This window comes from Acanthochromis polyacanthus, chromosome 6 (assembly GCF_021347895.1).
Source record: "Acanthochromis polyacanthus isolate Apoly-LR-REF ecotype Palm Island chromosome 6, KAUST_Apoly_ChrSc, whole genome shotgun sequence".
NCBI lineage: Eukaryota > Metazoa > Chordata > Actinopteri > Pomacentridae > Acanthochromis > Acanthochromis polyacanthus.
In genome coordinates, this window is record NC_067118.1 from 35,092,711 (window position 1) to 35,212,744 (window position 120,034).

At 40.8% G+C, this 120,034-nt stretch overlaps 8 protein-coding genes and 1 non-coding gene across 11 annotated transcripts; all 9 read right to left on the reverse strand.

Moving 5' to 3' along the window:
- Positions 1-1,547: 1,547 nt before the first annotated feature.
- On the reverse strand, positions 1,548-9,281 carry tktb (transketolase b). The gene is made up of 14 exons (XM_022191810.2): positions 9,007-9,281; positions 6,837-6,954; positions 6,624-6,737; positions 6,396-6,493; positions 5,408-5,599; positions 4,949-5,076; positions 4,638-4,834; positions 4,180-4,344; positions 3,613-3,769; positions 3,397-3,527; positions 3,220-3,303; positions 3,025-3,121; positions 2,768-2,887; positions 1,548-2,466 (listed from the first exon to the last, which is right to left on the reverse strand). Exons 1-14 carry the CDS (start codon positions 9,111-9,113, stop codon positions 2,294-2,296), a joined length of 1,881 nt encoding a protein of 626 aa, XP_022047502.1. The 5' UTR covers positions 9,114-9,281; the 3' UTR covers positions 1,548-2,293.
- A 767-nt stretch (positions 9,282-10,048) lies between these two features.
- Positions 10,049-14,262, reverse strand: lrrc23 (leucine rich repeat containing 23). 2 transcript variants are annotated; one of them, XM_051949051.1, is made up of 8 exons: positions 13,669-14,262; positions 12,940-13,049; positions 12,688-12,814; positions 12,441-12,582; positions 10,929-10,996; positions 10,660-10,796; positions 10,319-10,523; positions 10,049-10,231 (listed from the first exon to the last, which is right to left on the reverse strand). In XM_051949051.1, the coding sequence occupies exons 1-8, from the start codon at positions 13,753-13,755 to the stop codon at positions 10,199-10,201; spliced, it is 909 nt and encodes a 302-aa protein (XP_051805011.1). In that variant the 5' UTR covers positions 13,756-14,262; the 3' UTR covers positions 10,049-10,198. The 2 variants fall into 2 exon arrangements, with proteins under 2 accessions (XP_051805011.1, XP_022047501.2); XM_022191809.2 differs by having other exon boundaries at positions 10,929-11,059.
- A 116-nt stretch (positions 14,263-14,378) lies between these two features.
- rbm10 (RNA binding motif protein 10) lies at positions 14,379-26,206 on the reverse strand. Its single transcript, XM_022191808.2, has 23 exons — positions 26,077-26,206; positions 25,484-25,539; positions 24,863-25,406; positions 24,594-24,764; positions 24,440-24,509; positions 22,950-23,023; positions 21,931-22,017; positions 21,763-21,823; positions 21,501-21,659; positions 21,027-21,187; positions 20,733-20,830; positions 20,351-20,438; positions 20,002-20,206; positions 19,784-19,881; positions 19,605-19,686; positions 19,337-19,428; positions 19,016-19,207; positions 18,415-18,609; positions 18,198-18,254; positions 17,863-18,057; positions 17,178-17,225; positions 17,002-17,057; positions 14,379-15,160 (listed from the first exon to the last, which is right to left on the reverse strand). Exons 2-23 carry the CDS (start codon positions 25,498-25,500, stop codon positions 15,070-15,072), a joined length of 2,841 nt encoding a protein of 946 aa, XP_022047500.2. The 5' UTR covers positions 25,501-25,539; positions 26,077-26,206; the 3' UTR covers positions 14,379-15,069.
- A 180-nt stretch (positions 26,207-26,386) lies between these two features.
- On the reverse strand, positions 26,387-30,855 carry LOC110949650 (rho-related GTP-binding protein RhoA-C-like). The gene is made up of 5 exons (XM_022191807.2): positions 30,755-30,855; positions 30,023-30,178; positions 28,666-28,786; positions 28,432-28,562; positions 26,387-28,221 (listed from the first exon to the last, which is right to left on the reverse strand). The coding sequence occupies exons 1-5, from the start codon at positions 30,824-30,826 to the stop codon at positions 28,048-28,050; spliced, it is 654 nt and encodes a 217-aa protein (XP_022047499.2). The 5' UTR covers positions 30,827-30,855; the 3' UTR covers positions 26,387-28,047.
- Positions 30,856-31,330: 475 nt separating this feature from the next.
- usp21 (ubiquitin specific peptidase 21) lies at positions 31,331-38,253 on the reverse strand. The gene is made up of 12 exons (XM_051949048.1): positions 37,991-38,253; positions 37,165-37,561; positions 36,640-36,696; positions 36,419-36,536; positions 36,206-36,320; positions 35,855-35,974; positions 35,695-35,759; positions 35,413-35,600; positions 34,636-34,714; positions 34,435-34,542; positions 33,588-33,702; positions 31,331-33,416 (listed from the first exon to the last, which is right to left on the reverse strand). The coding sequence occupies exons 2-12, from the start codon at positions 37,318-37,320 to the stop codon at positions 33,323-33,325; spliced, it is 1,215 nt and encodes a 404-aa protein (XP_051805008.1). The 5' UTR covers positions 37,321-37,561; positions 37,991-38,253; the 3' UTR covers positions 31,331-33,322.
- A 60-nt stretch (positions 38,254-38,313) lies between these two features.
- On the reverse strand, positions 38,314-45,360 carry arhgef3l (Rho guanine nucleotide exchange factor (GEF) 3, like). The gene is made up of 13 exons (XM_022191806.2): positions 44,973-45,360; positions 44,520-44,568; positions 44,366-44,416; positions 43,741-43,797; positions 43,535-43,642; positions 43,279-43,437; positions 42,899-42,961; positions 42,689-42,785; positions 41,660-41,736; positions 41,185-41,442; positions 40,164-40,334; positions 39,762-39,945; positions 38,314-38,816 (listed from the first exon to the last, which is right to left on the reverse strand). Exons 1-13 carry the CDS (start codon positions 45,008-45,010, stop codon positions 38,584-38,586), a joined length of 1,545 nt encoding a protein of 514 aa, XP_022047498.1. The 5' UTR covers positions 45,011-45,360; the 3' UTR covers positions 38,314-38,583.
- A 413-nt stretch (positions 45,361-45,773) lies between these two features.
- Positions 45,774-63,714, reverse strand: uba1 (ubiquitin-like modifier activating enzyme 1). Of its 2 annotated transcripts, none has more exons than XM_022191805.2 (26): positions 63,499-63,714; positions 60,216-60,332; positions 60,076-60,134; positions 59,814-59,982; positions 57,316-57,450; positions 57,118-57,224; positions 56,938-57,028; positions 56,692-56,824; positions 56,504-56,601; positions 56,130-56,276; positions 55,611-55,787; positions 55,254-55,361; positions 55,080-55,160; positions 54,111-54,263; positions 52,296-52,461; positions 51,950-52,146; positions 51,075-51,139; positions 50,584-50,779; positions 49,789-49,863; positions 49,501-49,690; positions 49,241-49,326; positions 47,917-48,009; positions 47,621-47,812; positions 47,144-47,245; positions 46,960-47,060; positions 45,774-46,853 (listed from the first exon to the last, which is right to left on the reverse strand). In XM_022191805.2, exons 2-26 carry the CDS (start codon positions 60,330-60,332, stop codon positions 46,718-46,720), a joined length of 3,174 nt encoding a protein of 1,057 aa, XP_022047497.2. In that variant the 5' UTR covers positions 63,499-63,714; the 3' UTR covers positions 45,774-46,717. The 2 variants fall into 2 exon arrangements, with proteins under 2 accessions (XP_022047497.2, XP_022047496.2); XM_022191804.2 differs by lacking the exon at positions 63,499-63,714 and adding an exon at positions 61,814-62,053.
- Positions 47,405-47,525, reverse strand: LOC127534607 (small nucleolar RNA U6-53/MBII-28). Its single transcript, XR_007942850.1, has one exon. It is a non-coding gene; the product is annotated as a small nucleolar RNA U6-53/MBII-28 (small nucleolar RNA).
- Positions 63,715-64,160: 446 nt separating the features above from the next.
- Positions 64,161-107,791, reverse strand: camkvl (CaM kinase-like vesicle-associated, like). The gene is made up of 11 exons (XM_022191802.2): positions 107,101-107,791; positions 76,115-76,221; positions 74,768-74,899; positions 74,419-74,493; positions 73,498-73,636; positions 69,833-69,953; positions 69,073-69,148; positions 68,757-68,893; positions 68,455-68,533; positions 68,272-68,359; positions 64,161-66,766 (listed from the first exon to the last, which is right to left on the reverse strand). The coding sequence occupies exons 2-11, from the start codon at positions 76,207-76,209 to the stop codon at positions 65,291-65,293; spliced, it is 2,418 nt and encodes an 805-aa protein (XP_022047494.1). The 5' UTR covers positions 76,210-76,221; positions 107,101-107,791; the 3' UTR covers positions 64,161-65,290.
- Positions 107,792-120,034: the final 12,243 nt, after the last annotated feature.

Here is a 120,034-nt window from a genome sequence, read left to right on the forward strand (position 1 = left end):
CAGTCTGACCACTGCCAGGTCAATGACATCTGTGATACACTTATGTGTAAAGAGCACATGTTCAATAAAACTAGACATCTACAGACATGAAGCATCTCTCAGACGCTATACTTTATATTACCATGACATAAATACTAACATGAGTATGCCATCATCTTCGGAATTACAATATCATTGGTAATGCAAAGCATGTTCAAAATATTAGCAGCCAAAAAGGAAATGCTCTCAAAATGGGAGTCTCAACAAGACAATCCCAAACACATCAGTAAGCAAGCAGCCTTTTAGTTCCAGACCAACAAGATAACCATTACGGAATGGTCAGCACAATCCTCGGACCTCAATCCAATAGAAAACTTATAGGGTGACATCAAAAACATTGTTTCTGAGATGAGACAAAATGCAGAAGAATTGTGGAATTCAGTCAAAATCGTCCTGAGATAAAATACCTGTTCACAGGTGCCAGAAGTGTGTCAACTTCATGCAACACAGGTGTAAAGCAGTTGTCAGAAACAGTGGCTACACAACTCAATATTAGTTCAGTGATTCACAGGAAGGCCATATCTTCAAGTATTTTTCAGTTTATACAGTAAATGTTTACAAAAAAGATGCAGACTGCAACTGCTTTTGAACAGCCTAATATTCCTTTTTCTTCACTTACTGTAAAGTAATAAATGCGATACATTTTTTCCTTTATGTTTTGATATGAAATGGACTGCAGTTTTCCCCAATGCATTCGCATGCATGGAAATAAAAGCTATTGTTTTGAACACAGCTGTGTGTTAACCCTGTTCACAGGCTCAGTTTAATGCACCGCTTCTCCCATGCAGGGGACATAAAGTCACTGATGATTTGGCAGTCATTTTTGTGGTTTCTGAATGGACATGCAAAAAAAAAACAAAAAAAAAAACTTCAATGTGCCAACAGTCAAACATTTGCTCTTTACAACTAGAATGTTACATATTATTTCAGTAAAGAATGTCTTATGTTCTCCTTTTACAAATATTTGGCTATACCTGAACTTAATGAAGTGAAATTTTGACAGGATCATTGTGCTAGTTTAGAGAATCACCAGAGCAGTTCTAATTGTTCAAGAGGGAGAAATTAAAGCCAGGAACTGTTTTAACGATGTTAAGATTTAGCTGGACACGATTGATAACTGGAACTGATTCTATGGAATCCATGCAGCTTTTACTCATTTAACTAAAACATAAACAAAGCAAAAAGGAAGAAAAATCAAGTCATTGGATGCTAAAAGTCTGTGAAACATTTTTTCTGGTATGCATGAAAATTTGGTGCCAATCCACCTAATGTAGCCCACTGCGTAATTGAAAGGTTTGACCTCTTGGTGGCACCAGAGGAAAAGTCAGGTTCACCAGAGCACTTAGGATTTACTGACTATCAACATTTTAACCATCTGTACAAAGCGTCGTGACAATCTAGCCTATGGTTGCTGACATTTTTACTGAATGGTGGAACAAGTGATATTACATCCATAGTGCCTAAAAGGCAGGTCATAAAAAAAAAAAAAAAGACAACCAATGGCAAAATGACAGTTTTGTTTTTTTAATTCAGCACATCACAGCAATAACAGGATGACACCAGTGACCTTGAATGCCAGTAATGATGCCCGTGCCCAGGAAACATTAGTGGAATGTCGACTTAGAACTAAACTGGGTAAACTTTTCACACCGGGTTTGAAGAAAGTTCTCTTCCACAGCCAAAGTGTTAAAGGCGTCACTAAGCACAACTACAAAACATGATCAAGGACACTGCATGTATAACAGTAACAGAGAGGCATTAAGACCAGCCAAGTGAGTAAGACAAAGAATGTTAATGAATGTGGAAAAGGAATGATGTTTGAATGCTGCAAAACTTGTGGCCCAAGTGTTTACTACAGATCAGAACCTCAACACTAAGCTGTGGTGAGGCAGGTTCTAAACCAGCCAGCATAACACTTTACACAAGTTGGTGATGCTTTTTGTTTGAGTCTCTGGCAAGACTTTGAGGACATAATTGAGGACACAAGAAAGGAATGTTGTTGCTAAAGAACAGTAGAACCCATCTGGAGCAGAAGGTACTAGAATGTGCACAAAGGATAAGTATCAGCACTACAGGCTCTGACCACACTGCATTCATCTCCCTTCATGTAGAATAGAAATAACACAGAGTTTACTACACTGCACTTGAGTCAAAGCCACAAGAGGGCACTAGTGGAGTTAACAGATGTGACTGTCAAGTAGCTGCAGGTTGGTTGTGATGGAAGAGCAAGAACCTGGACGACAGCGTTCAGTCCTTAGTTTGCAAAGGTCTGACGCACAGCACTGGCGATGTGCTTGGCGCTGATGCCAAACAGGTCCAGAAGCTCCTGGGGCTTTCCACTACGGGGAACACCACTCACTGCCAGGCGGGTCACAACAATGCCAGGCTCACTGCCCACTGCTGACAGCACTGCTTCACCAAGACCACCTGGACATAGGAGATGGACCATTAGAAAGGCATAAACACAGCTCAAAAATGTACTTATATGGAGTGACACAGGAGATTTACTTTGTTTTCACAACCACAAAGCAGGAACCAGTTAGTTTGAATCAAATTACAAATCTTTGTTGAAAAACAACAGTGCAAAGGTACTGTGCAGCCCCCTTAAAGCAAGAATAACGCATTCTTGGGTAAAAATGCTTGGCAATTCTCACCCCTCTTTGGCACATGATTTTTAAAACTCTGCAACATGTACAAGCTAAAAAAACAAAACAAAAACATAACTCACCCTCCTTGTAGTGGTCCTCCACGGTGATGATCTGTCCTCCTGTGGCTTTGGCACTGGACACAATGGTAGCAGCATCCAGAGGCTTGATGGTGAATGGGTCAATCACACGGATGTTCTTCCCTAAAGCAATTAAATGTAAATCACTACTATTCTACCATGACTTAGAGACTAGCTGACTGCTCCATTCTCTGGATTCTAAATTAGGAAATGGGGACCTCACACCAACATCTATCATGTATGTGGTAGTGTGGGTTTACCTTCTTTGGCCAGCATGTCAGCAGCAGCCAGGGCCTCATGCACAGTAACACCAGCCCCAATCACAGTTACCAGATCGTTGTCAGACTGGCGCACCACCTGGTAATGCAGACAGTCATTCTTATATTCTTTGTAATATCATTTATAAGCATTACTTGAACAACAGTTACTGTGTGTAGAGCTACAACACTGATCACCTTGGCAACACCCGCTTCAAACTTCTCATCTGGAGAGTAGAGGACTGCAGTGTCTGGTCTGCTTGTACGGATGAAACAGATACCCTGAGAATAGAAAGCGGTATGTCACAGAAATTTACTCCCATATTTTAGTGATGACAATTTACTGATCAAGTTGCCACAAGGTGTTTTTCAAACCTTTGTGTTGGCTGACAGTTCAACAGCTCTTTCCGTGGACACTGCATCACTGGGGTAAAACACAGTACATGTTGGAATGGCACGGAACATGGCCAAGTCCTCTAGAGCCATCTGGGAAGGACCATCCTCACCTGGAGGCAGAATATGACCAGTCAAGGACAATGTACACCCATTCTGTCCAACATAAAACTTACGGTGCTTTAGCAAAACATTTACCAATGGAGACTCCGCAGTGAGAGCCCACTAGGTTGACATTTGTCTGGGAGATGGCTCCCATACGAATCTGGTCATAGGCTCTGGAGAAGAATGCAGCAAATGTGCTGGCAAATGCAACTGTGCGGTCACGGGCAGCACAGCCAATGGCCACTCCCACCTGCAGAGACATCAGTAACATGAGTTAGTCTAAATGAAAATGGACAAGGTCTACATGTAGAAGTTCATGTAAAGTAGTCCCAAGTGACAGGGAGCAGAGGCTGGGATTATCAGGTGTGAGAATGAATAGCAACAGATTAGACCAAGTGGGAGCAGATTATGGAGAGGGTAGAGTGAGCCAAGTTTATCCGTCTTTCATAACAGTTATGAAGTTTGACTGGCCAGAGTTGTTTGACTTCCGTAAGAAGTGACTCAAACCGTTTTTTAAATGTAGGCACATTAGCAAGAGCTCAGATAATCAGAACACTCAGTTTCACTGAAGCTACACCCTTAGAAAGAAGTGTAGAATTGCAAATACTAGAGCAGCAACAAGTGCACTGAAATCACCCTGAGGACTGAAATGTTGCTTACCATATTCTGTTCAGCAATGAAACACTCAATGTAGCGGTCAGGGAAAGCCTTCTTGAAAGTCTCTGAGAAGGTAGAGTTTTTGGTGTCTCCATCAAGGGCGACCACTCTCTGGCTTGCCTGGCCCAGTTTTGCCAGTGCCAAACCATATGCTCGCCTTGTTGCCATCTGACAACAGGAAGAAGAAGAAAAAAAAAATACGATCAGCAAGGTAATCAACACCACAAAATACTTAATTCAACAAAATGTGCTCAGGTGCTGATATGAGAAGTAAGGTAGCTATCAATTACAAGGACACTTTTTACACAGGCACACTACTACTAGTAAACTTTAAACATGTGATAATTGATTGTTCAAGTGACTTTATATCCCTGACCAAATTTTTTTTTAAGAAACATTTGTTGTGTGCCCAAAAATCCTACGTTGCATTAAGAAGCATGCAGATGAGATTTTTAAGGTACCTTGTCTCCCTTCTTGTATGCTGGGGGTGAAGGCAGCAGGATGGGGCTGAGGTCAGCAGGTGCTGTATCTTCACTGGGCAGCTGAGGGCAAACAGTCTTGTTGGGGACCAGGATCTGAGACTGCAGGTCATTCAGGATGTCATCCAACCTGTCCTTGGGGATAGGCTTTCCATGCCAGTTCTCCTGATCCTCGATATCTGCAACCAAGGAGTGAACAAGTCCCATTTATTCCCAATTTATCAAATTCAGAAAGCACAATAAAATACTAAGATAAATAAATATTCAACATGTGAAAAGTTATAAACTCCTACTTTTGAGTCCTTTGCCCTTGAATGTCTTGGCGACAATACAGGTGGGTTTCCCCTTGAACTGCTGAGCCTGCCAGAAGGCTTTACAAAGCTCCTCCACATCATGTCCATCCACAACATATGTGTTCCATCTACCCAAATTTAAACAGATTACATACGTTAATTCCAAACTCATGAATGCGTCAACATCAGGACAAACATGTTAACCATCAAACTTATTAACTTGGCAAAAACAGAAGAGAGAGGCCAAGAGAGCAAGGGAGGGAGATGAAAGTACAGCAAGCACGTGGACAAAGTCATGCGAAGGGGTGACAAGGTCCAAATTCAATTCAAGGTCGTGAAACTTTAGAATTTCAATCAACAGCTTTTTGGTGTGTAATAAGGCCCTAAATATCTCGATTTATACAAATGGAACAATACCAGGATCTAACATTTTGAAAGTGCATCCACAGATTTACTGACCCAAAGGCTTCACAGCGCTTGCGATAGGTCTCCATGTCGTGCCTCAAGGGTGCAGGCTCACTCTGACCGAGCCGATTGACGTCTAGGATGGCCACCAGGTTGTCCAGCTGGTAGTAGGAGGCAAAGGCCATGGCCTCCCACACTGATCCCTCTGAACACTCTCCATCACCCAGCATGCAGTACACACGGTAACTACAAATCACAGTGCAGAAAGACGGGGCAGAAATGAGTGATAAGCACTGCTTTTCAGAGAATGAGCCACACAATGGTTACTGAATAATTACATTGAAGCTTGAGCTGGAATACTCAGAGGAAAGCTAGGGTCAGACAACAGGGTTACAGAACACTTGCTCACTGAGTGAAGTTAAAAAAATAACATTGTCCAAATAATGACATTTATTGAGAGAGAAAAAAAGACATTCTGTCAGCAGAAGGTACAAACCACTGCAGATAACCATACAACTCAAAAACTGGAGTCAAACTGAATTATTTGCAATGACATATCAATTACAATCACCAAAACACAAGAGCAGCTGTGTTACCAGCCTCAGTGCCGCAAATCAACCAGTAATATTTTGCTACTTAGAATTATTCTGTGGCAGAAAAAAAAAAAAAAAAAAAAGACTTCATGGTCTCGCTGCATGCTCCTGCCAGGGGGTTATTTACCACAAACTACTACATGACTGCAGATCTTTCCAGTTAACAGGTTACAGCGAGTCAAACTATTTTAACTGAAAGTAGGCTCCCGCTTACAGCTCAAGGCAATACACTCTTGATCAAAACTCTTGTTTAACTAAATCGAGTCAACAACACAGTCTGAATGACATTTCACTTCAACAGAAAAACATCTAGTTGCTGTACATTTAATTCACCATAAAAGAATCCACTTCAGACAATGCCGAGTCTCACAATTGTGCAAATATGTTTTATATGCTTAAACCAGTTCTAGAAAGCAGGACTACAGTCTATATTTTGGATACAAACTGACCTGGATTTGTCAAAGTGTTTGCCAGTATAAGCCATCCCACAAGCAGCTCCAAGACCCTGTCCCAGAGATCCTGTAGCCACATCAACAAACTCCAGTTTCTGGGTTTGATAGAACAGATTTGGGGGGGGGGGGGGGGGGGGAGTTATACAGAAAGTGAGTTGCACATCATATTTCTACTCTTCACAGAAACATTAACACCAGAAGGGGACTCATGATTTCAGCACTTACTGGTGTGGGGTGCCCCTCCAGGACACAGTCAAGCTTACGGAGGTTAAGCAGATCAGACTCCTTTACAAAACCTGCCTCTGCCCAAGCAGCATAGAGGACAGGTGCAGCGTGACCCTAGTGATAAACAGATAGGGCAGGAGTGTTAATCACAGCTGCACATACCAATACAGGACAAATAAATCATCACCAAATACCAAAACAATATGTACCAACCTTTGAGAGCACAAAGCGGTCATTACACTGGTTGCGTGGATCTTCAGTTTTATAGCGCATGGTGTGGAAGAAGAGCACAGACATGAGCTCTGCGGCACTGCAGCATGATGTCGGATGGCTGGGGGCAGGAATAAGTGGCAAACTTTAGTGACAGGCAACAGTTTAAAAAAAAAAAAAAAAACAACAACAAACCCCACTAAATCCACACAACATGCAGATACATGCATGCCTTACTACATTCTGGAACTTGTGTTGGCAACATAACTCATTACCATTGATTGACAGCACTTAGTTTAATTTGACAAAAATTCTTGCCACTCCAGACAGCATGACAGTTTGACAGAAACTTCCAAACACTAAATTCAACAAGCAAAATATCACATTCATTAATGGTTAATCTGCAAAGTGATAACCTCAGTTAGGTTACCACACTTTGGAGCTTTTAAAAATATCCAAAAAAATAAATATTAGCAAACCTGTGAAACAGTTAGTTGCAGCACAGTGGTTTGAATACTGTAATCAACAGGTTTAGAAATCCCACATTACCCAACAGATTTCAGCTTCCCTATACAGGTCAAGTTACAAATAGCATTATTTCAACCATGCTGAGAACACAGTTATCTTACAAACACACAACATGATCACTGTTAAACTGCATCTTAAAAAACCCAGTGCTCAGTTTACCACTTGTCCTTCTGTTGAGAGAAAACCTGATGAGAAATAAAGTAAATTAGGAAAGGCGTAACAAAAGAAATCAGATGCAGGAGTGTAACGTCTTAGATCAGTCAAACAATGAGGAGGAACGGTGTGACAAGTGTTCTGTGTCAAAACTCAAAGACATCCTTTGTTTGAACGAGATAGTATCAGGACATTTGTAATGGCCTCACACTCCAGACAGCCAGAACAGACTACATTTCCTTGTTGGGCAACATAAGGAAGTGCCAAAAACAGGTTTATCAACAAACCCTTTATTTATTTATGGAAATGGCTGTCGTGTCTAAAAACAAAAATCACACAATTCTGTACTTTTCTTTTTAAGGATGCAACACAAACAAACAATATACTTTAACCATGTGCAAAATAAAAGTAAGGCATGTAGGTGATTGGTAGATGCTACAAAAAGGATGCCATTCTGGGGTGCACATATTAGACTTTTATTAGGCTCAGATGGCATGATATGAAACAACATACAGAAACAAAATTTAAAAATTACCTTGAACTTGTCTTTCGGTTTAAAAGACACATGGGGGGAAAAAAACTATAGAGTCCTTCTTACACACATGTAACAGAAAAGTGTGATGGTACATGTGACATAACCTGGCAGGCTTTCATAACAATGAGAGGCATTTCTCATACTTAGACACATTGTAGATTAAGTTTAGGATGTGCAGAAACCCCTAATTATAATACTCACCGACTACTATGAGAGCAAAGGGCAGTTGGAATAATCCCTGTTCAGCTACACCCTTCTTAAGTATTGCAGCTTGGACTTGTGTCAAATTGTAGTGACCCAGAAAAGCAGGTTGGTTACTTCATCGCTTCTAGGAACGCCGATATTTAGCAATGAAGCAATTACCGCAGGTGCTCCCTTTCCTAGTGGGTATTTCCTGCGGTTATCAAAGCCGACATTGACTTCTGGAGGCGATTCAACTGGTGTCATCCGTGTGGCATTCTAGCTTTAAGAATTTGACCTCGAGATTCACCCTTTAGCACGGTCATGTGATTTCGTTAGCTAGTGAAAGCAAGCACATGCTAGTAACTGCTATAAATGAGTTTACTAGCAACTGTAATATGAGAGTAAATCTTTAGCTAGATAGCATTAACGAAACGCTGCAGCTACCACTAAATATACGCCGACAGTCTTCATGTGTACATAAAAGGACACAAACTTCTCAAGCTAGGTTTGGCTAAGAGACAAAAATTAGCTCACAAAAGGACCTCGAAACACTTTTTGAAAGTGCTTGCATTACCTGCTGCTAGTAGCTGTTTGCTAACTTAACGTTTTACACCGCGTGGACATAATTTGCTGCACGTGCAACCAGGCAGGCCCCGCAGGTAAGACGCGGGTCAGCTACGTAACAACTTAAAGCACACTTTCCTCAAATGCAGCCCTATGCGTGTATCTTTTTTGAATATTTCCTGCTAATGTGAGCAACTCTGAGTAACTTACCCGGAGTTAGAGGCGCATGTAGCCTTGATGGAATGGATCCTGAGCTTGTTAGCGATGTCTCTCAGCCCCTGGAGGGTCTTCTCGTCGGGTTTGTGGTAGCTAGTCATGGCTCCTGGATGGATTTAGTTGAAAAATGAGTTGTTTCTAGAAACAGGAGGTGCTGCTTCCTGGTGTCGTAGCTTCGCTGCTTCTGCTAGCTGCTCGTTACAACTGAGGAGGAGGACTGACAAAGCGGAGGGTGGACTTATGTCTCCTCCAGCAGACACTCCCATCAAATCTTATCATTGGAGGAGCGGCTGTGGTGCAAGCGGCACGGATTGTAGTGCGAGTTGCGCAGGAGATGCTGCGTTCAAAATCATTTTCAGCTTATCAAATGAGTGCATCTGCGGCTACTTCGTTCTTATCATTTCTTTATGCGAATCAATGACTCACCAAACGTCAGTAATAAGAGCGTCGATGACACATTGGCCCTTAAAACCGAGGATTAATACAGGTAACTACAATGTGGGGAACCGAAAGTAGCTTCATGTCTAATGTGGAATTCTCTGATAATACAATGACAGAGATCCAATCCACCACTTTTAAGGCTTCTTAAAATATGCAGTCTTTACAATTAAGTGGCAGGATGAATTCCCGTTTAATTAATACTAATAATCCGGGGTGATAATTCACACACGCTATAATAAGAAGTTTCATTTTCTCATATCATGTGCATATTCTCCTTTGAAATGGAGCGTATACTTCAGTATATTTCACCTTGAGTTTCCATAAATATCCATAATTGTCAGTGTCCCTTTAAAGCTGCAGTTGGATGGCTGCCAACAAGGAAGTGGTGGCAGATTTTGCGCTCTCATCGTTACTCAGGGAAACAGGATCGTTTGTTAAAATAAGGTTCAAATACCAACCCACTTCTTATCTGACAGCAGCTGATACAATGCTTTCTAACAGTTCTTTGCAATCAGCTGACTATCAGCATTTCTTCACATGCATCACCCATGTTCAAAATATGATTGTTCCAAATTAACTTGGCTGTAACAGTGAGTGTGAGAGCATGATATAAGCAAGTTTAATGTGCAAAGTTGATGAATCACACAATCCCGATGTAGGCCTACAATACGTTTCATGTACAAAAGCACAATCAGGAAAGCCAAGTCTGTCCGATACTTCCCCATTTTGGTCATTATTGCAAATCTTATGGCTCAGGTATTTCCTCTTCTTTAAGTTCCTGAAATGGCAAACATGTTCTTAAAACAAAAGAGCTAACAAGAGGTTTCTTGATTAAGCCAAAAGGAGAAATATAAAGTGTTTTAACCTTGATTCTTTCCAAGGCTTGAGCCCTCTCTTCAGGGGTGACAGGGTCTTTGTCAAGCTGTTCCAGCTCTGGCAAGAACGTCAGAACGCTTACTCGATAGTCTGATGATTCCACCAGTGGGTTCTCAGAAAGGACCAAAACTTGCAGGGTTGTTGACACAAGGCTAAGGGACTGTAATGCGTTCTCATCTGCAATTGCATTGCCTCTAAGGGAAAGACAAAGAGACAGAATAATATGGGATAAATATATGGGCAATATAATTTAATTTGGTGTTTTACTGATTGGATTATGGAAACCACGACTCTAGCTCTGATCTGTCTTGTTGTGATACACAGGTGTACCTGACATTAAGGTATTGGAGACACTTCATGCCAGCACTGAGGCCTTTCAGAGAATCGAGCTGGTTTTCTCGAAGGTGAAGAAGTCTGAGGCGCTCTAACTTCTCCAAACCCTCGAGGCGTTTGATAACATTTTGGGCCTGTACAGAAAGAAATAATAGTCATAAGCAATCTTTTTTAAGTCATTATACACATGATTTAATTTGGATGGTAATGAATTAACCTAATCAAGCATATCAATGTGATTAACCAAATCATAGTGCTTTTATTACCAGGTATAATTCCTTTAGGTTTGGAAGGTTGATGCCATCAGTGGTATCTAACTGATTTCCCCTCAGCTCTAGAATCAACAGATTTGCAAAACAGCCACCTTGAAAACCATCCATTCTCATAAAGCTGTTTCCTGCAACAAAAGTTTCAAAATGTCACATCAAAGCCTTTATATATAATATATGTTAGGCTGCAGACATTTGATTAAACTCTTGAAGAAGCAAGAATTTGCTGTACCTGACACGGAATGGTAACAAATGGAATAGTAAACACAAATCTGAGAAAAATTAACTATTCCCGTGACTTATTATCACTTCCCTGATATTAAAATGCCAGTGACAGCTGACCTATACTTAATGATTTTCCTAAGTTTCAGAAGCGGTGTGATGGGTAAAGTAATAATAAACTTTTTCTATTTTGACAGTCCTTGCAATAGGAAACTTTTAAGTGGCTGAACAGATTAATTCCACTTTCTCAGTTCAATTATATTTATATAGTGCTGATTCAGACCATAAATCTTCTCAGGGCACTTCACATTGTAAGAAATCCTGATCATAGGAAGTTACAATAGTCCACCCTAATAGTAACAAAACTAGTTTTTCAGCATCAATGTAAAACAAGATGTACCTAATTTTGACAATATTGTGCAGTTCAATGAGGGTTGTCCAGGAGATCTGTTTTGTGTGACTTAAAGGACATGCCCTGGTCAGTAATAACTTCAAGGTTCCTCACAGTGGGAAATGCCATCTAGAGAGATGGTGTTTGTCTGAATTTAGAGGAATAACGTTACAAATTTACCCATGTTCTTAAGACATGCTTGGAATTTGACTAACTGATTTGTTTAATCTGACTTTATAGGTCAATGTAGCAGGGTGTCATTTGCATAGCAGTGAAATTTTATGCAGTGTTTCCGAATAATATTGCCTGTACAAAATGTAAAGTATTAGTCCTATCACTGAACCCTGTGAAACTCCATAACTAACTATTGCGCAAAATGATAGTTGTTGACATGAACAAACTGGAATCATTCTGATAAATGATTTAATGTTGTGATCAGCAGTGTCTGAGCTCCAACAGGATACGTATGGAGGTAAGATCATTGTCTAGGGTTAGAACAAGATCATTATTGATTTTCACCAGTACTATACTATGATGTGTTCTAAATCCTGACAAAAACTCTTCAAACAAACCATTTCTGTGCAAATGGTCACATAATTAATTTGCAACAGTTGTTTCAAGGACTAAAAATAAAGGAGAGGTTGGACCACAGGTCACATTTGTGAAAGCTGTGGAAGAGACAGACTTTTTCTGAATTTTTTCCAATTCAATTTCTAGAGAAACTTTTGAAATATTACAACTGAGACCTAAAGGAGCACAGGGCTCAAAACAGTTGTGACGGTCAGAATGGCTGCAGTCCTATGAAGAAACCTGGGATTGGTGTTGTTGTTTTCCTCTACGGAAGATGACTAACATGCAATTCTAGTTTTTCTTGACATTAAACCAACAGACCAAACCTGTGAGATTGAGCCTCTCTAAGCTAGGTGCAGCTAGGCCATCTATGTCTGTTAGCCGGTTCCCTGCCATACTCAACAACTGCAGGAAGGGCAGCTGTGCAAAAGGCTGCCCTTTGAAGGACGCCACAGCATTGTTGTCAACCTGCAAAAGAAGAGTTGTCGTCAAGATATACCAACAATTTAAGTAAATTATTCTAAGAGCCCCAGAGATGTGCTTTACTAAATGAATAAAAAGACAGCCCCTTGCCTTCAGCCAAAGTAGGTGGATCAGAGATGCCAGAGGAGAAAGATCAGTCAGGTGGTTGTTGGATACATCCAGAAGGCGTATGTGGATATAACTGCTGATTGCAGCAATATTAGTATCATTCAGTCCTCTGAAGAGCACAATAGTGACAAAAAAATGGTATGAGAGTTGACACGACTAAAACAGGATAGCTTGAACTTGTAGTCTAGGGCAAAGGCAGTCAATTCTGCTTTGCATGTATCTTTGCCTGCTTACTTGTCTTTAAGGACCAGTTTGATATATGCGTGTTCGAGTCCATGTCCTGTCTTGGACAGTAACGAAAGCCCCTCACTTATGGTTTCTTGGGTCAAATGGGAAACTTGCACCTAAAGCGTACAGAGAGAACAGATATAGTTTGGCTGCACGTGTCCATATAGGACCAATATTTGTGAATGCCAAATGGATGCATTTTATTCACCCTTTTTACAAGATGCACTTTGGGTTTCAGTGTCTTGCTTGTACATGTTGTGTATACAGGAGGGGCTAAGGATCAAACAAAGACTGTATAATAAATGGGATCAAACCACCAGCCCACTGATGAGTACCCAACCTGTTCTACCTGAACGTAAGCCTGAAAACCATCCATGGTAGCCTTTTGCAATGAGTCGAACCTCATTTGTAGCTTTGCATCCTCCTGTGACATACTTACAAATAATATTAGCACTAAAATGAACACTGATAAGTATTTGACTGTGCTTTTAGGGCGCAAAGCAACGTCTTAAATTAAGTGCAGCCTTCCTGGAGACTTCATTTTATTTCACAGAATTTAATGACCTAACAAATGCTTGGGAAATGGAATTGTACCTTAATATGTGTTTTTATTTGTTTAAATCAACGGCTGCTGACAACAAGAAACAAACGACAGTCCAACTTTCAGGTAACTATTTAGTTTCCAAAGTGAAGCAAATACGGTGACGGATTTGTTTTTAGCTTTTCTCACAATACCTTCTCGTCCCCGCCGACTTCTTTTGCTTGGGTTTCCACCTCTTCCTCCGCATCCGTTAACACTTCATCTTCATCCATGTCAGACATTGTGGTCAGTTACTCTTGCACTGTGGCCGTAGATAGTACAGGTTTGCCCAAAAGTGAACGAACAGTTGGTACCAGACAGGCTATTTGAAATGCTATGTCTTTTTTTTTTTTTTAAATAAGAAATGACTCGGCTAACACTAAGTCGCAACTGCAGGCTGCCAAGTAGCTGTAGCTAGCTAACGTGTAGCCGTTGCGTTGAGGATCATAACTTTTGAAACCCAATATCAGTACATTCAAACATACCCAAGTTTAACAAGGACCGCTAATTTTATCTAATAGTATTAGTAAGTGGACGCTACCGTTAATTATTTGATTAAACGCAACCTAATTGCCAAAGTCCAACCACTCCGCAGGTTTGTTGTCGTTACCATGGCAACAAATGAGCCGTAACACGAGCGCCGCTGTGTCAAAATAAATTCCAGGAACAAACTAACGCGCTTTGCAACAGCTATAAACTTTGCGCAGGTCAAGATGTTGCATTATACCTCATACCGACAATTACATGACATTCCTCTTTTTTGTTGTTCTAAAAAAGAAAAAAAAATGCTTTGGAAATTTCAAGTTAAAATGTTGAAATATCCGCTACTGTTGACTGGTCTCCCCACACAACACATCAGTCGATATTGATGAAAATGTGTTATTTAGAATTATTTTACATTAGCTTGATGGAACACAATCACATTAATGGACAAACACAGAAATAAAAAATAACTTTCTCCAAAGATAAGTATGTATTACATTGTGAATTCATACCTGCTATATGATAAACTGAGACACTTACACCTACACACTAGTGTTAGTGACTATGCCCAGTTCATGAGGCCACAGTCTCTTATCTCCCACCATTGTATAAAAGTGCTCTTTCTAAAATGTACACAGTTCATGCCCATATTAGTCATTCACTGAATGACAAGGCATACAGCATTAAATTAAAAAAAAAAATCTATGGTGCATAGACAGTAATATTAGAAAATCCCATTTGCCGACAAAAAGATCTGTACTGATCTTTCTCTTGAACAGCAAATGTTTCCCAACCACATAAAATTTGTTTATCACACACAAGCTCTGAGAACTCAAAACTGCATCATTCCAGAAGCAAGCAAAAAGGTGCAATCTGTGCAATATCCTGACATCTACTGCTACAGGATCAGTTCATAAGATTATTACCACTGAGTATTACCATTGTTGAGGTAATTCTAATGTCAAACCAAAATAAAGGTTTTCATACAGATATCTATAATGTTAACGTTGAAGTGTTGCGTGCTGGGTCTGTCTTTGTCCTTCCTTGCTCAGGAAGTTCAAGGGGCGAGAGGGTCATTCCACTTGCATATTACGCAATAGAAGTCCCCTTTTCACACCTCCCTGCAGCATCCTGGCACCGAGGCTAGTTCCTGTGATTCCATCACTAAAGAGAGAAAAAACAAAGTAATGTTGAGCACACACACACACAAATATTTAAGCAGAAATAGTGAAACACACTGTAGGTGTGAAGTTCATTAGCAGTGCTGTATGGAGTCTTAAAGTGCCTACCAATTAGAAACAAGAAAACTCCCATCCATAGATGTAGTCAGAGGAAAGAACAAGATCCTGACAAATGGAATCCACTATTTGTTTCTCATAATTAGGGTTGCAAAGGGGCAGTAAATTTCTGGTAAATTTCCAGAAACTTTCCATGGGAAGTTAAGCTGGGGAATTTTGGAAATATTCCAAATTAGAAACTTTCCATGGGAATTATTGGGAATTTATGGGAATTAACTGGAAATTGGGGGTAATTTAAACAAACTGTATCATATCCAAACATAAATGTAAATATTTTTTGTCATAAGCAGACATCCATGCAAAATAATTCAAAAACATGACATTTCAGCAGATTTATTTCAGTAGAACTTTAGTTTTTATTCTTGTATGAACAATTATTTTAATGAACAACCAAAACATGAATGTTGAGTAAATACTCACCCCCACTGTATTAATACATTATTATTTAATATTTGCAAGTTAACAGGGCTTGGGTAAATATATTTACCCCATGATATTATCAAAACTTACTTGACTTTATATCGTCCGCGGGCTCAAATGTGTTGCTTCAATAGTCTTGTGCTTTGAGCTCAAAAGTGTGGCCTCCAGGCTTCAAGAAATCACCTGTGCATGTGATGGAGGAATGCACAGTGCATGTAGGGCAGGGGTGTCAAACTCAGTTCCTGGAGGGCCACTATCCTGCATGTTTTAGATGTTTCCCTCTTCCAACACACCTGATTCAAATGATAAGCTTATCATCAAGCTCAGCAGAAGCCTGATAACGAGCCTGATCATTTGAATCAGGTGTGTTGGAAGAGGGAAACATCTAAAACATGCAGGATAGTGGCCCTCCAGGAACTGATGTAGGGGGTGTGGCCCTAATAGCCCTGCAGTAAGCAGTGTGCTGTGTGCATGTGATTGAGGAGTGTACTTGCATTAAATCTGGTTGTTTTAGCCAAGACTATGCTACAATATATTCCCCCCAACTATATTTAAAGGGGAACTTCGGTTTTTTTTCAACCTGGGGTCTGTTTCCATATGTAATTTCATACATGTGAGTGATGGAGAAATGAATTTTTGACATAGCTCCAGTATTTAGCCAGGCAGGCAGCTTAGCAGCTCAGCTAGCAGCTCAGCTAGCGAAAAGTATAGGGCAGCTGGCCCCCCCGTGTCAAAGTCCGCCCTAACGTGCTTTTGCCCCACACTGACCGGCTCAGATAGTCTCAATGAGTGTCCCACAACATACTAGAGATGAGAAGTGAACGAAAACCTCCACATTACCTGGCGATCGCACTTTGTTGTGGTCTGTATCCAAATCTCAGGATGCCAGAAAGCAAATCTCGTTCCGAAATCACGCGATAGCTCGCGCCAAAACCACATGTATGAAATTACATATAGAAACAGACCCCAGGTTGAAAAAAACGAAGTTCCCCTTTAAGTTCCCTATTAAGGGCCAACCTTCAATTTTGTAAATTTCTGATTTATTCCCATTTATTCCCATATATTCCCGTTAATTCCCGTTAATTCCCATATATTCCTGTTAATTCTCGTTAATTCCCATATATTCCCGTTAATTCCCGTTAATTCCCATATATTCCCGTTAATTCCCATGGAAAGTTTCCAACTTTGAAAATTCCCGGAATTTTGCAACCCTACTCATAATACTAACCTGAAAAAGCTCTAAAACATCAAAATGAAGACCCTGTTTATGAAATCAGTGCTGCTTACATGGGGCTAAACTTTCTCCTCTTAGGATCAGGAGGTTCAGATCCATCTGATAGTCTCTGCAACATAAACAGAAACAATAAGGCAACAACACAAAAAATACAAATTGCACTCAGACAATACTAAACATAAGTACTCAAAACAGTGTTGTCCACTTCAGAAATTAAAGCTTGACCAACCTCTTTGCCTGCAGCTTCTTGCTGAGCTCTTCTCTGCTCCAAGTTTTGCTGAGTGCACAGACAAAGAAGTGAAAGTTACGGTGGATTACAAGAGCAATGTCATTAAACTGGATTTTATAGATGCTATTTTGTTTTCTGCTCCTGCATACATACAAGTACAAAACTGAGTCGAGCTACTATCGTGAAATCGCCTTGTATAAATAAAGCTTGAATAGATGAACGAGTGAATGAATTCAATTTCGGAGTCTTATTACTGAATAATAACTGCTGTGTTCATGCTGATTCCATCACACAGAGTGACGATCACAGCAAGCAAGTTTGCAATTTCAGTATCAACTTATTTTTGCTAACTGGAAAGGACACATTTACTCAGAGTCTTTTCTTAATTTCCTTGTTGTCCTCTGTCAGCCAATTCAGCTAACATCAGAAATGTGCACAGTAAAGCCTAAGCAGCCAATCACAGTGCTTCCAATCCCAGTGTGGTTCCTCCATCAATGTTGTAGCCCTAATGTGTAACTACAGTTTTGAGGAGGTCAATGGTAGCCACAGAATAGCCTCAGGAAATGCCTCCAATCATGCAAATGTTATCTGCCACAGGTGGGGCATTTAGCCTTAACAGCGAACCTAAGCTCCTTATCAAGCATGTACTCAGTGTGTATGATGGTGTAAGATTTAATTAAACCACCTTATGCAGTTCAGAAAGCTGCTGGTGCCTGATGAGGGCCTCCTTGCTTGGGAACTGCCTCCTACACAGCAGACATGCCAGTTTAACCCAGTCTGTCATTCTCCCTTCCTTCTCATCTTTCTCGCCACCTTCTTCTTCACTGTCAGTTTCTCCGCTGTAGGCTGGGACCAGGCCCTGCTGTAGAGGAGGCGATTGCTACAGAAGAAAACACAAAATCAGGAAGTGATAACATCTACATTTCCAACCGCAAGAAAAAAGAAGATATGATGTTGGAGAAACTATGAAGTAACTAAACCAGAACAGTTTTCACATTAGGTATGTGGTCATGTCCGTACTTCTGCACTTTGTCGGATCTGGTCCAGAAAAATCTGAGGCCGTTCAGACAGTGCCCCCTGCAGGACAGAAAAGAAAACTTGGTGATGGTAGCAAGACATGTCTTAGGATCAAATCCCCCTTGTTGAAGGTGTGACTCGTAATAATACCCTCGTGCCCAGAAGGTAAACAGACGTTTTTAGCCACGTATGTGCGAGTGTGTACGTCAGGGTCACACACCTTTTTCTCCAGAACAGCATAACCTGCATCAGCACTGGCAGATTCTCGGTGGTCATCCAGGCGGCTGTGGCCAGGTGCCCGAGTAAACCCAGGGGGAAGTGCAGTAGAACCGACAGCAGGGGATGCAGAGAGAGAACGCATGTTCTCCTTTTGTCTATTAAGACTCTTAGCCCAGCGTTCCATATCTTTGGCAATCTATTAATATAAACCCCAAGAGATACATGTTAGCCTGTAAAAAAAATTACTCAGAGGAACTATTAAATGTCAAACTGAAGGGATGGCAAAACACCAATACAATGAATTCCAATTCAGTAGCTCTGCAATAAATACTACCTTCATGAGGTAACCAAACATATGACCATAGTTTGTTACATTTTATCTAAGCTGAATTATACTTTAAAGATATGCTGTCCATTCACTGAGATATTAAATCACACATATAAAATCGGTTGGTCATGAATCCATCCTTTACATAGCTGTATAAATATCAAATCAAAAAACAAAGAAACTTTATGACTCAGTGTAACCTGGAATTCCATAGGTCGATTTAGCTTTTTGTTCTTCTGTTAGTACTTGAACTTGTATCCAGTATGTGGAGTACCTGTTGAGCAGTTTTATTCTTGGGTTTATCTTTTTTCTCCTTGCTGCCAGGGACAGCAAACGGTGAATCTGAAGGGGCTGCACCATCTGTCGTCGGAGCTCCTTCATTGTTTGACTGGCTGGCAGCAGGAATGTAGGTGTGTTTCTCTCCATCCCAGTACATGTACTGTTGAGCGTGAGGGTTGTAGTAGTACTGCAAAGCAAAGGGACACGCAAATCCAAATCCAGACAGAAAGGTTGACAAAGAGGTCATGCACACAGTGTCCTTGAAAAGTGCTAGCTTAATATTTAGATTGCTGTGCATGCACCATGGACTCTGTACCTGGGAAGTGGGGTCATAGTAGAGTCCCGTGAATGGGTCATAATAGTAGCCAGAGCTTTCGTCATATTGGTATGTGGACACATCTGGCAAAGCTGCAAAAATACACAATATTAACCTTGGGGCCAGATTTCCAATATATAAATTTTAAACTGATGATAAAAGGTTAGCTTGGCATTTAATCAGCAGCGCCAAACTCATAGTACTTTAAATTCCATCAATTACAAATCATTACTGAAGATGTGTGGAACCTAAATGGCCACAGCCTTACGATATTGCTGAAGCTCATGCTCAGTGCCTGGGGTCGCAGGTTGGCTGGGAGCAGCTGGTTGTGGTTTTCCTACTATTTCAACCTATGAAGAGACAGACGTCTTAAGAACAAAATGGAATATCATGGTATGATGCCAGAGTGCAAAAGTCATAAAGGAAACGCAAATGGTGACGTTGTACCTGTGTGGCTGGTGTGGTTGCAGCTGTGGTGATGAGAGCAGTCTGTGTATGAGTGACAGCTGCTGATCCAGATTTCGCAGTCTCAGATGAAATGCCAGCTGCATGTGGGTAAGCGCACACGTGACAACAGAGAACTGATAACTTAAGAGGAAGTTCTATACAACTGTGGACATCATATGGTTTAAGGATTATAAATTTATAGCACATGTCACACCAACCTGGGGCTGCTCCTCCTGCGTATGCTCCATTCAGGGCTGCTCCTGCACTTGGCAAGGCAACAACCCTGGTATCTGGCTGGGCCTTGAAAGTTGTGCTGTCCGGCCCAGTGTACCCATGCCCCTCCTGACTGTATGTTACTGCTGCCCCCTGCTGATAAACTGCTGTATCTATACTCTGTCCTCCACTTGATCCATTCTGAGAGGTCTGAGAATGAAAGAGATTTTTAAAAGATTTCTTAAATCATGCAAAAACCAAAAAAACACAAGAATACAATAATGAGCATACAATTTGACATTAAAGGACATGTAGTCTTTGCTGTAATGACAAGTCACAAGTCAGACAGGTTACCTGTGTAACAGCCCACTGTGCAGCTGCGATGGCTGTGCTGGCCACTGTAGCAGCACTCACTCTGCTACCATCAGACACAAACACATCACTACAGTAGAAAAAAACAGAACGAAAAGGTTTCAGTGATCTTAGTTTGCTTTTGCTCGCAACCCACATTTCAACAGCTTAATTACAGCACTCAATTTATTTATACAATTATCAAACGTTTTAGGTAATCTTCTCAAAAGCTACTTCTGATGCACTTTAATGACATGAACAAATTGGGTTTTAATGTTACATGGAGTAATCTTAAGCCACTATTACTTACTGTGCAATAGTGATAATGTCCAATGTGCTTTTGTTTGTTTTGCACTCAGGTTTGGGGGTGTGTGTGTGTGGTTACCGTTTGGAGCCTTTGGCAAACTCCACTACAATAGCCTTTCCGTCAATAGAGAGAGCTGGCTGGAGAGCCTGCAAGATCTGAAGCAGCTGAGATGCCTCCTGTTGATAAAACATAAAGAGACCTTTGAGTTAAGTGTGGGTGGATGTATGTTAGCGATTAAGGTAATTTCAAAATCATTAGTAGACAAAAACAGCATTTTTTGCTAATAGATAAATCTAATCTAAATGCACCCTAAGTTAGTGAAACAAGTACATGTATCCAGTATTCATGCATGTGTGCCATCAAGTGTCTCACCACTATTGTAGAGAGCTGTAAAAAGGCAAAGCCCCTGTTGAGGTGTGTGTGTTTGTCCTTGATGAGGCGAACATTGGAATGAGAAAGAGTGGCAAATGGAGCCAAAGCAGACAAAATGGCTTCCACTGAAGTATGCGGGCCGAGGTTCCTAAGTATCAGAGCTGTTGAAGAAAGAGAAATGAGAGAAAATTCTATTCTTGAACACAAGATGAGCAATATTTGAAACCAAGTAGTCCATGATGACCACAACTGGATAGCAAACGATGGCTATGCATTTCAACACCATTTCGAAACATGGTGAAAGACAACCATTAATCACATAAAACTTAGTTTGAAAAACTACACAAAAATCTGTTCTTTAGTAGAATTTATTAAATGCAAAACAGAAGGTAGCTAGGCAGAAATGGTAGGCCTTCTATACAAGGTCTTAGAAGAGATTGATACTGTGAGGAAAATGTCTAGACATGGACTTACTGTCATTGGCAACATCTGCCTGCTGTGTAACTTGCCCCGGGGTGACACTAGGACCAGAGGAGTGGTAGGGTGCTGGCAAGGGAAGTAAGCCTTGGGCTCCCTCCTTCTGAAGACCAATAGGCAAATCCCGCTGCAACAGGGGCAACTTCAGCTCAGCCTCTGTGGAAACATAAGGTACCATTTGTGTACTACTGTATGATAAGCAAGAAGTTTTTCTTGTGAAAGAAAGAATAGTTATACTGCTGTTCAGTCATTTGATTACCTGATTTAGGCACATTGCATTTGAAGCACTTCTCTCTTCTTTTAAAGTTTTGCACGCCACACTGTTAAAATGTTACATGAGGTGTTGTTAGACTTCATCAATGAGCAGCAATGGATATAGATGCACATCATTTCAGAATGTATGTCATGCAGTGTAAATGCATACAACCTTATTGCAGAGCCAGTCCTCATTGGCACGGGGTTTAGGGTCGCTGTAGTGCATCGACACTCTCTGTCCCAGAATCATCAGCACTCCCTGAAGGAAAAAGAAAGAGAGGGAGGAAGAACAAAGAATGATTATCAGTGACAATTAGGCCACGCATGCCATAGAAAGGCTTCATCTCACAAGAGATGAGAGAGAATTAAAGGGACAAGAGATAGAGAGGGGGAAAAGAGAGAGAGAAAGAGAGAGAGAGAGAACAACTGAAGTTGAAAGAAGAGGTCAGAGAACTGCAACCTTCAGCTTTAGGAAATTCGGACGGACTGAGATGGTGTATATGTAGTTTGTGGGTGTCCATTATAAAAGGACACAGTGTGTTTTGGTCAATTGAGTCATCCCTCCCCCCTTAAGGGGAAACCTTTTCACAGTTTTCCACACATCCAATCCCAGTGTCACCACCTTCACTCCCCAAAGAGACAATAGCTCCATCCTAAAGATGTAATAGTGACAGATGACCCAGATAAGAAAAGTTCAAAAACAAGAAAATGATATTGGTTCTGATTCAACATACAATAGACCATGTGAGATATTATATTCACACCGTCATACTATCCCAGAGGTTGCACTGTAAACTTAGGAAAGAGACTGAGACAAGTCACTGAAGAAAGGAGTCCTCTATTAAAAGAGGAGGTTAGATTGGACAAATGATGAGCAAATGTGACTGGGAGGCTCCATTTATGAAAATTATGTAGTTGGGCCTTGGACAGACAGATGTCAGCAGGATGTAACGTGAATTTGCCTGTGTGTGGAATTGTGTATATTTAGAGAGAAAAGATGCAATTTCCATCAAAGTATGAAGTCCAACCTCCTACAGGGACAATTATAATTTTTCTCTTTGTGTATCAAAATTACCCTGGAATGCTCCATGTTCAAATGACGGCATGACGTGATTGTATATGATACTAACTCATGTGTCCCACTGAATTAATTTATATATGTGTATTTGTGTCTGTGTAGAAGAGAGTGACCTGGTTGGTCTCCATCCAGCGGGTGGCCTCCTGTATGAGATTAAACTCGACGAAGGCGAATCCTCGGCTCTGACCTGGACACCGCCCAGCGCCACGGCAACCGAACAACAACAACAACATAACAACAACGCAGTGAGGGGTTAGTGCTTCATGTACAGAGGAGAGAGACCCTGTATCAGCACTAATAAAATATATCATTGCTTCCTCTCTCCCTTGAAAACAGCACACTTGACAGTCTGTTGGAGAGCCACTGTCAAATTCTCTCCAAGGGTGGGAGGACGCAATGTCAAGTAACTCAACAGGGTCAAGGAAAGAGGGAGAGAGACAGAGACAGAGGGAATCCTACCCACTCATCAGTCTGAGTCTGGGCTCTTTGGTTTTGAATGATGAAGCACCCAGGCACCAACAGAACTGACAGACACACACAGACACACAAGCACACACAAAAACATCTCTGCTACTCTGAGAGTCAGAGTGCAGTCTGAACAATGTAGCACTGTTGTGGGATATTTCATCTTGAACGCTCCATATCCTGTCCATACATGACTATAAACACATTATACAACATATTTAAGTTTAGAACTATTTTGAAACAACATTGTGTATGCCCCCTAAATGTCATCAGAAAAGGTCATCATTTAAATACATCTAACTCGTTACTTGTTCTAAAAACAGACAACTAAGGATTTGGGAATAGGAGAGACAGAGCAGTGTAAGGGAGTGTAAGTGTACCGGTATCACAATGGCACACCTTACAGACAACCAGTGAGTTAGCAAAGTGGAAAGCCTGTGAGACAATGACCTTAATGGACAACCTTTAGAAAAAACAAGCTCTTCTGGATGGTATGGATGGAGCTAGCTCCTAGATAGCTGCAACACTTACAGACACACACAGACAGCTACAATAAAATCAAACGAGTTTTGCTTATAATTTTGACAGTGTTAGTATGTCAACTACGTTCATTGGCTCATACACAACCCGCTTCAAAATGGATGAGACAAAATCGTGAATGAGCAAAGACAATAGGAGAGCCAAGGTGAAAAGGAAAATTAAAGCTATGAGGCGAAAACCTTTAGACTACGGCTGGATGCATGCATTCTTACATAAACGGCATTTATAGATAGGGCTCTGCTTTGAAGCGTGCATCGATGTTTTGCTGCCCTATGAGCACTAGCAAGATTACAGATACCAGCAGATCAAAGCATCAAAGCAGAAATCTAAGCAAAAGCCTTCTCTGTATAAGAGTATATAAATAGAAACGTGTGCATCAGACATCTGCCCCGATGAGAGAGTACAGCGAAAGACAGTCACAGTAAGAGTGAAGGAAAAGCATAGGGAATATGCTTGTTGATAAAATAGAGGAGACCGAGCAGACAAGGGAAAGTGGCCTGAAAGAGCAATGAAAATGAAAGAGCTGGTAGTGGATGAGGCTGACACAAAGAGGGAGAGTAAAGAACAGAAAAAGATGGGGCAACGGAGAAGTCCTCACCTGAAGATTTGTTCCTCATAAGGCGAACCTCTCTTGGCTGGATCTCCTGCTCCTGAAGCTGAGCCCGGATCTGTGGACAACGGAGCATTGTAATTTAAAACCTATAAACAACAGGACCTATGCATCATCATGCCACTGTTGAGACAAAAGGCACCTCATTGGCGGTGGCACTGGGTGGCAGCATGCGAAGCATTATGATGTTGCTGGGCCTCTGGTTATGGTCTAGATCTGCACGGTAGTCCTGGTCTCTCTGATCCAGCTCCTCAAGGGGTGGGTCTGAGCCTGGATTTCCACAACCATGCTCCTCCGCCCTTGCTGGAAAAGTCTGCATGCATAAGCCTCAAATTAATAAATGACCCCAATACAGAAATTTAACAGTTTTTGTAGTAGCTCTATAAATATAATCGATCTATGGTGACTTACCCTTCTCTTCCCCGCCCCACGAGAAAACCTGTCCTCCTCTCTCTGTCTTCCCGCATTAAAGTCCATCTGGTCAGAATGGTTACCACTACGAGCCCAGTTGCCCTCCCGGCTCCCTGAGAGTGGGGTGCTGTTCTCCGGAAATCCTCTTCCACCTTTCCCTCGACCCCTTTCCTGCAGGCCAGTCTGTAGCTGCTCAAATTCCCGTCTGGATCCCTCCTCCTCTCTCTGGAGCATGGGATGGGACAGATCAGGCTGTGACTGAGAGCAAAGTGGCCACAGGAGCCCTTTGGCCTCACGTCCAATGTCCCCTCTGCCATCTCCCCTCTGGTGAAACCCTGGGCGATCTTGGAGACAACCTGGTGAGAAGTCATGGCCACCCAGTGACTGCTCGTCATGGCCATAAGGTCGGTCGCCCTCCAACCTCATATCGAATCCTGCACCTGCCTCTTCCTCCTCTTGGCCATAGCCTCGATAGTCCATATCCCGAAAGTTGTGATCATTGTGAGTGTTGCCATAGCGACCTATGCGATCACCTCGCCCACCCCTACACGAAAAACAATATGAGGCAATGCTCTGACAAATCAAGCAGAAGAAAGGTATGAAAATGAACGTTTAGCTGACCTTCGCTCATAGTCCATGCCGATCCACTGACACAGCTCCTCGTCTCTGTCCTTTTTCTGTTGGGTCATTGAAATAAATAACAAAGTACATGCTTTAAGTTGAAAAATAATTACGCTGCAATGCCCACACTGATCAGACACACACTTTGTTGCTGAATCAAATCCTATAATTAACAACTTTACGGAGAGAAGAACCCAAGAGGTCTACTGGAATTCGTGGCAGTGATGCAGTGTGCGTTCCCCAGGTTAGCTGCAAATTGTATTTCTGCACAATGCACTCACTTCTGCAACTTTGAATTGACTTCTGTCACTGATATGCAACCTTCTAGCCTGAAGCAACAAATAAACAAACACAAGCACAGCCCTGCATCACCATTCAGGATAAATTGTGTGTGCGCAATGCACAAGTACAGCCTTACTACCCAAAAAGGAGTATTCAACAATGACGTGTGACGGTCATCGCTGTTAGCGGCCAAGCTAACTATTTAAGCCCGAGGTTCCCTAGCTAGTCCGAGGACATACGCGGTCCTCCAACGGATGTCAACCTCTACAAACACAAAGAACAGTCGTATGTGAACGTGGAGGAAAACTTACCAGCTCCACATGCAACCAAAAGTCGTTCTTTTTGCGTCACGTTAAAGGCCAGGTGAGAAGGGTGTATTATTTTCAGGGGAACCAAGTGTAAAATGGCCACAGCAAGACATTTCAGAGAGGGCGGGCCCAAGCTCCGAAAATCGTGCTTGATTGGTTGCTGGAGAGCGGACATATCATTGTCGACGCTGATTGGATGAGACAAACAGGTCAACCCTAAACTTGTAGCCCTCAGTAATAAACTGGGAGAACCTGCAGGGTGTTATTTTCACATACTTACATCTTCTATTAGACATGAAATAACAGAATCACGTTTTTTTCTTTTACAGGAGTGTTTTATTTGGGGGGAAACAGTAAATTAATGCCAAAAATATAGGGGAAAACTGTAATTAATAATGAATGGATGCATCAAAGAACACAAATACCTTACAACAGAAAACCCTACTACCAGCTTTATTTGGGAGGGAAAAAAAAAATATCCAGAAATCCCCATATATCACAGTACAAAAAAAAAAAACTGCTCTAGCAGCCCATCCCCAAAAACCTTCTAGCACTGCACCCCAACCTTGACCTTCTATTAACTAAATAAGACAATACAACGGTTACAATCTATCATTCAACTGACATAAGCTGATCGTAAAAGCAGGATTAAGTAAAATGATTAAAATATACTAAGAAAATTAGAGACATCAACAATAAAAAGTTATATAGTACAATAATGACAATATCATTAAAGGGGGGTTGGGGAGAGTGGAGTAAAAGGCAAACTTGAAATACACATCATTAACTTGTCCTTACAAGGCCTTGTAAGACATACAGTACATAATGGACATTATAGTAATAAGATAAGCCTATCATCTATATGAAAGAATATTCAACTTATCAACTACACCACTCATGATTTGACCTACTGATTAACACAATCAAATCAATATCTGGTATACACAAAAAAAAGGTCCTAAAAACTCATATGTTTAACCTGATTGTGCCTCTGGCTATAGTACAAGGTCTTCCAGTAAAGTGAAGGTTTCTATGTCACTCTGAGTAGCTGTTAAGTCCATTACCCACCTGAGCCATGAAACGTGGCCATCAGGGGTAACTTTGGCATGGAAACAAGGGTTAGGTCAGTGACGCAGAAGGCCGTTCCATGCATACAGTACGTAGACACATATGTTAATACACAACCACACAAATATACACACATTCACTGCATGCAGAGCTGCACTGGAGAAAACAAACTACCATACAGTTGCATACACGCACTCTAAAGTACAGGTAAGTAATTCAGTATGGGAAAATATTTCATACAATCTAGTTTAGGCATACCCCTGCATAGCGCCTGAGTCAAAAAATGGGCCTGAAGGAGCCAAGCCAGTGACAGGGAGAAAGCATTCACAAACGTGAGGTGTGGACACTACAAATGACAAATAATACCCTAATTAAGTTATGAATCCCTACCCGTCAACTTACTTTTCTTGACCACTGCTCTCAAGGCACTACATGTAGGCGATACTGTGTAAGAGCCACATAGACGAGGTCTTAATTCAAACCTATGCTATATTTACGTCTTTTTCCTCTCTTATGTTACCACTGTCTTTGGCCTGGTAAGGACCTTTTTTTCCCCGCTTCATTTCCATCATGGCACATTTCAACCCGTTTACATCTACTCAACTTCAAATCACCCCTCCCCCACCACCTGGAATACGAACCTCTAGATCTGAAAAATGGTGACAGATGCAAGCAAAATGGCACACAACCTAATCTACAGATCAAGAACCAAGGTGTAGAAGCCTTTCAAATCATTTCAGATTCGATTTTCTTTGCTGAGGATATATGGGTGATCAGAAATTGAGCATCTGCATAACTTTTCTGCCCCGCCCACATACCCACCCAAATAGTTTCCCCTATGTCAAATTTAAACAGAAGCTGCCCTCTCCATCTGTGCTTGAGGACAGCCCCCAATCCTCCCAGAGCCTATAACAGAAGGCAGGTGGGCTTCTTGCCACGTTTCTTGGCCTGCAATGCTGCCCTAGTTGCCATCTCAAAGACTTCCCTCACACCATCTTTGGTTTTGGCAGAACACTCTTGGTAGCCGTAGGCACTGATGCGGTTTGCCATCTCTTTGCCATCTTCATATTTAACTGGCTCCTGGAGAGACATGTCACAGAAAAAGTTTAAACTTTGACACATACACCAACAAATGTGCCCTCACTAAAATGTTTTCCAGTATATCAGTCAATCAAAGTATATTTATATAGCCCTTTACAACAGCCCAAAGGGTGACCAAAGTGCTTCACAGTATAACAAGAAAATCATTTAACTGACATAAGTATATATATTTGTTACCAAACAACTTACTTGTTTCATTTTGGCAAGCTCTCGTCTGGTGTGCTCATCATTCCGCAGATCTTTTTTATTGCCCACCAAAATAATGGGAACATTTGGACAAAAGTGTTTCACTTCTGGAGTCCATTTTTCTGGAATATTCTCTACAGTGAGTAAAGTGAAACATGCAATAATTAGTAACATACAGACATTGTACAGTCGTAAGGTGTTCCATTCATAGTGGCACTAGTGTTGCTTAAACTGCACCTAAACTGTCAGGGCTGTCCACAGAGAAGCACATGAGGATAACATCAGTGTCTGGGTAGGAGAGAGGCCTCAACCTGTCATAGTCTTCTTGACCAGCTGTATCCCAAAGAGCGAGCTCTACCTGAGAATGAGAGAGAGAGAGAACGAGTGAAAGAGCTGCATGAATGGAAAGATGCATGGGTAAAATGGAAAATCTGAAATAGAAAGAGGACCCCTGGGGAGTTAAGTAGGCCCATAATACATTATTGTTGCACTTTTCATAAGGAGAGACACAAGAAGAAAATGATGCACATGCTGCCAATGGCACACCAAGGCATGAAATAACCAGAGCAACTAGACTCTCACAATGTCAGTACCTATTCACAACATCTGTTTAGATATGAAAAATTATGACTTTTTGCATTGCAAAAATGCAGTGTGCTTTTTTTTTAGTGATGTGGAGCCACACAGTATGTGTCATTTTCAGAAATAATACAGAAAATTAGCCAAATTCTACTTTGAAAGCAAGGCCAATTACTTGATTAATTAAATAGACAGATTAGATACTGAAAATTAACAGATGGTTAAATAAATATTAAAGCAACAATGGCAAAATTTAAATGGCCTCACCTTAAGATTTTTTTTCTTTCTCTATAATAGTAAATTGCTTTGTAAATTGTACCAGTAGAATGGCAACATACAACATTGAGTAGAGATGCAACAATCAGTCAGTCATTCAACACAAAATGTTTCATTTTAATTATTTTTCTAAGCAAAAACTCCACAGATTTAATGGTTTCAAATGCAGTAACTTGCCATTTTCCATCTCCTGGTTTATATTAAACTGATTGTCTATGAGTTCTGGACTGTTTCTCACAAAACATAAGACATTTGATAGTATCATCACAGGCATTATAATGGACATTTTACATTCCATTTTCAGGCATATGGGTTCTGTAAAGCATCTTGAGACAATTTGACCTGTAATTGGTGCTATGTAAATAAAACTGAATTGAATTTTTTTTTGTGCTCTTCCGGTGTAAACACCAATCAACAGCCTGCTGAGTAATCAGTGACGAAAACATTCATTTCTTTCCTTTGACTTTGGAACACAAAGCTTTTTCATTTTCATTTTACAAACCAAACAATTCATCCAGAAAATACTCAAGAAATGTATTATTAATGCAGGCGATAGTTTGTTGCAACCCTAATTGCTTTGTATTGCACTGTAAAATAAAAAAATGACAGTAGCATTAACAATAATGGAAAACATCTGGAAATTTTTAAACTGCTCAGTTTGCAAAAGAACCTTGTGTTCTCTTTAAGGCCCCTTTGTGTTCCAAAATAGTAGCTGCCAGTGTTTGACAGGGTCTCTCACCTGTTTCCCATCAACTTCAATGTCTGCCACATAGTTCTCAAACACAGTGGGGACGTAGACCTCTGGGAACTGGTCCTTACTGAAGACGATGAGCAGGCAGGTCTTCCCACAGGCACCATCACCAACTATCACCAACTTCTTCCTGATAGCAGCCATCTGTAGAAAAGCATCCAAAACAAGATTATACTTAAGACATAATAAGTCACTTCTCTCCACTTAAGACACAGCTTTACAGAGTGGTAATGAACAAACAGAGTTCATTAGAATGTCAAACTTTCTGTACTGTGTAGGGTGTTGTTACTGTGCTTGATCAACAGTTCCCCATGGTTGGCAATTAGCACAAGTAACAACTCAAACAACGTTAGTAACTCGGTTTAAAGCAGTGTTTCATAAAAGATAAAGATCCTAATGTACATTACGACGTAAATTTAAACTAGAAACACTCGTGTGGCAAACAGACGTTGTTGCCTCGGAGGTGTAAAGCAAACAGCCTAACATTTCCGTGCTATGTTTCCATTTCTACTGAAAGGCTGTACAGTGTAGTCCGGGCCTGTCAAACCAGCCGACGTCTGCTAGCCAGAAAGCTAACGATGTTTCCTCTGGTTTGTATAACTGTCACTGAGAGTATTCTCTCTGATATCACGACAACGACATTCATCGCACTATTGGCACACTTCTGCGACTGAAACAAGAACAAATTAGGTTATAAAAGCCATCGGTGAATTAGGTTACCTTGATGTTTCTCTGTCCGCCTTTCTCCTCTTCCTGACCGACTGGAAAACTCCGCCCACTTCTCGTACGCATGCGCTATATGACGTCATTCGTCAGCAAGGCTGCGGCAACTTTGCTTGTGTGTGTTTTTACAGTCTGTAATATTATCTCATTTTATTGATATTCATTCAATTTTTGCATACTGGAGTCTTAAATTCCACAAGAATATTCAGCCTCTGCCCTCCAGTTAAATGTTTCTATGCTTTTAATGTTCAGTAAAATAAGTTAAAAAGAAATGCTTATTTGCATGTAGTGTCAATGTGAAGTAATCTAGCAACAACAATAATAGCTAATAATAAAAAATAAATGAACTTCATTGAGAGTTAAGACCATCAAATCTTTGGTATTTTATTGACTGTTTCAAACATCAGTAATACAATACATTCATTGTTTAATTTGTCCCATATGTACAAAATAATTTAATATTTTTGTGCTACATCAATAGACACAAATGTAAAAAAAAAGAAAAGACGAAAAAACATAGTTAAATGAATATATATATATATATATATATATATATATATATATACAAACAAATTCTAACTAATTTATAAAGAAAATATTGCCTGTCCATGTGGAGGAAGATTAAAAGATAACATAAATTTACCAGATGCTAAAGATAATACTGTATGAATGAAAGTTAATTTTCACAAAACTGATCAAAAGTGGAGTCAGAGAACTCTGTAGTTCTGTGCAAAGATTGTGTGAAAAAGTTTGAAATTCTGCTGAATTTTAGAGTTGAGAGAAGTAAATACAACATTTACCATTCTTCAAATATTAATGCATGGTTACTTTGTGTTCTATTAATTTAATTCTTAAATTTTTAATAAGGACTTATTGAGGCACATGCAAAAGTTTAAGCATCCCAAAGTCAGTATTGCTAAAATACCACAACTTGGAAATACTTTTTCTTTCTTCCCTTTTTTGATTTCAGAATTTCACTCACCCTTTTTTTGCAGATTACGTCAACTTATTTTGTAAGTAGAGCTTACTCTGCCCGGCAATCTTTACTGATGCTCAAGTCAGGGCTTTTCAGAAAGCTTCACTTCCTTTTTATCTTCTCTTTTGTGGAAGTAGTACATAGTAGAATTTGAGTTTTGCTTGGGCTGATCAGCCTTTTGTAGAAGCCAGCCTCTTTTCAATCTGCATGACATTTGCCCTGAGAATTTGCTGGTATTCAGGGGAAATACTTCTTCTCTCTTAACAATAGGTAAATGCTTCTCCTGTTTTTCATCACAGCTTTGGTGATTGCAAGCAAAGGGTTGAATTTTACCTTTTATCAGGTCACAGTACGATTTTGCTTTTCATACTTTAGGCATTTAGAGATAAGGTCGCAAGTAATTTCTCCCTCTAGATGACTCTTCAATTTAGACCCTGTTCGTGCAACACCACGCCAGTGAGAGCCTTCCTTCTTGTGGCGAATTGGCTTTGCCTTTCTGCCCAGCCAATGTGCAGCTTTATCTAAAAGTTCAATACATCTGTCCTTCCGTCTTATATGCACGACCATTAAAACTTTGGGGTCACTTAGAAATGTCCTTATTTTTGAAAGAAAAGCATTTTTTAATGAAGAAAACTTTAAATCAATGAGAAACACAGTGTAGACATTGAAAATGACTATTCTAGCTGGAAACGGATGATTTTTAATGGAATATCTCCATCGGGGTACAGAGGAACATTTCCAGCAACCATCACTCCTGTGTTCTAACTGTACATTGTGTTAGTTAATGGTGTTGAAAGGCTAATTGATAATTATAAAACCCTTGTGCACCTATGTCAGCACATGAATAAAAGTGTTTTCATGGAAAACATGAAATTGTCTGGGTGACCCCAAACTTTTGAACGGTAGTGTATGTATATAGGATAGAAGATCAAGAAAACTTTTAACCATACCAAAGTACCAAACTACCAAAATACCAAACCATACCATACAATATGAGTATATTTGATTATATAAAAGTAATATTGCTTTAATATTTGAAAAAAGGGCAACTTTTAATGTGTGTTTGCTGCTGCATTTGTATTTACTTCTCTTCACTTAAAAAGAAAAAAACAGTACAATTAAACCCAAACGTTAGCGTACACAACTGCATCTCACAAGCCACAAAATATTGCCTAATTTCTATTCCATCCTAGATTTATTTCTTGTTTATTTGGGTCCATATTAGCAAGCATGAATCATAATTATCTTATGGTAAGAGCTCTGCATCATATCACTCAGTCCCACCTGAGAATTAGGGCACAGAGGCTCTTAAGGCTGCAGTCTGTCTGAGCTGTCTCAGCTCACTTACTGAGATGATACAAAAGCATCTCCAAGATTTAGGAAGGGAGATCATCTCTTCGCGCCCCCGTATAAAGTGAACATGGCTTATGTCTCCTCCTCCTCCTCTGCAGAGTTTATATGAGGGCATGCTCATTGAGATTGAGGAGTTTATAGATGTCATAGTTACAACGCTGCTGCTTCTATTTGTTTCTATGGACACTGGAGGTAAAGTTGCTCTGATTGGCTGCCTGGCTCAGCCAGTCTCAGGTCTATTTCCTGATGGTGGTGGTGCTGTTGCTGCGCTGGTAGAACAGCACATAGGCTTGATTGGTCTGAAGCTGGTTCTCCGTGAGTGGAGTCACACTGTGGATAGATGGGGGGGATCATGAGCAACAGCTCCAGGTCTATACAGAAGGTGTCTCAGTACAGGATGACAAATGATACAGCAGCTTTTTCAACTAGCTGCCTGTGACATAGATTAGTCAGATCATTGCAGCATGAAACTAAATGATATGTGTGCAGGGCAAGCCTCACCTGGAATCATTGTAGAAGCACCAACTATTTTCATCTAAACAGCAGGCTGTGTAATGGCCCATGTTCACTGTCCCAGCATGGTTGCATATTGCATATAAATTATACAGAACTGCACCTGTGGAGACACATATAAATACAATCACTTAATCTGTTCTTCAGGACGACACTGTGTCAGGTTTCCAAGTTTGCAAATTATGGAAAATCTACCTCTTTGAAACAACTGTTGTAATTTATCACAATTTCTTTTTAAAAAAATGAGAGAAAATTTTAATTTCAAAATAGCACATGAGCCACAGATGTAAAAAGGTTGCATTTAGCAATTTAATCTGGATAATTATTTGATGGGTTAGTCCATTTGAAAAAAATAATGTGATCAATGTAATGTTATTTGTTGAGTAAAGCTCCTATATTTGGTTCAGACTTCACACTCAGCACACTCTTTATATCATCAAATAAATCCTGAGCATTATTTTCGGTGAATTATAAATTAAAAAGTTAATTCAGGACTCATTCTTATTGAAGCCCATCTTGGTCTGAAACAGAACATTTATGGTTCGCATACAGCTGCAGATCTTTTCAGCAAATCATTCAAATCTCTTTCACCCCCTTGCTAAATTCGCCTGCCATCTGTCAAAATAAAATACAATATAGCCATGGTTTAAAAATCTACTTTTAATGTGTTCTACCCACTGATGTCAAGAAGTTAAAAGCTCCATTTTCACAACCTTTCCTGCCCATTTGTTTGCTTCAGCTTTTCAACGTATTCAGTATGCACTTATAGGAGTTTGAATGGGAGAATAAATTACACATGTACAAGGAGAGACTGAAATAAAGGTTCGGTTGTTACCACAGTCAGCAGGTCCGTAGGGTCCGAGGTCCAGGTTAGTGAGTGGGAAGGACACATATACCGTGCTTTTACTGATAGACCACCGTGAGGTTGTAAAACGATTCAGATCTTATTGAGACTGTTAAGCAGCATCACCACATGTTTGTGCACAAACATCGGTAACAATTAGGCTAGTAATATATGAGTTGTTGCCAAGGATACGGATCACTATAACCTGGGGAAACCTCTGGATGGACAGTTGCTTGGTGCACTCGGTACGCCTGTTACACCTCTCACACATCTGAAAAACACACAAACACACACCAGCACATTTTTAAAAACGCTAACAAATACACAGTATCTGTTGTAGGCACCTATGACAAAAACACACACATCTTAGTCACATGTTCTATCGCTTGAGGCGCGACTAATTCAACCACTCAACCAAGCTATGATTGCTTTGTCCCACTGTTCAGGAAATTAAGCACATTAATAATTCATATTTCTTTTGTTTTGGTTGCTGTTTCTGAATTTATGATTGCATTTGATTTTTTTGTACTGACGAGAACACATTCCTTCAACTTTCTCTCTCAAATGCACTCTGATGGTGTTTTGTGTGCGTGTGTGTGTGTGTGTGTGTGTGTGTGTGTGTGTGTGTGTGTGTGTGTGTGTGTGTGTTTTTACAATGATGTTTTGATTTTGCAAATAACTAAAGAAAGATTAATTTTTTTTAAAAACATAACTCTTTTCATGTTTAGTCTTCTGAATTCAGTGATTTTGGAGTAGCTAATCAGGAGTACCACTTCACGCTTGCAACAAATAAATAAACATACAAGCAGTTAAATTCACAAAAACTGAAAATTATAGGTTGTTGACTGATGAAAACCTTTTTGCACCAAACCCTCTCCTTGCCTACTGACACTGAACTTATTGTAAAGATCGAACAAACATTGACATACTACATAATCTATTGTCTTTGCAGTCTCTTTGTTAACTTACTGGAGAATTCTCCTTGTCCAGTTTCTCCTCCTGAGAGAAGAGGTCCAGGCACTCCCTCAGTGTAACCTCCCCTCCAGAGCTCCTCTTGGGGATGGGCAGTGACAGATCACAGAACACATCAAATGTGTTGGAGTAATGGGAACAGACTGAGCAATGCAGCGAGCTCCGCAGCTGCCCTGAGAACAGGTCTGTCAGCAGAGGAGAAAGCATTACTGGTGGTCACCTTCACTGAACTCATATTGCAGATGAGGCTGATAGAAACGACTTGTTTCGTCTCCTTACCTACTATTATGCTGTCATCCCTCTCCAAGTGCTTCTTCCACATGGCAGCTGCTTCTTCTGAAATTCTTTTGGCAATAAGAAATGAGTGAAAGAGAACAGAATGTAGTCACATGAAGATCACCAAAGTTTCAAAGATTTTTTTTTTTTAAAACAAACTCACCTAAATATGGCAATTTTTTGTTCAGACTCCTTCCCTGTTCGTCTAATGTACGGTCTGCGATTTATTTCAGTATGCAGTTTGTCCAATAGGAACCTGAGGAACTCCTGAGCATCCTGTTGACTGAGTTAAACAAACTTCTTTAAATCACTGTTCCATTCTCTGTGCAAGTTTCACTAATGGCAAAGAAGATAATTAAGAGGTGGATATTGTATTGCATCACAGCTTCGTCTATAAACCTGTCTGCCTTCATACAAAGCAGCTAACGTGTTTTCCTTTGCACAGAATGCTACTTGCACACATATTATAGAAAGATGCTATTAACCTCGAGGAGCAGACAATCCATATTCTCACCTGAAACCACTGAAGTAAGGCACCGCTTCTTTGAAAACATTGTAAAAGTGTCGAGGATTTACAACCGTGTCCCCTTCATTTACATCCCAGAGGCCTGACAGCACCTGAGAGAACGCTGGCAAAGCGAGACAAGCAGCAGGAAGAAGAGGTGAAAATGAAACATCTGAGCGGGAATACAAAGGCGTGAGAACAGCAGAGAAAAGAGAAACATACCGTCCATGAGCTTAGCCTCCTCTTTGGAGAACTTCTCATGCTTGTAGGACTTGACGAGGCAGTAGTTCCTCAGGCCACGCGTATGAGACAAACACTGGACGACTGCGTTTAGGAAACACTAAGTGACAATAAATGAAAAGACGAAAGTGATGCAAAAATGATTCTGGAAATTCTGTAAGTGATTCTTTCAAGAGCTTCTTTCGGCATCTTTGGACACTTACTGTGTTTCCTATGTTTCTAAGGCCAACCCTTCCACTTCCTAAGGTGAGCTGCTCTTTCTGTAAAATACAAAAAACAAGAAAGTAATGACCAGAACTACAGATCGGTTACACATGTAAGTACAGGATATTGCTGCATGCCTGTTTGTCAGACACATGGACCTTATTACATATGCGTCCTACTATTTGACCCCTGGCTGTGCCCGTACTAAATGTGACTGTCCGTGGACCTCAACCCCGCCTTGTTAGTGTGAGTACAACTTTGGCAGGACAGATTTAGCCTTCTTATCTCATTAACATAACAAGGGAGGCTAAAAGGAGGTCAGCCCCGAGCATTCATCCTATTAGAGACCGAGGAGTGCTGACAGGTGCTTAAACACGTGTGTGGATGTGGATTCCCCCGTAAATACCCCTACATGCTTTCTTTCTCTGTGTTTATGTTTGTCTCGTGAGTGACCCCTGACTTCAAGAACAAACTGTCTGCGCACAAATTAAAGGTTTATCCTGTGTTGTTGTTGTTGTCCGCACCTCATTGTCAGCGACCAGAAGCAGGCCCATCAGCGAAGTGTAGAGGACAGACTGGGAGATGTCAGCAGTCTCTCTCTGGAGGCCTTTCTGAGACACCAGGGTTCGACACAGGGCCTCGCAGGAGCCCTCCACGTTGACGCCACTGGCTCCAGGCATCCTGCTTCACCAGTAAACCTCGGAGGTGGCTCTCAAAAGGGATGCTGAGACTGAGAAATGCAAGCCGAGCTGCTTTGCACCTCCTAATATTTTTCACATGCAGGCTCAAAGGTGAGCAGGACGTGGCGGTAGCACACAAGCGTCCTCTCCAAGGCAAATACTCCTCTTTTTTTCAGTGAATGAAGCGCAAAGGCGGACTTTCCAAGCTTTCCAAGAAAAGGACGAGGAATGACGTTCACAGCTGAGAGAAAAGGAACACGTAATTTGTGAATGAGCCTCTCCTTAGGCAAATCCCTGTCTTGAATAGATCAAGTTGATCCACTCTGGCACACAATTCTGTCTCATAATTACGGCATGTAAGAGAGATCAGAAAGTCAAGGTCTGACAGAGACATCCACATATCAGCCACAAAATAGAGGATTTTTTTGAAGATCTAAGTGTTCATTAATTTAGCCACACGTGAGCTAAACAAACTTTAAAGAGGAAATTACATAACCTATAAAACATTACATGCCAGTCTCGCAACCCAAGTACGCTCTAAGATTACAAATGCCAAGTCATTAGCATTTTGCACACGTTAAAGGTGAACGCTTGCAAACAAAGTTAGTTTGCAAATTATGCAAGACAAATAAAGTAAAAGTAACAAATGCATAGAGCGATTTGAACTCACCTGATCACTTGGTCACTCTATCTGTGGACAAACTGTCCCAACCAAACTGTTCCCATCATCTGCTGAGCTGTTAAAAATGCATAAGGGGACGTCTACTGTTTCACTGTGCGTCTGTGGGCTAGAACTGAAAGTCTACCTCTCCCCTGTCCTGTCACCGGTGTCAGAGGAAGAGAGAGAGAGAGTGTGTGTGTGTGAAAAAGGGAGATATAGAGAGGGAGAGAGAGAGAGGGAGGGAGGATAATCATCTCTAATCTTTTCTCTGTAGATCTTGTTGGCTATACTTAGGCTTGTCTTTGTGTAGATCTCCATGAGTACTTTAAGAGTATTTTAAGTGTCAGTTTATTAAAAATACAACATGAGCATTTTCAGTGGTAAATTCACATTCAATAATACTGTTCCCACTCTGTACAGTATGCATCACCACAATCACAAACAGCAAGACAAGAAAAGTAAACCATGAAGAAATCCAACGTGTGTGTTGAAGCACTATCATCTTTCGCAAACAGTCCCATTTATTCTCTTCAATGTCAATGTACATATCCATAGGGGAACCTATGGAGGCTCCACAGGCCACCTGGAGATCAGTCTGACAGTCAGCGACTGGTATGGTCTGCCATCTCTGTGTCCGAGCTGAGGTTGAGGTCAGCTATGTGACGCAGGGCGGGCTCGAGGTGTAAAGAGGTCTGAGCGTTCCTGTCCCGAGACTGGACGATGGCCTGCCGCAGACAGGTGATCCACTGCTGCTTGCTGAAGGAGTCGTTGGCCTGCAGGCTGTACGGGTGAGCTTTGGAGCGCCCTCTGCTGCTCACACGGAAACAGTTCTTCACTAGGGGATGGAGAGACAGAGAGAGGAGGAAGAAGAGTGAGCGGAAGCAAAGCTGTATGTTTCACTTCAACCAGTGGGGTAGAGTGGCATGACTCTCAGTTATAGTCTGTTGGCTTAGTTGTAGCCTCGATGTGACTCTTTTAGCTCTCTAAAACGTCTCATAACCCTGAAATAAAGCATTCAGATCACGCAAGCATGAGTGAAGTATATGTCTGTTTTCGTGCTTAACCATTCGCGAATTTTATTAACTATTTAACCCTGTAAAACCCACTGTTGCAGAAATGCAGCATCAAATTAATTATTTCTTCTTAGTATTTTTTATTATATATACACAAAATTATTTATATTATTTAACCTTGTAAGACCTAAATCTAAAAAAATGTGCAAAAATTATACATATATATGTATTTTTATATAAAATATCTATATATAATTAGCAAAAAAAAATATATATATATATAATTTTGTAAATTTTTTTGCTAAATATATATACATTTTTGCAATTTATTTCTATATTCAGACTATATATATAATTTTTCCTATTTTTTCTATATGTGGTTCTTCTTTTTCCTATAATTTTATATTATTTTGTGAATTTTTTGCTATTATATATATATATATATATATATATATATATATATACACAGACAGACAGACAGACAGATAGATAGACAGATAGATACAATAGCAAATATATATATATATGTATAATTTTTGCACATTTTCCTAGATTTATGTCTAACAAGGTTAAATCATCAATTAAAACCAATTAAAACCATTTTCTAGTTAAAGCTTCTAAATTTACACGATTTGCTGCTGAGGTCTCTTTTGTACTGCTGAAAATTGAATATTTGTGGGGTTATTTTGCTGTTTCTAGAATGAAAATGACTGTGACTTGCAGGCCCACATCACCGTGTTCTAAAAATGATGATGTGTCTCTATTACCTTTGTCATTTCCTCCCGTGAAGGCTCCTCTGAAGCTGCCTCCTCCACCTGCCTCACCATCTGGGATCTCTTCCAGATTTAACAAGGCATTGGGCAGAGGCTGTCTGTACACATTAAACATGTGACCGCTGTCCGCCGGTCTGGTCAGCACCAAAGCCAGCTCAAACAGGAATACATGCAGCCGCTGACAGAGGAGACAGACACAAAAAATGATGTATGCAAATTAATAAATTACAGTCACAATATCAACAGCTATAGAGTGTTCGTATCAAAAATCCAACATTCAGGTTTCTGGATGACTTGATTTGACCCTCTTCAATTGAAATACAACAACAAAAAAAGTCCCCCATGAGTGGAATCGTCAGTGGAACATGAGAAAAGTTAAATCTATAAGAGAACTACCTGGCCCTTGTTGTTCTTGAGTTCTCCGTGGCAGTACAGGAAGCGCGACTGCTGGATCTCTGGGAGTCTCTGGCTCTCTTCGAGGTAGTGGAGACCCCGTCTGTAGAACTGACACTCAGCCTCCCCTGTTTTCTTGTTCACCTCGGCTACAACGTCCTGGATGGCCTCCAGCTGAGCAGAACAAAGCGTCACACTGTTAATGTGTCATTTTACACATCAGAAAAGTGTCCCATCTGGCTCGAAACGTACAACCGAAATGAAAAATCTTTTCTGCGGTCACAAAAAATCTGTACATTTAAGAAATAGGTGAATAGTTTTGGTGTAATAGCATTTTTAGTTGATGATATTGTTTTAAACTGCGTTACACATAGCTTAAAATCTAAGAGACTAAATGAAAGTAGCCTAAAAACAAAATCATCTCCTGAGCAGCACAAGATTATATATTTCTCATTCACTGAGTCTATTTTGCTATAATGCATTTGCAAAGTGGCCAAATTTGTAAATGTGACCATCTTATTTTTAATTTTCTGACGACACATGAGAGAATTACTGCCTTGCGAAGTTTTCAAAGAATCCAATACTTCCTTCACTTGCAAACTGATTAATATTATAATTATGAGAAATGAGAGCGTGTATATAGTTAATGGTTGCAATAACACCCCTTCATAGATCTTAATGGTTTAGATTTGTGCTTAATAATCAAAAGTCAGAAAGACGAACATAAAATTTATTATCAAAAAATGTGAAATCTGAGCAGTGTTAATATTACATTACAAACATTATATTAGTGCATTTAAAAAACACCACACTCTATATACATCCTGCATAAACTGTGAACGTTGATTTCACTCTGAGTCCGTTAGAAAAACAGCTGATGTTAACATGTCGGTGACTAAATTCTATTCGTCACCGACCTACCATAATGAGGATGAGTGTACAAACACGTCACAGTCTAGAAAAGTCTAGAGGGTTAGTAACACATACATGCTTATGTAAGTGAATGGTGAGGAGATCAACTCACAGCTTCAGGCAATGTGTCCTCATCCGGGTGCTCTGGAGGAGTGCACTTCTGTATCTCTTTCAACAGCAGAGGGTATTTTACTAAACGACTTCGAGGCAGATCCAGGAAGTTCCACAAGTCCAGTTTTCTGCTGAACGAAGACTCCTGGCACAGGCGCAGGAACTCCTCTACCTTTTTCTCTTGCTTTTTCAGGTCCAGCAAGGCTTTGGCCCCCACCTGGTTACAGCAATATGTAATATAGGCCCCCAGGCAAGGGAACTGCAAAAAAGAAAGACCAGAGGAGCAGTGAGCCAAGAACTGTGGAGTCACGGAAAAGGACAAAAAAAAGAAGCAGAGATGTACACGGGCTGAACTCTGTGACTCCGGCTGAGATAGAAACATAACAGAGTGACTACAGCAACTACAGACAGTGAAGGTGGGTTGTGCCCTTTTCTCTTCTTCTTTCTCAGTCCTTGGTTTCCATGGAGATACTCACCCAGTCTCTCAGAGTAGGCCCCACCTCTCCAACTGTTTTCTCTGAACCCCTCAGTCGCTCAAGACGACTCAGAAGATCTGGTGTGAAACAAAAACAAGACATTTAAACTCTCGCTGACCTCGTATCAGTCTCACTGCAGCTCAAAGACACAAAAATCTCACTCAACACATCCAACGTCCTACATCAGAGAAGAAACATCACATCCGTGTTCGTTACCATGCAACCGTAAGAACGAATGAACACTCCTTTCATTTGGATTGGGGCTGGACAGGGAAGTTAAAATGAGTACCTCAGTAACAGTGATATATTTATGGAAAATGGAACACACTCTAATGCCACCTGTAAGAATTTATTAGCGGCTACTACTAAACCCTGTAAGAGCCAAATATAGAAGAAAAATAAGCAAAAATGAAATAAATGAAAAATAATCCATAATGATTATATATATATATATATATATATATATATATATATATATATATATATATACATATATATATGGATCTACTATGTAATATGTTGTATGTATAAATATGTATGCATGTATATATATATGTATACACAAAAATAATATAGAAAAAATGCATGTATATAATTTATATTTATATATGTATGGATACATTTAATAGAAAATAATACAAAATAAATAAAACTGATGTATTTTGTATGTACATATACGATATATATATATATATATATATATATATTGCAAAAAAGAGTAAAATTTATAGATATGTACATATATTGAATACAAAATAATAAAAAAATAAAAACTGATGTATTTTTGCAACAGTGGGTTTTACAGGGTTAATAAATGGTTTATATGATACGATGTCTTAATACGATTAGGATTTTGTGAAAAGACATATGAATACAAATATGATTTCTCTTAAAATCAACCGATGATGACCTCCATTTAGCACTCAGCCTTACTTATTGCTTATGCACGATCAGGAAGTGAGGAGGTGTGATGATGCATGCATGGAGATTGAGATAATGGAAGAGCTGCAAACAAAGGAGATGATTTACCTTCATGCAGCGGAATAAGTGAGTCCAGAGTACCAAAGATCTGTCCGAGCTCGCTTTCCGTCAAGATGTCCAACTTCAGCATGGGCTCGTAGTACACCTGGTACATAAAACGGAGCAGGGAACAGAGGTGAGGGAGAGAAAATGAGGTGTACGATCGACAGACATTCAAGCATATTGAATATATTCTGCTTAGGTGGAGCTGTTTCCTACCTTCTTGACCAAACTGAGGTCTTCTATAAGTTGCCTCTCCCCCTGAGTCAGCTCATAGATCACCTGCAAAAGAGCCAAAAGTGTTTTTAAATACAATGTATGAGCATAAACAAAGACACTTTGCACTCACAATTGCACAAACTACAGAATATCTCACAGCTGATTGTTCAAGAAAGGAAGCTGAGCCTCCAGTGCCAGCTCACATCCTCTTTCATAATACCCGTGTAGAGCAGCTTCAGAGAACTAAAGAGTAGGCACTTGTCACCCCTCCCACACTGCAACCACAGCCCCACAGCCTGACCCACATATCTCCAGTCCTTACTAACAATTGCTGAGCATTTGTTTTCCAGCTGAGTTTAAAGCCCACTTTCGGTTCACACCTCTTGTCGTTTGATTTCCTTGGCGGTGAGGTCGTGACTCTCCACGGTGTCGCTCCAGCACTGGCTGTTGCGGCGGCGTGGAAACGACGAGGCCTTGGTCCGGTTGCGGAGGGGAGCCGGAGGCAAAGGTCGAGCCTCTGTGCGAAAGCTAATGGACCGCTGTGAAAAGAGTAGAGGAGTCGACACGCAAAAGTCAGTAGCTGTTCAATTGGTGCAACAACAGGAACTGTGGAGCGTGTCTGTGCACCACATTTACCGAAATACTCATCCCAATGCGCTTCAGAGCAGGTGTCTTCACTTGGGGAATGACACCTGTGAGGCTATTGGACTTCGCCACAGGTTTCACCCTTTTATTACTGGGCTCCTAAAATGAAATCAGAAATCATGGTGCCTCATTCAACCAGTTACGGCTTTAAAACAAGCGTACACACATGTGGCATCTGTATCGGTAGAACATCTCACCTCTAAATCTTTCATGTGGTCAGACATCATTTCACCCTCCTCCTCTTGTTCCTCATCCTACCAGAGAGGGAAAAAAAGTTAAAGTGAACTTGTGAAAGACATAAGAGAGAGTACAGGAAAATGGAAATAGAGGGATGTCGAGAAGGGTGACATGTTGCACAGTGCAGAGCTCTCGTTTCCTGTGCGAGTCTTTCAAAGAGGAAGAAGGTTTAAACTGTGTCTGTAGTAAAAATACAAGATGTCTGCCTGTTTTTGACACACTAACCACATCAGCTGTACCACATCAGCACAGCACCGGCCAATGAAGTGTTCAAATACTATTAGTTAATATGTACCTGTGCATGATAATACTCATGACAAAGATGACAGCAAACCAACGTAACAAGTGGAAAGATCACACTAGCTTTACTGTAACACAATGTGATAAAGGGAAAATTGCTACGTTTGTGGAAATAGAAAGCTTCTGTGGCTGAATGACAGAACATGATGTTCACATCTCTCATCAGTTCTGCACTCAGCACTGTGGTCACAAAGGTAAGGTTGACTAACTTCCGCTAGTTACAGAGAAACACACCGAGCCTTGACTATGAAGAAGAGCCACTGAGGCAGCTCAGATATTACTCACCTCGGTGATTCTGATCACAGGTTCTGGGGTCGAGTCTTGTTTTCTCTTCTTCTAAAAGCAGAAATGTATGTGGAGATGAGTTCCTTTGATTACAGACAGATATAAGATACAGGGAAATAAAGGTGTAAGAAATAAAGTAGGTCAGAAAGCTCACCCCAGCATGGTCACAGAGGATGGACTGTGTCTCTCCTGATACAAAAGACCTGCAAAGAGGGAAAAAAATATCATATGCAAATGTATCTTGCTTTACATGAGATACATCTAAGAGAACTCCTCAAGTTACTAAATGGGATCCTGGAAGTATACCCAAGTGACTTAATTTGTCAAGATTTTGTTGTGCTTTCAGCTAAAGAAAAAGCACATTTTGAATAGAAAAGTTAAAATCTTGTCCTATTCAGCCATCTTTCAGTGCATCCAGAGCAGCATTAAAGGTCAAGTTTGGTCACTGTGATGTTACATGAGTGCCAACTTCAAACTAAACATTTATACCTTCTGCAGAATACAGTATATTGCGGTTGATGTTATCTTAGTCAGTTGCCGGCTCTAAATTACAGAACATGGCACTCTTAATGTTGAATCATTACGATAAATGCAAAAGGAATCATACCAGGAAGTCCTCGTTTCACCAGTCTCCTCCACTTCCATCTTTTCTTTCTCTTCAGTGCATCTTCACAGAATTATGACACTTTCTCAACAAGAGAAATAATCCAAATTTACGCCGGTCTCTTCTGTTTCAGTGCTCTACAAGCGACTTGTTTTCAAGGAGCTCGTTGAAGAGTTCAGTGCTCTCCTTCCTCCTCACTTTCTTCCTCATCTCAGACCCGACCACATCCTTTAGGGTTGCACACACGTACATGTATCCGCTCTTCTCGGGGAGGAGCGCTCAAAAGTTAATGCGAAATTCATCAGTAAAACCTGTGAACCGGGCCGTCAAACTTCAATAGCACTACTTTACAGACTGAAGTGCCTTAACTAGACGTACAATTCTGCTGTCAGAAAAGAGGAAGTGAAATTAAATGCGGAACAACAGCACACTATTCATGAAGTGCCTCTCTGAATATTTAAATATCCATCGGTACATGTGCAAAAAAAAATTAAAGCCAGGACAGAGATGACATTTCGTTCACTCTCTAAAAGAAAAAAAAATAAGAAAAAAATCTGATTAAGAGTTGTTTTTTTTGTGCATTCAGTTCACAGCTTTGTATTTAGCTGATTCAGGCTGTGTTTCCCGGATATGCTCTACATTGAAACTTCTGATCAGTTCAAATCAGGTTACACAGGAAAAACACACGAATATCTAACAGTTTCATTCTTATTCAATTCAAATGTTCAAACACAAGTCGCATTTCCCATCAGGGACACATACAATTTCAACAAAACCTCACAAAAGAATAAAATAATCACACAATTTTAGGCATGTTTTTACATGTTTATTCACTATCACACTAAGTGCTCCCATTTCAAGATACATTTCATTGCCTTGCTCTTACACTGTTATGTCGTCTGGAGTTAAAGTAGAAAGACAGTTTATGATCTACCAGGTGTGTGTGTGCCAAAACTTTGTCTGACCACCCTCCCCCCAAAAAAATAAAATAGAAAACAACAAAACACATGAAATATAAAGAGAATAAAGAAAACCGATGTCATGTGCAAGAGCCCCTCCGAAGGGTGGGGATGTACTGGTGCCTCAAACTGAGAAGGGCATTCTGCCGACATGATTTCCAGTCAGGAAAGGCTGCTGATTTGGGCTTTATCGGTGTCTTACGGGGTGGGCCATCTTTTATTTAATGGAGGTGCATGTTTGAACAAAATAAAAAGCAAAAAAAAAAAAAAACAACAGTAATGTGGAACCGGGTCTACGAGAAAGGGGTGGGGAGAGGGGAAGAGAGCAAGTAGTGTGGAGGGCAAACAATGGGCTGGATTAAACGATGCTTCCTGTACTGTTAGAGAGAGACTGTGAGGATGTTTGAGAAGGACACTATGAAGTACCAAGAAACCGCTAAGGCTTATTTAATCGAGTGGAGAGGTTCTGCTACTGAGGAACACCAGGATGTCCAGTATACATGCTCCCTTCCTCTGATGACACCCCTGTTCCCACAGCCAAGCACCAACTGGATCCCTAACACACATACAGGTATCCTTTAAGTCAGCTTACTGGGGCTATGTACACTCAGGCACAGGTTTATGTAAAACCACAGGCCTAAAAAAAAAAGAAACTGATTGATCCAACAGAGCTGACCTAGATCAACCCACCCACCCCAAAATCCCCACCTCGGTTCCCCCCCACTTCGAACACCACCACTACCACCCCCTGCAACTCCCACCCTCCTGTGGGTGGGCTCAGTGTGCAGCTCAGCGAATGGTGTATCTGACATAGGGCACTTCCACGTCTTCGTCTGAAAGGTCGTTACAGCATAACTCGAACACCAGGGCTTTCACGTGTTTGCCCAGCTTCTTTTTGGACACCTTCGTCACAATCTCCGTCATCCTGCAGGCCACACAGAAGAGGGATGAGCCAGCGGATAAAACAAACACTCAAAATGTTCCGTGTGCAAGAGAAATAGGAGCGTGTGTGTTATCAAAGAACTACTTACGGCAGCTCCAGCCTCTCTTTAAGTTTGGCAGCAGGCATGAAAAACGAATAGAGCATGGACACTCCCTGAGAAAGCATGGTGATCTCCAACTTATGCTCATTCTGACAAAGACGAGAGAAAAAATAGGGTTAATTGGATGCCAGAAAAAAAAGGGAGGGAATGTGACAAGACAACTTGAGCGTACTTTAAAGTAGTCCAGGAACTGTCGGAGTGTCATCTCTTCCCCGCTGGGCTGCAGCCCTGTGACCTCGAAGCGATCCCACAGCGACCAATCGATTTCATAGTACTGTAAAAGAACAACAGAGTAAGAACTGATGCCAATGATAATGCTAGTTACAGGTAAATGTCACCTGCAAGATTTATAACAAACAGATATTGTAGCTTGCTGAATGTATTAAGAGCAGGGGTAAAGTCATTACTAAAAAAAACCAACACTTTTTATACGTCTCCTCAGCACACACTGAAACCATCAGCATGAGAAGATGAGATGAACTCATTTGCACCCAGGCAGACAAAACACATCCGCCTGGTGCATCAGTATTAGCATGGCTGGATCATCATTGGAGCTCGACAACATTTTAGAACACAAATACTTTCCTACTGTGAGGACTCATTGTACTTTAACCGCACAAAATGAAAAGCGACAGAAACATGTGCCTACCTTGTGTCTTGGGGCAGCGATGGGCTCAGAGAAGGCAAAGAAAGGCAGGGCCAAGTTCATGAAGCCGTTTTTGTACGACTCCAGCTTCTTGTGTCCTTGGACGATCTTCAGGAGCTCCAAGCACACCAGGCCCACCACTGAAGCCGTGGTAGTGGCGATGGCTGGAATGATCTTGCCAGCTATCAGTTTGCTCTGGATTGGATGGGGACGAAGACAAGTGTAAGAAAGAAAGACAAGTACTGTGAGCTGAAGTTGATGTAAAATGCAGTACTCAAATAGCTGAACGCGTGGCCCACCTTGTGCCTGTCTGCAGGAGGAATGTCGTAGTTCTCTGCTCTCAGGTTGGAGGCCGCCACGATGAAGTCCATGTGGAAGTTTGTGTCGTCATCCTGTCAACACATGGCCCACAATTATCATCTGTAGCACGCTAGACAAGGTTAGCGTTGAAAGCTAATCAATCCTGCACAATGCGTTTACTTCCACTAGGTGTTTTAAATTGGCCTTCCTGCACAGCTACAACCAGTTATCTGTTCACACTGTATGCATCGATTGACAGGCTACGAAGTTCATAGTCAATCTATGAAGTTTTGTTGTTCAGACAGTTCCGATGACTTCAATTTGAACAAGATGACTATGTTCTGCAAGTTCAAAGAGGACTACTTAGTTTTCTTACTGACAATGTACCAGCATTAGAATCAAGACCAATGAATCACTGCTGAATGCTTGAATTTTTCAAAATAAACAAAAAACGGAAACGTTTTCATTTCACTGCTGTACCATAAAAAAAACAACAACAAAACATCAATGTTATGTTCTGTCATATCCCAGTGTTATACACAAACAGAAACATTTAGATATAGAAGGTAGGGATGGGAATTTCGACTCATTTCCCCACCGACTAGTCGCAAATTCTATTTGCGACTAGTCGACTAGTCTATAAAGCCAGAAAACCTGCAATTTAGCGGCTGGGGGTGGTGGGGGCCGGCGAGCCCGGCGACGGGCTCCGTGGTCGGGCAACTGGGGCAGACGGGGCGTCTCGGTCTCGCCGCTGAGAGCCACAGGGTCAGGGCAGGGCAGGGCAGCAGAGCGTAAATCAGCACCGTTTGGCAGTATTTTGACGCAGCAGATGACAAGGTCGCCTGTCGGCTGTGTAAACTCGCTGACCCCCAATTCCAGAAAATAGACCTGAAACGAATCTCCAGCGCCGTGGCACGCGCACTTCAGGGACGCGGCGCTGGCGTTCTGCAGTGTGTGCAGTGGAAATTGTCTGATAGAAGAGAATGGGTTCTAAGTGCTGTGCAGTACGATTCAAGAGCGCGGCGCTGCGGCGCTTTCGCGTTATGTGGAAATTCGGGGTTACGCGGGAGCGTTGTCATCTTCCCACTTTACCTTTTCAAACTTTCTTCCCCAAACTGTGTGGCCCTGCCCCCTGCTATGTGTGTGTGTGAGAGGAGGAGGAGCAATTCTCTCCCTGGCTGCTCAGCCTGTTTACAAAGAAGCCGATGCAGAGGCGCGAAGAACAAGGTGCATTAGTAAAATACTAAACGTTTAAATGAGTAGGTGGTTAAATGATTAAACGACTAGTCGCACACATCCCTAATAGAAGGAGAGGTGGTGTACCTTTTCAAAGTCAATGGGGTTGAGTTTGAAATGGAAAGACTCTGAGGAAGGCAACTGGGTCTTCAGCTCTTCCAGTCTGGAGTCATCTGTATCAAAACATCAGTGGTTACTTTCCCCTCAAAGCATGAATAACAGCACACAATGATACAGTTTTAATGAGCAAGTTTCTACCAACAAATCATTCACATAAACAAATCTTAGCTGAATTGTTTGTTTGGTAAATGTCTTATTGCACATGTGAACACATTTGTGTATCTTACCAACAGAGGAATTGCTATTTTGCAGCTCCTGATCAGATACGTGGATTTTAACCCCTGAACGAGGGGTAAAGACCGGCACTTTGACCTCCTGCAAGATCTTAACCACGGCTGCACGATCAGTGCTGCATGGCAGGCTGTACGTCTGGGCAAACAGGTTGGCTGCTGCCATAACATAGTCCATATGGAGCTCCTAAAAACAAAAGCCATTGTTATTTTGAGGGTGGACAAATTAGTTAAGAGCAGGATCACACTTCAAGTAAGTACTCTTAATAACAAATGCAGACTCACATTGCTAGTGCTGAATTCTAAGGGGTGAGGACACCTCTTTGGACCGGACCAGAAGGGGGCACCAGAGCTAGTGAGCTAAAAGAGATGAAGAATTTATACAATAGAAGCACAAAAATGAAACACCTTAACATAGCTAAGATTGGAATTGCAAATTTTGTAATGCATCACTTTTCAAAAAGTTGTTCCTAACCATTGCATGCTTTTACAATACAGACAAGCAGTTGATAAATGACAGAGAGGGAGGTGAGACTTTCCAGACTGTGATTCATGGATGCCCCTTACAGAGCCTCAGTAACAAACTGAGCTCTAAATCAATTAATTAAAACAAAAAACAAAACAAAAACAAAACACAAACATACCTCTGGCAGTTTAAACCTTAAATCATGTGTGCATGGCTTTCTACAGGAGAATAGACAGACTACAGACTGACAAGGTCAGAGAACACCGAGATCACTAGTCTATTGCAAGCCTGAAGTCAGATTCACATCGTGGCACTGTAGTATTTTACAGCATCATCAATTCCACAAGTTACACACACTTTTACAATGTGCACAGTAGGTTGAGAGATTCTAATATGGTGTGATGAATGCAGAATGAGCTGTGGGTTCAACTAAGTTCTTTAAAGAGTTAGAACATGAGCCAGCAGCAGTGGAATTGAAGTCAGACATAAAATGAAATGAACAGGGGAGAAGATGAAGTTTTGATTCCTTTTTTACAAATAGGAAAATCCCCTACCAGGCAGCATGCCTTCAAAGACAGCTGTGCTACCCATCATGCAGTGACCTCAGTTTGTACCTGATCTGGGGGGAAGTTGTGCAGTAGCTGACGGATGTTGTTGCTGTATTGGCACTGCCAGTGGTTGCGAGCCCAGGCCACGCAGTCAGCCCAGCTTTGAGGGCAATCTGTGTTAAGACTCTTGTAAACAGCCTCCAGCACCTCCACAGGCTGAGCTCCTGGAAGCTTCAGGGTACGCTCCATGAACTTGGGGTCTCTGCAAGAAAAATAATCAGAAACCTCAAGCTGGTCTCAACAATGTGAAGAGGCTTCACTTTTGGTTCATTCAGCAGGTATAGATTTGTCTTTAAGGATTAAATAAAGTCTCAAGTACCACAAAAGCAGTTGTGTAATTTTGTACCTTCAGAATTAGGGCGCTTCAAAAAGAGTTACTGTCTGTGGGGTTATTAACACAAAGATGTACTTTTGGCAGTCTGAATAGCTGTCATGATGAGAAAAGTATATCATAAGTACAGAGACGCCACATGGGAGTGACAATAAGGGTAACTTACGTGAGGTACTGCATAGCATTCTCTGGTGGCTGCTTGAACAGCCCCTCAAACTCATCACGTGCCCACTGAACAGAGGAAGACAACAACAGATTTGATTTACTAAATCAGCTGTACAGTGTGTGTAACAGTGTGTGCAGGAGCAGGAAATAATACACAACTCATTTCTCCATGTAATTGTAATAAAAATCTAAGAAGGATACAGTAGTTTTAGAGTAGCAACATTGTTGACTGCTAACTGCTTTAAAAACATTCTTGCAGATAATGCAGAACAGGACAGTGTACAATATATTGTAGATCTGACCCACCAGGTGGAGCCTCTTAAAGAAATGGAGACACCGTTACTTGGTAGGTGTTCATACAAATCGTGACGTTACCAAAACAAGATACTAGCTACTCTCATTTTAAATAACAGTTAAACCATTAAGATGGAAGTCCGCTGTAAGCAGATTGGGGCAACCTGGATACTAGATTTTAGACCTATTTGACAATAATATGGGTTACTGTTAAAGGTTGCAATCTATTCTGACCTAATTGAAGTCCTTTGATGAAGCCAAGTAATTGCATGGCTGTTTCCTGTGTTCGTTAGTTTGAATTCGTAACGCCTATCCTGAGCATAGCAAGAGAGATCTCTGCAGTTTGCAAAGAACCCATTTCATTTATAATTCAAGATTTTTACTTTCCTTGCTCTTCACATTCATCATATATTCTGATTTTGAAGCAAACAGAAGGATCAGTGTTTAAAAGACAAAACAAAAAAAAAGGTACATGTCAAAATGCCCACTGTGTTTCATTCACCTTCAACAATGAACTGATGGTTAATGTAAATCCTCCACCCCTCACTTTGCATGCATCTTATGGTATATGCATCTACTGACCTGCAGTGTGTGTTCAATGGCATTTGGGAAGTTCTTGAGGGTACAGATGGGGATGGACTTCTCAGGTGGGTCTTGACTGGAGCTGTAGGACTCTGTGAGGAAGGGGATCACGACCTGCACGTTGCCTTTGGTACCCAAAGTACCCGATTCCAGTAAGGGTTTACGGTAGTACACACACCTCCGATCCATATACATACCTGAATATTGGGCCCACATGCAAAGAAAGACATTCAAGGACACAAGTTGGTGAAAAGACTTTTTAACATTAGCATCCTGGATCTAATTTTTAAGTCTGGATGTGCTCGCTTCATGAAAACCGCTTAAACTGAATTTTTAATCGACTTACGAGCATCAACATTGTCCAATGCATTAGCAACTCCGTCAAGGCTTTCAAAGAAGTCATCGTCATAGACCCTCTCTGTGTCTGGGCCCACTCTGTTCTGGTGACCTGTGATCCTAATGGAGGGGTTCATCTGCTTCACTGCAGCAGCAGCTGTGTCACTCTTCATTTTCTGTTACCACAGATGCATACAAATAACATTAGCAGTCCAAGATTATCACCAGGATCACATCTGACCAAATTAACACAGAAAATTAAAGATGCAGAAAATATGTAATGTGGTCAAAGTTGGCTATACACGAAAACGTGTTGTGGGAAGTAACCTTTTGTATACACGAGGCCTTTAATTGTCATAGTAGCACCTGAAAGGACATTCCAACAACATTCATGGCTTACAGCTGAGTTCCTACAACCAGTTGCTTTGGAAACATAAACCCAAATTACCTTTCTGGTAATCAGACATCAAACAACCGTCATCTTCAAATCTAAATCAGCACTCTAGTACCATTTCAGTGAAAGTCGCACTGAGTAACATTTCCACAAAGCTTTCAACACAACAAATCTGAGCTGCATGCTTCTGAATTAACAAATAGGAGTGCACAAGATCACAACATACTTTGGGTTGTGTGTAGCAATTTGGAAAAGGCTTTTTTTCACTTTTCAGCACCAACGATGGTCCAGCATTCATTTATACATCTATTATGAACTGAAACATCCATAAAAATAAAACTTCACTGAGATAAAAACAGGTTAGTAGCTTATATTAATGAGATTCATTGCTAATGAACAAAGTCTGGGTTCTGACAAGACATTAACATAAGGTTGAAGTTCAGTTTGTTGCCTCCAGCTGTTTGTAGAAGTCATTCCCTTGAGTTCATTGATTTACGCACATGCATAGCAGCAGAAGCTTCATTAATTACTTATAAATATTAATTAGGAGGACGCGATGGGTCAGGATCTGACGGGAAGTCACACTGTGCACTTCTCCTCACTTCAGACAGGTGAACTGTCACACAGAGTGAGTTTGTCAGCTACAGTTTAATCATATTTTTACACAGCAGCTGTCCTCAGGTTGAGTCTTGAGCTCAACCACAGCTGTCAGGATCATTTTACTTTACTGCTCCAAAATCAACAATAGGACTGAAATTTTTAAATCACAGATAAACTCGGCTATTTAGTTGTGCGGATAGTTTGATAAACCTACTATGAGTTTAGATTTAGTCTAAACATTTTATATATCACTTGATGTACGGTCCAATCTCTTTGACAGATCAGTGAAGCCAGCAGTGTTACATATTAGATGAAATAGGCTATAATGTCAGCCATGGATAAACGGAGGCTAATAATGTCACCCAATAGGAATAGTGTTCCAGCACCAGCCTGTACTTTGAAAGGTCACTGTACAATAAGTCATTGTGGCCCTTGGCATTCCAGTTTCTCCTCATACTTGGTGCAGCTGCTACCAAGCGGTAGAATTCACACACAAAATAAAGAGTAATGCCAATTCTATCACGGTTAGCAAGGGGCTAAAGAATTCCGCTAAACCAAACTCTCAAATCCAAGCATATATAAAAGAGCCAACTTTTAAGTTTTTTACCCACAGTATGAATTTTGTTTGACCGGATAACATACTGACATGTGGGTGCAAGTCACAACTTAATGTATAGTTTAAGTGCACTCAAGAGCAGTTCTAATAAACACATGATCCATATACAGCACTGCTTGGAAATATTACAATCAACAAATAAATGGCCAACTCGTGTGCACTTCCAGCACCCCATCTACCAACACACAGGGCTGAGGAAAGATGATGACACTGACCGTAACATCTGAGGGTCTGAAGAGGAACTGTCTATTGAGATTGGATTTCTCTATGGTGTCCATGTCTGTCACAATGACCTCACCCTCCCCACTGGCCAGTCCAATCATGGCAAAGTTTTTCAACAGCTCACAGCCAATGGCACCAGCTCCAACCTAAAACGATTGAAGATCCCCCAGTAAGTTATTAAAAAAAAGTACATATAGATAAAAGATTCCATTATATATTCCATATTAAGACACAATTTTACAAACACCATTTAGATGTACATATTTTACTATATTTCAGTCAATGTCAGAGAAATTCCATTGTGGATGGATAAGGCAGTTGTCTATACTGTCAAACAAGTCCCATAAAAACACACATCCACAGTATACTCTAGGATTTTACAAAAATGACAGATGCAAAAGCACACACAACAGTATTTAGATGTTTACTTTGGGACAGAGAACTGGATTTATTTTACATAAAAAAAGAAGAAGACGGCTGACCACAAAACTTTCTGACAATGAAAAAAAAGCCAGAGCAGCATGCAACTGGCCTTGAATGTGAAGGTATTTGTCAGTGTCTACAGCAGCTGTGAGAGAAATGTATGGTTCAATTTAAAACAAACGAAAAGGGCTTAGAAATTTTCTCACACAACTGAGCACTGCAGCTTTTAACACAATTCAAGCAGTTACAGACTAGGTACACCTATAGCCTGCTGCAAAATTAATCACAGTGCCCTTGTTCAAAGTAATGAAGAAACATGTCACCTTGTATGCCATTATGGATCATTAAATTGTAATTAACAGCTCGACACCGTATGGTTATAATAGACCCATTGCTTTTTTGGGGTCGTTTTTATGGATTTTTTTTAACAGAAATATATAGAACACAGGCAGACTTTTTTTTTTTTTTTTTTTTTAAAACCTCCCTTAGCAACAGGACACTAGAGGAAGTGCTGGAAATATTTCCATTGGCGGACTCACCAGGAAGTAGCGCTGTTTGGCAAGCATATCCTGCAGCTTGGTTCCAAACACTGCAATCTGCCCATCATACCGACAGTTCCTCTGGGAGACAAACAAAGAGGCAGACGACAAGTTTAACACCCCTATATTTCATCATTATGTGCATTTGTCCTCAGGAAAGCTCCGAACACTTACAGGGGCACACTCTTCCTTCGTGAGTGTGACTCCTTCCTCTTCGGCCAGGCACTCCAAGGCATCGAAGTACAGCCACTGCATTATAGGCATAAATTTCCCTGTGCATGCCTGAAAGAACAGAGAGGATGTGAATATAAAGATCTGTGTGGGCCCAACGTTTTCACTAAAATCGAAACAAGTTATTGGAGTACAGGCTCAAACATGTTTAATCACAGATAACAGTAAAACAACTCCATACAAGCACTGATCATTCATTTCCTCAACTTACATACTAGCATACCCAAAAGATGACAGTATAAGACAAAGAAACACAATTACAACAGAAACCGTAGGACCTGCACACAGCTTCTCACTGACCTTCATCACTTCCTGTGCAGCCAGACCCCCAATGAAGGCATTGACTGGGGCCAGATCACCAGCAGCGACATATGACAACTTTTTCATAAGAGCTTCATCCAGCTGCTCCACTTTGGCTGACCCTGTCTGGGCAGAGTTCACCTCCTTGGCCAATGTTAACAGCTCATCGCCGTCAGTCTGGAAAGAACACAGCTCAGCGTGTTAAACACATTCCCCAAAAACACTGACTCTGTACTGACTTTACATTTTGTCCTTCTGTGCAGCACAATTATTAATGTGTAGTTCTGCAGTTAGTTCAGCTTCCACACTAAGATAAACGGGTCTATTACCTATTTTAATTGAAAGAAATATTACTTAAGATTTCAAAATACTCAGAATAGTGTTAGGGTTAGATGAAGTGAATGGGCATTATCAAAACATGACAAGAGACTTGAGCTTTATCCATAATTATAAAAGTAACGTAAAGCAACTTCGATATTCTAATAAACGGAATATTTACATCATCATGAGTGAGCTTACCTGACACCAAGGAGCAGGAAGGTGGTTGTGTTTCTTCTGGAAGGCATGAATAGCCTGGAAGCCCACATGCAGCTGTCCTGGACGATCAAACTTGGCAAAGTCTGTCATCAAGAACTCTGGTTCAGCCATAGAGGAGGACAGAGGTTTCTGTACAGGAAATAAAAGCATGGCAGTGAGATGACAGCTAAAACATCAGCACTGTGATGACATTCAATATTTTGCTAATTAGTGGCAAAAATTGGGGGGGGGGAAGAACATCAAATTCAAAATGAGACACTCTACAGATGTAAGATTTACCAACAAATAAGTATTTGTATAAAATCACTGCTGTGTCACCATGATGTAACATATTACAGAAAACCGCAGCCACTTACAAAACTGATCTTCTTGGGCATCTTAACCTGGGAAACGATTCCTCCTCTTACATAATCTGTAAAGCCAGTTGTGTCACAGATGCTGAAGGTGTATGGACCTGGAAAAAAGAGCAAGATGTGTACATTTCTAAAAGCCATACCCAGGCAAACAAAAACTTGGCGTTGACTTGAAAATAAACAGGTCTTACCCAGAACTTTAATTTCCACTGGCTGGTAGCCATTGAGCTCCGTCATACCCTGAATCTCTGTGAAGGTAACATAGTCTCCACTCTCAAAGCCATGGCGAGCTTCATCCAGACATGTCACCACACCTTGCTTGTCCTGGACAAATCAAGAACAGTCAACTTTTCCGCTCGAGTCATAGGTGTATTGAAACCAACTTATCGAAAAAAAAAGATTGTGGCTTGAAAAACATTCAGGACCGATGAACTAACCTTGGTGATCATGGAAATCATGGCACTCAGTGGCTGCTCTCCATTGGTGTCATACACGATCATCTCCTCCCCAAAGTCACAGAAAAGCTGGCTACAAAACACAATACACATACATGTTAGATGCAGACAGACAAGTGGGTATAAACTCCTTGGGAACTCTTAACAAAAGGTCAATCTTACCCAAACAGACCACGTGTGTCTGCAATAATCAGCTTGATTCCTTTGCCGTGGCAGAGCTCCCCCACTTCCTGCTGCTCATCCAGAGTTGAGTTAGTCAGGACTACCACCTAGGTTTCAAGGGAGACAAATTATAACATGTATTCATTTCCTTCCAAATGCCAAAATGCCTAAGGAAAGTGCTTCGACTTTCACTTGTACCTGGAACTTGGCTAGGTAGTCTTCGTTGAGTGCTCCAGTGTAGGCAGTCACAGGAACGTAGTTGTTGAGTTCAGCCAGACGGGGCTGACTCACCTCTGCCCTGTTCTTCCCCAGGTCCTCCTCCCTTAAGTAAAACTAAACACATAAAAATGTAGAATATATAAGTTAACATTAGTGGATCAATGTCAAATATGTCAATATAGTAGAGTTGAGATCACATTATCTCAAAGACGGCTTCAGTGTAAACCAAGGTTTATGAGGCTTTTATTTTGGAAAAACTTCTCTACCAATACCGAAATACCAAAATAGCCAGATCTTTTCCGTCTCCTCTTGTAGCTGGCTGACAAATTGGGGACATCGTTTAATCAGGGAAGGAAAAATAGACACTATTTAACCATGATGTATGGTCTGTCCAAACCACATACTGGATGGTCGAATGGGATTAAAGCCCCCTCCACTCACACCTTTCTGACACGAAACAGACGGTAAGAGGGAAGCCAGACTTTGTACTTGCCTTTATTCATTTGCTACTCAACTTTCTGTGGCGCTTCTTCTGCATCCAGCACAAAGCAATGCTATCATATCTCTCAGGAGAGTACATCTTCTTCAGAGTGCATGATCATCTGTGCATTTATCCCTTTCATGTCTCCCCTCTATTTATGACGGCCACCTTTTAACTCAACTTCTCTGGTTGCTCGGAAGCACATTTATTTTTCCAACGTGGTCAGACAATGTCTTGAGAACAATTTCCGAGAGACCATAATACGTCGCATAATGTGTTTGCAGGTTAGATATTGCTGGTCCAGTTGCGGTTCATACTGGCTTTGTACAAACAAATCATTAAGTTATAAATCAGGCCACACATGAGAAAAATCTAATTCTGTTGAGACGGCAGGTCAGTCTATATTATGTGCGATTATGTATATATTCATGTTCTCATTATGTGCATCATTAGTAGGTCATTACTGGAGGCTGCAAATAAATTGCATGTCATAAATAATGACAAACACGCACAGGCCAGATGAAGGTGAGGCAACTTGTATAGAAATATAACAGGCTGGTTACTGTTGAACTACTCTGTCCTTGTAATGGACTTAACGATTTGACAAAGAGGGTAAAAAAAACAAAAAAACAAAACTGTTTAAATGCCTTTTGACTGCTCACAATAAAATCCCTGTGCTTCCATGCTAAGGTAATACATTACCATGGTTACAAAACAATTTGCTTTAACACTGCAGGTACAATTACTTCCTGAACAAACGCAGCAGGCATTATTTGTCATCTATTTTTTTAATTCATACTAAAGTCTCAGATTTGGTATCAAAACATGCACTTGTTCCTTTTGCTTTCCAAACCCACAAAAAAAAACGCAGCACAGTCCATTTGGAACTGAAATCATGTTTCTTAATAATCATGTTGTCTTGGTTCACATCAGGGTTCCACTGTCGGTCTCCCTCAACAACCCAGACAAATCAAATCAAGAAAAAAATAAATGAGAATTTTATCCAAACCAAAGGATTATCTTAAAAAAAACTGCCATAGTCAAACCACTTAATCTTCATGTTTAAATATTTGGTTTGTCACTTCCTGACGTACAGTTTTTTGTTGCTTTTTTTTTTTTTTTTTAAATCGACAAATAATTTTACTTTGGTAATCAATCCCATTTTCCCTCACAATGTTTTCAACAATACACTGCATTTCAGGCATATCCAGGCAGACGAGTTTTTTTTAAAGCTCTGCTGGAAGACGATACAAGAGGAAGAGATGCCAATAAAGTAGATGGAGATTCGTTTTTAGTTTTAGTTGAGGGTAGACAAAGCCTGAAAGCCAGTGGTTGATTAAACAACACCCCCTATACAAGCGTAACGACATGTGAGGTAAGGGACAAAAATATACACAGGACATTCAATTCACTTTGAATGAGAAATTCACTGGGGTATGTGGTAGCTGTTGAAATATGAAAATTTAAATATATAAAGTTTAGCTCCAACTGGATGAACACTGATACAGCTGACATGCATCGCTGATCACAAGCATACACTTCAAGCATTCACTTTCTTCTCAGAAAAAAAAAAAACTTCTGTCATGAGCCTTGCAAATTCATTCTTAAGGAGTGGATTCACACATTTACCTGCCTGGCCCTAAACAGACACATAAGAATTGAAGATCTCTGGCTAGAAGCCCAAAGCAATCTAACCCACTGTAATGATGTCCTAAAACAGGCTTTGGCTGTGCTGCGATTATGACCCAGGAAGAGGCCACCCACTGATAAATCTGGGTCAGCCGATGGTTAGCAAGGGTGGGGGTGGCTGCAGCACGCTTTTTGGATGGCAACAATACACCACTACGTGTGACTCATAAAAGATACAGCCACACTGCACATTGGAATCAGGACCAAAGAACAAAGATAAATGCCCAGTAAAGTATACTGACTGAACCTGACGCATAAATTACTGTGCTATTACAAAACAGAATCATCTGTACATGCATCCACGCACCTGAGAAGAGAGATCTCTCCATTCTGCAACTCCTTGATCATGCACGGTGACACTTCTAACTCCTCCCAGGATGACGTTCTTGGCAATCTCGACACCGAGACCTCTCATACCAGAGATGAGGACATTGGAGTTCTGCATGCGCTTCATAGCGTCATGGCCCAACACGTAACTACGGAAATGCAGAAAGAAACATTGGCACTGTTGTTAAACTACCAGCCCAAAAATGAACATGAAACTTTCAAATTACAGGACGGTAACTTACAGTTGTCTGGAGTACAGGCCTTCATCAATCTCAGCATCATTGCCATTCTTAGCCATGCCCTAGAGAGTGACAGCAGGACGTGTAATCAGTCTATGTTAAAAGTTCTACCAACAGTGTAGGGCAGATGTGTTTGTACTTACGTTGGCAGGTGTGTGGGACAGATCAGTTCTGACAGAGTTAGAGGAGGAGCAGTGGGATCCCGTCTTCGTCTCTGTTCCTGACAAGCGACGCTTCTTGGACAGCGGCGAGCTGGACATCTGTCATTTAAGGCAGAACAGCATGCTCAGGTATGCTGCCAATTGGTACTTTCTCTAAAACTAATCTAACTATATTCATTTGCTTACAATGTACAAAATAATATAATTTAAGCATGGGAACATTTAAACCACTCAAGGAAGACAAAGGAAATCCAGTGTCCACATGTTTGCAATTTGGTGGTCATTTTTAAAAGACAATCGCTTCAAATTGATATCAGCAAGAAAAACTGCTCACAATTCATTCCATTGGTTCCATCTAATGAGCATCCAAGCTAGATGCTACCCAATCCCCTTCATGTTGAAGAGAGAGGATTTTTAGACTAGAGAGCAGCTGGGCTGGCTACAGGCCAAACAAATCTGCTAGAAAACGAACTGAGCCTGGGAAGAGTCATGAATAGCAGCATTATCACTTCTTTTCATGCTCAGAGACAACACGCGTTTGTTTATGTACTTCTATTGTTTATTATACCGATATTTAAGGACCGCCAACATTGTGTGCACAAAAACAGCTGAATCATTAAAAGTTCACTGCGGTAAAGTGAGCAATACCTCATACTGGCTCGCAGGTGTGGACACAAGAGCCACACTGTGCAGCTGTAACTATACTTGGTAGGAAGACATAAAAGGACGTGCTGATTGGCGATAGTAATCTTGTTAAAAATTAACACTCAAACATATTGCGATTACTGAAATACTACGGACAAGCCTTGTGGGGAAGTGAAAAAGGCCGCAGTGTGTCGAACACATTGACCGAGTAGCGAACATTATCGGGCACAATTTCCGCATCAAATGCAGCTAACTTGCTTCCGTGCGCAAAGCCAGACAGAACAGCTCAGATCCGCAACTTCAAATAAAAAAAACACAACGAGTTGGACTGGATCGCACACAAATACAACGATCTAAAATAGTTACCTTTCATTGTAATCCTAACAAAGTCGCTTTCGACAAAAAAGAAAATGAAGGCATCCATCATGATACAGCAAAGCCGCCCGGCAGTTACTGTAGTTTGCAAAAACCCTAATACAAAACGTTAGCTGCTAACAATCCGTTTAAAGCTTTCGACTTGTAAGAAATATACATCGACTGTCAGTTAACAGCACCGATTGGAAACCGATTAAGCGGGTTCCTTGCCACTAATTAGTTAAGTGATTTGGCCAGTGGACAAAGACAGAACATTAATAACTTAGAGGCAAGAAAACACCAGGCTGCCAGCTTATCCATTAGCAGCTTGGCCTAGGCCTGTATTACCTTCAGTGCGGAACACAACTTTACAAGCTAGCAGCTGTAGCTATGTTGCAACCTATATGCTAAAGAGAGCAACGGGCTGATTTGACAGCTAACTACCGCAGCACCTTTACCGACAAGGCTTCACGTCTAAGAACCTGACAAACACCACCTAACTTCATCTCTCGACATGAGCATTTTAGCGAATGAACGTCAAGCGACTCCACTCGTGCTCCCATTGATTTCTCTTTTCTTACCAATAATCCTTCTCGGTCCCTTCCCAATGCGAACCCGCTCCTCTCCCGCAGTGTGTAGATGTCAGTAGTAAGAACGATTGTAAATTCGACGATTTGTACCGAGAAAAGAAACGCGATGCGAAATTAGGATGGTCTGCACTATATTGTCGAGTCACTATGTCGTTGTGCCGAGAGTCTCTCCTATGTAATTGCGTTGCTGGCTTTGCGACTGCAGACGGGAACAAAACCAAAATGGCAGATGGGGAGAAAGGGGCGGAGGAGCCGTGACGCATGGGCTGAAATATTCAACAGGAAAGGGTGGCTGTGAGCACGCTGCTCAGCCTGGTCCTCAGCCCATTGGCCGCTCAGCCGAAGCCAACGAGCATTCATCCCGCCCCTGCTACCAGAAGATGCATGCCATGTATATTACTGTACAATGAACTGCAGGACCTCCAGCAATCCATGTACCTTGCGATTCTAAAAACGCGCTCGGGGCACGTCTCACGCAAGTCCATGAAAAGAAACTTCCAAACGCGACCTATTTTATTTCTTTTTTCTACATCTCTCCGAAAGAAATAGCGACAAAACACCAGTCTACGTGTGCTGAATGAACTCCATCAATAACAGCACCTTTGTTTGAGTCACAGCTTAGCGAGAAGTCGTGGCGTTGTGGTACTAGGCTGCATGCACGAAGCTTATGCCAAACGTGTCCCAACGCGTTATTATACAAGAAATCTGGAGAGTACAATCAACCTGGATGTATTCACATTGTACTGTAACACCATGTGGTCTATTGGGGGTGAGAATATTACTGTGCTTTCCCCACGAGTTCAGCCATTGCCACTAGTCAGGTGTGATAGTGCTGCAATGAATGAGACAGGTACAACATTAGGTACGTTACTCGCTAGCTAAAGTGATGCTGAGCGTCTGGGCCTTCAGTCACATTGAGGTTAGGGGTGAGCATTCCTTGCAGAGGAGTATTGGGGGAGGGGGTGCCTGGCAAATGACAAAGGCCCAGGAAAAGAGTGGGCCGCATATATCGAAGGGATCCCCTATTCAGGTCTTCTTAGTACAAAATGATAAAAAACACAAATTTTTCCTCCATTCTATCGCCACTGAAACGCGTGAATATCAATAATGCCAGACTAACAGGCTGCCTAACTTGACACGCTTTAACAGAGACTACGTTACTGTGGTAACACCGATAACCGTGCTATCGAAACGTTAATCTAACAAACTGCACGTAGAAAGAAGAAACATCGCCAGTAGGTTCTACATTCCGTGATGCAAGTTAGCTACTATATGTTCCCTCAGCATAGCATTAAATTTGTGTTTGCAGCAACTAGCTACCCAGCTACCATTTACGTTATTTATCACACATTTATCAACACAGCACTCATTCTCACAAAATGTGCAAATGCTAATTTAACGTTAACAGTTACGTGACAGTGTCTTGTTAGCGACCGTTAGCCGTGCGGAGAGCCGAGATGGTTCAGTTAGCCGACGGCAACTAACGTTAACGAGTACCAATAACGCACATCAAAAGACTGCGTAGTTGTTAGCTTGACTGTGGCTAGCTTTCAAGCTATCTAGCCACCCAACGACTTTTTCCCTTCTTGTGCCGCTGTTAGCTAAGTAGCTAACATTAGCCAACTAGCTGGGGCTAACATTATCAAGAAGAGCTTACACAAGTGTGCAGAACTTACCACATCCGATATTACTCGGCCTGATCTGTAGTATTAAAATCGGCTCCTGTTTAAGCAAGAAACCTAACAAACAACGTGACAACTCAAGACTGCCGCTGACTGCAAACTGAAAAGTGTGTCAGGGTGGCGGGCTCTGTGTGAGTTTTTCCGCTGGACGGCTGCCTGCCCGGCTGTTCCCGAACCGTTTCCCCTCACTCTATTTCAGTTGAAAGCAAAGCAAAGCAGCAACATGTGCACGTTACAGGCACAACCATCATTCCGGTTCAAAGGGTTCACCAAAAACCTGAGTCTGATTATTTGTCTCAAGCACATTTTTAAAAATCCCCATTAATGTTACCCACCCAATTTACAAGATAAAGTGTATAGAATTTTATACTGTTGTGTGGTTTATTCGTATGCTAACAGTTTTGAACCGAGACTATTTGTCACCCCCACCGTTTTATAATTATGAACTGACCCAAAATACACGCGCTGCTTTATGGGACATGTAGGCATTGGGCCTCTGAGAACTCATTGGATAACAGTTTGTCCAGCACAAGCAGCAAAAAAACAACGCACAGTTGAAAATCGATCATCATAAAGAGATTTAAAACACAAAACGTTTTGAAGTGTATCAGTTCACATTCAGAAATTCTTTATCAATAACAAAACTCAAGATCTAGTTCTTTTTTTCCAAACTTTTATTGAAAGACTTGCAAACAAAGCACAGTTTACATAGTGACAGAGCAGTGGAGGTCTAGACGTGTTTAGGAGAAAAGCACAGTACCTGGTTTTACATACACCCAAAAGCAGAATGAAATTCAAAAGGACATTTATTTATGATTAAAAAGGTGCAAATAGACAGGACTGTCCAATTAACAGTAAGCCTACCAAATAAATGTGCCAACAAAACTGTAGAGAAACAAAAAAAAACTAAATTTTTGGAGAACTTTGGAAAAGGAAGAAAAATGTATATTTGTATTATGTTATTGCAAAGCCTTTGTACAATATCTTTCATCATCTTCTTGTCCCCCCCGCCCCAAGCTCTCCGATAGGTGTGGAGCAACTCACAAGACTCTTGAGTAACAATTCAAGTTTCAATACACTACATAATAAAAGAAATCTCAATTTCCAGCAGCCCGTGGAATGGGTTGGTCAGTTCAGTCTCACAAAATTTCTGTACAACCATGTGACTCCAAGCCTCATAATACAATGAATAGCTACATAAATAAAAAGGAACTAAAAATAACGAAATGGAGTCAGTTGCTCTAAAAAAAAAAAGTAAATGTCCTTTTGTATATGAGGAAGTTTATATTGTGGGAGCAAAGAATAAGGAACCTAGTGTTTTGTATGTATTTACAGTTAGTAGGGAATTCAAATCAACCCTTGCTCAGCTGTTATCTCTATTAGTTAAGAGATGTATCACACTTTCTCCTATTTCTACTTCATAATTTGGCCAGAGTGTTTGGATTCCAGTATGAGGTGGTTTTGTGGTGAACATTTAGGCACACAGTCTAGATTTGAAATATAAACAAGCCTTTGAGAGCTAGCGTTCAGAGAGAGATGCAGTACTCTTCACTCCCCCTGGACTCCAGTCATAAGAGTGTCTGAATGCCAATGGGGTAAATTTCTCCTAAACAGTCAACTGCTATGAACACACAGCCAAACCAGACAACACTGTATGGTTACTTTTCTTGTGAGGAGCGAGTGGATGATACTTCTGGGTGAGACAGTCATTAAACCCTCAAGTTTAAATGAAAAATGCAGTGTTCCAGGTGTTTTTGCATTGGTATATGCATCATGCGCACGTGATTCATAGCCCCCTACTCATCCCAGCTCTGGATGACTGGCTGGGATGAGCAGCACCCCTTTGTCCATCCCTGTCTTCCTGCTCTCCCACAGCCTGGGGTGAGGTCTGTGTGGGGGGAGAGGGTGGGGGGTAGGAGGGAGGAGGGATAGTAAGGCGAGGGAGAGACGGCAGTGCAGGTCTAGGAGAGGTGGGAAGGGGTGGAGGAGTGGACGAGGTGGCAGCTGAGGGGCGTTGTGAGGGCCGTGCACGGGAGGTGGCGGGAGAGGTGTGCGTGCTCCGGGCACGTGATGGTTCAGCAGGGCAGTCACTGATTTGCTCCAGCAGTGAGGGCATGTCTCCCTCGATCTTCTCCAGCACGGCGGCCATTTGCTTTTCTATCTGCTCGATCACGCTGTCCATCTGCCAGTCGCTCGTAGTGCTGCCTCCCCCTCCTGCATGCGGCAGCCCGGTCCCGTACATCCCCATCCCTCCTCCATGCGTATACAGTGTACTGTATGGACTCCCGTAGCCCCCTGCAATGCCCATCCCCACAGCCCCAACTTCTGGGTTGTATGGCGTGGCATGGCGACCCAGACTAGCAGAGCTACCCACTGCATAACAACCCTGTCCTGGGGCAGCACCTGCCCTGGCCAGGCTAAACTCAGCACTGTGTCTATCTGTCCTCCTGGCATCTCTGTCTCTTCTACCACTGGGACTAGCATCACCCCGTAATCTAACTCTTAGTCCTACATCCACTTCAGCTCCGGGCCCCATTGCTGGACTGACTGGTACTGCCACTGACCTCTCTGCTACTGCCTCGGGTACTTGCGTTTGACACCAACTTCCATCAGTTTCGTCCTTCTGCTCGCTTTGCGTGGCTGGTCTCTTGTCTGGTGAGGTTGAGGCAACAGCAGGAGCTGTAGGTGGAGGACCATGAAGTGTTGCAGCCATTTTACGTTTGCTGCTGGGATCAGGGGAGGCGGTTGTGTGTTTCTCGTCAAGATTAGTGCCTGATGAACTGTCAAATAGCTTTGAGGTTTCAGGGGTCTGCTTGGTTTCTGGAACAACTTTATGCTGACCTAAATTGGCAGCCATTTTCCTAGTTCCATCACCTGTTCCCTTTCTTGCACCAACCTTGTCCTCCAGTACAACTCTGGGGGCTGCATTTGATTGCCCGACAAAGTCCTGAATATCTGAAGGGGAAACTCCTACAGATGGGCCAATAGATGACTTTACCTCACCCTGTTTTTCTCCTACCTTAGTTGTCCCCTCGTCCTGGTCCACACCTGCTGGGGTATTCTCAACAGTAACCTCTAAAGACACACTACTTGACGTCACCCCTCCATCACTTGTCCCTTTATCTCCCTCATCGCTTGTCCCCTGGGAAACACCCCCTTCACCATCTCCTGCCTCCTCACCGCCCTGAGCCTCGGCTGAACTGTCAATCAGTGCCTCTGAGTTCTTCAGTCGCTGCATGAAGGTGGTGACACGGATTGCTTTCTGCAAAACATAGAGACAAAGAAAAGCAAGACAGGGATGGCAGAGGTAGAGCGAATTAGATTTGCTGTCAGAGGCACTTTTCACAAACACCAATACTGACTTGTTTCCCTGCTAAAAAAAAAACGTTGACACCGTAGTTGGTTATGGAAAAGCTTCAAAGACAAGCTTTTGACAAAAAGCCTGCCAAGGCAACATGATTTGGCATCATCATCGTAAGCGCTGAGATGTGATTTGTGTGAAGTGAAGAAAGATTAATGCCAGTTGTTTACTTCCAGGAGGCTATGACATAGAGTACCCTGGTTTAAATCAATCGCAAGACTCATTCTCCCCAAGAATCTCCTTAACTGCTTGTTGACTGGAAAAGGTAAGTGAACAGACGTGATAATCTCCTTCTGCAAACATTCATTCATCCAATTCCTTTTGATCTACAAACACTGAAGGAGTTGAGGAAAATGTGTGAGCTTAGTAGTTGCTTCTAAGCCAGGGCATTGAATTCCCTTGAATTCTCTGGAAGTGAAAAGCCATTTGGACACAGAAATGTCACTGAACACAATATGACTTATGTGAGCAGGTGTAGAGGTTCAAATATGACTTTGATGTAACAACATTGTGGGGCTATGAGCCAGGATTCACGTAAGAGGAATGTCAGAGGGCCTTAGAGTTCAAATCACTGCAGTTCAACAGTCCACAGTGGCCCACAACCCTCATATCCTTTCCATTCCTGCCTCTCCTTATCTACACTAAATAACTTCATCCAAAGGTAATGAAGAAACCATCTTCCCTGTTTGCTGATCAATATCTTGTTTTAACCCACCTAGTTCTACAAACTAGTGCAGATGAGGAGGAGGAAAGGAGCAGAGCAGGCCACTTTGAACATCTGGGTCTATATCCAATGAAGAAAAGTGGGGCAGAGTGGATGGATCTCTTCTGGGACAGGCAGAGTGACAGTGGGCAGGAACAGAGCTTGAGAAGAGCTTCAACAGAACTGACATGATCAATACATCTCCCGGGCGACTTAGGCTTAACTTGTTTCAGAATTGTTTGATTACTGTGGTCAATTTCACCTTCAAAAATCCTCTTTATCATTTGAGAGGTTGGTCAGCCATTAGAAAGATGTTGCGTTATTGAGTCATGACAGACTAGATGTGAGTTTCTCCTCATGCTCTGTCCTTCCACTCTCCCTCATAAAGAAAAACAAATACCTTCAACTCCTGGGAACCACATGAGGGAAGAAAGAAGAAGGTTATAACTATTACTTATGCTGTTACGTCACTGCTGCCATCTTCTTCCGGCTTTGTCTTCAGCATTCACACCTCTGGATCTCATTACGAATGTCACATTTATACATTTAAAGCATACCTCGGCAGAGTTGTGCAATGAGCTACAAAGACATTAAAGCCCCACCCTTTATCCTGTTTCTCCTCCATTTCCTCTGCTGCTCACTCGGTTATACTATTACCGACATCATTTACAACTACAGGAAGCAAGTAGAAGTGAATTCATACCCTCCATTTGGCCTTTGCGAAATTCTTCTCAAACTGGGCACACACGCCATCCTTCAGGTTCTTCTCTGATGCACCGTTCCCTGCAATCCTGACACAGATGACACACAGCATATGCGTGAATGCAAGCCCTTGCAGATCCGTGCAAAAATGTTTGCATCTTTGTGAACACATGCACACAATTACCATTCATGCCAAAGAGCATCTTGTGCTGTGATTCTCAGCATCTGGTCAACATCCATAAGCCGACAGACAAGCTCTTTAGCTGAAAGAATGGCAAGAAAGTAGAGTAGAGAAAGTGAAATTTAATGATCTGAAATTATGGATATCTGTTAATGTGAGGAGTCAGACATATGAGGCCAATTTCGATAAAGATGACAACAAATATTTTACTAAATGGTGTTGTTGACATAAGGTTACTAATGGGTAAGGGTATAGATGGAAACTGAATTAAGTGTTTAATGCCATCATGTGGTGAACTCATGTACCTGCAGGTGAAATGTCATCCCAGTAGGGAGAATCAAACTCAAAGTCGCCAGCAACAATGCGACAGAAGATAATGCGATTATGCAGATCTGTGTTCTCCTCCTCTGTTTCATCATAAAAAGGAGGGTTACCTGATAAGCTGTAAAACAGAAAAAACACACAAGGAGACAGAAGAAGGGTTATTATTTTGAAATCATGCAAACAAGTTCAGGATATATCCTTTAAAAAAAAAATCAAGCAAAGCAATTTTGCATGCAGCTCAGTGTTGTCTTGTGAGGCTTATATTATTGCTTTTGTAAATGAGTCACGGACACTCACAGTATGAACATGATGACACCCACAGCCCAGCAGTCCACAGGACGGCCATACCGGTGACGAGCCACCACTTCAGGAGCTGAGAAACAGCAAAGGATGGAGTAGATATAGAGAGTGTATAAGAGGCAGACAGAAATAAATGTGCCGGCTTGTCATTTATAACCCATCACACCACATTCATAATTATAAACTGCACAGACAACCTCCCTTCCAAGACAAGCTCCCCTTTTTCACTCTCTTTTTCCCTCATCTATTTTCCATCAGGGCCTTCATCCCCTTTCCTTATTTATTAGTTTAATTACTCAACTGAGCGTTATGAATAACTGTCCTGGCCTTTCACCAGAGAGAAACGGGCCAAAGCACAGCTCTGCACTTGAAGTTGCCCCCGCATGAACCTCAGAGACACAGAGAGGAGCGAGAGAGTACACAGAAGACGAGTGGAGATGAAAAGAGAGGAGGGACTGGAGGAGGACAGGAGATGCACACTTTCAGTTCTGTTTATGTGGTTTTCTGGGTTTCAGGTTTTCTTATTTTAACCAGAAGAGTGTATCCCTTCATCATCATCATCGTCATCGTCATCAAAAACACAAGAAAGTAGAGAGTTCAAAAAAGTAAAGAATGCCCCCATGCTCATATTCACAACAGAAGGTAAAGCTAATGGAAAGATGTACAAAAAGGTGAGAGGCAGAGAGAAAAAGAAAAGTAAAGTTGAATATCTGAAAAAAAAAAAGCCTCACATAGTGGTAAAGAGAGAGAAACCTACCCAGGTATTCTGGAGTTCCACATGGCTCTGTGATGGGTCCATTCTCAAATCTGGACAGGTAGAAATCTCGTAGAACTACTTTGTTATGGTTGTTTTCTGTGTAGTACATCAGGTTTTCCAGCTGAAAAAAATAAGGCACGGAATAAGAATTTGCACAAAAATTCACATAAAGTCCTGTCATTCAGCCTGCCATGAGGGGACTCATAGCTAGTCAGATCAACACCAAGTGCTCATCATTTGGATAATCACTCTTTTACAACACTACTGTAACTCCATAGTATAGCTGGACGCTACCTTTTCTGTTACTACATTTGACAAAAACAGAAAGAAATGCATAGCTGAAGGGCAATGTCTCATTTTCAGAGTCATTTTAGAGTTTTCTCTTTGTATAAAGAGGTTAAACTTCTGCTTGTTTCTTTGTCTTTCATACCATCAAACCGTTAAATACTCAGGATTAAAGTGATGATTAGTCCTGATGATGAGCTGATGTCCATCAGGTTTACTGTTACACTCTCACCAGTGTACATTAGCTTTGTGATCCTGTGTACATTTAGAATACATTTTTACACAGTGTTGATTGAAAAAGTAAGTCTGGAAATTGTTGACTTTGTGACATATTTGGATAAGCAAACATTCGAAATGGAAACAGTGCCGACAGATAAAGGGTAATATAGTCACGAAAAAAACGCATGAAGTTGACACTTTGCAATCATTTTCATAAATTAAAAAATAGATGAGTCACATGGAAAAGCAAGTACACTCCTACATACATGGAAGCTGTCTTAATTAAACCTCTGACATGCAGGATCTGGTGTTTTCTTTGCTGGTGAAGTGTGTGGCGTTGTCATGCCAAGATCCAAAGAGCTCTCTAAGTCCTTCAAAAAAAATTGTTTTGGATGCCTATGAGTCTGGCAAGAGCTCTAAAAAGTTCTCTAAATTATCTGCAGTAAATCATTCCACTTGTGGAAAATCATCTGCAAGCGATTTAGATTGCAATAAATTTATGCAAGCCTGATCACCCAAGAAGCCTATGAGCAAAGCATGTGATGCAAAAAGAAGTCTAACCCAAGTTTCAACACAGGATCTTTAGGTATTCTGCAGCTGTTGGTGTCAAAGCGCATGTGTGTACTATCAGAAAGACATTGCACAAGTTTGGCCTGCATGCCAGGAAAAGCTGTCCAAAAAGAACATGAGGGCAAAACTACAGTTTGCAAATGATCATACAGACATAGACTAGAAATTTTGGAGCAATGCGCTCTGGACAAATGACTCATTGATACAGTTGTTTGGTCATAGTAATAGCAGACATGTTGCATAGTGCAGACCAAAGGCAACCTTGACAGTGGTGGAGATGTTGTAGTTTGGGTTTGCTTCACTGCCTCTGGGGTTTGGCAGTTTGCAGTCCTCAATTCAGCTCTGAGTTCTACAGTTCTACAATTCTACAATTTCATTTAGAAGATGCTTTTATCCCAAAGTGATGTACATCTGAAAGTAGATACAACACAAGCAAGGATCTAGTCAGGAGAAAACAACCTGGATAAGTGCTACGAAACAAGTTCGAGAGTCATAATAGGACCGCGGTGTCTACAGGCAGTAGATGTAATAGGATTTTTTTTTGCAATCTGTCAAGCGCAAAGGTGTTCAGTGAAGAACACATATCAGAGCTTGAAGATAATGTGAAGTTATCTATTTGAAAGCTGAAGTTGTACCTATCAAGAGGACAATGACTATTTTCACAGACAATTTTGACACCTTTTACGTGTGCAATACAGGCCACTTGGCCAAATGGACACTACCTCACAGCACAGTTTCATTTATAACCCAGTCAACTGCATTTTGCACGCATGCCTATTTATCTGTTTACCACTGGTAAACACTTGTGTATATTGTTTTTATAGTGCTTTACAATTTCCCTTATTTTTCTGTATTTATTGCTTACAACCAGGACTCCATCTCATGTGGATATGTGTGTTGGTATCACAATGAAGAACCTTGAATAACTGAATCCTAATCACACTGACAAATCCATCACAAAATGACCATAATAGCTATGGAATGGCCAAGTCAAACCCCGGATATGAATTTCATAGAAATGTTGTGAGGGAATTTGAAATGGGCAGTACATGCAAAACAAAAAAAACAACTCTCAAACATCTTGCAACTGAAGGATTTTTGCACTGAAGATTGTTAAAAAAGCAAACTCATGTCAGATAATCATGGACACATAATACTAGCTTCTGAGGCCGAGGATGTATTTCTTTTCACACTAAAATAATAGTCCACAAATGATTGACTAAAGCAAAATCTTATATTATCTTTATCTGAAGGCAGTGCATGAAAGTGAACAGAATGTTTGCATCCAAATATGTCAACAATTCCCCAGGGAAGTATTTACTTTTTCCACATGACTTACATCCATTTACACATTGAAGTTGCAAAATGAGGTTAAAGTTTACAGTCAATTTGCTGTACTGAGTTGCAGTTTTGTGTTGAGCTCTTGATATAGGAATGAGGTCAAATTAATTCACAATCTTGGTTTCACATGTTAGGCATTTTTAAATCAAGACGAAATCAAATCCAGCGCAGACTTACAGCAGTAACATACAAAAACCCACTCAAACTGCAACAGATTGTCAGATTTAACATTTCAGCGTGACTATTGGAATATCCTACAAATAATCACACACCAGTATTGTTTTTGGGCAAAGAAGGATAAAAGGAAATGTAAGGCAAAAATAACAAAAAAAGCACGCCTATTGGATTAAAGAAAGCATCCTGAATGCTCTTTAGGAATTAATTTATTTTCTACACTCATCTGGATGTCATTTTGATTAAGTTTCATAGGCTTACAGGATACTCCAAACCACATAGACTCAAATAGAATTCAGTCTATTACCAGTAGGGGGAGTCTGAACCCCACTAGATGCTGTTGTTCCTTCTTAATGGCCTGATAATGAGGGCTAAAGATATGAATCCATCTGCGTGTGTGTGTGTGTGTGTGTGTGTGTGTGTGTGTGTGTGTGTGTGTGTGTGTGTGTGTGTGTGTACTTGTACTTGCTACATGGTGAGAACCATTTTCTGCATTTAACTATCAAAGTGAGGACATTTTTTTACAAAGTGAGGACATTGTGGCCGGTCCTCACTTTGAAACAGCCATGTTTGAGGGTGAAGACTTGTTTTTAGAGAACAGGTATGAATTGAGGTTTGGTTAGGGTTAGGGTAAGGATTAAGTTTAGGCAATCAGTTGTGATGGTTAAGGTTAGGGTAAGGCTCTAGGAAATGCATTACGCCTATGAATGTCCTCACTAAGATAGAAGTACAAACATGTGTGTGTGTGTGTGTTTATCACTAGAGATTGTGTTAAGCTATAAAGACGGTGTTTACTCCCATGATAAAAATGTCATCAAATGTTCAGTCATTAACTGAGATGGCAGAGCAATGCTTTTATGTGTCTCCACAGATATTCAGTTGACGACTTAATATTGCTTACTACGGTGGGAAGCCGAAAAGGTCTACTCACTCTATAAAGTTTTCTGTTTTCTGACTGTATTTTTTAGAGAAAGTCATCAATCTATTTATATCTTGAAATACTGTAATGGCACTCAGCACACATACATACACACACCAGAAATGTAGGAACAGGCGGGAAAACAGTGAATGAGTACCTTCAGGTTCCTGTGAACTATGTTGAGCGAGTGCAAGTACGCCACAGCTTCAAGGACTTGTCTGATGACATTGGAAGCATCTCTCTCCGTGTAATTCCCCTGGTCCAGAATCCAGTCGAATACATCTCCTCCCGTGGCGCTGCACGCACCCCAACGGAAACATCAGTACACACACATTGCCAAATTTGCTACTTCTCGACACTGTAAATCACTTTAAGCTTTTTGGTAATTCAGTTATCATGTCCATTAGTAAGGCTAAGTGCTTAGCTACTGCTGGCCTAAAGCTACCGATGCTGAGCAATTAAAACTTACTGTATCAGGTCATTACTCTGAAAGACTCGGTTTACTGTGGAGATAAACGATGGAAGTGATTATCACACTATTGCCCTCAGCACTACTGAGGGCAACAGTGTGAGCTATACATAAAGAGCCCTATGCACACGGAGATGACTGCAACCACTCTGAGTGCAGCTTGTCTCTCTGTAAGTCAATAACGCAACAGGAGTACTTTGTTCACTCAGCGTCAGCCAGCGTTATTGCTTTCAAATGAATGTGGAAATGTTGAAATGTGAAAGTCACAAGTGATGCAGGCCAGGTGGGTTCTTGTGTATCGATCCGAAGCTCTCCGTAGAGACTCTGACATAGCAAAGCAGTGCTTCAGGAGCACCGAGTAATGTTGAGTGTTACTAAGAGCAAATATCTCATCAAAACTAACACCTTCCCCTGTTGCTGAGGGGAGCAACAGAGCACACAGTAATAAGAGGAGAGACTCTGCCCCTACCCTCGAGCTGATGGAGATGTGTGTGTGTGTTTTTGTACATGAAAGTACAAATAGGACACACACACACACTTAAATACACGTAGTCAAGAATGCTTACACAAGAAAGCCAAATAGTGAAGAAAGGTAAAAGAAACACTCACAGTTCCTGGATGATGAAATATTCTTTCCGCGTCTCAAATGTATCTATCAGCTGAAGGATGTTTGGATGATTGACCCTGGAACAACAACAAAAAAAGGAGTCCCACACTGTAGGATGTCACACACAAGTGAAGGGTGCTGAATATCCTCTGTTCTGGCCTTTATAAAACTCATGTATTCAAGCAAAATCTTCAAGTCAGTGCAGAGCAGAACATACAAACACCTTATTAACCAGCATGTTTTGTGAGTTATTTGAAATTTCCAATAACCAAACACTCTCTCATTCTCCTTCTCTATGCCTTTCTCCATTGCTCAAGCATCCATCCATCTGTTCACAGGCTGATTGCGTACAGTTTCAGGATCATGATTTCGTTCTTGGCAGCCTTGCGGACTTTCCTGCCGTCTTTCTTGAGGAATTTCTTGCAGACAAACACCTTGTCTGTTTGTCTGTCCTTAGCCAGGCACAGCTCGCAGAACTCCTTCCTACGCAGTTGGAAAAAAAGAAAGAAAGAGACAGAAAGACAGACAAACTGAGAGAGGCAGAACATTTAAATACAATGCCAGAAGAAGGATGAAAGATGTGGCCAGAGTGAGAGCACGTAAAAAAGTCTTTGGCTGTTGTTCATCACATCTGAGAATAAAGACCAAAAGAGACAAAAGCACAATATTCAAATTAGGGAGACAAAGTACACTGGCTGTTTTGGTGAAATACAGCGAAAGAATTTAATTGGGAGACAAGTCGTAGGGTAGAATAAAAGGGTTGTAAATAACAAGTCTGAACCGGGTCTATTGCTACCATCAGCTGGGCATAGTCTGGTTCTGAGCCTTTGGGGCTTACAGTACTTCAGCCAAATGAATTTTAAAAAGTGGTGTGACACAAAAAGAAATTGCAATGTTTCATACTGAATCTTTAATACCCACCTGATACTATCACAGCAAATTATCCTTCCCATCTTGCTTTATCCCACATCAAATGATTGATGAACCTCATGTAAAGGTGCATTCAGAATAGAGAAAGAAACACTTTTGCTTGTCTTGCTCTAATAAATTGTCCCAAAGATGAGCAAATGCTTGAACTTCATTCTGACTTAATGTCTTTTTAAGTGTGTGTGTGTCTCTGTGTGTGTGTGTTATATAAAAGATGAGCAGAAATCTCTGAGGCCAGATGCTGATGTTGCCATATGGCCTCTCACACTGATTGGTATTTGTGTGTGTGTGCTGTTTGTGTGTCCATATGTGTGCGTTTTCAGTGTGTCAAGGAGAAGAAGAAAATGGATCGTTTTCAGCCGGTTAAGCAGCGGGGTGATTTGCACAGATCTTTGAAAATCTGTCCAAATATATTTCTTTTTTTCAGGCATGTCACAAAACATTTAGACAGAATAAATTATAGACTTTGAACAATGTGTGTGTTTAATGAACTGTCATGATCAAAAATGTTCCGACAATCGGCTGGATGAAACTGAGAAAATGTGTGTCGAGTCTGTTCCACACTAGCCTCATGCTATTACCTTCTGCCATTCCCTCAGTGAGAACGTTTGAAATGCCAAAGCAAATCTGAAGTGAAAACGCTCAATTTGAAATAATTCATGAAGGGAATAAAAACTATTTGGGATTACTGAAATGGGCCCATAAATTCTACATGGGGAGAGGAGGGAATAAGGCAGCAGAAATCCAGCCATAAAGCTTTATGGGACTTACGCTCGGAGGACTTGTCCAATCTCATATTTGTCTGTGACATCAGATATGCTATCGTAAGTCCGCCCATCTCGCAGGGCAAGGCACCCAAATGGCATGACGGCATTCACCTAGCGAATAAAGAGAAAGACATTTCAATCATTGCATTGCAGGGGAGAAATAAAATATAAATGATTTTGATGACATCTTTAGGTAACAGACAGATAAAGGGGATTGCAGGGGAGCATGGGCTCGCATGTTAAAGAGGAATAGTTAGTGATGAAATGTTATGAAAGCCTCCAGGGGTTGACTCGGGAGCGATATTACTATTACTCTCGACAATATATACTCTAAGTTGGAGAACCGCATAAACAGCCGAGTCAACTTCTGAACGAATCTGGATACTAACGCTTCTGGCAGCCTGGTTGCGTGCCAGCCTTGTCAACAGATACTAAGCTACCCAGTAAGCTTCTCTCTACTCTGCTAAAGTCTACAGATTCTGTGCAACGTCTGTCAAGTTCAAGTCAAATTTTGTTTATAAAGGGCAGCGTCCCTGCATCCCCAAAGCAGCTGGCTTCTTTCGCAATCACTGCAGTCCTGAATACCATTGACAACACTTAATGACATGGGTTTTTTATTTTTTTTTATCTTTTAGTTGACAGCCAGTATGTGTGTGTGTGTGTTAGTTTTGATTCATCTTCTGATTGAGATCAGTAGTTCGTGACCTTTTTGAACTCGCTGTCGCTCACTTTAAATCTATCATTTCACCTCACAGGAACTCCCACTCATAGAACTCCACGTACTGTACATATACTGTATGTAATCACAGGAATGGGGGATGTTCTTCCTTATATGTATGTATTTCACAATCACATTCTTCCTATCAAAAATAGTGTGTGACCCCCACAGGAGGTCCCAAACGCCCAGGTAGAAAATCAAGGTTCTAGATAGTGAATCAGCAATCAATATACCATCTCACCACAGTCCTCAGGCAATCCTCACCCACATCTTTTAAACACTCCTTCCACTGTAGGAGACAGATTCCCTGGAAGCTTCACTCATCCGTCCTCAAGGTCCTTCTCCTCCACTAAATGCCCGACTTAACCACTTCCTGTTGGACATCTCATTTCTATTGCAGAGTTTATCTTCCGTCTCTGTGGGGCTTAGGGCCACATCTAGAGAAGTCGGCACAAAGTCGAGAAATTATGCGATGGGAGGGAATGGGACATCTGAGAGGGAACTCTGATTAATGCGAGCGATTCTAGAGAGAGCGAGTTGTGCTGTGAAGACGTGGTTGTGCTGTGTGTAAGCGAGGCAGAAAGGAGCTGAGAAAAATAGAGACTGTGAAATGAGGACTAAGGACAGAAAGACAAGAGAAATCCTCAGAGGTGAAGATACGTCGCGAGTGCTAATTTAGGATTAAGGAATGCATCAGCGGCGCAAAATCCTCATTTGTGTGTGAAATTGTGAATATAGCATCGCCGTTGTGGATGATAGGGCCAGAGGTGCTTCTGGCCGACGGTGGAGGAGGGGCTGCAGAGTACTGTGTAATCCCAGTGCTGGCTCTAATCTCTAATCTGTACCCCTAATCCAGAGTGCATGGATACACTGCGTGTGTGATGGTGTGTGCGTGTGTGCATGCATATATGAGCGTGCGTCTGAGCAGATGCAAAGGTTGATGTCACATGTGCAGATATGAGCAGAAGGGTGTGTGTACATGTGTGTCCATATGCACGCACTTGTGTGAGTGCAAATGCCCCCTTGAGGATAGTGTGGCTGTTGGAATGTAGCGCCAGATTGAAAAGGCCCGGTTTTGCAAGAAGATTATGCAAGAACAACAACATTCCCACGACAAGGTCCAGGACGGTGAAGGTGAAGCTGGGCTTGATGTGATCAGAGCACATCAATCCCTGTGGGAACAAAGTGTACCCACTGAAATAAAGTAACAACTACAAAGCACAAAATGTCGTTGTGTCAGTTGGGGTCACCAAATATGCTGGCAAATAACTTCTGAGATGCTAACTTTGAGGAGAATTCTTAAAGTCTGTCCTCACTGGCTCCATGCTCTTTTTAGGTTTAAAGTTACTCTGATTTTTAAGTGTGATGTCTTCATAACAGCAAACAAACAACATCAGGTGTTTGCTGGAGCTGCTTAAAAATCAGTTTCGACCCTCGCACTTGCATCAACTTTTTTCCAAACTTTTCCTCCTATTTCATCTACAATCATTATATCTGTCAAATAGCAACTCCCAGGAGGCTTTAAAGGTGGATGTCTTCATAAGGAATAATAGATAACTGCCTGTGTTTTAGGTGTGAAGAGCGTTAATCAGTTTGTTGTCTGTCCTTTCTTGTAGAGATACAGTTTGGCTTTTTTTCTCTGCTTGTGCCAATGGAGATTGTTCCTCCAACAAAAAAAAAAAAAAAAGAAACCTCAGATGCCATAAAAAACACATCATACCTGCAGAATACTGAGTCAGTACGGGCCTTGAAGTTGACGAAGAGTAGGAGGAGATATGGGAGGATTTCAGAAGAAAGGAGATGAGAGGGGGAAGGAGTGGAGAAAGATGGGAGATGAGGAGAAAAGAGGTGAGAAAAGATGGGAACAGAAAGGCAAGGAGAAGAGTGCGCACGGTGACTAAGTGAAAAGGTGGATGGAGAGAATAGTGTACATGAGAACAGAACAAAGTGTAAAACACAGAACTGCAGAGGCAGATTGAGAGTACCTATCAACCTCACAGCTTCGCAACTATGTGTGACTGAATGTTTGCACAGGTGTGTGAGTGTGTACATGTGGGTGCAAGTGTGCATGTGCTAACAGGCTTTGTGTGGTAATGCACTGTGTGACTCATTGTGATGAGAGTATGAAAGGCTGTCCCCAATGTCATAAAACACTGGAAGGCATGCTGACGGAGCAACCTCTCAGCTACACAAATTCAACACACACATCTTGAATATCAGCCAGATTTTTGCATGCACAACAATCTTAGAGAAAATGGAAGAAATGCAGCGCAACACAATGCTTCAGCCACCACCGATCTCTTGGCAGTAGGTGTTACTTTGCACCTTCTTTGAACTGGACCGTGTTCTGTGTGCTTTGACATTTCAGCAGCACAGTTTTTCAGACATGATTTTAAAATTCGGCACTTATTTGTGTGTTTGCTCACCTGTTTGTTTAAAGGCTGCAGTTACCAACTTTTCACATGTTCATATAAGATGACTGAGCATCCCTACACACACCCATGGGTATGCAGTGATACTGACCTTTTAAAGTAAATGTGAATATATAATTTCTTGAAATTATGAAGTCAGACTGCATATTGGATTACAAAAAGGTCTTGTATGATCAGCAAATATGCTTCGCGGCACAGTAAATCTAGCATTTCAACAAGGCAAACCTGTCTCTCGTCACTTACAAGTTGGTCCATTGGTTCTTTCATCATACTGTTTATTTGAAAAAGTATCGTTTTCAGATCAGAGACCAAACAGATGTCAGCCTTATATCACTCAGCTGAAATAAAGGATTGTTTTAAGGATATGTGAGGAGGGTTTGTGACTACAGGGTTAACTACAGATGGAAAATTAATTTCTCCCATCTATTGTCATCCCATTATGATCAATATGTGTGATGGATGTCTATCTTCAGTGTGTGCAGGTACCACATGTTTATTCACTGCGGAAATCGTTAGATCCTATAAAGTATCAACGCCTCGATGTTCCAAATAAAATTCTACTCACATTGCAACTGACTGTAAAAAAGAGGTCATAATAACTGACATAATGAAACAAAGCTGGACTAAAAAGGGGGATTATATGGATGTTCATTCACTTAAATTTGGCTTATACATTTTAAATCAAAGTCTGTTTTGTATACGGATGTAGAAATGCCATATGAAGAACAAGGAAAACGATACGCCTTGCTGCACATTCTGCTTCAGCCTTTGAAAGGCACACCCATTAACGCACACAGCCGCACACAAACTCAGGTGTGAAAGCGCACCGAGCTATCCGAGACATCACACTTTATCTTCAGCACCTTAATTCAAATTGCTTGTGCATGTCTCTGCATCTGTGGGTGTCTGTGTGCTTGTTCACAAGTGTTGTGTTTAGGCTGCAGCAAAAGCTCAAAAATGAATCAAATGGAATAAAATATCTTTTTATCAGCTCAGAGGGGAAGCGTTTCAGAGGCTCTTGGCGTCAAGGTTATTCTAAGAAAATCTGCTATTTACTGGCACTCGTCTCTTTAGCCAGCCTATCCTATTAAGCCTGTGCTCAGTCCAACTCTTGGAGGGAAAAAAAGGAAAAAAAAAACAACCTTCCTTTCTTATCTGTATATCTGCATTTTGCAGCTCATGGCTAAATGCAAACAGAGTGGCATATTGACGAAAAGCAGCATCTTCCAGCAGGTCTATGTGGTGTGTGACAATCTGCGGCGACTAGTTTGGTTTTGATGTGCCTCCATTTCAGAAAGCTGCAAATAATTGCAAATGTATACTATGTAAATATTTCACCCGCTGCCGTGTGAAGCTGCTTTTAGCGGAGTCTTTTTGTGTTGTCAGTCAAGTGGTTAGTTGTGTCAGTGTGTCCTTGTCACTTTCAGACAGATGCTGCACAGCGAAGCTTCTAAATCAACAACGGCATCATTATCAGCATCGCCACAATCCTGATATCTGCACACGTGATGAAGTCATGCTGATCCCGTTTTGTCAGGAGGTGACACTAGTTAACAAACACCACCAAGAGGTGTGTGTGTGAGTGTGTGTTTAGAAGGTATATTAACAAGTATGTCAACATTTGCCTGAGGAGAAGAGTGAGGTGGTTCACTTCATGTTACATCTCTCTGTGTGAACAAGAGCTGGCATGCCAGCCTCTATATGAGCATTAACCACCTGAGTTGCACACACACACACACACACACACACACACACACACACACACACACACACACACACACACACACACACATGCACGCACAGACATGCACGGTTCAGTGCACTTCATCACAACTGTCCCTATGTGGAAAGGAAGCACACTGCATATATCTGTCCCTCATTAGCGTTTGACGTGCCTATATCACAGCAGCAGACACAGGTGTGCCCTTCCGCAGGAACAAATCCCTTAACCAGACACCAGGATCATTTCATTTGAAAGCATCTTTTCCTTCCCTGCCTCTCCTGCTTTCTTTTCTCACTCGTGCTCCTCTCCTTGGCCCTGCGTTGCTTTCATCTCACCATTTCGCTCGTACTCATCCCTGACTTAGCAGACCTCTGGAATGAAAGGTTTAATCATAGCAACTCCTGACCGAGGGAAGGGAGAAGAACATCAGGGGTTACTACTGATGTGGCAACCCCTGATGTTTTAACTGTTACACTAATGGGAATAAAGGAAGAGCATGGATTTGTATGCCATTCCTGTGCTTTGCAACCACTAATCCAACCACACTGGCGTGTTTGTACAATTAAATCAGGGACACTCGCACATGCACACGCCACTATATTACAAAAGGAAATTTTCTGTGTCCCAAAAGCCCTCAAATGGGTAATTACCCACCATTACCATCAAGCTTCACACTTTTAATGAGATTAGCAATGATTACGCTCTCACCTTGATATTCATTTATGTATTTCTTCTGCACAAATCAGTGGGTGCCTCTTCATCTGTATATAACTAGACGTGACGGTTGCAGTCTGTTCTTTATTGATCAGTCAAGACCTCCCGTGATTTACTTAATACACAGAAGAAGAAAAAAACATGACGCAAAAGGATTTGTTTACCGAACATCTGGAGAGCTTATGGCTTACAATCATTCAGAGGAAATTTTCATTCAGCGTTGTGTAAGAATTGCACAGGGTGTAATTAGGAAATAATAACACAATGAATATCCCAGACAGAGCTGAGAGCACTTTCATATCGTCATTAATATCACTTTGCCCTACAAAACATATTCCCAGTAAGAATATAATGGCATTAAAACAGAAATCAGTGCACCGGTTCCTACTGAACTCGTTGCCTGAGTAGACAAATGCTCCACATTGAACGCAGCAGCCCGAGGTTAGTCCCAGACCTTATCAGGATGCTGCAACATGAAAGTGGGACAAATAAGAGAGTTGTGAGGACATGGAAGAGTACACGGGAGAGAGGAAAAGAGAGAGATGAAAAGGAGACACAAATGAAGGGCCAATTATCAGAATTACAGCGCTTGATAAAATCAAGTGTAGTACGGGATACAAGAGTGAGAGAGAGGGTGAATGAATAATCACTGTAAATCCACCAATACGCTTACACACACACAGACACACACACAACTTCAAGTATTAAGAGTTATGCACGTCCGGATGTCATATAATGCCTAGTGTGTGTGTTTGTGTGTGTGTGTGCGTACATGAAGTGCATATTGCAGCAATACCCATTCCATTTGTTTCTTCCACTGACTTCACAGCATGGGGTCTTCTTCCAGCTTGTTATAAACACTAATTCCCTTATTGCTCACAGAGTGGCTCTTATCTAAGGCTTGTGCATGCGTGTGTGTGATGTGCTTGTATGTGTAAGCGAGACAGACATTTAGTGTGTTGGTGTGTGCGACTGCAAGGCATACGCAAGGTCAGAAACAGGTTTAATAAGGAAGCGCTCTAATGAAAATTCATCACATCTGCCCGGCGAGAGAGAAACCCGTTTCCTAATACTGACACAAATGAAATCTATCCCGTATTTACACATAGACACACAATCCAACAGCATATGGATGTGTAGATACACACAGCCTTGTCTTATTGTGAATAATGGGATCCATCTGTTTTCAAACTGACTGTCAGAAATACATCCTTCCTCACCTTTAATTCCCTCCCTCCTCCTTCCCCCATCTCTCTGCCTGTCCACTGTTTCCTGTCCCCCTCATTAAAGGAGTGGATCTTTGCAGGTCTTGCACACAGAGTGCATCCTCAGGGAGAAGGGCCACAGAGTGCCTTTTGAAAAAAGTGTGTGTGTGTGTGTGTGTGTGTGTGTGTGTGTGTGTGTGTGTGTGCGTTTGTGTGTGTGCGTGTGTGCGTGTGTGTGTGTGTGTGTGTGTGTGTGCGTGTTTGCCTGTAGCTTACACAGAATGATGCAATATCTGGCTGGCAGGCTTGCTCTGTCTGACACCAGAATAGCCTGAAGCAGGACCTGCAGGCATACAGATGTACACACACAAACACTGCATATATATGACACAGGGTGATGGATGGTGATCACTTTTTCTGATTATGTGTGCGTCTGTGCAAGTAACTTTCTGTCTAAATCGGAGGGTCGGAAACACACCTCGACATACAAAATCACACAGATTGAGGCAAGGAGCAACACTTCCTCTGGAGTGGAACATAAAAATCACAATAGGAAATCAGAGCTCCACATGTCTGTTAGTGAGAGAGAGAGAGAGAGAGAGAGAGGGAGAGAGGGAGAGAGAGAGAGAGAGAGAGAGAGAGAGAAATAGGGAGGTGAGTAGAGGATTATTAGCAAGGGAGAAGTGAGACAATCATAAATATATTACACATATCTTTTGCATAAAGCATGGATGCGCATTTACATGTTTATAGCATTTCTTGCTCATAAGAAACTAACAGCAAAAAAAGGATGAACAAAGGCATGAGTCTACTTCCTCTCTCCTTCTAATCATCCATAATGTGATTTTGTGCATGTTGTACCGCCTTGTCTGTCTTAATTTATGACACTTGACATCCGGTGCAGTAAAAGCAAACGCAAAGACACTGCTAATCCTATTAAAGGTGTGAAATCCGGTGTTAATGGGAAATGTAGGTGCTGGAGGATGCTATTTCTTTAAATGACCTATCGGCTTTTTCAAAAAGTCTGGATTATTCACATGTATAAACACTTGAAAAGTTTTGTAAAAGTAATTAAAATACTTTTCTAACTGGTCACAATTCCACATGTCAACTGGTATTAAAACCATGCTTACTAATATAACAAATTAACATCAAACCTACTCTGTACTTGGCAAGAAAACACTCATTTTTATTTTTATTTGGCATCACATAGCTGGTAGATTTCAGTGACGGACCAACTGACAGGCTGACTGTGGCTGACACTCTGCTTATCAACTTGAGAGTGGGACACTTAATTAATTTGGTCATCACAATCAAATGACCAACTAATTGCTGGCTTTATTATCAAAGCAAATCCCACATTTATGAAGCTGTAAATGTTCTGTTTTTCTGTTTTAGACTGCCTCACAGAGAAGTAGATTTGAGGCTCTAGTTGGTAATTTTGAGGGTTCACCTCAAGTTTCCTCACATTGATATGAATGCAGGGTATAAGATGCAGTATATGTATATCTTACATAGGGTGCACATAATGCTTGTTTCTTAATTTGAATGTTTCAAGAAAGGCGTAATTGAAGTTACTGTAGAATATTGTATATAATCACATATGAACCAGACTAATCTTTGTTCAACTACACCCTAGGTAAATTGTGTTTCTTTGTAGCGTGAGGACAGAGTCGATAATGCCAATGTACAACTGTTATTTAATGAAATTAACAATCCATATTCTCCATTATTAGGAAGCCTCCAAGTGCTCTAATGCGTGGCTATTTTATCATAAATACCACCAATAGCAGCAGCATAACACCAGTGTAATTTCCTGCAGTAGTCTGCATTTCTTTGAGGTATTTGTGTTTGTTTTACACAGAAAACCACATTTTCTCTCAATTGTATCCTTGTATTTCCACAAATTTGATATTTCTGTCACTGGAAATTGAGATTTCTGACAATTATCTCCCTGTGACTTAGCTGCTTTGAAATCACCAATCTCGTAGCATAATAAGGAATACGAAAAGTAGCTCTTAGACAATCCTGATGTATCTAAGCATGATGAATGAGACATGCTCTGGCTCTGCTAGCATGAGGCTGACAAACATGTCTACCTAGAGATAATGTTAGGACCCACCTCACTGTTGCCTTTATTGTGTGATCTCTGATTTTGTTGGTGTGTCACTTTCTGTTCCTGTGATAAGACAGTTGTACAAGCTATAAACAGCAACTGTTATCACTAATCTGAAAGGCGGCTCTTTTGCGCGCTCACACTCATGCTTTAAATGTTTTGTTAGTTATTGTTCTACCACTGTACCTACAGCAAACCACATACCATGCTAAGTCTTGCTACATTTTATCTGTATTTTTGTCTGAGAAGGACCTTTAAATGCGACCAGAAGAACATTGCTTTCACATCTCTTTGTCGTGAATAAATATTGTATTAGAACACATTCATAAATCAAACAGCAAAAACAACATAAAGCAAAGACTGTATTTCAGGCTTCACTCATGCATGCAGGCTGGGAAAATCAGGCTCATGAGAAAAGTTTGTGGTGCAGAAAATATTGCCATGCCAGGCAGACATGACCACGTCGCACATGGCTCACGTGTCAAACATCAAAGCCACTGAATTAAACATCTCCTCTCAACTCCGCCACACGCACACCTTACAGAACGCAAGATAAACGCTTTCAGCAGACATGGGAGATTAGACAAAAGGGCCGAGAGAAGGCGGAAATGTTGCTCATGTTTCAGAAGTTTGAGCTCGTTCAGAGGATGCTGTAATACTCAGAGGAGAAAGCGCAGAAGGCTGATGGCTGCCTTTCCGTGTGGGTCTAGGTGTGTTTTACACGTGTGCGTTTGTAACCGGGGGGAGCTGACGAGGAGGAACAACCCAGAAAGCACGCACGGTATCAATGACTCAAAATGCAGCTCCCTTCGGGTCTGTGAGTCGATGCTACTTTCGTCAACCAACTTAATTTCTGTGTGTGTGTTTGGGGGGGCACTTTTGGTTACACTTAATCCACTTTTGGATGCTCCAGAGACACTATGTGAAGAGAGCCCCCTCTTTCTCTCACACAAACACACACCTCTGATCCAATCTCACTTCAACACATCCAGACCCACTAATGTATCTACCCACGAGCCACCTACACACACACACACACACACACACACACATACACATACACATGTGTTTAGCCACTGGACTCACTTTTATTCTCAGAGGAATAAATTAAACTGTAGACCTCCTTTCCCAGCATCCATTGAGTGTGTGTGTGTGTGTGTGTGTGTGTGTGTGTGTGTGTGTGTGTGTGTGTGTGTGTGTGTGTGTGTGTGTGGTTGTCGCTGTTGTCCATTGATCACGACTGCATTAATTCATTCCTTTTGTGGCCATACATGGCCTTTAGTCACACCACACAAAGTGCCTCTCCAAAAACCCAGACTTCAATTGAAAGGCTCAATCCACACCTCAATTTGCATGCACATACACACACACACACACACGCACACACACGTAAACACATGCACATGTAAAGTAAGTCTGAGTGAAACAAAAGACAGACGCACACAAAACCTAACAGACAAGCTTTCAAATTTATAGTTTCTGCCATACTGCTTCCTATAACCACTAAGTGAAGCTCCCTCCACAACCTCCTTGCTTTTTCTTCATTCCTTCACCCATTCCTCACAGTAAACTTATTGTCTCTCCCTTTGTGTAGGGATGCTATATGCTACATGCCCGCTGAGCGAGACGCCAGATATGGGTCACAGCTCAAAGCAAATGCATGTGAATGACAGAGTGCAAGAGTTGACTTTATTTTTTGCCTTTTCTTTCTTGCTTGTCCATCAACATACCTGTCTGTCTCAAATAAGAGTACAGAGATTCCTATTGACTCTACCGAGGCAAACCTTGGTCGATAGGAAACGTCAACAGGGAATACAGAAGACAACGTGTTGTGAGCCGGAACAGCTCCATCGACCGCAACACAAGCAAAAACAAAAAAAGAAAAAAAAAGGATACAAGCAGTGCTCCATTAGGATGACTCTATTTAATTTCTGTTATAAAACAGATCATCAGGTGCTTCAGAGCTCTGAGGTTTTCACCACCTGTCACACTGCATCCACCTGTGAATGTGGAATGTGAGTCACCATTTGGTCAATGCAGTTCAGGACACGGTACATGTTGAACTTTTGACTAACATTTCATTTGTTTTTAATCGACCTCCATGAATAAATGCTAAAATAGAAAACAATTCTGTATTCTGCATAATGTGCTCTCATTAACAGTAGCTTTTGTCAAATTCTCTGAACAGTCCGCCAGCTCTTCATTCTGTGTGTGCGCTGAAAAAACGCGCACACAGAATGAAAACCAGTGTTCTCATAAAGCCCTGGCTCTGTAAATACTAAACAAAGTGGCTCGGAACCAGTCCACAAAAAACCATTCCACTGTGTCCTGTGCACAGTCATGCTCGTGCACGCTAGCACTCGTGCACTGGGTGAGGGAAAAATGGGAGGGAGAGGAGAGTAATAGTGAGAGAAAGGGCAAAGCTGGCACATGTCAACCATTAAAGCATTAACTCACCAAATATCACTCATCTTTCTCTGAGATCACAGACTCCACCTTTAAATGCTTGGCAACAGTTGCTAATTCACCTTTGGATGATTACAAACAAGAAATTAATTTTCTCCAGATTGAGTTTTAACCCAAGGCTAACGGATGAATAACTTTTCAACGAACGGCGTATTTCACCATGAAACCACCTCTGACGCTGTTCAGCTTTTTCTTTCAACAAATTTTGGATGCTCATTAGCTTCCCAGGAGTTACCTTTGAGTCTCAAGCGGGGTTCAATTAGCAGGAGGTGATGGCTTCTCTTCAACTTGTGACAAACGCAGTAATCTGAATCCTCAAGGCTTCTAGATCACAAACACACCTCTACACAACTGCATTCTAACAAAGAGATGGCACACTATCACAGAGACCAAGGACACAGCTGTTGCCATGATTTACAGTTGTCGACGTTACAGTACGTGTACAGACAGTCAGTGTCTTATTTGGTTTCTGTAGATGCTGGAATACACGCTGCAAAAAGAATATGACCAAACACCATAGAAATATCGATAAAATGCACCTTGCTCCTGCGAATATTTCGACTAACTGTACAAGCACGTCTGCAAGTGAGCATGTTTTCTGTGTGAGGAGGACAAGCCTGCTCAAGTGCAAGTCCAACGATGAAAATTAGGCCATTTGGTCTCATGGGAAAGTTAGAGTGGGAGAGACAGAGAGAGGTAAGTTTAAGAGAAGGACCAACAAAGATAATAAAGATGGAAAAGAAGAAGGAGCAGTAAGGAAGAGGGTGATGATGATAAATGGGTGTTGGGCATGGTCTAGTTTGGGAACGTTAGCAGCCCAAACCACTACGTAATCACATGCAGATGGCTCCTCCCCACATGTACACACAGGGGTCAGAAATAAAACTTTCTAACGACAGTTTGGCACCGGTGATGCACTCATGGCTACATTATATCAATGATTCCAATTTCCAAAGCCGTCGTCCAAAGAGCTATGGTCATATTCCATCTGTCACATGAGTGATCAGTGAAGTTTACAGTCAATCTGAGGTGAGAAGCTAAGGAAAAAATATTAAAACAGCTCCAAACTTCACAGTGAACTGACATTATGAAGCTATTTTTTTCATGTGGTTTTCTAAAATGAAATTAATGACTAAATGAACTATTTTGGCAATGTCTACCCTTTTATTTTGGGACTCCAGATGGCAGACAAAACATATTATTGTTCTAATGTTAATGCATGTCATCCCATATAATAGTGACAATGTGCAGGCATTACATTCTGAATTGCTTGGTGCTTCTACTACATATTTAGTCTCTTTGATTACTCTGAAGTAAGCAAAAAAACAACAACCTGGAACTGATTGAATCACTATCCGTGTTAACTCATGTTCAGGAGGTGCACAGTGAGTGTAGACGGTAGCCCGAGGCTACTGCAGGCGCCTGTGCACTTTGTACTGCTGTGTACCATCTAGCTATGAAATATTAAGCACATCCTCTAATGGGACTTCAAATACCTCCTCCCACATTGTATTCCAAATAATTTGACTCTTATGCATATCGTCACAATCAGAGGACGATGATGAATGGAAAAGAGATGAAGAGAAAATGGGATGCAAGCCTTTGTGACCAGAATGACACCTGTTTTTTGTATGGGATGCTTCTAAATGCATTTGGAGTGTTTTGAGAAGCGATTGTGCTCTGTTCCTGGATTAGAGCCTCGGAGGCATTGCAAAACACACAGGCAGCAGCTAAGCTTTGGCTAACAATAATCATAAGATGAAAAATCTAATTTCCAAGCCGAAAAGCACGTCATTAAAACTCTGGGGGCTGAATCAACGGGGCAAATGCACACAAACAAGGAGGTTGGAGAAGAGACTTATCCTGCTTAGCACACAAATCGGTCCTTTGCACAGTCTTTTATGATGCACTGATTCGTTTAACGTCATGAATGTATCTGCGCGTATATGAAAAGTAACACTAGCTGAGAAAATTGCGTGTCTAATCATATACAAGTTGGCTGCTTTTTTTTTTCTCCTGTAGTGGCAATCTGTGCAGCAAATCCTGCCTCTTTCAGTTGTGTACGCTGTGGGATCGTTACGTCATCTTGTATGACCTCAGTGAAGAGAAAAGTTAAACAACCAACTTCCAGCAACGTAGCTGAATTAACTCTACAACAAACACAGCATCGGATTTGTTCATATAGGCTGCATCATAAATGAAGCCGGAAGCGAACAGAGGAGTCGAACGGAAAGTGTATTGATTACAAAGTGATAAATCCTTTTAAGACGTATATATTTCAAATGCATTCCTGGAATAGTCATAAAAGCAGGGATGTTTTAAAAGATGTGTGTTAAAAACGAGAAGAGAAGAAGCAAAGAGGTTCAGGGGGAGAGCAAGCAAGGAGGAGGCAGTAAAGTGAGGACAGAGAAGTGGACACCAGTGTCAGACAAAGAGGGGAAAATAAGACAGAGTAAGATGACAAGAGAAAGAAAGAATGAACGACCGAGACAAAGCATGGAGGACGACAGATGTGAAGTGTGAGAGGGAATCAAAGTGATAACACTTCTGTGAGAAAGTCAGAAGTGTGTGTATGTGTGCTAGGAAGGGGGGGGGGGTGCTTTTGTGAAATATTCAGTGTGATAGAAGACTTATAGAAGCAAAACCTCCTCCCAGGAGAGAGAGGAGAGGAAGAAAAAGGAGGAGGAGCAGAAGAGGAGAAGGGAGTAGCGATTGAAGTTTTGGATAAGAGTCGTAAGGCTCGAGACCAATTCAACACAGAGGTCTCTCCTGTGAAAGTTTGTGTAGGACTGTCAGGGCCCTCTCTATTTTTAAACAGTGTGTGGGTATACTGCTCACACCTTATAGCATCCAGTGTACCTGTGGAGCTCACTGGAGGTAAGCTTGTGCAGGGAAAAAAAAATAATTTACTGGGTTGCCATTTTACTGGAGAACGCAGTCTCCAGTCATCAAATAATAATGAGTTTTGTACCTGAAGTGGAAATTGTGTTTCCACTGGGCCTATTCCTGTGGGAGTGAAAAATGCAAATGTAACCACAGTTCAGTATGGATGAAGCTAGTGTCTCCAAGTTTACATATGGGCAGCTGGACTTTACATGACTGCTTGACCAAATATTTTCAAGTAATTCTGGTCTGAATTAAGTTTATTGACTTTGTTTTTGTTACGGTTCTGTAATTGAGCCATCCTTCTACTACACATAGGTCAGAAAGGGGTGGCTGGTTTGTGTTCATGTTCCTTCAATGAGAGACTTCCTTGTTTGTTTGTTTGTTTGTTTGTTTGTTTATTATTCTTCAATCATAGCACATACAAAGAAAAAAAGACAATTCATTACGACAATTTGGCTCTGAAATTGGCTAGATCGAAAGGGTTTTGGCTGAAGTTAAGACTTATTATGCCAAACCCTATTAAACAATTAGACACAATTAAAAGGAAAAAAAGAAAAAAAAAAAAAAAAAAAATGGCACACTTGCTTAACAATGTTAGTCCTACAATATACAGAGCATACAGAGGAAAAATGTAACCAAAAAAGAATATATATACATCTGAAGAGGTTAACATCAAGAATGATGATAAGAAAATATTAACCAAATTGAATGAAAGTATACTCAGAAAAAAGTAAAGAAAATAAAAATAAGACAAAACAATACATTTTGAATGTCTAAAAACAAAATAATGAAGTCAAGTAGTAATAAAAAAAAAAAAAACTGAAAAAATTTCCAGGACAATTTGCTCAACGGAATATCTACTCAAGTTTCCTATAATTTAGAAACGTGTTCAGTTTATATGTTTTTTTGAAGATATTGATTGTTTTGGAGCCTTTTAACTGATCATCTAATTTATTCCAGAGATCAACACCTCGGACCGAAACACATCTACATTTTAGATCTAACCTCGCTCTACTTTTCTTAAAAATAGCCGTTCCTCTAAGATTGTATGAAGACTCTCTGGGTGCAAACAATCCTTGTAAACTGTTTGGGAGTAAATTATTATAAGCCTTGTACATTACTACTGCTGTACTTAAATCCACAAGGTCCTGCAATTTTAAGATATTAAAACGAACAAAAAGTGGATTTGTAGGAGCATAGTAATGTGCATTACCAATAACTCTGACTGCTTTCTTTTGCAATAGAAAAATTGGCTGGATATTTGTTTTGTAGTTATTGCCCCATATTTCCACACAGTAATTCAAGTATGGCAGAATTAATGAGTTATATAAAACATAGAGTGCATTTTGATTCACACAGGGCTTTATTTTATAGAGAATTGCAACAATTTTAGAAATTTTTGATTTTAGAGTATTTATATGTGATTTCCAATTAAGCTTATTGTCAATGACAACTCCCAAGAATTTTGTAGCACACACTCTTTCAATTTTAACGTCCACAATTTTCAACTGGCAAGATTTAGTAAAAGTTTTATTTCCGAAAATAATATATTTAGTTTTATTTAAATTAATCGAAAGTCTATTACTATCAAACCATTTTACTAATGTTTTAAGCTCTGATGTTACTGTGTCCATAAGCAGTTCAAGATTTTGTCCAGAACAATAAAGACTGGTGTCATCAGCAAACAGTATACAGTGTAGATTTCGCATAACTTCAACCATATCGTTGATGTACAAAATAAACAATTTGGGACCCAGGACGGAGCCCTGGGGAACACCATGGGTTATTTTTATTCTTTCAGAATTAACATAATTGATTTGAACGTACTGGTCTCGATCAACAAGGTAACTTTTTAACCAGGCCAATGCCGTCCCTCTAACTCCATACCTTTCCATTTTTTTTAAAAGCAATGAATGGTCTATGGTGTCAAAGGCCTTACTAAGATCAACAAAAATTCCAATTGCATACTTTCTTTCATCTATTGATATGGATATATCTTCTACAAGTTTCATAACCGCCATTGCAGTAGACCTGCCTGATCTAAAACCATATTGCTGTTCGCATAACAAGTTATATTTCCCTATAAAACTGTCAAGTCTATTTACATATAACTTTTCCAGTATTTTAGAAAATTGTGAAAGAATTGAAATTGGCCTGTAGTTAGTGAATTGATGTCGGTCTCCACTTTTGAAGATCGGTATAACTTTTGCAGTTTTCATAGCACTTGGAAATGTTCCACTTAAAAAAGACTGATTGCAGATATAGGCAAACGGAGTTGCTATTATATGAATGATATCTTTCAATAAAACCATGTCTATATCTAAGAAATCTGTTGTTCTTTTATTCTTACAGGAACTTACAATTTCTATAATTTCATTTTCATTTACACTTCTAATAAAAAAAGAATTCATATTACTTTTAATACTTTTAACATCAAATTCATTTTGGTTACTAGCTTGTGCAATGCTGTTAGCTAAAGTTGGTCCTACATTAACAAAAAAATGATTGAATGCATTAGTGATTTCTATAGTTTCTGAGACCATTTCATTGTTGACACTAAAATATGTAGGAAATTTATTATTTTTCCCTCCATTTCTTATAATACCATTTAGTACTTTCCAAGTACCCTGGATATTACTTTTGTTCTGTTCCAACAAGTTATCGTAATACAATTTTTTACTGAGTCTTATTATTTGTGTCAACTTATTCTTATAAATTTTATACCTTTCTTCAGTATGTTTGGTTCTATGTTTCAAAAATAATCTATAGAGTTGTTGTTTCTTTTTGCACGATTTAACTATGCTCTTAGTAATCCATGGTTTTTGCTGATTATTACAAATATCTTTAATATGATGTTTCTCAAGGGGACAATGCTTATTATACAGCAGAAGTAATATAGATAAGAAGACATTAAATGCCTCATCAGGGTCGGAAGATATATAGACCTCCTCCCATGTCTGTAAATACAAGTCTGCCTGTAAAGCAGCAACAGCTTCTGGTGTACGAAACCTTACCATTTTGAATTGTTCAATTTTGGTAATATTATATTGCAAATTGTCAAAAATACCAAAAACAGGGAGATGGTCACTGATATCATTGATGAGTATTCCTGCAGTAATTTGATTTCCTAGTTGATTTGTAAATATATTGTCAATTAATGTTGAAGTGCTCTCAGTAATTCTTGTCGGTTTGTGAATCAGTGGAAAAAGAGTATTACTGTTCATAGTAGAAATGAAATCTGCAATTTTAGTATTTTCCTGAACATGTAAAAGGTTTATATTGAAGTCGCCACAGACAATATGTACCTTGCTTATGTTACTAAACAAACTATCAATCTTTTGATTAAAAATATCTACAGACGATCCTGACTGTCTATATACACAACTAACAACAATGTTTTTTCCTTTCTCAACAATAATTTCCACTGTCAAGCATTCTAAAATCCCATCAATGATGGTAGACCTACTATCGATTTTTTTACATCTTAGATCAGAATTTACATATAATGCAACTCCTCCACTTCGTTTGTTTATCCTATTTAAAGTAAAAAACTCATACCCATCCAACTCTACTTCACTAGTTATGTCTGCATCTAACCAAGTCTCAGACATTGCGATAACACTAAATTTTCTAAACTGACAAAGATATGATTTGAAATCTTCAAAGTGCTTTTTCAGACTTCTGCAGTTAAAATGAATAACACTAAACGCTCCACTCATATTAATACGCATAAATTGTTCATCAGTATAATAATCACTATTAATGGTCATATCATTAAACAAATTTTGATCAGGATCTATTTCACAACCAAATTCATTAGTTTTATAATTGCTAGGATTATGAACATTTAAATATACGCCGTCTTCTCTATATTCCAAGTCATAATCATCGTGAAGAGCGTTTAATTCATTCTCGTTGTCTGACATTTTTTTTTTTTTTTTTTTTGTTATTCTTTTACACATACACTAACACATCCATACTCTTATACAAGCAACACACATATTGTCTAGAAGATAATTCCACCTCATACACAACTGTAAATGTATCCCCCACGCAGACCATAGAACCCAAAGAAAACTGCACCACATAGATTACATACTGCAAACAAACGTACACACACACATAGAGCATACAGTTAAACACATGCACACTACCATTGGCCCTGAAACCCCAAGTCCAGTCCGCAATCCTCCATGAGTTCATTCTATCAATATGAGTCTGGATACTCCACGGGCAATCCATCTTACAATCGACATGAAAAATAGTATGGATGAAGCTAGTGTCTCCAAGTTTACATATGGGCAGCTGGACTTTACATGACTGCTTGACCAAATATTTTCAAGTAATTCTGGTCTGAATTAAGTTTATTGACTTTGTTTTTGTTACGGTTCTGTAATTGAGCCATCCTTCTACTACACATAGGTCAGAAAGGGGTGGCTGGTTTGTGTTCATGTTCCTTCAATGAGAGACTTCCTTGTCTTGAAAAAAAGAAAAAAGAAAAAAATTCCTCTTACCTCCCGCACTGCCTGTAGGCACCAAGGTCCTATCACACTTGAACTTGTTCTATGGCTCTTATCCAGGTTGCTTTCTCCTGACTAGATCCTTGCTTGTGTTGTATCTACTCTCAGATGTACGTCGCTTTGGATAAAAGTGTCTGCTAAATGAAATTTTACAATTATAGAAAAAAAATGTACAAAATTTTCAATCTCACTTTGTGTATTTTTCAGTAGACTGTAAAAATCTACTAGTTCATACATTCATCTCGTCCTCATGTTGGATGCTAAAACTTCATTTCCGATACGGTACAATCATTAAATCAAACTTTTAATTTATTCCACTTTGATTTGTGACCAAAAACCTCCAAAATGCGTGACATTCTCATCAACCATCCATCATTTTTGCTTCACGCTAATGAACAATCATTATCACGCTGACATTAGCACGTAGCTCTGCCGAAGTACAACCCCACAGAGCTGCTAAAATGGCTAGTCTTGCTCAAACCAGTAATCCTTCTATGATCTGCCTTAACTGAGTGCTCCGAGTTGCCAAATCCGAGTATTGGAAACATCAGTCATGTTTTAGTTGCCAGCAGTAGCATTGCCAGAAATCATTGTGGGTGGGCAAAGAGAAAATGAGGCGGGCCTACTCCCAAGAGTCTTTGGTGCAGTGTTTTCTTTGCTGAAATTGGCAACTACTTACAATACTTGTTAAATCACCGGCACGGGCAGCAGTACAAACAAACTGGAAATAAAATCATAATGCCTCATGGAGGGCATGGCGACAGTCTGGCACGCCCCGATCAGCAAATATCTTTACCTGGGATGACTGCATGTGGACTAATAGTGCCTAATAATCCACTTTAAAGAGTGAAAGTATGATGAAAGTTCAAATACTTGCAGCTGAGGTGGTTATCGCTGCACTTTTTGACATATCAGTTGACTGGGGCCTATACGTGACATCGCATTGCAATGCTGCAAAATTTGAGTCAAGTTCAACCAAATGACCATCTATTTTGTCAGAGCCTTCTGCACTGGCACCATCGCTTTGCTGTAGGGCCAGTCTCATTCAAATTAATGAGTCCTAAAGCACGCAGCAATCAAGCCAGCATGTTGAAAGGCCTTCCGTCTCTCAATATGTTTTGTTGGCAATAATGACATATCGTGGAGTAAATTACTGACATTGTGTTTTTGGAGCGACTTTCCAGTCAAGTAATTTAACTTAAGAGCTTTCTTGGAACAACAACCATTTAGCAGCAATAGAAAATGCATCATATAGTGCTTTCCAACGTCCCAACATTCAGTTTGTAGCTAGGATTGCTGCTAGTCGCAAAGAAAGGCTCAAACATTGACCCTCTTCTTCACCCAGACTATGCTATCAGACCCCCATTGCTTTTATAAGGCATAGACTAACTACATTTACTCTACAATCACGGCCAGAGAGAAGAAAATAGTATTCATATACACACCAGCTCGCAGAAAAAACAAACACCAAAAGGCTCTATAAATACAGTGTGGAGGTAATGTTCATCTTGTAAAGTAGGCGGATTAACTGGAACCAGGTCAGAGCAAAGGCAGAGCATGCTCCAGCTTTTCTCCTATTTAGCTGCTTTTCTCGCCATTTTTTTCCCTTGCCTTTGCTTTTCTAGCTCTTTTTTGGATGAGGTAGACTGGATCGGTTCTCTCCTCCAACCCCACACAGCCCTGCTCTCCCACTGCCACTTGTTTCTCGACTCAGTACCACGTCTATTCAAAGGCAAGCAAAGTGACCACCTGTCACCATTTGAGTTTCGTGAATGGATGGTCTTTCAGATACACTGATATAGTCAAAAACTCAACCATTCGTGCATACTCGTGTGCAGTTATGTATATATTTTTTACTAACTGTAATTTTATCACGACAAGAAGCTGGATGTTGCCATTTTATCATCAACGGAAGTGTAAATTTTCATTGATAAGTTTGTGCTTCATGAATTAGTGACGCAGACGCAGCCGCACCACACAGCAGTTCTATTTTGGTCTTTTCTTAAAATGGGATTTGCAGAAAATAATTTCATTTCTGTCTTGGAAGCAGCTCTAGATCCTGTCTGTGGTGCCTCGGCTGGGCTGGTACAACGTGTACAAGAATCTGGCTTCAAGTGAGTGCATATATAAAGAAATGAGGGAAAGATTTTGAGACTAGGTATATTTGCTACCGTCAACGCCTTTCAAAAAATCTGTTTGTCTCTTACAGACGGCTAAATGCAATCAAGTAGTCACAGGGGAGAATCTGTAATGGAGGAGAGTGAGAGTGCATAAGAGAGGACAGAGAAGAAAGAGGGGAAATAAAGAAAAGGAAGAAGTCCGAAGGTAAGGAAAGGAATCAGAAGAGGACGAAGACAAGGCCCGCATTTTATTCCACAAGTAATTCAGAGTAAAGAATGCACTTGAGTGAGGAAATCTGCCTTTGTTTCTAACCACCTCAGTATTAAACTCATCCATCCTGGGAGAGAGACATACAGAGAGGAAAAAGGAGGGAGGGCGAAGATGAGAGAGAGACTGAAAGAGCACTCATCTTTCACCTGTAGCTAGCAGAGATCTTGGCTTGCATAATGCAATGTGAGGATAAAGATTCCATTATGACCAGCTGAGCCAATAAATCCAGATCACTTCTGACCCCACCACCCCTCCCATCACCGTAGTTTTCTTTGCCGGAGCAGAGTTTCAGCTGCTGAACTCCCTACAGTCCCGAGACTTTTCCTGGTTCCTATTTCTGTCTTCCCTCCTTGAAGCAGTATCACAAAAGTGAAAAAAGACTATATATTCATCTTTTGAATCCATTCATGCATTAAGTCAAAGTGGAGAAAGTTAAGACACTTGACACTCAGTGCTGCTAACTCTTTGGAAAACAGCATTTCAAATGTACCTTCTTTTTCAAGTATCTTTAATTGCCTGTATCTGTCTCCCTCTACACTAGCCATTCCCTCTGGTGCAAAGATCCCCACCATAATTGTTTTCAATTAGAAAGTGCTGTGCTGCAGCTGTCCTGAGTTTTCCTGGGCTATATTGCTATTCGGGGGAACAGCTACCAGAAGATGAGGGGTAGTAGTATTGGCAGCCACAGTTGTGATTGGATGGGGAGCCACAGTTGAAGGTCTGATAAAGCAGTGGCTTGTTGGATCCATCTTTACAACAGCTTGGGGTGTTACATAAGGAATGATGTAGCCGGGGCTCGTGGAGGAAGATCAAATGATGAATCCCGATGACAAATATAACTGGCAAGCAATAAGTGGCTGCCACTTATAATGATAGCGCTGATACTTAAGTTATAATTACTTTTATCCTGCTGTTTTTTTTCAGCTCATTATCCCACACTAAGAAGGATTACGCCCCGTAAATGTAGCATTTGTACCATTTAAGTCGATTTCTGATCTGTGCCCTAGCTACTGTATGCTGGCCCAGATTCTAGCCCAGTTTTTATACTTTTTTTTTTTTTGCTGAACTCAAAGAAACGCTGGGCCACAACATCCAAGTGTTCCAGGTTTAGCTCTGCTCAGTCTGCTCCAGTGTGAGGAAAAACCCCAATTAACAGGTGAGCGGGCTCAGAAAATCTAAAATTGGGCCAGGCGGTATAGGTTAGAGCGAGCTGTTTGGCCTCCAGAGGGCTATTTTGAGTAGAAAAAACTACACTAGTCTAGTTTCATTGTCTCCCCTCTCTGTTCCAAAAGGCCACTGCAGTTGTTCACACAGCACTCTAACGACACAGATAAATAAGGAAAAGTGAGGAAAATATGACAAAGTAGAGCCGCAGGGGAATGACAGATGGCCAGAAAGGAAAGAGAAAGGTGATACAGAGAAGGAGATAGAGCATAAACGAAAAAGGAGAGGAGATGGAGAAATGACAGATGAGGGCATAGAAACAGAGAGGACAGCATAAACAGGGTCTGGTAATGAATGCCACTTTAATGAAGTACTCTTTCTGTCTCTCTGTCTCCATTGCTCTTCTCTCTCTCTCATCTATCTCTCCTCGCTATCCACTCGCTGTTTCTCTGTCGCTTCCAGACTTTCTGCCTCTTTCCTCCAACACTGGGGAGCCGTGGGGATAGGAACGTTCATTACTAATTCATTGCTTCTCCCCACATATGTATTTACAAGGCCTTGAATACTGGTTAATTAAGTATCCTACAACAAAGTGCAGAAAAACAAATCTTTTATCTGTATGATTAAGCTGCCTCCGCATTCCCAGCTTCGGAGGATTCTTCGCTTGTCTTCTCCACTCGGTAAATTTTACAACAGATGTCAGACACCATCATGTAAAGGTCGGCAAACAATAGCTACGTTCATATATATGGATATCATCAGGGTTGCTTCAAGGGAGCTTTTGGAATTCCGTCTGAATTAAATGTGTTGCAATAACATGGGCTGAAATAAACTGACAACCAAAGTGTAAAATAAAGCTGAAAACACAAGAAATGGAAAAAAATGCCTTTATACTGGACTGCTACAATCTTAGACAGAAAGCAATATTGTTTTGGGCTCCAGTATCATCTGTTTTCTCTGTTCACCATTTCTTTCTAAAACCAAACATGATTTTGCATTAAACTTATTGCAAAACTCGCTCCTTCTCCCCTGACCCTACGGTAAATTGTAGGTACATTTATAGAAGCACCTTCGCGTATTTTTGCAAAGAAACCTCTCACTCTGGTATGATGGTTGTCTGAAGATATCATGACATTAATTCCCCCCTTGCTGTGTTGTACTGATTGCATTCACCAGACTCATTAGTAGAATCTGATTCAGTGCTTTAATCAGAGTTTGTAGTGTTGTGGTTTCTCACTTTGGCTCTGGTATTTACTGCCCCACTGCAACAGTACGGGTAAAAAAAATAAATGATTAAAAAAAAAACAGACACACTCATGGCATGTGCGAGTGTCTATGTGTGCACGTGTGTTTTCGAGACAGAGCTGTTCATGCGTCTGTGTGTTGCTGCAGTGACACGCCGGCTGGCTCAAGTTCTTTCATTACCTCTGCCACTGAAGTTGCTCGGTGCATGTTTAGCCAAGATATTTCAAAAAGTTACAAATGAAGTTGGCCCAAATTTTGTTATCAGATCCCTGGGCCAAGGATTAAATTCTGTCACTAACCTCAATCTGGTGCGTCTAAATGTTTCGGTTTTAAATGCTTTGCAGGCTTTAAACTTTAATGCAGTTTTATGCTTTGGTGGAAAAGTCCCCTTTCCTCAACATAAATGCTCAACAAGTGGTAACTGTGATTTCTCCAAGTCAGTTTCTATTTTCTGTCTCAAGTAATGAGCATTGGCTGACTGATTAATGGTACGATTTCATTAAAATTGGCGAGAACAGGGGTTTTTTTTTTGACAGTAAACTATACTAGAAAAAATATTCATAAATTTTTTTTAAAAATCCGTAAAAGCTGTAAAAATCTCTAAACTTTTTACATTTTTTTTCTCCTGAAAATTACACTTCCCTACTCTTGCAGTTCTTTAATGGACTAAAAATGCCGTAATGACATGCATGACATCCGTACTCTTGTTTTTCTATTCATTTTTCTTCTATTTTAACTGAAACATGCAGTAATATTTATAAAAAAATAACATGGCAATTGTTGCATTTATTTCATGAACAAAACAAGATTTGTACCTGTCAAATTGATGTACTTTTGTGTTAATAATGGAAATATGCTTTAATATTTATGACAGCTATATATGTCATTGCTAGAAAATAAATACATATTAAACGTTAAACATGCTAACTGTTGTGCTGATAACGGAACAGTTCTGTAATATTTATAATAGGTCGCACAAACTTTATTTTTCATGGTATTTTCATGTCAATTTCTCAAACTAAAATTCCACTAAAGGTTAATTTTTTTTTACAGTAAAATATGGAATGAAGAACATTTCTAAAACCTTAAAATTAACAGTATCGATACATCTCTGTACTGTAAATGAAGAAAATATTTTGCTGTAATTTTATGGTAGCATCCTGGCACCACAGCTGCCAGAATTTTAAAGGAAAAATAACTTTTTCTTTTTTTAAAATTCAGTGTGCAATAATTTCCCTCTGGGGGAAATGCAACTCATGAAACAATAGCTCTGTTCGCACGAAACTGTCAAACCAGTTTGTATGAAACTTTTGAAATGTTGCAAATAAACAAAAAAAAAAATCAAGAAAAAAAACTCTGATATTGTCAGAAAGTGGCAGTAAAGTCCACGTTACAGATGCCTGTAGTAAACAAAGGAGAAGAAGCAAGACACAAAATTGTGGCTGTGCTCCAATATCAATATAATACTATAAAGTATGTCAAAAAAAAAAGGAAAGAGAAAGATATTTAATGTCCTAATATCAAATCTAGTGTGTAAAAAATGGTTGGATTATGCAGCATGCAAGCCAACATGCTTTTCTGGCCATTCTAACCCACAATCCTCTGCGCAGTTACGTCACAGACATCATGGTGTCGCACACGAGTATAAACAAGCCTGAGACGCCGTCAGTGCACAAACAGATGACAGCCCGTTTCACGCCACAGACTGCGACGGTCAAAGCTGAAGGCCCATTATTATGACAAAGCATCGAGTCCTAGTTGTACGTACGTTGCATGAAACAGCACGCTGCCAGTACGGCTGGTATTGGCCATGATTCTTTCTGTCCAGACATAAAGACAACAAAAGAAACAGCTGACAGGTCATGTGGGTTAAAAGTTCACTATTTCACAACATATTCAGCAAAGGTGTTTCTATCTGCTATTATGTGCATTAACACTTAATGAAAAAAATCAAAAACGACCTCAAAGTAGAGCATACAAACTCTTTTTAAATTTTTATATATGTTTTTTTAAAAAAAGGTTCAATCAACGTTTTTCAGACGCAGTGCTTCAAGATGCACATAAAACAGGCTATGGAAAACTCAAAACTAGCTCTAGTTTTTATTTCATTTGTACTGCTTCACTCGTGCCACTTAAAACATTTAGCATTATTAGGTTTGTTCAATGCGTTGCGTTGAAGGCCGCACTTGCAGCCATCCATGCATGTCAGTAACCCCAGTAACCACTTTAAGCTGAAACACTTTGCACTCTTATTGCACATATAGTGACACCTAAGTAACACATAATTTATCATTTAAAACATTCAGAATCCACTTAGCCTTTGCTGAAATACTTAAGTTCTATTTGTAGCGCACATTTAATTAACCTTTCTGTGATGAGATTTGTTTGGTTAAGTTGTACTAATCTTTTCTTTTTACCGGTGATGGGATGTCTGGTCATATGCAGCTGTGCTCGTCTGGATAGCTTCTGGCAAAAGTTGTCCACAAGGAAACAGCAGGCTTTTATACTAGAGCCACAATCAGACCATACCAAGTGCTTCGTGCTTCAAGGGGTGAACCAGGCTTATTTGATTTAAATATTACTTTACTGATTTGATTTGTGTCGGGTAATTAGATACATTTTGGATTTGTTACTTACTATTCTTTTGATTACCACGGATGATTTTGTGCTTTTTGTTGTTATTTTAGATATAGGTGTTGTATGCTTCCCCCTATTTTGTGTAACTGGTCTGATAAGCCAGTATATGTGTGTACACTACTGTTCAGGTTTGGGGTCACCCAGGCAATTTCATGTTTTTCCACTAAAACTCACACTTTTATTAATGTGCTAACAGATTTGCACAGGAGTTTTCTAATCATCAATTAGCCTTTCAACACAATTAACAATGTAGCATTAGAACACAGGAGTGACGGTTGCTGGAAATGGGCCTCTGTACCTCTTTGTAGATCCTCTGTTAAAAATCAGCCGTTTCCAGCTAGAATAGTCATTTACCACATAATTAATGTCTAGACTGTATTTGTAATTAACTTAACGTTATCTTCATTGAAAAAAATGCCTTTTTTCATTGAAAAATTAGGACATTTCTAAGTGACTCCAAACTTTTGAATGGTAGTGTGTATATATAGGGAGATATTCCCTTTTGTTTACAGTTTTTTAGGTCTGTTATGAATTGTTTTGATCAGTGCAGTTGGTTTACTCTGTTATTTTGTTGCTTGTAGCCTTCGCTAAATGAGTTTTGTACCTAAATTTAGCATTGGTTATTGTAACCTTGTCATTTTAGGGGTGAAATAAAAAACACTCTTTTGAATTCACCTGCAAGTCCTTGTGCTTTGCAGCTGAGTCCCTCACAGTTACTAATATTATGATAAAGCGAATGAAGAGAAGATTTTAGACATGAGTTACTGAAGTTTACAGGTTGGCATACAGGAAAGTGGTTACATTAGATAGATAGATAGATAGATAGATGGATAGATGGATAGATGGATAGATAGATAGATAGATAGATAGATAGATAGATAGATAGATAGATAGATAGATAGATAGATAGATAAGAGTCACAGAGGGTTCAGCAGGGGATGTAGCGCTCAGCTGGAAGACTCAGAGAGCAGATGAGATGGGAGTATGCGAAAGCAGGAAGGCAGAAGATGAGCAAGGAGGGCAGGACATGAAAAACCTCTGGCACCAAACTCAGTTAAGGGAAAAAAAAACAAACATATGCTGTGTGTGCAGTTTATCCTGAAGCTCATTCTTATGTAACATAGGTAGCATGTGTGCAGAAATAAGCAAGTTTTTGATTCTACTCTTTACTCTTGACACTGCTGACATCACACTGTAACCACTACTGTTGTGTATCCGTATCATCCACGACTTCTTAGGTTTTTATATATATATATATATATATATATATATCTTCACTGGTGTTGGCTACAAACCTGCCAAATTCTTGACAACAGCTGCATTGTCTTCAAGCCCCTGAGGCGCATAAGGATCATTATTGGCCACCAAATGCAGCGACAGTGAGCGAACACTGTTCCACATTACACAGAGGGTTCGAAGAGTCATGTTGATGGATCGATGCACCTCTTAATCTCCTACAACCACCATCTGTAACCTACGCCAGCTGCTGTGGTGGAAATTCTCTCTGTGGTTGTAGATGTGGCGGTTGCAGATTGCAGCAAAGCTTGGCACTCAGTGCAACAGCGGGGAGCATTCACATTCCACCATACCGGAATCAGGGGGTGTTACTTCATCCACTCTTATCAGCTATTATGGCATACCATTACATTATAATGGGATATTGATGTGCACAATACACCAGCATCTACACAAACCTGGTGTTGGTTCCCTATTGATGAAATCATAAATCTGTAAAATTGCCTTTTTTCTGCTTGGGAAGATAAAACCGGATATGCTATGTTCTCTCTCCAGCATCCATCAGGCTTATTAATAAACGTATTTAGCTGTCTATATTTCCACTTTTCTTTATGTTTTCTGTTTTGGTAGTACATTTCCTTTAACCTCTAACTTCAGACTCCAGTGTCTAAGTGTTAGTGTAAACACACTATCATCCCTTGAGCTGTCATCCGTTTTTTCTGCTTTTCCATCAAAATGGCATTACTTGAAGTCCATTTGTAATGAATCAGTGTTGATAGATAATCACCCTCAGTGGACTGTTCAGAAATCAATAGAGGTGAAGAGAAGCAGTCAAAATTCACTCTTCCAATTAATTGAGCTCAAGACATGGAGGCGAACAAGGTGCAATCAGGCCGGTAAACAATGTACAAACACAAAACCCTGTCAGCATTTTCCTATTTCGTTAATAAAACCTGGCTATGGTTAATTAAAACGATGCAAAACTAATAAGCATCTTGGTTGAGTCAACAGCATAGTTAATCAGAAGCAAGTTTATCTGCATTTTGTTGTGCCGGAAATGCACGTAAACAATCACTGATCTCATTCAATAAGAAGCAGCCGTTCGAAACAGTACAAAATGTTCGAATGGGTAAATCTAAAAAACATTCTGGATTCCTCGCCTGGATCCAGATCAAAATACAATCTCTGACCCATATGTTATCATAATTTTCCACCAAATTGAGTAGATTCTTTTTCATATAGCCCACTTTGAATAAAAAAACTCAGTCAAGCACACAACCGAATGTGATCAAATTATAAAAGTCTCAGTGGAGGTAAAAGCGGGTCAAGACCGAGCAGATTTAAACCGTCATAAACGTTTGCTGAAGAACAGCGATATGTTGCGTAAACAGCACGTGACCAATCACACGGAGAGTTATTATTTTACTCTAGATGATTTTATATATCTCTGAGTACTTCTTTTTCCGAATGTTTCTGACTGCTGAGTGCACGTGTTATGGCTCAGGGCTGTTGCACTCTTTTATCCCTCATAGGTCAGTCAGTTGAAAATCTCCAAAATGAATCTCAGACTTTTAGAAAGCAGCAGGCTTCAGATGCAGGTTATAACCTGAGCTACATCCATTTTCACAAAAAAAAACACAGCAGATTGGTGACTACAAAAATAAAAAAAAAGTACATGCACACATACACAGCTGATCACACACACTCTGTGTATCAGTGGAAGCAGCTTTGTTTGACTCTGTGCGTGGTGTGCTGGCTTGTCAGTTATCTGGTTTGTCCAGTGACATCCAAGGACAGCTGTCTCGTTTTCCCCCCATGAAAAGTACAGTATACAATGAAAAAACTCAAATGATCTGAAAGCCTTTTGTCCTTTAGGGCTGCAGACGAACTCTAAATGAGGTTTAGGGAGAAGATTTCAGACATAAAACATGCAGGTTGGCATAAAGGATGGTGATAGATAGACAGATAGATAGATAGATAGATAGATAGATAGATAGATAGATAGATAGATAGATAGATAGATAGATAGATAGATAGATAGATAGATAGATGTGCAGGATTGTGTGTGGCACAGTGAAGACTTGGAAGGATGAATGGATAGAAAAGCAGCTGCACAGGTCGACAGATCCAGTTGACAGCGACAGTGCATATTGTGCAGCTGACAGCTCAGCAGACAGGTGTGAACTGTGTGAGATATGGCACCTGAGATGTTGTCTGATACAAGGATCTTCACACCTTGTTACATAAAATCAGAGCAGCCTAAATTAAAGGGCTAAAAACAACTGTGACGGGAAATACACCGCACCTCTCACACCTAAAATAAAATGTGAGTAAACACATTTATTCCTTGTCCGCTTTGTTTGCTTTCTTAGTTCAGCACTCTCTTTTACTCTCTGTCTCTCCCTCAGGGGTGCAATACAGTGTAGCAGCTTATACTATAGTTTCTCCTCTGTCTTCCCTCTGCTAGCTTCATTTATCAGATTGCACGAGCTCATATAAAGCAAGTAAATGAGGCCAGTAGGGGGTGGTCTCTGGTTTCATTGCAAAAAAAGGGGAAAAAAAAGATGAATAATGATGGATTTCCATTATCCATTTTGGCTTTTATAAACTGCTCAAAATTGTTCAAACTGTGCATTTTCATCTGCTGCCACTTTACTCGTGCTCTTCCTCTAAAGCAGGGTTCTGAGCGTACTGAGGCTGGCCAGTACATTAACTCCAAGCATCTCTGCACCCTCTCTCTCTCTCTCTCTCTCTGCTCACTGTATTATCAGTCATTTCAGATGCCCACTTTAAACCTAACAGCACCAGCCTTGAGTCTGCAGTCAATATTGCTGACCTAGTGTGGGGGAAAGTTAAGTGACTGGTGCTTCTGGAGAGTTTAATGCATAATTAACAAGTGAATAACTGGTAAAGCTCAAGCGGGTGCAGCTCCACATAGTCTGTGAGGGGAGAAAGTGTGATGAGGAAAATATAAGAGGACTTCAGTTTCCAAGAGGATTGAGGTTGTTTTAGTGGGAGAACTTCTTAAAGGTGCAAAAGAACTACATGAAGTGGATAGTAAGCTGTCTTGTTTCACACATTCAGTTACATCCTGCAATTCAGGAGTAAACCAGACCCTCATGTAACTGTTCCTAGTCTGATTTTTGCGCACACATTACCAAATTGCATTTCAAGCCACTGTAAGGGCTATGAACCAAGTGCAGTAACTTCATACCCATCGATCCAGTCACTTTCGGGGGTTTAAACACTTGAAAAACGCGTCAGTTGTTACATATAATCGACTGTATCGCTGTCAAGTTTATTTTGGCACGAGAATAATCCACCGACACTTTCTTTTCGTGTTCTCTGCTCGCTATAGTTGGAGATTTTTCTCACTGCAGCTGTTTTACGCACGCTGGCGGCGCATCAGCAGCAAGAGCAGCACCACGCCAGAAAGCGTCTCTTTCATCCGTTTATGCTTCTTTTTTTCTGGCAACGTGGATTAAATAAGAGTTGTTCAATCAATTCAACGCGTTTCAAGTGTGTAGTGCGTCTTACCTTGAGTTGTTGCGTCTCTGGAGAAGTGCGGGTGCGTTGGTTGGCAGCCCCCTCCTGTCCAAAATGGAAAGTCTGCTCCTACTTAGGAGTCGAAGACAAGACAAATAAGACTAATTTGTTTTTCTTTTCTTTTTCTTTTTTTGGTTGCTGATGTACCGACAGCGTCTGAGAGGTGAACTGAGCGCAAGCAGCTCCTGCTCTGGCACGACTGTCTGTTCTTCGGTAAGAATTAGTTTGCTTGCTTCTGACTGCCGCCCTCCCTCCCACTCACTCACTCTCTCACTGTCTCCCACCCATGAGAAATAAATAATCTTTCATCTCTCTGTCTCTCCCTCACTCTGTGCCTAGCAGGTGGGCATCTTTGAATAATGTGAGATCATTTGTAAATGCTGCTGGAGGCCCAAAAATGTGTGTCCTCCGCTCCCCCGTCAACGCTTTCGTGCTTAAACAAATCATTAAACTGCCTCTCTATGTGCGTCTCGCCACACAGCCGAGTTTTCTCCGGCTGTCCGGTGCGCGCAGGCAGGATTGGGAGTGGTCGGGATTAAAACCGCGGGATTATACCTCAGCATTCATCTCATCTCACTCTTTGGAAGTCCGCTGGTGGACAATGACATCAGGCTTTGGCAGACTCAGGCAAACAGACAGATTCATGTGGGTAGGGTTGGAGAGAAAGATGAGAGGAGAAAAAAAAAACAAGAAATGAAAAAATAGGGAGAGGAAACCTTTCACCTCTTAGATTGTTCCAAGAATTTAATGCTTTATGCAAAAATAAAAAATAAAAAATAAAAGCTTCATCAGACCAGCAGAGCAGGGAGGGTCACCAGGGTGAGCTGTAGATATCTAATGTGGCTGCGTGCTGCCTGGCGCGTGTGTGCGCGTGTGTGTGGATGCGGACACACAGCCAAGTCCGTGTATGTGTGCCTGTATACTGACAGATGGCTACTGTAATGACGCAGGAGCTAAATACTGGGTTTCTATGCGTCTGTGAGGTTGCATGCTTGTGTGTGTGTGTGTGTGTGTGTGTGTGTGTGTGTGTGTGTGTGTGTGTGTGTGTGTGTGTGTGTGTGTGTGTGTGTAGGTGTGTGTGTGTGTGTGTGTGTAGGTGTGTGTGTGTGAGGGGGAGAGCAAGAGTGTGTGTTAGAGAGAGAGTGAGCAAGTTCAGTTTACAGATATCTCTATTCTCTTTAGCAACCTTCACACACTTCTGTTCCTATATCTCCATGGGGACACTCATTGACTTCCTTACAATCACCTCATCTCTCACAGCTGAACACCCAGCCCTAACCCTAAAATCAAGTCTTCGCCCTTAATAATCCATCCCCAGCTTCTCAATTTCTTCTCAATTCTCACGAGCTTCATGTGCCATCACTCCATAGTCCCCACCAGGATATAAGAACAGCCAACACACACGCACAAGTCTGCAGTAAGTGGTATTATGCTTTTGCCTTTTTTGTCCAGGTGCTTGCAGTCTTTTTTTAAATAGACATTCACAGGAGACCTTGAATCTGCTGCAGCTTCCATTTGCAGAAAAATAATACTGTCATACAAAGGTTTGTATGCCTGTATGTGTGTGTGTGCATGTGTGTGCGTGTGCGTGTGTGTGTGTGCAACGCAGAGACAGAGTGGGTCAAGAAAGAAGAGAAACTGTGAAGTCTCAGCAGCTAAGGCTTCTGATGGTTCTGCACTGGCTGCAGTCAACATTACAGCATATGTTTAGACACACTGTAAATCACGAGGTTTTCACCGGTATCGGGCACGTACAAGTGGGGTCAGATACTACCACTTAAATGACCGTAAAGTCGAACCAAAATAACACATCTATATGGAAGGCCAGAGCTTCTGTATTGGATTGCGATGCACTGCCAGGTGCTACTATTCTTGTGCAGCTCCTGGGCGTTTGACAGTGGTGGAGGGAAGTTTCAGATCTTTCACCAGTAAAAATATCAATATCATGATGAAAAGTAAAGGTCCTGATACACATTTGCTTTGCCCGCAAGACTCAGTATATTTGTGAGATATATATATTTATATTTTTAGGATTATCCAGATCCGATCTCCAAGATCAGCCCATCAAGGCGTTATTTAGCATCAGCATTTGTCCTATGCTGATCTCGCTGTTTTAGTCAACAGACGCATGATCTCAGCTGCAAAGACGGTTCTGGTACATATGCCGCTGGGATATAGGAACTGTCCTAGTTGAGCCCAGCTTGTCTTAAACATATGAGCTCTGGCCGGAGGCCATTAAGCGTCACAGATGTCTGTTTTGGTCCCATGCTGCTAGCTAAACCCTCACAATACTCTCTGCTTACAAACATGAAACTGCATGTAGTTCTGCTATTGAAGCTTGTGGAGCAATGGTACACCCCAATCTCTCGACACGACATTTCAGACGCCGCTGACAAGAAGGTTCGTGACCACCTACGTAACATTAAGGAACAGCTTGGATACAGAAATGGGTTTTTTCTTAATGCATTGCACAGCAATTCAGTTGTTAAGCGTAACAATGGATTGGATTTCATAACATTAATGTACTTGAAGTGTGAATTATCTAGAAAAATGACACTGGACTGGGACTCAGTATGGGCAGATACTAAATATTACATGACTCAGATCAGACTGTGGGCTATAAAATGTCAAATCTAAATCTGCAAAGAGACCAGTAACTAAACATGTCAGATACATGTGTTGGCGTAAAAGTACAGTACAACATGTTCTCCTAAACCATTAGAGAATACAAATATAAAGAAAGAAAAATATGAAATACAGACAGATGACAACAGCATTTCTTTCCTGATAAGAGTAACCTCTTGTAGGATGACAATACTCTTATCCAAAGGGCACAAAGGGTCACTGTATGGTTTGATGAGTATGAAAATGATGTGAATCGTATGCTGTGCCCTTCACAGTCACCAGATCTCAACCCAGTGCGACACCTACATGAGATTCTGAACTGACATGTTCGACATCAGCCTCCACCACCATCATCAAAACACCAATTACAGAATATCCTTTGGAAGAATCTGGTGTTCCAGATTAGGTGCCAACGACTGAAACTTCCTTAAGGCAAAACAGGTGGAACCTGTGGTAAATTTCAAACATCTAGAGTCTGGTGTTCTCTTTGCTATCAATGGATGTGGTGTCATCATGCCAAGATAGAAAAAGCTCCTTAAAGCCTTCAGAAAAAGAAAAACACAACAACTTGTGGATGAGTCTGGAAAATTGATTTAAAATGAGCTTCAAATGATCTGAAATGAATCATTCCACTGCAAGGAAAATCATCTATAAAGAGTGCAAATTTCAACCAACTCACTGTCAGACAAAGTTCTTCCCAAGAATAGATTGTTTGATGCAAAGAGGATTCTACAAGAACTTCAAATTTTGAGGTCTGCAGGTAACACTTGCACATGTTGGTGTCATAGTGCATCAGAAAGATATATTTGATCTGTAGAAAAAGCCCCTGCTTCCCAAAAATATTCTTAGAGCAAAACTAGAGTTTGTCAAGACAGATAGAGAGCGGAACTTTTGGAATAATGCGCTCTGTACAGATGAATGAATGGCAGAGTTTTTTGGCCATATTATTGGTGCAGATCAAAAGCAGCTTTTCAGGAGAAGAACCGTCGAACAACTGTGAAGCAAAATGGTGGAAATGCTATGGTTTGAGTTTGCTTCACTGCCTTGGGGACTATCATATCAGAAGAGGGTTGAAGGTCCCACAAAGCCTTCTGCCTAGTCAAAGCCTATAGATTTCAGCACATGCAAGAAAACCCTCAACCATTTAATAGATAAACCAACTTTGCATGGATGAGTGGTTAAAAATTTAAGCAGACAGATGTCAGAGACTGGAGGACAGTTTTGCAAAACATCTACAAGAGCTTGTTTCATCTAAAGGGGCAATGCTAGGCTCTGAGGCATAAGGGTGTACTTACTTTTCCTATGAAGAATGTTGCATTTGTTGATGTTTTTGTTGAATGAAATACAGGAAAATCATACCACCTTCATCCATAGACAGTGTCTTGGTCAAATATGTCAAATAAAGCAATAATTCACATGGGATCCATTACCTTACCAACTTGCGTGGTCATCAAATAGTCAACACTGGTCATCAACATTGATGGCTCTGGGAATGTCAAGTCTTCTGAACAATTTGAAGGTATAACCAAGAGAGCACCAGTGTAGGGTTCCTAAAAGGTTGGTACAAAGGTGTGATGTGGTCGTTATCCTTCTTTATGAATCATCATTGTGAGTCATGTTATTTGTAATGATAAGCACTGACCTTGGACTCAATGCGAGTGTCATAAGTGAGCAAGAAAACACTCTTTTATAGAGCTTCCACTGCTGGACAGAGACAAGAGGTCAATTAAATTGTGCCATTAAAACAGACAAAAAAGCACAGTGGTTGAGTTAAAAGTGAAATGCATCATAGCTCTGAGGACTTTGAGTAAACATTTCTGTGCCAAATATGCCATTCGGGGCCGGCAGGCTTCAAGGCCAGCAGCCACCTAGAAGGAGAGCTCAGTGCTCTGGCTCTACCTCACTCACTTTGTCACATTCTACTTCCCCTTTCTCTCTGGATTCACACTGTTTTGTCTTTATGCCTTTGCTCTCTCTACCTCCCTTTCTGCCACACTTGGCCTTAAGTCGCAGAATGTGGGGTTGCTTGCTTGTATGTGCACGTGTGTGAGTTCAGCTATGTAGCAGCTATTATAAACTTGAACATCCTGAACAGGATGTTAAAAAGCCAATTCATGTATTTTAATAATTGTCATTCAGACTGAAACGCTCTTCTATGCACGCGTATTCATCCTCATGAGCCATCCTGGCACCCAGTCAGTTGTCTTAACTCTCTGATTTGAATGCTTCCAATTGTGCATACATACAGTAATGATTTGGTACATGGATTTACATGCAAATTTTCTCCTTACAGGCTTAATTTAGAATTAAATCCCTAACAGCCTGCAATCTAGCCTTTTTAAATTTGGCATCAAGTAATATAATGCTATTAGGGCTGTAACCATCCACTGCTTGCACTCCCTTGCCACGTTGTTGCTCAACACAGATGCACTCACTCACCATGTGTTTTACTGGATTGTCTCCCACTTCCTTTTGTCGGAAGCTTACCCTCCCTTTCTCCCTATGCCATCCTGCTCACCCTCTATCCTTTCATCTCGCCTGCCCTCTCCCCCCTTGTTCTGTCACTCACCAGCATCTTTCACTTGGTCACTGTCCTCCGTTTTGTTCTTCTCCACTGTTGTAGCTTCCTCATCCCCCCCAAAAACCCCACACCTTATTTTGTTTGATACATTTTTTCTGGTCCTTTTTTTCAGCCCTCCTTCTTGGGCATCAGGCCACTGAGAGTCAGAGACAGGTTGTAATTACTTTACTCCACCTCTGGGCAGCTATTGCGAAGGAAGGGAGAGAAAGTAGAAGTGACTCAGAGAAAGCGACCAAACAGAAAGACAAATGGAGTCATTATTTATTCCTGTAATCAGGGCTTAGCCAAAGCCTTGGATCCAGTCTTTTACAGCTAAGAGACAAAAACGAATCAGATGCTTTTTGCCCATCTCTATAGTCATGTTCATATTCATGCAGATATGTGCCTCAAAGTTCCCCTCTGCTTCAACCACTGACTAAATGTGAATTTTTACAATTGGACATTAAGAGATAAATAATAATATAGAATGATTTTTCCCACATGCTTAACGTAGTATGAGAGCTGGCCTTAATTGGCGCAGCTATATTTGAGTTATAATGTAGGGCGGGCATTGCTTCCTTGACTCCAGTGCAGGGTTGGGACAAATTTGCATACCTTTAAAAATCAATAGCAGCTGAAAAATTTCCACCAGACAATGGGATTAGCACAAAAAGAAAGAAGAATACAAAGTGTGATTTCAAGGTGTTTTTTTTTATTTTAATTTTTTTTTAGATCAGACCTGGGTCATGCTTTATTTTTTTCCTTCAACATTTTTTGATCATTGTGGCAGCTTAAATGGCAGGAGAGCTCATTAGTTAAAGGTTGTAACAGACAGGAGCAAGGATTGTTTGAAGATCGTCAGTTAGATGCATCTCTGTGAACCGTGTTGTTAATGACCAAACTAGTGAGGAGGAGACAGTTTCAGCGTTGGCCATAGGCCAGCTTCCAGATGCTATTCTTATCCTGGTTGATCGATGATATTTCTTCAGCTGTGTGGGGCTCACAACTTACTGAGATGGGTCACCAATTAGGTGGAGCCTTTGTTCGCTTTCTTTTTCAGTAAATATGCAATATTTATGCACAAAGGTGAGTCATCTTGCACCTGCACACTTGTGGTGGGAATTACTTAAATTAAACCGTTCCCGTACATGTGCCCAGCAGATTTGTTTGTTTTTAAGTAAATGTCACTTTGTGTGGATTATGAGAGAGTAAGCACATAAAGAGAAGTTTGCATAACCTGCATCACAAGTTAAAGCCACATTAGAAGATATATATATATAATATTAAGACAAATGACATAAATGCTGCTGAGGGAAATACAAAGTGTCTGAGACGTCTGGCAGTCCTCACAATCTGAGGAAGGTAGGGAAGGAGTAAAAATAAAGAGTGAGGAAGTGAGCTACTGTACATGTTACTGGTAAGCCCTCGTCCTCAACTAGGCTGATTATTTTAAGCACTGTGAGATTGATTTTGAGCCCCTGTGGGGGCCTTGCGGGTCTGTGGAAGTGGAAGCGAAGGTGCACACAGACCAAAAAAGGAGTTGGAATAAGAGTTAGGACAGGGAAGATCACAAAGGAGAGGAGCAGTAGGAGGTGGGAGGAGTGGAGGAGAGACGACTGGAGGTGGTCTCCAGATTCCTGAGGTTATTAATAAGTGTGTGTCTTCAAGGACACCAATGATGATTTGGGTCAAACTAATTCCTCTTCCTCCTGAGGTGTACCAAGGTCACTCCAAAATGGCCCCAAAAATATGCCTCTCTCCCAACTTGAAGCAGGTTGTACTTGTTTTCAAGGAGCTGGAACCCAGACAGAATGTGATGAACTGATATTTTCATAAAAACACTGGTAGGTGTTCGAAACAGTTTCTGAAGAGCCACCTTTTTGTCGCTGCATTTGCTTGTACAGTAAATGTGTTATAAACTGGTGTGAGAAGGATCATACAGAGAAACAGATGAAAAAAACAACAGCAACAGCAACAACAACAACAAAACCAGGTGGCTGCATTTTGTCCTTGGAGGTAACGCGTTTTCTAATTTCATTCAACAATTCTTTCACAACCAAACTTTTTTCCCCCTCTGTCCATCAAAAGATACATCGGCTCTGTGCTGTTGCTTCTCAATGTGAAAAGGACCTTGCCTTGACCATTTATTGTATGACCAAAGAAGCAGGATGTTCACTGCCGCCTACGGAGCTGTCTGTGTGCTTGTGTGCAAAAAAGAAACACACAAAAAACCCAAAACATGCAGTTTACTGGTAGCTCAGCCTGAATTCCTTCATATGAAAAGACAATAAATACTTCCCTGTGGGCTGACGACCAAATTTCGTTGCGCGCCAGCTGTGGTCATGTTCATTTTACACCTGTTCCACTGAGTCTTATCTTCAAGTTAATTGCACCTCTAGGAGTTTTATAAAACATTTGTGGTCCTGTGCACTATGCTGTTCAGCTTACATCTGCCCTTGGAGGAGATTTAAAAGTGATAAAATGAAAAGATGCATCAACACAGCATCCTCCTCCTAACTGAGGGCATAATGAGAGATTGTGTTGGTCTGCCATCTAGTGGTTCATCAAACGTAGCTATAGGCAGGTCTGTGATAGGAATACATCTCCACTGTTACATTTCAGCCAAAGTCAGGCCTGGGGAAAAATCTGAGGCAAGAGCCAATAGCTGCCCCTGCAGGGCATCACCTGACTCAGGTGAGCGAATGAAGGGAAAATATGGGTCAATGGGAGCATTTGTTACAGGAGAAGCCAGGCGTTTCTCAGCAAGTCTGTTGGATGTGATGCTCAGATGACTTGGAATTGCTCGTGGATGGCAGATGAGAGCGATGTATGAGGCGGGGCACAGCTCCAGAACCCATTCACACAACTCTCATCCATTTTATTCATATTATCTCCCATTCATAGCATTTCACTCAAATTAAATGACTGTGACGATGTCAAAAAAACAAAACAAAAAAACCCCCCAGCCAAACAGTTACCAAAAGAATATTAGAATAAAGAAAAACAATACAATGGTTTGTAAACCAAGTTGACCACTCCAAAAAATCTTTTAGTTGGAGTTTGATTTTTCAATAAAAAAGAAAACAAGACACTCTTAATTAAGAATGAAGTATATGGGCTGTGGATGTTTCAAGTAATCTAAAAGGCCTATGTGCCACTGTTTTGCTTTTAGAGTCGTCTACTACACTGTGAACTGCAGAACACAAGCTGCGAAGAAATGCTTAGAATAAGGATTATACAACGGCATATCATTGCATGAATGCAAATCATGACTCTGCATCTACCCTCAAATTCTGGGTTACTCCAAATATTTACACATCCCCCAAGGGAATGTAAGTATAACGCCATGCAGGGAATACTGCTTCATTTATTCACTGAACTCAGCTGAACCTTAAATAATGTTCTGAGAAATGAGAGCAATCTGTGTTTAACGACTTTCCTAATTAGTGTGTTTGGTCTTGTGATAATATGTTGTGTGATAATATAGCATAGGCCAGACATAAGCAGTGGCCAGAGCCTGTCCTTCCTGTCAATATGTCTGTAAGATCAGTACCTCTTCTTACTCTGATAAAGACATGCCTTATTTTGAAATGTTAGTCGTGTTCCAGATCTGCTCTCCCTACATTATCGGCCCCAGTTGTCCAAGCTGAGTTTTAGCTGACTGACATGTGAAGACTCCTATATCCTTAACTGTAGCATTTTTTGATTAAAAACTTGATTTTGAAACAATATCAACAGTATTTTTACCAGTCCATGTGGGGTATATTAGGTAGACAGTGTACAGGGCTGAAAAAATACTTTGTATTTGTCCTATAGGTGGAGTAAAAGTAACTGCTTCGTGGTGTTTCCTTTACAAGACATACGCTAGTTTTTTGGTTTAATGTGTTCTAGCATCATGTAGATGGGAGAAAATATGTATAGTTTTTCCAATAGTGCTCTTCTGTTCTGTGTGTGTGTGTTCTGTGAGGTTAACTGTCTGAAATGGCATACCGGTCACTGTTTGATCTGCTGACCTTGGAGCATAGCCCCGACAAAACAGAAAGGGTTCATGTTTCTACCTGGCCCAGTTTCAGGCCTTATCAGAGCGTGTAGAATTTCCCATATGATCTGAAACAGTCAGCCACAAAATGAAAACCTCAAACATCACCAGTGGATATCCTGATGGTGGCGAAGATAAGAAAAAAATGTGCCTTGAAGGACTGGATGAGGATGGCATTTTACCTCAAGCTGACAAGAATGCCTGGCCACATTCATTCAGTTGCGTATTCAAACCAAAGCACATAAAAACTCATAGCCTCTGCCACAGTATGCGCCTATTCAGAACTTACGCAAATAATTAGTGATCTGTTGTGATTTTACAGTGTTGTGCTTAAGTTACTTGACCCTTTTTAAAAATTGTTTACATGATTGTGTCTTCTCTTTCTCACTGCTGCACAACCAGTTAAGTCACTGCTCATTGTATCTGGGCTCAGAATGTAGATCAATTTGTAATCTGAGAGAATACTTTTACAACATATTTCTTTTAAAAATTCAGACGATCGTTTGCAGCATGCTCTTGTATAGCATTGAACTACAGATGCCCGAGGAAATACAGCCATGGTTTTGATTGCCCTATTGCTTCATGGTTCTCATTTCACGCAAATAATAATCCACCGGTCTCAAAAAAAAAAGCTGGATGTGTGTCAGGACAGATAATTGGTGAACTGTCCACGACCCACTTTGTTGTAATTATCTGATGGTTTTGTTACATAACTGTGACCTGTCACGATAAATGTAGAGCAAAAACAGAATCACAGAAACAGGTCAGGCCATGTCAGAAGAAAAAAAATGATCAAAAACTGACCACATTGTACACTGACTATAAGTGGACTTACTTAATTTAATTGCGTAAAAGAAATCGACATCAGTATGCAACTTTTTAAGGATGCTGTTTGTTGGCAACAAATATCTCAAAGGAGCCTAATCTGTATTTTTTATCATGTAAATTACAGATATTTTTATGCAAATGATCAAAGTGTTGACCTTTATTTAAAAAGTTGTTTTTTGGGGTTTCTCAAATGATTAGAATTACAAATTTAATGCATCAGCTAGTGCGAATGTTTATTTTGAACTTCTTAACATGAATGAAATTTGGGATTTAAATTGCAGGAATAATAACTCACAAAGTACTGGACATTCAGTACACACATACATGCAATATTCTAAACACACTACACTCACTGGTCAATTACTAGGCTCACGTTGCTAGAAAAAGGTTGGACCCCCTTTGCCTTCAGAAGTGCCTTAAATCTTCGTGGCATACTTTCAACAAGGTGTTGGAAACCTCCCTCAGAGATTTTGGTCCATATTGACATGAGAGCATCACGCAGTTGCTGCAGATCTGTCGGCTACACATCCGTGATGCCAATCTCCCGTTCCACCACATCCCAAAAGTTCTATTGGATTGAGATCTGGTGACTGTGGAGGCCATCGAGTACAGTGAACTTATTATTGTGTTCAAGGGACCAGTTTGAAATGATTTGAGCTTTGTGACATGGGGCATTATCCTGCTGGATGTAGCCCTCAGAAGATGGACACAGTGTGGTCATAAAGGGATGGACATGGTTAGCAGCAATACTCAGGTCGGCTGTGGCTTTTAAACGATGCTCAGTTGGTACTGAGGGGCCCAAAGTGTGCCAAGAAAACATCCTCCACAGCATTACACTGGTGGTGGTGGTGTAATGGTGTAATGGCGTGTCCCTTGGTTGTAAAGAGTGGTTACTTGAGTTACTGTTGTCTTTCTATCATCCCCAACCAGTCTGCCCATTCTCCTCATAACTCTGACATCAACAAGACATTTCAGCCACACAACTGCTACTCACTGGATATTTTTTCTTTTTTGGACCATTCTCTGTAAACCCTCGAGATGGTTGTAAATCCAAGTAGATCAGCAGTTTCTGAAATTCTAAGACCAGCCGGTCTGGCACCAACAACCATGCCATATTCAAAGTCACTTAAATCCCCTTTCTTCCCCATTCTGATGCTCAGTTTGAATTTCAGCAAGTTGTCTTGACCTCGTCAACATGTCTGAATGCGGTGAGTTTCGGCCATGTGATTGGCTGATTAGCTATTTGTGTTAGCAAGCAATTTAACAGGTGTACCTAATAAAGTGGCCGGTGAGTGTATATCACTATATCACACTGACAACTTCAGAAAGAGCTACTCAGAAATACTAGTTTTGTTATTTTTTTAAAAACTCCACATGACTTACATATTTAAAGGCCCTTTTGCCTTATTTTTGTTTGGCGAACATGTGAAGTTAGATGGGGTGAAATCTAAGTGCATGTAGCCAGGAACAGATGGGAATTATGGGAGCATTAATGGCTTAGATAAGGAGGCTATAACCTTTTTCCTCAGGTAGGACACAAACATGTGAGTGCTGACCCAGCATCAGCCAAATGAGACCAATATTAATAATGACATTTACCTCAAGTGTCACTTAGTAATGGATTAGTAAACTTCTGTAATGCTCATATCTTCTTGCCCTGGTAGGAAATGTGAAAATCAAGTCATTATTTTCAATTTTGATTAGTTTTCGCAAATTTCTTAATGTATTTGTTTTCAAGACACACACACAAATGTATGTTTTTTTCATCACCTCTTCAATAAGTGGCCCAAATTAGCATTCATGCTAATGAGCCGCTGTCTTAAAATGTGCATTCACAAACACTGATTTGCCTTAAAGATGCCACCTTTAAAAGGAGAGGCATTTTGTTTCGTTGAACTTCTCATGGCCTAAAACGTGTCTAATCAACCACATGGATCAGCTCTGACCAGACACACGAGGTCAGAGCCGGAGGTTTGTGTTTGCAGGTTTTTGACTGGCTGCATTCTCAACCCGCAGTGACTTAATGTGACATCAGTACGACCCTGCCTCCTCTCGCCAATGTTCTTCAGCATGACCTGTGTAAAATAAACCCCGTATATTCACACCCACACAGATGCACTGTAAACATTGCAAACAGATGACATGTGATTTCTGGAATGATAATGTAGACTGAAGTGTACTGGGCCACTCAAGGTGGATTAAGGTTTCCATAAAAGAGGATGGGTGACCTTGGTATATCTTCAGAGAATAGAAGAGGAGATGAGCAGTGAAGAATTGGGGGACTCAGCGAGAGTCTAGACAGAGATATATCAGAACACAGCTTTATTAGACAAGTTACTTCATTTCCTCTTAATTTCATAAACTAAACTTGGACAATATGTCAAGGTTTGTTTATTTCTTCAATTCAGATGACGTAGAATTGTTACAATGATAGTATCCTGACTGCATCTAATGTTTTCTATCAGTAGAGCGACTGTCTCACTGCCTGTTTCTGTGTGTCTCGACTTTCAGCATGCCTTTATCTGTGTTAAAATGCTTGCTGCTGTGTTCGTTGATGGTGGGGACAGTGTGTGCCTGTACGCTGAAGAATCATACAATACAGATTGAGAGGGAAAACTGTACCCAGTGTGTGGCCGTCAACACTACCATTTGCAGCGGCTATTGCTTCACACAGGTGACAATTGCTTCACACTATTTTTTCTAAACTCTCTATTTTGCAATTTGGTACAGGATGCGAAACACAAACATTTGAGATACTCTTGTAATCTGGATGGATGCAACTCATGTAAGAAGTTTAAACAGTATCTGTCTAACACGCTTGTTTTCTCTACTCCAGGATACCAATTTGAAAGGACGGTTTGGGAGGACTTTCT

Coding starts and splice junctions, on each gene's coding strand:
- camkvl (XM_022191802.2), bottom strand. CDS start 76,209: ATGCCATTTGGGTGCCTTGCCCTGCGAGATGGGCGGACTTACGATAGC. Junction 68,894..69,072: donor GGTGTCATCATGTTCATACT/GTGAGTGTCCGT, acceptor TCTGTTTTACAG/CTTATCAGGTAACCCTCCTT. Junction 66,767..68,271: donor TCGCAAAGGCCAAATGGAGG/GTATGAATTCAC, acceptor TATGTTTTGCAG/AAAGCAATCCGTGTCACCAC.
- arhgef3l (XM_022191806.2), bottom strand. CDS start 45,010: ATGGAAGTGGAGGAGACTGGTGAAACGAGGACTTCCTG. Junction 42,962..43,278: donor AGGAAATCAAACGACAAGAG/GTGTGAACCGAA, acceptor GCTCTTTTGCAG/GTGATCTATGAGCTGACTCA. Junction 40,335..41,184: donor AGGACACATTGCCTGAAGCT/GTGAGTTGATCT, acceptor TGTTCTGCTCAG/CTGGAGGCCATCCAGGACGT.
- uba1 (XM_022191805.2), bottom strand. CDS start 60,332: ATGTCCAGCTCGCCGCTGTCCAAGAAGCGTCGCTTGTCAGGAACAGAG. Junction 57,225..57,315: donor ACTACCTAGCCAAGTTCCAG/GTACAAGTGAAA, acceptor CTTGAAACCTAG/GTGGTAGTCCTGACTAACTC. Junction 49,864..50,583: donor ACAACTTCCCCCCAGATCAG/GTACAAACTGAG, acceptor CATCTCTTTTAG/CTCACTAGCTCTGGTGCCCC.
- LOC110949650 (XM_022191807.2), bottom strand. CDS start 30,826: ATGCGTACGAGAAGTGGGCGGAGTTTTCCAGTCGGTCAGGAAGAGGAG. Junction 28,787..30,022: donor TTGAAGTTGATGGGAAACAG/GTGAGAGACCCT, acceptor TCTCATTCTCAG/GTAGAGCTCGCTCTTTGGGA. Junction 28,222..28,431: donor AGCTTGCCAAAATGAAACAA/GTAAGTTGTTTG, acceptor ATGTCTCTCCAG/GAGCCAGTTAAATATGAAGA.
- usp21 (XM_051949048.1), bottom strand. CDS start 37,320: ATGCCTGGAGCCAGTGGCGTCAACGTGGAGGGCTCCTGCGAGGCCCTG. Junction 36,321..36,418: donor GGAGGCTAAGCTCATGGACG/GTATGTTTCTCT, acceptor TCGCTTTGCCAG/CGTTCTCTCAGGTGCTGTCA. Junction 34,543..34,635: donor TCCCCAGGTTATAGTGATCC/GTATCCTTGGCA, acceptor AGTCTCAATAAG/ATCTGAATCGTTTTACAACC.
- tktb (XM_022191810.2), bottom strand. CDS start 9,113: ATGACTAGCTACCACAAACCCGACGAGAAGACCCTCCAGGGGCTGAGA. Junction 5,077..5,407: donor AAGCGCTGTGAAGCCTTTGG/GTCAGTAAATCT, acceptor AAATTTGGGTAG/ATGGAACACATATGTTGTGG. Junction 3,304..3,396: donor AACTGTCAGCCAACACAAAG/GTTTGAAAAACA, acceptor TTCTATTCTCAG/GGTATCTGTTTCATCCGTAC.
- rbm10 (XM_022191808.2), bottom strand. Junction 19,208..19,336: donor ACTATGACCCCACTTCCCAG/GTACAGAGTCCA, acceptor TTTGCTTTGCAG/TACTACTACAACCCTCACGC. Junction 17,226..17,862: donor AGCTTTCTGAACTGCATAAG/GTGGTTTAATTA, acceptor CTGTGCACTCAG/CAAAACTTGGAGCAGAGAAG.
- lrrc23 (XM_022191809.2), bottom strand. CDS start 13,755: ATGTCTGACATGGATGAAGATGAAGTGTTAACGGATGCGGAGGAAGAG. Junction 11,060..12,440: donor AGAGAGGCTCAATCTCACAG/GTTTGGTCTGTT, acceptor CTTTTGTTGCAG/GAAACAGCTTTATGAGAATG. Junction 10,797..10,928: donor ACCTAAAGGAATTATACCTG/GTAATAAAAGCA, acceptor CTTTCTGTACAG/GCCCAAAATGTTATCAAACG.